This window comes from Haliotis rubra, unplaced genomic scaffold, assembly GCF_003918875.1.
Source record: "Haliotis rubra isolate DU_JTF1 unplaced genomic scaffold, ASM391887v1 Scf408, whole genome shotgun sequence".
Lineage (NCBI taxonomy): Eukaryota > Metazoa > Mollusca > Gastropoda > Lepetellida > Haliotidae > Haliotis > Haliotis rubra.
In genome coordinates, this window is record NW_025767089.1 from 423,953 (window position 1) to 541,866 (window position 117,914).

Here is a 117,914-nt window from a genome sequence, read left to right on the forward strand (position 1 = left end):
TCACCTGCCCAATGGTCGGGTTAAAATTTAGACATGTATATGAAGATATCTTGTGGGCAGGTAAATTTTGGTCAGGGCTGGCAAGTTCTACATCTAACCACGCCCTCTGGTCTGGCTAAAACTTTTGGGAGTTTGATACCCTGGTTTCTCGTAATGCTTTGACAGGTGTATACAGTGTATGAAATAAGGTTCCCGACCGAGACGGTCTAGATTTCTGACAGACGGTCTAAATTTACAGCTAGCCAGCCCGATGGTCTGGTAAACATTTTAATGTTCCATACATCTGAGTAAATTCACCATATTTGGTCTGGTTAATCCATTTTGGGCTGGTAACATTGGTGTATACATGGGTGTGTATTTGTTGTTAAACCCCATGCACAGCTATATTCAGCTATATGACGGTTGTCTGTAAACAATTGAGTCACAAGCATTGATCTACTCCTTGTTATTTGATGATAAAACATTAACCAAGTCATAAAACCTGATCCCATTACTCGTCTTGTAAAACAAGCATGGGTTGATTGAGACCTATTCTAACCAGGATCTCCACAAGAAATAAACAAAGGTTTTCGTAAACATCCCAATAAAGTAACACAAATGTAAAGTTACACTGAAGGTGTGCATAAATCGGAAGAAAAAAATGACAAATATGTTTTTGATTCCATAAACACTACATTTAGAGTGAGGTATACATACAAAATAAATGAAATATAAATATCGAGGACGGATATTTGATCAAATACAGAGTCAAATTCACTCCTGTATGTACAGGTATAAAAGAAATATATTTCCAAACTGAGTAAAGGTACAATAATATTTGCTATTGCTTTTTTCTCAAAGAGTAAACAAATCCCAACAATACTAGTCCTCTGACAGGTAAGTGGTTTATATTTGTTATAGTCAAGAAGTCTCACTCAAAAAGAAATATTCATCTTTCACAAATGCAAAAAACAACATTATTCGATGCCTCTGAAGCAAGATGCAACACTCTTCGTCTTCATAAAGCATGAGAAACCTATTTGTTACAGCAAGCTGTTAAAACCGAGAGAGGTAAACAAGACAACCATGTTATTGCAGGCCTTTCAGAGTAATATCAAGTAAATATGCCTCTTAGAGAAATATCATTAAGTAAACAACAGTATCATAAATAAAGACACAAATTATGCTAGAGCTATAAAAACACTGCATTTTAAATGTTTCACTTTAGATGCAATAAATTATGTTTGATGTTTGAATGACAATTGTTGTATTATCTTCAGAGCTTGGAATTCAAGTGCTATTTTATCAATATATTATATCTGCTTTTGCACATAGACATCATATCTGTTGAGTTAAAAAAAATAAATGCAAAGACAAGGCACCTCAACAGCAGTGAATAAACAGCCAATATCAGCAGAATAATCTGTAGGGTAACTGTAAAACATGTCATTGCTAATATAGCAAAATATGCATTTGTTCCTGATGAAGACTCTGAATTGTTTAAGAGGATAATTGTATTTTCAGCACAGTTCATACAGGTAACAAAAACATGAATATCTTTACTACAGCGAGAGGTAACTTTGCACAAACACTCTGAAATATTATACAACATTCAGTCCTGCTTGGCTGGATTTCAATTTCAGTTGGTGTTGGCATTGAGGCTAGGGTTGGGGTTGGGGTTGGGATTGGGATTGAGGATAGGATTGGGATTGAGGATAGGGTTGGGATTGGGGTTGAGGTTGGGGTTGGGTACAGGGTGTGGTTGTGGTTGGGGTTGGGTTAGGATTTGGGTTTGGGTTTGGCTTGGCACTTGCATTAGGATTGAGACTGGATTGAGGCTGGCGTTAGACTTGGGTTTGGTTTGGGGTTAGATTGGGGTTATTGTCAAGATTTGGGTTGAGGCTGGCATTTGAATAGTGGTAAGGGTTGACACTGGGTTTAGGACACATAGGGACTAGGATTGTTGTTTGGATTACTTTAGGTTGAATTTGGATTTGGGCTAACGTTGGGACCAGGATTTGGTCAATAATCTAAAACATCCATCAGAAACATCTTACTGTTCACATCGAACATTTTGGTTCTGATACTTCACACGAAAAGACACTCACAAACATGAAGTCTGAGTAAACATAGTATTGCATGTTACACACCTTGGTTGATAAGGTAAAGTATTTCTACAGCTTGCGTTAGACAGCAACACAGTGCATGAAATATTGTGTCCTTGTGAAATATATGTACAGTTAACCATGTATTGCAAAGTTCAAGATTGAAGCACACGTTTCACTTTCAGTGATGCATCCATTACATGATGCAAATGTAACAGAAAGGAAAGATGCATGTGTATTACAATAGTGCATGACACTGTCACAACATGCAAAAGATTGCATCAATATTTACAACCATATTTCAATATATTCTAACAGTGCATCATACTGAAATATGATATGACATGTTATGAATGTGTGATAAAAACTGTATCACACATTGCACAATCATGTCTACATTGTATCACATATACCAAAAACAACAATGTTGTTACTTTAAGGTCATGAATAACAACATTATATCACAGTAGTAAGTTTGTCAATCATTCTATTTCCCATCATCTTTCCCACCATCTTCCATCTTCCATTATTGCATCACACAGGCAGAACTACCATCTTTGTCTTTTCCATTACTCTTGGTAACACGGCCATTTTGTCCACCATTCTGTGCTGCAGCCTAATAAAACAAAAAACATTTTGTCATTCATTGAAAAAAACAAGTGTTGACAGATTTATCAAAACATCCTAAAATAGCATGTATGACATGTCTTATATGATACAATTACAAAAATATAAAGTTTTCAAAAGTGAAATTTAAAACATGTGAAACAATTCTTCAGAAATTGTTAAAATTAATGAAAGATAAAACACATCTAAAATGGAAGAACAACATCTAAAATGAATAAAACAACACATATTTCCTACAACCATGTTTCCTCAATTTCCCCTTTTATGGATCAAGATGTTGACCATGAACTTCAAAATTCAGGTTTTATCAAAGATGCTGAGTTACATGAAAACCCAGTAACTCCAACCTGTATTTGGTACGAGGTTTCATTCCCACAAAGCGATCCAAGCACCAAGATGATTGTAACTCCCATAAATTGAACATAGACTTACAATAGTCGTGGTGCTAATATCGTTTTGTGGAATGGGAATCTGGTTAACAGTGATCCATATTTATTTCAGTACTAAAACGAGGAAATAGGTTTACTTAAGCTATTGCTTATTATCAGTATTTATCACAGTAACCATGGTAACATAAGGATTAAAACACGAAGCTTAGTGCAGTGCAGGTCATTAAGTGCATACATATACGCAAACTCAGCATTATTCATTGGTAGTTGAGTTATGTCAGATCTCTTCTAGCTAAAACTGTTTCTCTGTGGTCGTATTGTCCAAATTTGTATGTCATCAGTAGATCTCCCAATAATACCAAAATCACAAGAAAATGAGCAAAAATTATATTCTTCTCTTTAAATCACCTTCTCTAACAACTATGTATGCATGCACAGACTGCAAATTCTACTTATCAAAATACAGATCAAGTCATAATGTTTATTCAGAAACAAAGACAGAAATATACTACTCAAAGAAATTAAGGATCACCAGATTTCTACAGTTAACCTACTGCCATCATAGATTAACTATAGAAATATGAATGAATACAATGATCCTTAACTTATTTTGAGTAACATATGTTATATTTAGGATTATATTTCATCGGCAACAAAATGATTCTAGATTCCAAACTACCAGTTGTCAGACTTCCATTTTTGTGGAAACTGTGGTGGCCAAGTGGGCTGGCAAGCTGTGCCTGACTCTGAGGGTGTGGGTTCGAATCCCGGATGGACTCAACCCAGGAAAAGTACTAGAATCTGTGCTTTACTGAGAAAGTGTAATCCCATGTATAACATATGTTACATCTGACCACTTTCTACAAAGTGTGTCTATTGTTTTGAGTAGTATATGCATAACTGGAGAGAGAACGCTATGCAGCTATTGCCTGTGGTTAGTATGTGAGCAGAAGCAGGTAAAAATATAATATAATAAAGATAATAAAAATATACGTCAACATCCTGATGAACTGTTTACATTCAATATTTCATAGTCAGGTGCCTGGTTGGATGTCTGCAACAGTAACGAGCTTTAACTCAAGATCATTAAGATAGCAAGGAAGAACTGAGCCAAGCAAGGATATCCCATGATATCAGGATTATATCAAGACTGACTGACTGACTGAGTTTGGTTTTAAGGCAATATTCCACCAACATCACAGCAACTGAAATGCTTCACACACTGTACCCATGTGGTGAGGAACCGGGGTCCCATGATATCAGGATTATATCAAGAACCTCACCTCCTCGATACCCAGAACTAGGATACCCAGAAAGCCTTCCGCTATGCATAACACATGATATCATGAACCACATACACCACATGATATCAGAACTAGGATATCATAATCACTATTCAGGGAGTTACTGATATCAGAAATCAAGGATATCCTGATACCAGACCTAAGGATACACTCTATTCAAGGACTAAATATTATCAGGAATTAAGACCATTATGTCATATTTGATCTGTGAATGCCCTATAGCTTGGGGAACCGAGTGATATCAGGAATCTAGGAGATGACATGATACCAGACCTATGATACGACAGAATGGGCTAAATATATGGACAATACAGGATAGAACATATACATTCCTCAAAGACATCTATGGCTGTACAAAATCCTCAAAAGATCCATAGCTGTCACAAAATTATTGTTAGGCTATTTATATATAGCTTACATATCCACTAACTTTTACATGTTCAAAGCGCTTGGGTTTCCCCCCTCGATCATTGGACGTCAATCTCAACAGCACATGGTATTTTCAATTTCAACTCCCTGGGGAACATATCTCTTGCAGCCACTAGGCGCACCAAGATATTGCGGATTTCCCATCCTTACAAGGTACCATTCACAACTGGGTGGACTGGGACACAACTAGGATATCATATCACAGCTGTATCACACAACCAATAGTTCCGCACCATAACAGGGGTCCATGACAAGCCATTAAACCAAGAGTGAGTGAGTGAGTGAGTTTAGTTTTACGCCGTACTCAGCAATATTCCAGTTATATGGTGGCGGTCAGTAAATAATTGAGTTTGGACCAGACAATGCAGTGATTAACAGCATGAGCATCGATCTGTGCAACTGGGAACTAATGACATGTGTTAACCAAGTCAGCGAGCCTGACCACCCGATCCCACATTAAACCAAGAACCAAGTATACTGTACACATGCACTCAAAGATATTTCAAACTGAAACAACTGTAATTTGCTTTGGATGCCCAAAGTTAAAACAATAGATACCTTATCCCATAAACATCCATCATGGTTACTTTACCTGTATACAAGTAGAATAATAGGGGAGTCAAACACTCATTGAACAATAGAGTTGTTACACACTAGTGGAACAATTGTGTCACACACTAGTGGAACAATAGAAGTGCCACACACTAGTGAACAAGAGATATATCACACACTTTTGGAACAATAGAAGTGTCACACACTAGTGAAACAATTGTGTCACACACTTGTGAAACAATTGTGTCACACACTAGTGGAACAATAGAAGTGTCACACACTAGTGAACAATAGAGGTGTTACACACTAGTGAAACAATTGTGTCACACACTAGTGGAACAATAGAAGTGTCACACACTAGTGAACAATAGAGTTGTTACACACTAGTGGAACAATTGTGTTACACACTAGTGGAACAATAGAAGTGTCACACACTAGTGTACGATACAGGTATTACACACTAGTGGAACAATTGTGTCACACACTAGTGGATTAATAGAAGTGTCACACACTAGTGAACGATAGAGGTGTTACACACTAGTGGAACAATTGTGTCACACTAGTGGAACAATAGTAGTATCACACACTAGTGAACGATAGAGGTGTTACACACTAGTGGAACAATTGTGTTACACACTAGTGGAACAATAGTAGTATCACACACTAGTGAACGATAGAGGTGTTACACACTAGTGGAACAATAGAAGTGTCACACACTAGTGGAACAATTGTGTCACACACTAGTGGAACAATAGAAGTGTCACACACTAGTGAACAATAGAGGTGTTACACACTAGTGGAACAATTGTGTTACACACTAGTGGAACAATAGAAGTGTCACACACTAGTGAACAATAGAATTGTTACACACTAGTGGAACAATAGAAGTGTCACACACTAGTGAACAATAGAGGTGTTACACATTAGTGAAACAATTGTGTTACACACTAGTGGAACAATAGGAGTGTCACACACTAGTGAACAATAGAGTTGTTACACACTAGTGGAACAATTGTGTTACACACTAGTGGAACAACAGTAGTATCACACACTAGTGAACGATAGAGGTGTTACACACTAGTGGAACAATTGTGTCACACACTAGTGGAACAAAGAAGTGTCACACACTAGTGGAACAATAGAGGTGTCACACACTAGTGAACAACAGTGATGTCACACGCTATTGTGTGGACAAAATGAAGTGTCACACACTAGTGAACAATAGAGGTGTTACAACCAAGGACTTCGAATGATGAGCAAACACTTTAACCGTGGAACAATTGTGTCACACCTATGATAATAGAATCGTGGGTACCACTAGTGAACAATAGAGGTTGCTTATGAGTAATCAATACTGTCATAACTATAACCATGGGTACCACACACTACAACCACCTATTGTCACTTGATACCAGGAGCCTACAATACTATCATAGCATACCATGGGTACCACACACTACAACCACCTATTGTCACTTGATACCAGGAGCCTACAATACTATCATAGCATACCATGGGTACCACACACTACAACCACCTATTGTCACTTGATACCAGGAGCCTACAATACTATCATAGCATACCATGGGTACCACACACTACAACCACCTATTGTCACTTGATACCAGGAGCCTACAAGATACAAGGAAAAACATATAGATGCGTTTATAAGACCTATTTGGGTCTGGAATCTCCAAAAGGTTAATATCTACACAAGACCATTTTTCACAACAATGCAAAGTCATAACATTACAGATGTAGGTCTGTCATGGCTTTATGATCACTACATGAGGTGAGGTGAGGTGAAATTGGGTTTAACGTCGTGCTTGAGAATATTTCGCTCATATGACGACGTGCATGCGTGTGTATGTGTATGTGCGGCTGCTTGTACTAGCCCAGACTGAACCTGGTTTTATAGTGCTAGCCCACTGAGATACCATACTGCAGTGAAGCATGAATACCCCACTCAGACACATTATACTGACTCCGAGCCGACCAGTCCTTGTTGTACCCATTAATGCCGAGCGCCAGGCAGGGAACAACAAGTACCATATTTTTTAACGTCTTTTGGTATGATGCGGTCGGGGATCGAACCCGCGACCTTTAGCTCTCCGGGAATATAAATCCATGGCCTATTCCACTCAATGTTCTTACAATCGTTGTCTCTCAAACACTTTTGTTCACTACCAGAATAACTATCGTATCATATTTTAACATAAGCTTATGTCTGTCATACCACTTAGATCACCTTATGGAGTGAGAGACTGAGTAGGGTTTTAAACCGCTTTTAGCAACATTCCACAACATCACGGCGGGGGACACCAGAAACAGGCTTCACCCATTGCACCCATGTGGGGAATCGAACCCGGGGTCTTCAGTGTGACGAGCGAACGCTTTAACCACTAGGCTACCACACATGCATACAGAGAATGTAAGTGACTTGTTTTCCACAGTGATATTAGCCATAATCTGATAATCTTGTGGTAGTCTGCACTAATACCAGTTTCACAGTACCAGAAATGGGCTTCAGACATTGCACCATGTGGAATCGAACCCTGGTCTTTGCCGTGAGGAGCGTACACTTCAAACATTAGGCTACCCCATCATGTCCCATCCCACAAACCTTGTGGAACCGAATGTAGAATAATAACTGTTACTGGTCATTAAAACATGTAGCACCATGAGAAGAATGATCGCAATTTGAAACGTGGCCAAATTATTAGAGGTTACCGGTATTCAAAAATTATCCTACATCACTTTTATTCATCCTTATTAACATGAAGCAAATCAAATCACTCAGCAAAGGATGCTTCTACCATATCTTCAATATTAGCAAGATCCGAACCCTCTTAGACTTCAACACCGCCCAGCTTCTAACGACCAGCCTTGTTCTCTCTAAACTTGATTACTGCAACTCCCCTCTATTACAACATTCCTCAACAGCTCCTTTCACAACTTCAACGGATTCAGAATTCAGCCGCCCGTGTTGTTGCCCGTGCACCACGCTACCAAACTGTGACACCTATCCTCCAAACTCTTCACTGGCTTCCTGTATCAAGCAGAATTCAATACAAACTTCTTCTTCTTACACACAGCTGCATCTATGAAAACATGTTTTCTCAATATCTTAAAAGCCTCATTCATCTCCATATTCCAAGCCGATTGCTCCGCTCGTCAAACTCCCTACTGCTTACACAGCCTCACGTCAAAACAGCCATGGGATCAAGAGCGTTCTCTGCTGCAGCCCCCGATCTCTGGAACATTCTACCACTCGCCCTAAAAGAAATAGAATCTGCTGACGCTTTCAAAACTGCCCTCAAAACTCATCTGTTCAAACTCTTTTCCATGGACATTGTCTACAATCTTTTCTCTTCATAGTGCCATTGAGCAATATCTTTTGGAAATAGGCTCTCTATAAATCAATTATTATTATTATTATTATTATTATTATTATTATCTACTGTATCATCAAGCAACTTGTCTACTGCTAAAGGATACAAGGCTGCCTACAGGACTACCACCAAGCTCATCATCTGATTCCATTACATCACACTACACACTAGGGACATTTACTGCTCTATCTATCATAGGAACTGTCGATCTTGGGTGCTATATACCTATATTTATCACACAGGATTGGGTTGATATATTGGATATACACTGACACTCTGTCCGACAACAGCCAATGGGATTGCTGGATATACCGGGATATCACCACAAACACATCACCAATCACTGGTGTTACAGCCTAGGAAGGACCTCGGAATGAAGATAAAGGTGAAGGTCAAACCAAAAAGGGAGTTTGGAACTGGAACAGGAATGCACAGAAAAAGTAATAAAATTCAAACATCCAAAATATTTTCTAGAAACTGAAGACATTCAACATGGATCTAGAAGCATGTGCATCTTGAAGCTGAATCTAATCAAAGGCAACACCAACGGGAAGACACTAGTGAAGATCAGGTTGATGTCCGTCGGGGGACATATTTCAACCAATCAACTCACATCTCCCATGCTTCTTGCTCTTGGTTGTCGGTGAGATGTGTTCAGTTCGTTCTTATTTCGATTGCGAGGCTTGTTATTATTTTCATGATCTCTAGGGGCTTTCATGAAGGGTTCTAGGTCTACTGACCCTAATGAATCGCTGTCGAAACTCCGGGACTTAATAAACGTCTGTCAGAGAAACAGGAGAATGAAATGTTGTGAGCTGAGAAAATGTTTAAATTATGGTACTATCAAAAACCATAAAATCTGTAAGGGTGAAAAATACCCTTCGACAAGTAATCAGTTTTTCTGTTGTAATATAATCTCTAACATATTAATTAATTTCTATGCCATTGTAAACAACACATTTTAATTGGTATAAACAGTACAGTATAATCTTAATTATTAAATGAATGAGTGAGTTTAGTTTTACACCGCTTTTAGCAATATTCCAGCAATATCACGGCAGGGGACACCTCAAATGGGCTTCACACATTGTGCCCATGTTGGGAATCGAGCCCGGGTCTTCGCGTGATGAGCAAACCCTTTAACCACTGGGCTACCCCACTGACCCCTAATTACTAAAGTGAAATTTTACTTCTAGATATAGACTAGAGCTCTGTTATTCATTGTTACTATGGGAAGGAGCTATATCATCTGTAAACTTCACATGTCCTGCAGATAACTGCAGTAGGTACAGAAGCTCACCTAAATAAGACTATTGGAAACCTTAGATAATGCCCAACACTATCATTCTGACTTCAGAGATTGTAAAAACTATGAATATTCAGATTTTCATTTGAAGAAATTTTATAACCTATATTTATTAATTGTTCTTCTATTGTAAGATAGCTTCTCATACACTCAGTGTCATTTCATAACATGATACCAAATTAGTTACGTTCAATTACAATGTCTGTGTATTCAAAATGGATGAATTACCAACATTTCCTAAAATAATCAAGAAGACAAATTTCAATGTATCTATGAAACTTCGAATTAACATTTTTCAATATTTAAATGAATTTTGTATGAAAAATATCTGACAATACTTCTACGAATTTGCCAAATGGTCTCAAAACCTCAAACCATGATATCATCTCATATTGTAATCAGATCATGATCTAAACTTTCCTTCAGATTAATTGCAGCATGGCACATCAAGATAGTGGATATATCAAAGGGACATAACTGCTACCCACATAGATATGTTGCATAGAACTCATTTTAGCATTTCCAAATAAATTATAATCTGGTTTCAGAAACAAAATCCTAACCTAAATCATGTTTTTATTCATAAGTTTGTATAATAATAAGTTTTAAAATACAACAGAGCTTCATATAGTTCATTAGACAAGTCATTATCAGTGTGTTTCATACACATAATAGGAGTATATAGCATTTCACTGAGGCACATCAATATACTACCATCTCTTGTAAGTGCAAATATGTACACATCAAAGCCTATATTCTACATGCATATATCTATGTCAGGACATTCTCAATTAAAAGTCTACAAATATTCTATGGATGTTATACAACATGGAAACGTAATGTGCAGTAAGCTAAATAAAACAATGAAGAAACACATAAACACAATATGAGATCAACATAAAGTATAAATACCTTTTAGGCCTTACATTTAATGTAATCTTTATACCAAATGTGTTTTATGTTGTGCCTCACAGTATTTGAGTTAAATTAGACCTTTCAAAATTAAAATATTACGTAGCAGTCTGTTTAAACACGTGTGATAAATCACCGAGTCTGGTAGTCTTTTCTAGGGTCTGTGTCTGAGAGTGAAATCAATCGAGATAACATATTTACAGAGGGTCTGTCACAGTGACACTGTGAATTCATTGAAAACTATTTCCAAACTTATCACCTCATCTCCCAAAAGGATCTCTTAGATCACTGCATGGTTCACAGAAAATGTGTCTTCTTTGTAGATGTGAAAGAGTGAGTAAGTTTCTTATGGTTTTATGCTGCTTTTAGCAATATTCAAGCAACATCACTTGAGAGATCCTGAAGAAATGCTTGTCACACACTGTCTTTACAACTTAAACCACTAGGCTACCCCACTGTCCTTTATGTGAGAGACCGCCTCCGTGGTGTAGTGGTTAGAGTGTCCGCCCGGAGAGCTGAAGGTCGCGGGTTCAATCCCCGACCGCGTCATACCAAAAGACGTTAAAATATGGTACTTGTTGGTCCCTGCCTGGCGCTCGGCATTAATGGGTACAACAAAGACTGGTCGGGTCGAAGTCAGTATAATGTGTCTGAGTGGGGTATTCATGCTTCACTGCGGCATGGTATCTCAGTGGGCTAGCACTATAAAATCAGCTTCAGTCTGGGCTAGTACAAGCAGCCGCACATACACATACACACGCATGCACGTCGTCATATGAGCGAAATATTCTCAAGCTCACGACGATAAACCAAATTTCACCTCACCTCACCTTATGTGAGAGATGAGTGAGTGAGTGACTTCAGTTTTACATCGTTATTAGCAATATTCCAGCAATATTCCAGGAATATCACGACAGGGGACACCTCAAATGGACTTTACACATTGTACCCACGTGGGGAATCGAACCTGGGTCTTGATGAGTGAATGCTTTACTACTTGGCTACCTCACTGCCCCTTATGTAGTGAGTGAGTGAGTGAGTGTTCAAATCCTTGTCAGAAATATTCAAGTTGCATCAAGGTGAGTGGAAGCAGTCAGGTCTGGAGGTGAGGTGAGGTGAAATAGGGTTTTACGTCGTACTTGGGTTGTACGACGTGCATGCGTGTGTATGTGTATGTGCGGCTGCTTGTACTAGCCCAGACTGAACCTGGTTTTATAGTGCTAGCCCACTGAGATACCATGCCGCAGTGAAGCATGAATACCCCACTTAGACACATTAAACTGACTACGAGCCGACCAGTCCTTGTTGTACCCATTAATGCCGAGCGCCAGGCAGGGACCAACAAGTACCATATTTTAACGTCTTTTGGTATGACGCGGTCAGGGATCAAACCCGCGACCTTCCGCTCTCCCAGTTAGGTCTGGATGGGGCAAACCAGTCACAGAGTAACAGTGGATACTACTGGAGTATCAGCCTCGTCATGTCATAGACGATTCTTACAACAACATGGGCAATTCAGAAATTCAAGACCTTAAACAGTGAGTGAAGGAGTGAGTTGTCTTTTACGCTGCTCTTAGCAATATTCCAGCAATATCAAACCAAAATCGGCTTCACACATTGTACCCATGTGAGGAATCAAACCCGGGTCTTCGGTGTGACGACTGAACGCTTTAACCACTAGGCTAACCTACCGCCCCTATCTGTAAGGAAAACATTTTGAGGGGAATATTCCCTTTTATCATTGATTCCATACCTGTCAGGTGTTCGATGCATGTGCATAGCTATATGTTCTGGAGTTAGATGCATGTGCAAAAGGACAAAGACTAGTGTAGCGTTTGATCGGACAGAACATGTTTTAGGAGAGGTCAAGGTCATTTCAAAGGTCATCCTTATCTGATACGAGGCCAAGAACAAAACACAAACACCAACAAAACCATGAATAAGTGTTCAAGGGGATGGAAGTGGACATAACGAAACAAATGAGGACGATCTGATGATCAAGCAAAATAAAAGTGCAGAAAAACTCAACAAAGAAATCCGCTGGGAAAACGTTGAACAAAATCAACAGGATCCAAAAACTAAGGAGACTTGTGCAGAGGTCCGGACGTGAGGGTGGGAGACAATATGTCTCAGACAAGCGGCTTACATTCTGTCTGGGTATGGCAGGCTTATCATAGTCAAAATGGTGTTTGGCCACTTTATTGTACTCGATGAGCCCCGCATTCTGATCGGCCTCTTCTGCTAAAGCTGATTCCTCTTCACCAAATACATACAAGCTAATTATATCGTCATCTTTCTCTTCTGAAACCTGGTGAGAGCAAAGGGAGATAAATCTTTGCAAGGGGGGTAACTCTCATAGAACCTATACATGCTCCTTGACACAAGAAAACTCATTCCTGTGTTGTCAATATATGCCCTGTTAAAGAAAACATTTCTAGACAAGAATCATCCAAAGTGGTAACGGTTTCAATTATTTCCATGAATCAAAAAACAATTATTCTTATTGGATAATAATTAATAAAAAGAAGAAATTGTTTTTAATCAAACACTTTCTTCTACTGTGTTGATGGTTATTTAGTCCAACTTAGAATTTTTCTTGTCTAGAAAGAAAGTGCTGTCAACGTATGCATACATTTAAATATCACTTTCGCCCAGGTTTCCATGCAAACAAACATCAATAACCATGTTAACCAATCACAGAAACACACACCTACTTACCTTAGGAACAATCTGGCAGCATGACTTTGATGAAAGTTAAAACTGTCCAATTTACCACTGATTTCCACAAATTTCTTTCAAAAAGGTTTATATATCTGCCAGATTATTTCATTAAAATTATTTAAGAGAAGAAAGGGCAGCATTCACTTCATACCAACAACAACAGGTCCTCAAACCAGGACATAAAACTTAGAAATCAAAATAAATTACGCCAATAATTAGCCAAAAAAATCCAATTAAGATTTCTTCTATTTGTTTATCAAATATAGAAATAAACTTAATTTTATGAAGATGTAAAAATATACAGATGATTTTTATATTTCAAATAAAAGTTCTGACATTAAATTTAATTTGATGGGGGTGTTACACCTGGTTTGAAGACCTGACACCCAGTGTAAAGGTTAGAGCAGTCAGCAAGGGTTAAACATGGTTCAAGCATAAGCATGTAACAGTTAAGTCAACAATTGTCGTCATGCAAGGGGCCTGTCTTACTTCTCCATTTTGGTGTAGTTTGTGTTTTTCGCGGACATATTTCTGAGCTTGAAGCACCTGAAATGAATTGTGTATTTAGTCATCACATCGTGGTTTGCTATTAGTTGTTGACTGACATCATGCAGGTGTTGGGTTAAAACTACTCTCACTGCAAACTAACATTACTTACAAAATATTCAAATTTTGTCGAAGATCATTACATTTTATAATAAATCTTATTCACTTTACCAAATTATGAATAAAATTTTGATTAACTTCACAATCAAAATAAAAATAAAGATTTAGACAATACAATTGACCAACACTATGAATATATTATGATTAACTTCACAATCAAAATTTAAATAAAGATTCAATCAAAATTTAAATAAAGATTCAATCAAAATTTAAATAAAGATTCAATCAAAATTAAAATAAAGATTCAATCAAAATTCAAATTCCTCAATGGCAATTCACAAAGAAAGTTTCTTTAACTGAACCCACCCTTTTTCAAAATGAGTCTAATCTTAATGACCTGTATATTGATGGGTACATCGGCATTAAAAAAAGAAAAAATTCTACAACAATGAGGACAAGCTGATTTTATTCCCAATTTGGTAGGATCACGCTTTGATTTTGTCAGAAATTTAAACAATTTGGCTTTCACATTTACACTGATTATAAACTGACAAAACCAGAGTCAGGAAAAGAATTTAAAATCCAAGTGTATGTACAGAGTTTACACTAATTAAGAGAGTAAAGTCTGTTTCAGTGAACATTGGTTATGTTTTGTGTATTCAAGTTGAAAATAAAATATAAACTTTTAACTATTTCTATTATTGTATATCCCAATCACTTAATCTCTATCACTGTATACCCGTTACTGGCTTCATCTATGGTCATTCACTCGATGTAAACATGTTGTACAAACATTATGTATATCCTATTTTCACTTAATTCTCTCACAAATCTATTGTAAAAACAACCCTGTGGTTTCATGTACATACAATATATATATACCTCTGTAACTATTGACTGTCTATCACCTGATGAAGGGGCAAGCATTAGCCCAGAAACATTGTGTGTAAATAATAAAGAAGTTGCACATCCATATCAAGTGTGTTGTATTACCCTACTAACTTCTAAATGCCTATCAAACATCTGAATTTTTAACTGTTGTTTTTTTTACTTGATGCCAATTTTTTACTCCACTGGTTCACAAATAATGTTCTCCCAGTTTTAAAAAATCAACCAATAAACAAAAGTGTTCTAAGCTAATCTTGGGTATTGCTAGTTTGCAGGAAACAGGTTTTAGTTACAAAGTGTCAAGACATTTATGTGTCTTCTGAGTGAGTTTGGTAGTTCGTGGTTTACTCAGGGGTTAAAAGCATCACAGCAGACTAAGTGCTTGTTATGTACCGAATTGTAAATAGTTACATTGTCTCCTGTAGGTATTGAACCTTGGGAAGTTCTCTTATGCAACTGAAACATCTGTAAGGGGGGACAACTCACAATGACGTCAAGCATAATAGTGACACAAGCCAATATATATACATATATACATGCTATGTTGTGTGTGTAAACATGCTCAGTCATTAGGGCAATATCATCCTTGGTCACATGACACCTGAAAACACTGAAATAGACCTTGCATTTAGTCATGATTAAAGACTTATTCATGAAAATATTTTCATTAGTTACGATATTTCAAAACACTTCTACATTACCTAGGAGTTAAATCGTATAGTGAAAACACAAAACAATTATTTCATAATATTTTAAAAACAATTTGAAAAAAATTTAACAGACACAAGATAAATTAATTCTTTAAAAAGTCTAACCGTTTAGATACGTAAACGGTAATGAAACAAAAGTACCGCTGTATCATCCTCACCACAAAAGCTGACCATTACACGTCATCAAAATATACTGATGGAAACAAATACTGGAACATATAGAAGAACCAGTGTTCCAATATTTATTTACAGCTTTTCACAAATACAAGGCATGCAAAGTAACCTGGAAAAGAATACAGGAACAAAGGAACTTTTAGGCATTCCCTTATTTGTTTCCATCAGTATATATGATCTATTTCAAAGAGGGATCAGGAATTTCTTCAAATTTTCCATATTGTCTGTGCTGGAGTGTACCCCCAAAAGATTACCCTCCCCATTTCTTTGTAATTTTTTGTGACCCAAAATATACTGTAATCGTAGTTATTTTCGCGTGGGATTAATTTTCGTGCTTTTAGCGCAAAAACATTGTGCATCAATAATCATACCAAGCGAAATATTCATGGTGATGTCATGACAAATACTCTAGTAGGAACAACATGTAATTGAAACAAAGACATGAAATGCAGCCAATCAACGATTTGACCACGTGAACAACACGTGTACATAAACAACAAACACTACTTTATGATTTCTATGTTTAACTATCATAAGTCCTCGTATACACTCTTCCTTATGTCGTTGTCAGTTGATCTCGCATATGGGAGAGATGTTGCATGTTGACACAAGTATAATCCAACCTCTCTCTATGATTGTTTTAGTAAACACGATTCAAATATGGCGGCTAGCTTTGATCACTGCATGTCTATTGGTTGTGAAAACTTTGTGATGGATACCATCACTCAGGTGTTTGAAATGCGAGAAAAAACAACCGCGCTAACAGGTCTTTCGTGAACTTTCCGCGAAAATTGCACCCCGTGAAAATATATACGATTACAGTATTCAAAATAATTTGTTTCCTGAAATTACACGCATTTTATTGATATATAACAGTAGGAACACTAACTGAACTCAGGTTCAGTTGATTGCTACGCCTTAATATTCTCAGACCCGATACAAGCTACAGATAATACATAAACAGCAGTAAATGGATTTGGAGGACAATTGTTCTTCACAGATCAACCCAATTTAACCAAAACAGTTGTGGGTACTGAGTCACCTGTTCCTGTGAACTCTAATCTTTTCTTTATATTCTACTGTTTTGTCAAAGTATTAGTGTCACCATCCAAATAGATTTCTGACAGACATTTTCTGAATTATCCGATAAGAAACATGGTGTTATTCCAGAGTTCCCTCCCCTTTAAGCCTTTGTATTCCACTTTTTGTCAAAGTATTACTGTCACCATCCAAATAGATTTCTTTTCTGAATTATCCGATAAGAAACATGGTGTTATTCCAGAGTTCCCTCCCTTTGCGCCTACCTGGTTGAGTAACTGTACGCGAGTCTTGAGTCTTGTCCCTGAACTGTTAGCCACAGCAGACACTGAACGTAAAAATGGCTCAAACTGCTGATGCTCCGGATTTTTCTTGGACCATTCGTCACACAGTTGCTGTCAACAAAATACAGGAAAGTGATTGAGTGTGTGATAAACTGGTGTAAATGTGGGTTTGGGCAGCAAGTGAGTGAGTGAATCTAGTTTTACGCCGCTTTTAGCAATATTCGAGCAATATCATGGCAGGGGACACCAGAAATTGGCTTCACACATTTTACCTATGTGGGGAATTGAACCCGGGACTTTGGTGTGATGAACACTTTAACCACTAGGCTACCCAACCCTCTTTAGCCAACCGCAACTAAACAGTGGTAGAACTCGGTACCATCTCCAGTTACAGATGCATATGCATTGCATACTTAGATACAAAATAAAGTCATCATGAGATGTCAACAGCTTTAAAGATTGTTTTGGCAATAAAGGTTACAAGAAAATATTCTAATCTGTATTCACAAACAACTAGTCCCCTTTTAATCCATATTTGTCACTTAGGAGTGAGTGAGTGAGTTTAGTTTTACGCTGCACTCAGCAATATTGCAGCTATATGGTGTCAATCTATAAATAATCGAGTCTGGACCAGACAATCCAGAGATAAACAGCACAAGTATCGATCTGCGCGCAATTGGGAACCGATGACATGTGTCAACCAAGTCAGTGAGCCTGACCACCCGATCCCGTCGCCTCTTACGACAAGCATGGGTTACTGAAGATCAATATTCTAACCCGGACCTTCACGGGTGTGGCACTTAGGACCACTGAGAAGTTTGCTGTGTGTAACCGCTGGACCTTCGGCACTATACAAGTACATAGAAAATACTGACGAAGGCAATATGTTTTACACTTATCCAGATAAGGCTGGTGGGATGGTCCAGTGCTTAAAGCACTGATCACACCCAAGGACCAGGTTTAATTCCCTCATGGGTACAATGTATTTCAGATATTGAAGGAATATTGTTGTAAAGTGTAACACCGTACTCATTAACTCACACACTCTAATCCAAAGATATATCAGTGAGTGAGTGAGTATTGTTTTATGCCGCTTTTAGCAATATTCCAGCAATATCACTGCGGGGGACACCAGAAATGGGCTTCACACATTGTACCCATGTGGGGAATCGAACCCGGGCCTTCAGCGTGAGGAGCGAATGCATTAACTGCTGGGCTACCCCATCGCCCCATATCAGAAAGTATGTTCCCCACTGACCTGCATCCGTTTCTCCTTCTGTGCCAGCCTCTCGTATTTCCTCTGTAGAAGTACAATCTCAGTCTTCAGATGGGACTGATCAGACACAACTGCATCATTTCCAAATATAGTACCACGACGCCCATTATCTGCCATATTACCCATTTGTTCCATCTGACGCAGCTCCTGGTACAGAAAGAAAACATGGTAAGAAGAAATTTCAAAATGTCCTCCAAATTCACTGGATAAGATAAGATAAGATAAGATAACTTTATTATCCCAGAGGAAATTCTTTTGTATCAAAACGGCCTCAAATGAATATATGCAAAATTCACAAAATATACACAATAATTACATCAACAAAATCAATACTGATGATTCCATACAATTACTGACTGACTGAGTTTGGTTTCGCAAATATTCCAGCAACATCAACACCAGAAATGGGCTTCACACAATGTATCCATGTGGGGTATTCGAACCGGGTCTTAAATATGGGAACTATAATGTCTTTAACCACTAGGCTACCCCATCCCTCCATACAATTAACCACATAGGTAATAGTTTATCGCGATGCATGATGACTATTCAGAAACATTGTTGCATTAATAACAGGAATACTGGATGGTATGAAGGACCTTCAAGCTTGTTTCAACTTCGTGTTGTATATTGTTTATAGATATAAATACAAGTGTATACAGTTTTGTGAATAAACATGTGAATCGTTTAAAGTTGTTTGTCATATCATAATAAACTATATCTGACCATTTTAACAATAATTTTATATTCAACAATTTATATCACACCCTTAGCCCTTCTAAACATAAATCTAATCTTAAATGTAATCTATTTCACCAATATTTGACCAGTCCTACATTTAAAGCCCATGACAACAGTTTTGCACTGATATGGCATATCCCCGTCACTAAAGAATGGAGTTTGAAAAGTGGTCACATACACATGTGTCGTGGGCTGACCTTTGAAATTAAGGTCAAGGTTCATGAGATATCCAAAGTTGACTGGTCAAGGTGTCTGGTGACCTTGAAATAATCTCCCAATGTAGGCTGTCACCAAATTTGAAGACATTGGGTACAACGGTTCATGAGATATCGCGTTAACAAGAATCGGAAAGTATGTACAGAAAGTACGAAAGTACGTGTCTTTACAGATGTACATACAGACATGTGACGCCGCTGAATACATAGTCCCCCGTTCCGCGTTGCAGCGGGGGACAACAAAAAGTACCATCTTTTAACATCATTTGGTGAGATGTGGAGAGGAAACCACCAACCTTCCACTCCCCAGATAGATGATCTGTTCAACAGACTGACAGATGGATAGACTCACCCTTGTGGACAGTTTGAGCAGACGGCGATCCGGCACCGTGTCCTCCTGAACACCGTAAACCAGGAACGCTATGTTGCCTTTCTCAAAGAAGTTTAAGTGTTCCTGGGTGACCTCGGGGAAAGTGATGATCTTGGAGTGTTTAAACTGTGGCTGCAGGGTACCGCTGACCATTGGAGTCTCCACAAAGTCCCCCTTGTAATCCTTGTACTTGATGCGGACACCCTTCGAGAAGCGGGGTTTGTTGATGTCTGCACTCTGTATTGTCACCTGATAGGACAAAAAAATATCACTGTTTTGTGATCCGAAATAATCATTGGGTTTAATGGTGTTTACATAAATATTCCAGAAACCCAGGGAAACCCAGAAATAGGCTTCACACAGTGTTTTACAAAATAAGGAAGTAAGAATGTTGTTTTAGCTTACAAAGTAGATAAGTGAGGTTTTACAATGCTTTTAGCAATAGGGTAGTGGGGTAGCCTTGTGGTTAATGCCTTCGCTCATCACGCCAAAGACACAGGTTCAATTCCCCACATGGGTACAATGTGTGAAGCCCATTTCTGGTGTCCACCGCCCTGACGTTGCTGGAATATTGCTAAAAGCGGTGTAAAACTAAACTCACTCACTCACTCACTTTATGCAATATTCCAACAATATCACAGTGGAGGACATTAGGAACGGACTTCACACATTACACCCATGTAATGAATCGAACCTGGTTCTTTGGTTAAACTAGTGAACACTACAACCACTAGACTACCTAACTGCCCTTCAGGGGTTTCACAAGTGGGAATATGTCACTCTACCCATGTTTGGATATTCTCTGAAAGGAAAAGACTGACTGACTGACTGAGTTTGGTTTTAGGCCGCTTTTAGCAATATTCCAGCAACATCACGGCAGGGGACACCAGAAATGGGCTTCACACATAGTACCCATGTGGGGATTCGAACCCGGGTCTTCGGCGTGACGAGCCAACGCTTTAACCATTAGGATACCCCAACGCCCCGAGAGGAAAAGAAGGGAAGCTACCCAGAACATAACAACCAACCTTAAAGTGATACGGCTTCTTCAGCAACTCGTTGGGGCTCTCCACAAAGTATTCCTCGTCAAAAGGTTTGCCCGACTGAGTACAGGGTGTGACATTCACATACAGAAATCCTTCTTCTTGCGCCTTGTAATCCGTAATGACAACCTTGTCATCAAAGTCTAGCCCGAATGCCAGCGACTGAAGAAACACGTTGGCGGTACCAATCAGCACATCCTCTGTCGGCTCCCAGAACGGGTCGTCTTCCTTCTTGATGTGTGATACATCCTCTCCATCCAAGTAACGTTGGTACATTTCCTGAGAATATACCAATGTTATTAGGCCAGGAATATAAGGTCAAATCAAATTACCTTGCTTGGCAAAGGTATTTGGTAGGTATGTAAGAAAGCAATTATTTGTAGCTTTATTGCATTTTGAGGGTTCCCTAAAAACAGTCCGGAAACGAAAATACAAACAGGTACAGATTTTTAAACCATAACATCTGTTGTTACCTTTAGTGCGTACAAGCAATGTTTAAATTATTACCTGTACGATGTAGCATCTACTAGTGTTACTTTGTGTATTACCTGTGTGAGGTATCACTTACTAACGATGTTTCTATTATTACCTGTACCATGTAGCTATTAATTTATTACCTGTATGAGGTATCACTTACTAGCGATGTTTCTATTATTACCTGTACAATGTAGCACTTACTAGCACCTGTAGCTATCACTTACCAGCGATGTTTCTATTATTACCTGTATGAGGTATCACTTACTAGCGATGTTTCTATTATTACCTGTATGAGGTATCACTTACTAACAACGTTTCTATTATTACCTGTATGAGGTATCACTTACTAGCAATGTTTCTATTATTACCTGTATGAGGTATCACTTACTAACAACTAATTACGCTGTATTATCACTTACTTACTTTTATTACCTGTATGAGCCTGTATATCACTTACTAGCTGTATGTTTCTTACTTTTCTATTATTACCTGTATGAGGTATCACTTACCAGTGATGTTTCTATTATTACCTGTATGAGGTATCACTTACCAGCAATGTTTCTATTATTACCTGTACAACATAGCACTTACTCGTGCTATTTCTATTATTACCTGTATGAGGTATCACTTACTAACAACGTTTCTATTATTACCTGTATGAGGTATCACTTACTAACAACGTTTCTATTATTACCTGTATGATGTATGAGGTATCACTTACTAACAACGCTTACACTTACTAACAACGCTATGAGGTATCACTTACTAACAACGTATTATTACCTGTATGAGGTATCACTTACTAACAACGCTTTCTATTATTACCTGTATGAGGTATCACTTACTAACAACGTTTCTATTACCTTATGAGGTATCCTGTATGTGCTATTTCTTTATTACCTGTATTATTACGTATCACTTATGAGGTATTACTAACAACGCTTCTATTATTACCTGTATGAGGTATCACTTACTATTATTATTACCTGTATGAGGTATCACTTACTACAAGCTGCTATTTCTATTATTACCTGTATGAGGTATCACTTACTAACAATGTTTCTATTATTACCTGTATGAGGTATCACTTACTAACAAGTTCTATTATTACCTGTATGAGGTATCACTTACTAACATTACCTGTATGATGTATCACTTCTATTATTACCTGTATGAGGTATCACTTACTAACAACGTTTCTATTATTACCTGTATGAGTATCACTTACCACTAACAACGCTTCTATTATTACCTGTATGAGGTATCACTTACCAGCGATGTTTCTATTATTACCTGTACAACATAGCACTTACTCCCTACGTGCTATTTCTATTATTACCTGTATGAGGTATCACTTACTAACATCGTTTCTATTATTACCTGTATGAGGTATCACTTTACTAACAACGCTTTTCTATTATTACCTGTATGAGGTATCACTTACTAACAACGTTTCTATTATTACCTGTATGAGGTATCACTTACTAACAACGATTTCTATTATTACCTGTATGAGGTATCACTTACTAACAATGTTTCTATTATTACCTGTATGAGGTATCACTTACTAACAACGTTTCTATTATTACCTGTATGAGGTATCACTTACTAACAACGTTTCTATTATTACCTGTATGAGGTATCACTTACTAACAACGTTTCTATTATTACCTGTATGAGGTATCACTTACTAACAACGTTTCTATTATTACCTGTTTCTATTATTACCTTTATTATGAGGTATCACTTACTAACGCTGTTTCTATTATTACCTGTATGAGGTATCACTTACTAACGACGTTTCTATTATTACCTGTATGAGGTATGTTTCTATTATTACCTGTATGAGGTATCACTTACTAACAACGTTTCTATTATTACCTGTATGAGGTATCGCCTGTTCATGAACTTGCCTCGTTCCCACAGCCAGGTGTTGCCATTAAGAAGGTTCTTCATCTTGACCATCACTCTACAACACAGATAATCCAGGTATAGTTCTGTACACTGGCCATCACTCTACAACATAGACTCTACATCACTGTACAGAACTCTACAACACAGATAATCCAGGTATAGTTCTGTACACTGGCCATCACTCTACAACATAGATAATCCAGGTATAGTTCTGTACACTGGCCATCAACCTACACCAGATACAACACGACAATACACGTAACAAAATATTACACCACAATAACACATATCAACAAATAGGGTTTCATGGAACCTTTAGTCCTGCCAGCACTAACGCCATAAATAAAACCTGGTAATAAATACATGATACAGGACCTTAGAAAATAAACAGACTACAGAACCTAAGACTATAAACAGGATACAGAACCCTAGTATATTTACAGATCCTCAATATCTAATTGAAACAGAACATATTATAGAAAAGGAATCTTACTAAAACACTAACAAAATGTTTGAATAAGACAGCAGTGGAATGTAAACATAATAACCCTGGATTGTAACGGAATAGTACACAGCCCCCCAAGACAGTCACACTGTTAACACAATACATCCAGCTATTACACGTTATCCTTAAACACAGGTAACTAAACATAAACACGATAACCCTGGATTATAACAGAACAGTTCTCAGCCCTTCAAGACACAAAGTCACAAATGTTAATTAGAAATATCTAGCTATTATAGGTTATCCTAAAACAGAGCTAATTATACCTAAACATAAACCTGGAGTATAAGAGATTATTTCTCAGTCCTTCCAGCAGTCACACTGTTAACACGATAGATCCAGTTATCACAGGTTATCCCTAATGTAAAGCCATAGAGGATGATAACCTGGAGTATAAACCGAGTACTGCACAGCCCTTCCACACAATCAAAGTGAGTGAGTGAGTTTAGATTTCGGAATTGTCTGTGATGCCTGTATACACAGATTATTATTAAAATAACCAAGTACCAGTTAATTTGAAAAGTTACGATACAAAAAATATTCTGGAAAAAATATATATGACATCAAAAACATAGTAGAGGACAGACAGTAACCTTATTTCCATGAAACAGTTTATTTATAATGTTGTACAGTGCTCAATAATAGCATGCCCTTGCCCAGTCTATAATAGGTAATACTGACTACATCAACAAACCTATGGCAATGACTTTCCATGTTGTATGCCCATACTCCAGCTGCACTATGATGTTATGTAAAATAATCGGATCTGAACTTGACAACCTAGTGACCGACATCATGAGCATTGATCCACGCCGTTGGTATACAATGATTTGGGTGTTTACCATCATTAAGGACTGACTGACTGAGTTTGGTTTTACGCCACTTTTAGCAACATTCCAGAAACATCATGGCAGGGGACACGAGAAATGGGCTTCCCACATTGTACCCATGCGGGGATTCGAACCCGGTCTTTGACGTGACGAGCCAACGCTTTAACCACTCGGCTACCCCACCGCTACCCATCATTAAGGAACACCCATTGTATAAAATAAATCATGCATGACAGATTAACAATAGAAACGTTAAAGAATCATGTTTCCACCCTTATTCAAAAACACCCAGTTGTTTAAACCACAGTTTGACATATTACCTGGTAATTTGGAAGAATCAGATGTTAATAACTTTGGGTGGTCATCCTAATTAAAGAATACCCAATTGTTTTTAATGCTAATGACAAATTAACTATGGTCATTTGAAAGAATTGGATATCCTTTCACTTCTTTTGTGTAGCATATCCAGGTTAGTGAGTGAGTGCATGTAATTTTACTCTGCTGTCAGCAATACTACAGCTCTATCATGCCAGCTTTTAATAACTGAATCTGGACCAATGGGAAAGTGGCTGATAGAATAAGCATCGGGATCATGGCAATCATTCAGGTGATATACAATTATCACAAGTCTTCTCTAAAAGAAGTTTAAGTGCTGCAGACAGTCAATTTGAGGAAATTGTCGCAATTCTTAAATATGAGATATACAAAAATGCATTCAACTGAAGTTTAAATATATCCATCATTGGTTGGTTGATTAGTTGTTTAATGGCGGCAGAATATATCCACAGAGAAATTATAGATGACATAAACAATATTTAATTTAATGTGAAAGACAGGCAGGAAGTGTTGTTTTATTATTTCAAATTTTGAGTGTTCATTCAGTGATGTCATTCTTATATTGGTGCTTGGCATTCAGTGTGTGCCGGCAAGTGAGTGAATGAGTCAGGGGAGGTCACCCATATATGTAGCGTTTAGTGGAAGGTCACTAGTAATGGAATCTGTTTTATACAGTTATTAGAAATGTTTAGTTTCAGTAGCGTCGCAGATTTGTGGATAAATCTTACTCTTGGGAAATATCACATTAATGGGGCCAAAATAATGTTTTCCTAAAGAAAACTCCCATTTCATTATTCTGCTTTTTTCATATTAGTCCATTTCAGTCGGAAAGGCTGTGAATATATAATTGTTGCTGTGACTTAGCAATATTTTGAAAAAATATGTTGAGGACAGAAAATTTCAAAATTTCAAATACCATTTCAAGAAGATATGGCTATGTAGTCGTGTGTGAGCGAGTGAGTGAGCTGGGTTTAATGCCACTTTAGACAGTATATTCCAGCGTTTTAACTTGAAGTAGGAGGAAAGCCCTAAATGATGCATCTCTCCGACATTCCCCACTTTCATAAAACGGTAGTGCTGACGAATCTAGAAATATAATTGTGGAGAACCAGAATTCAAACACAGAATCAAACATTCCTGTCTTGCAGCTGGGTTGATCATCATAACAATGTCCTATATCATGAAGTACATGATTGTATACTGGGTGTGATATTGGTTACAACTAACTAGGTAATACACATCTTCACAAGCCTCGTCAGTACAGCGTGCACATGCAACTATACGTAAAGCCGTGTTGCAACATCGTAACATGACCAGTATCTACCAACATCGGAGACAAAACAAGATGCTGGGAATATGCACATGCAAATAGTAACAAAAATTACCGCATGTCATCGGGGAACACACTGAGAAGACAAAGGTAATATGTTGCTACAATGACTATCTGGCTCTATACAATATATACTATATACACGCTACCTACATGTTCTATCTAACATGACAATACTAGCTGGGGCTATCTCAAGAACTTTATGTTGAATAAATCAAAGGACCTATTTTAAAAGCACAAAGTGTCTTTGATAATAAGATGTTCTAATTAAGAAATATAGTTCCCAATGACTTGTTGTTAGGCAATAGAATCGTTCGGTTGTTTCCAATTTTGGTACTTCTTGTGTGTTGCCAGTTGGCTTTTACTTTGATCAACATCAAGAACGAATATAAAAGTCACCTCTTAGTCATGATAACTTCGAATAAAATAATTTGAAAACGTAAACAAAAGATCTGTCATTCATTATACACTCCTTGTGGAAATTGGTCTGTATTTGTGATGTACACAGACTTTTTAAGATAATTTGAAAAAATACAAGTTTAAAAGATCTGAAAAGAAAAGTAGAGAAATCCTCAACCCACACCAAATATTTCTAACTGGAAAAGAATATGACCATATATTATAGAAAAATTGATAGAAAGTCAACATCTTTTTAAAAATGACCTTCACCTTTGCTACATATAAGAATTTCAAATAATTCAAAAACATAACTTTTCTTTTAGAGTAGAAACTGAAGACAGTATGATCACACATGTTATAAAGTTTACTGAAACCCACCACATATCACTCAATCCAATTCTTATCAATGATAACCTCAGCCAAAATATGTTAGAGAAAATAAAATGCAATATATGGTTCCAAATACGTAAATATCTGTATCTAAGGTTAAAACGAAAAGACAAAATTAGCAATGTTCCCAAAATAACCAAACCCAACATAAGAGAAACCAACGGATGACAACAGATGCAGGGGATTATGGGTAACAAGCTGGCAGTCTCGTCGTGTGTACCTGACTGAAAGATCCTCTTCGGCTTTGCTGGGGGTATGATAGCGTAGATGGTTTAAATCATCATTCTCACCACTATTAGATATATCTGATATCACCCCTTATGAAAAATGTTGAGGATATTTATGTTTTCTTGTCAAATATCATGTCTAACTTCTTTGAGTGGCATTTAGAACTTGTTGTGATCAACAAAGGGGAGTATATTCATTATTAATGTGAGCAATGTTTCCGTGTAGCGACTTTCCTACAGTATTGTACATCACTTGCTTGATAATGGTGTTAGTAGCTACACAGAAACATCAAACATCATGTCTGCCTCATAAAGCAGAGTGACAAAATAAATGTTTTCATGAATAGTACAGCCAATAGTCTAAACGATACTTCTTCAGATAGAAGATGAGAGTACATGGTATTTGTCAAGAAACGTCCCATGTACTGTTTGATACAGATCTGCACACTGATCTTCATGCCTGACTGACTGAGTTTGGTTTTACGCCGCTTTTAGCAATATTCCAGCAACATCACGGCGGGGGACACCAGAAATAGGCTTCACACATTGTACCCATGTGGGGATTCGAACCCAGGCCTTCGGCGTGATGAGCCAACGCTTTAACCATTAGGCTACCCCACCGCCCCCTTCATGCTTGAAGTCTTAATCATTGTGTTACTGGGGTGAGACTGAAAGAAGTTCAGGCAGGAAGTGTCATATGCTAAATGTATTTTCTGCATAAAGTACTATTTCCCTTACAACATTTTATACTGAAGTATAATATGGTACTTCATCACAAAATATATAAAAACTGACAGGCTGTATGATTCTACACAGTGATATCCTTCTCTGATGACGATTACTCAAACATTGGACATTGTTTCCTTGAGTTCATACTTTCTTTTTCTTATTTTGTAATAATTAGACCAGACTAATTTACTTTTTCATAGACTGTTCTTGACTTTTAATAAAGTCTCCAAAAGCCTCAAGACAACTCTGACAACTTTTGATTTTTGCCTTTCGTCTTTAGGCATCCTGGCCAATGATATCCGTATAAAATGAAATGAAATTTGACCAATTGCAATGTCAATTATAAAAGTTGATAAAAATCTATGGAATGAAAATAAAAATAGTTAATATTTCCAACTAACAGAGAAAACATGTTAAATTGTTACATGACTGTTTTGGACACAGTATTAGTATATTAAATACTTATTCATATTAATAATATTAAGTTCAATTCCTAGTTTCACATCAACATTCCTGTATAAGCATTTATAATCTTAATACGGTTGTAGGTCAACACTTGGTTAGAGTGAGTGAGTGAATGAATTAGGTTTAGCAAAGTGGCATAAAACAGAAAAGGGCTGCAAACATTACCAATGTGGGGAATCAAACCCAGGCGTTCAGCATGATGAGCTTTAACCACTTGGCTACCCCACCATGAGTTCCGTTAGATGGAAAGTAAGAGTTCCTGTGGCTTGGTTATCTCTATATTAATTCCTTAATCATTAGACTGTGAATATTTCAGCAGGAATTTCAACACTTTGTTAGGTAGTAGTTTCAAATGTCAGAATGGTTTAAATTTATATACCACTCAATTATATACCACTCAAACAAAGGCAAAGAACGCTTGATTCTTTCATATTTTAGATGAAATATGACAGAATAAGGTGTTCTGTAAGTTATTTTGAGAAGTATATTTCTATTTGAGATTTAATGATGTGAGTAACATAGCATGTTAGTAAGTTAATCCGTTCCCGGTAATGTCGTTCCGTCTAGATCTGTTTCTGTACCACATCTAAAACATCTCCCACCAGAACGTCTAGCCCTCGTGTCTTCGCACGCAGAACTTACATGTAGCGAGATATCTTAATAGTTCTGCTCTTCATTCGAACAACGGGCATCCGTTGGAGTCGATCATGTCTTATCACAACACAAAAAACATCATGAGCATTAAAGAAAGTCACTTCTCAGGTCTTATGTTTGTTTAAATGGTGTCTGTTTATCTGTTGTTTATCGGAGCTGCCTGAGTGAGTGAGTGAGTGATTATGGTTTGGGGCCGCTTTTAGCAATATTCCAGCAATATCACGGCATGGGACACCAGAAATGGGCTTTACATATTGTACCCATGTGGGGAATCGAACCCGCTGAGCTTCAACCACTAGGGCTAAATGCTTCCGTGAAATGAATCTTCCTGTCTGTAGCTGAGAAACAAAATGAGTGAGCTTAGTTTTACGCCCCTTTTAGCAATATTCCAGCAATATCATGCCAGAGGACACAGAAATGGTCTTCACACCTTGTACCCATGTGGGGAATCGAACCTGAGTCTTTGATGTGATGAGTGAACACTTTAACCACTAGGCTACCCCACTGCCCCAACCAACCAAATGCCTAAGGACCTGATCGCAGTTCATATGCACAGAGAGTTTTCACATATGTTGTCAGAGGGGTACACAAGTGCGTGGATCTACACTACCAGCTGTCTTCCATTTTTGTGAAAGCTGCACTGGCTGAGTGGGTTAGATTGTTGACTTTGTGTCCTGACAGTATGAATCCTGAAAGGAACTCAACCCCAAAAATACCAGAATCTGTACTTTACACAGAAAGAGTAATCCCATATATAGACATATGCCACAGATTTTGTTCCTTTCCAGAATCCTATCTTTCCTATTCCTATTCTTGAGCTGAAAAAGAATCCATATCGACCTTCCATATCAGAAAGGTAAGACAAAAATAATGTTGGAAATATAGTAATATGATATCAAAATATTGAAAATATATATTTTAAAGCATTCCAAGCATTGAAGCAAATACATGAAATAGATTTAAAAATATGAAATATATCATAATAGTTTTCAAAACGTGCAGGAAAGATATATAAGTAAGAATTACTTATCAAGTAATGTCGGTTCTTAGGAAAATGTTTTAAAATCATGTCCACAGTAATCTGCAGCTTGCAGCATAGAAAGGAAGCTAGTTATAGGGTAAATAGCTTTTGAGGGAAATAAGGGTTCCAGACAAACTGATTACTGGGCTTGACAATGAGAATGATTGTCTGCAAGACAAGCGGATGGATTGGCAGATCAGGGAAGGAGATACCTTGCTGCATCCTTGCTCCTGCTAATGGGAATTAATCAAAACGTGAAAAATATATCAGAATCTAAAATATGCAAAAAACATATGCACTCTGAAAATGTTCATCAAAACATGAACTCACATCACTGCAAGATGAGAACACTTATATATGTGATTAGCTCTCACAACAGAAAAAATCAGAGTGCGAATTAGAACATATATATATAGGTGATAGTACAACACATTTGGATGCATTTCTTTTTTGTTTTTACTGAATTTAAGATTTTATAAAAAAACAATTCAATTATTGCATTAAATCAAGTTTTCTTGGTTGTGCAAAAAAATCAAGAAAATTCAAGACCGATTTTGATGGACTTAAAAAAAGGGCCCTTATCTTTGTTTTCAGCAATCTATATAAAACTAGTTGTGAGAAGATAGCATTGTTGCCTTTAAAAAAACTGTCAACTGTGAAGCTTCTTCTCTACTGAGTGAATCTGTTTAGCTTTTTAACACTATTTCAGTCATGTTTACTATTTCATGTCAGTTTGACTTGGGGGGAAGCTCAAAGTGATGCAGGTTTCAAACAACTACCACTTTGACGAATCCCACAAGGTATTGTGGTACATCTAAGACAAATCTAGATATAAGACTAATCAAATCCTAGATAAATGTGGTGGGACTGGAACCACACCATCGGATTCTGGTACATCTAAGGGAGATAACTCTGCACAGCCAATTACAAGACTTAAGATGCCTGTGCCCAATCCTACTGTGAAACCTGGATGATGAACAGGAATTAAACATACAGGCGTTACATGCACTGGTGAAGCCAATTTCATAGCATGACGTGAAGTTATAAAAGCAAACCATTGCTACATGTTTTCAGTCAAGAACTGCAAACAGTTACATACATCGGTATGAAAATGCTTGCCCTGAAACTATATAACATATGACCCCAAATAGTATTTTATTCAAAATACAATATCAACCAACAATATTATTCGATTATTCCATAAATGTACACATTCATTAACTCCTTAAAGCCTATAGAAGACTTGATGTTATTATACTTTATATATCATCAATTTCATGTCTTAAGTAAAAATTAAACGCAATTTTTATCAACAGGACTAATATTGAATAGACCTTTACTAAAATTATTACTTCCGAGGTAAAATAAAGTCTGAAAAGGTAATTCTTGGTGTGTAGATATAATTAATAAAAATCATAGAGAACAGAAAACATTCCCCTTTATAATTTCATGAGAACAATACTGTTGAATCATACCTTGGAATTTAGCAGGTTAATCACCTTAGCATAATTCTGATCTAACTGTTAATCCTCACATAGGTCAATATCAACTGTAAGGCTGCCCTGTGACGACAACTTACTCATTGTTTACGCAGCAATTACTTGCTGTAAACTCTTTCTGAAACAAGTTGACGTAGGCAAGACAATGACTTCTATTAACTCTGTCCGCTAAGGGACAGAACTCTGCACAAAACATTGTGGTTCTTTAGACCAATGGGGATAAGGCTCAACGAACAAGCTCAAAGTCATCATCACTAATAACTGCAGGTGCCATTAACTATCTTTTACAATTTTGTGCGACCAATTCTAATAAAGTATGCTAGAAAGTTATTTCAAAATTCATTTAATTGAGATGGAGCTGCTGAAAGACAAGGACACAATGGGACGTGGGACGTACCTGGTTCCCTTCTGGCCACCCTGACCCTCCTGGGCTGCTGCGGAGATCAGGACGACCTCAAAGTTTTTCTGTTTGTTGAGTTCCTCCGACACAGCATTGACCTCCGACACCATCGGGAGGATCTCGAGGATCTGTTCCTGAGCGATTTGCTGTTCTGTTAAAGAACCACTAAACTTTGTTTTTTGTTACTCTTTTAACCATTACATATGAAAGATTTGTGGTTAGTCTTATGCGGAACACCAAATTTATTCTTTAAAAACTTGTGGTTAATTAATACCGAGCGATTAAAAGTGGCCAAAAAGTCGCCTGCTTCCCTCTCGCCCGCCAACGAAACCACAGACAGGTTACGTAACTCTGTCGCCAGAGCACTGCAGTGACGTCATATGAGGAACGATTTTCAGTTAGTTGTATAGAAAATGTGTAGCACGCTCATCATTTTGATGATTTCTCGACATCAACGGCGACATACGCCTAATCGTTGCTTTGTCGCCAGTTGTCTTAGGGGTCGGGCGATGGTGTCACCATGCACAGATTTCCACAGGACCCCAGTTCGTAAGCAAATGGGTTATATTTGTGAGTGCGGCTTAGCGTTGTGGACAGCTTGAAACGATATCTTACTTGTGTTCAGATCGCTTCACGGAAGTTAAAGAATCAAAACTACTTACTAGTTGTAGTAAATATGCATATGATTGATGACCATAAAGATTTTCTATGACACAACTTGTAACATAACGATTTCTTCCTCGAAGTGAGGTTGTGGTCGGCAACAATAATATTGTAAGTAGTATTATATTGACACACCTCGCTGCCACGAGAAAATTGTTATGATATCACGTATATGTCATGCAAAACTCCTATTATTATCAATAAAATATATATTTTACTAATAGTAGAAAGTAGTTTTGATTTTAGAACTCGGGTGAAAACAAACCTAAATACCAATTTATCCTCAGACTGGCGGATGTTCCCGACAGGGCTTCCATTTTAAAAAATAAAAAAATCTGTTAGAATTAATGAGATTATAGTTTGTTTTCATCAAGTTAGAAAATCAAGACTACTTTCTACTCGTTGTTAAATATGTATTGGAATCATAACCAAACGGATTTTGCATGACACAACTTATAACATAACGATTTCTTTCCACGGAAGCCGCAGGTGGGGGTCAAGTCACAATACTGCTTGCCGATAAATTTCTTGTTACATTCCCATGGTTAATGTCCACTCACCAGTATGTAGATACTAGTCAATGTGCTGCCTTTATATTTGGTCTTATAATCCTAATTAGTTTATTATCACACTTGTATGCATTTTGAAACTAAATAAAAGCAGACGATCTGCTGATACTTATAGTGAATTTATAACAGAACTGTAATATCTAGACATTTTATAGTTTGCCAATGTGAATCATAATTAGCACACACACCCTAGTGCATGTTGTCTGTCTCATTACACTTCACGGCTAAAACAATGATTCTGTTGAATGATACGACAAATGAATAAAACAAAATGCAAATATTAAAATTAAAACAGATTAAAGTTATAGGAACAATATCAGGCCATTACCTTGTTCGAGGAATGTATCCATCAATATCCACAAAACTGTTCCAAATGATATGTCCTTTAACAGTTTAATATACCTAAAAAGTGATAAATCTTTTCAGGTATTGGTGTATAGTCTCATTGGTCACCCAAGATAGCACACCTGGCAACCAATTGCATAATGTCCGCTTTTCTTTAAAAACAGTAATTTAGTTAGCCAATAATGGGCAATCAATCAATGTATTGCCGGGTTAATCCTTTGAAAGAAGGACGCTTGTTTTACGCAGACACCGACCACCTAATAGAGTGTATTCAGTATAGATTAGTAAATCTACATACATAAACACTACCTTTTGACAATTCCGCTGTGTAAGATAAAAGTAATTAATCAATCAGCTGTTATCGGTTAATCCTTTGATCGATGTTTATAATGTTGAATATTTACTCCAGACACAAGAAATGCCAAATGGGAACCTTTGTCGGGTAATCTAAGTGTGTTACCACTAATTATACCTGTTATAAATTCATTAACTGACCATCAAGTGAATGATGACAAATAACATGTGTAGGTTTATACCACCTAACACGAGGTTACAACGAGGAGTATCAATTGCTGTATTGCATGTGAAAACTTATGGGCCGACACTTGTTTTGAGAATACAAACAGATTTTACATGACATGATTAAATATCGAGGTAAAACAACAAAGAAATGGGATCAATTTGGATCAGTCATTATACAAATAGGGCCTAACGACAATTCAATCGATTTTGGACAGAATCGCCTCTATGAAAACAAGTTGTAACCGGAAACCAGGGCAAAGCAGGAGACAAAAATTAAATGACAGTAGATTGTGAGAACATATAGCTTTCATTTTCCACAACAATTGTCACTTCGATTTCAGGTTTATACAAGCCTGTAAACACCCATAATTCACCCCTAAAATGTAGATGAATTCTGCATCGGCCCTCAAAGCTATTCCTCATATGACGTCACAGAGGCCTGATTGGTTGAAATTTCTGTCAGCTGGTGAGAATTGTGCACTGTTGTCAAAAAAAGCTCGATTTAAGTCAATTAAAGGTCGAATTGAGTAGTTTTAATGACGGGGTTATATTTATAACGATGCCAGTTAGTGATTTATGTATTTGTACCCCCTAGGGTTTATGTGACCTTTAAACAAAATATACCCTGTTGCAAGAACACAGACCCAAAGACTGTTTTATAAGTGTTGGCAAATATTAGAGCTACGTCACAGCAGTGTCTAAATAGTAAAGAATTGGCCAGTGGTTGACTGCATGATCTATACATGTGTTTGTTATTGTTCAATGCCACACTCAGCAATATTCCACCTATATGGGGGCAATATAGACAAAAATTATGGATAGCAACTTCCATATTTTGTGAGTGTGACGTTTCTATACAGATTCTTAAAACATCAAGCAAAGGTACAAGAATCTGTATCGAAATGTCGCACTCACGAAATATAAAAGTTGTTATCTATTGAGTTGTTCTTTTTGGTACTTCTTATGATTTCTGTAAGTTTTTCAGGTCATATATCTTAGCTGTTAAATTGAGAACTGGTTCAGACTTATTACCTTCCAATTCAGCCCAATAATGAGGCCAGCATTGTTGAATATTTTCTTACACAAGTTAGTAGTCTTGGACTAGTGAGCTATTTTGAAGGGTGCCCAGATGACCCTGGTGAGATACTGGGAACCTGCTCTGACTCGGAAACCCCACAGATCCTGAATCTCAACTAGTGGCAAATATTGAAAAGAGGAAAGTAGAAACAAACTATTCTTATTTCACACATACCTTTTGTCATGCCCGCTGACCCTGTGGCGAAACCCTTGGCCTGAGCAATCTCTTTCTGGGCATATTCCCACGTGATCTGAGCTGGGAGGTCCACATCGGTCTCTGGCTTCAGTGGGTTCATGAATACATACAGGTGGTTTGATCCTGGAACACGGAGAGATGCGAATGAGCGTCACACTTTCAGCCAATAAAACAATTTCGACATTTCTTCTGTATGCTCAATGTGTGAGTGAGTGAGTGATTTGTTTGTTTAACGCCACGCTCACCAATATTCCAGGTATACGGTGGTGGTCTGTAAATAATTGAGACTAGAAAGACAATCTAGTGATCAACAGCATGAACATCAATCTACGCAACTGGGATAAGATGACATGTGTCAACCAAGTCAGCGAGTCTGACTAGCCTATCCCAGTCGCCTCTTACGACGAGCATGGGTAGCTGAAGACCAATTCTAACTCAGATCTTCACGGCTGGTCTGAGTGAGTGAGAGGAGTAAGTAAGATGAGTTTTTTTAGGAATTAAGAAAGTAAGATTGTTGTTTAAACATATCTGTTATTTTTTAGGACTATTTCAATATGATAGCAGGCTGAATATTGTCAAGTCTGGACCAGAAAATCTAAAGTTTGACATCTTGAGCATCGATCTACTTATGTGGGACAAGATGACAAACAACAGCCTATGAATCCAGTTAGATATCTGTTACACTGACTCTGACTGACTGAGTTTTGGTTTTACGCTTTTAGCAATATTCCAGCAACATCATGGCGGGGACACCAGAAATGGCTTCACATTGTACCCATGTAGGATTCTGGTCTTCGGCGTGAGAGCCAACGCTAACCACAAGGTTACTCCCACCGCCTTCGATATCTGTTACAGCTAGCATGGGTTGCTGAAGACCAATTCTCTGTAACAGCTTCCTGGAGATAGAGAGGAACCATTTTTATGCATAAACAACTTCTTTATTGCACTAGATGCAATGTTTCGGTGTAGATGCTGACACCATTATCATAACTTGCTTTGATAACAGTGTTAGTATCTACTCCAAAACGTCGCATCTATTGCAAAAAAGAAGTTGTCTATCCTATCCATATAATTTTTTCCTCTACTAAATGCCACTTAATGAAGTTCCTGGAGATACTCACCAAACAGAATCCTGTCTTTATGACCCAGCTGTTTGCGTCCTGCAAGTGGCAGCCCGTTCACCTTTGTCTTGGCGCCATGGCTGCCTACCGGTTCTATCTCTACACCGTTATTTGTGTTGTAGATGATCATGCGTGCTGCTTCTGTATGCTGGGGAGGTATCAGGGATATTTGTTATAATAACAGGCAGGCAGGTGTGAGTGAGTGAGTGAGTTGGGTTTAACTCCGCTTGGAACAGTATTGGAACCACGTTGATTTTTTTTTTATTTGCTGTTTAATGCCACACTTACCAACATTTCAGCTATACAGTGGTGGTCTGTAAATAATCGAGTCTGGACCAGACAATCCTTTGATCAACAGTTTGAACATTGATCTATGCCATTGGGATAAGATGACATGTGTCAACCATGTCACTACATCCCAGTCTTTCTTACGATGCAGCATGGGTAGCTGAAGACCAATTCTAACTCAGATCTTCATCGGCTGGTATGAGTGAGTGAGAGGAGTAAGTAAGATGAGTTTTTAGGAATTAAGAAAGTAAGATTGTTGTTTAAACATATCTGTTATTTTTTAGGACTATTTCCGGAATATGATAGCAGGCTGAATATTGTCAAGTCTCGACCAGAAAATCTAAAGTTTGACATCTTGAGCATCGATCTACTTATGTGGGACAAGATGACAAACAACAGCCTATGAATCCAGTTAGATATCTGTTACACTGACTCTGACTGACTGAGTTTGGTTTTACGCGGCTTTTAGCAATATTCCAGCAACATCATGGCGGGGGACACCAGAAATGGGCTTCACACATTGTACCCATGTAGGGATTCGAACCCGGGTCTTCGGCGTGACGTGCCAACGCTTTAACCACAAGGCTACCCCACCGCCCCGGATATCTGTTACAGCTAGCATGGGTTGCTGAAGACCAATTCTCTGTAACAGCTTCCTGGAGATAGAGAGGAACCATTTTTATGCATAAACAACTTCTTTATTGCACTAGATGCAATGTTTCGGTGTAGATGCTGACACCATTATCATAACTTGCTTGATAACAGTGTTAGTATCTACTCCAAAACGTCGCATCTATTGCAAAAAAGAAGTTGTCTATCCTATCCATATAATTTTTTCCTCTACTAAATGCCACTTAATGAAGTTCCTGGAGATACTTACCAAACAGAATCCTGTCTTTATGACCCAGCTGTTTGCGTCCTGCAAGTGGCAGCCCGTTCACCTTTGTCTTGGCGCCATGGCTGCCCACCGGTTCTATCTCTACACCGTTATTTGTGTTGTAGATGACTGCGTGCTGCTTCTGTATGCTGGGGAGGTATCAGGGATATTTGTTATAATAACAGGCAAGCAGGTGTGAGTGAGTGAGTGAGTTGGGTTTAACTCCGCTTGGAACAGTATTGGAACCACGTTGATTTTTTTTTTATTTGCTGTTTAATGCCACACTTACCAACATTTCAGCTACAAGGCGGTGGCCTGTAAATAATCGAGTCTGGACCAGACAATCCTTTGATCAACAGTTTGAGCATTGATCTATGCCATTGGGATACGATGACATGTGTCAACCATGTCAACAAGCCTCTTACGACAAGCATGGGTAGCTGAAGACCAATTCTAACTCGGATATTCATAGGTCGAACCACAATATTACAGTTATATTGCATCATGTCAGCTTGATATGCAAGTTAAGCCTGAACCAATGCAAGTCTCGGACATTTACCACTACATGGAAACCCATGAGAACATGCATGGTGCTCACAAGCCTAGAAAGAAAGAAAGTCTTGAAGAAATAGAAATGTTAATGTGCTCACAATGGTCTTGCTGGTTAAACAATTATTAAATTATTAAACTACACTTCCAGTTAAAGGAATTCATGTGACTAAAATTTCACTGTATCTCCAAACTTTTAGAATATCTACCTGAGACCACTGAGACAAATCTTTGGTTGTGGGTTGGCATCTTTCCTTCCGATAGTTGTGTCCCCTTGTTCAAGGAAGTGGAACACGACCCCTGAGAGCATGGGGTCCTCATTCAGGTTGACCATATGAGGCATTGTCTTCTTCTTGGACATTTCTCGGTTGTCAGCCTGAGTTATTGCGTCTGTTTCATGCCGCTCCTCGGACAACTAGAATAGGTGTTCAGAATATACTCTTGAATCATGCTATGATTTTAAAGTTTATTTACAGATGTAGGTGTACAATTGTCTTAAGAAGTGAACATTCTGAATCAATGCTTATACTACACAAATCATGGGTGACAATTTGAAGGACAATCACACTTTAACAGAAAGGTGGAGAGCATCTGTTTTCAAAGCCTCTCAGGTGTTGAGTGAATTATATTTTCCCCTGAATTTAGATGACTAAGGGACCGTTCATAATTTATGGCTAAGTGGGGGTGATGATGATGATATTTATGGAGAAGCATGTACAATATTAATGGCCCCCCAAAAAATTTATGTACAAGGTAAGTGATACTCCCCTACCCTGCATGTCATGTACAAAATGGCTGACCCTACATCACAGGTACATTTGTCTGCCAGGCAAACCAGTGGTTGACTGCATGAGCACAAATATACTCTGTCTTAGAAATGAGGGCCACAAACAGTAGAACTCCATGGGAACCAACTTTCCATTGAATCTGCACATGGAGAGCTCCCAAGAAGACACCTTTTGCCGGTACCTATGACTATACTACCACAGTTTGAGGAGAGATTAAAGGTGCCACTTATTCTAATTATCTAATAGAATACAGACTGTGCTGTTCACTTTTGCATGAACTATCTCTTGGGTAATGGTATATAAATTGTAGCGATAAGACTAACACTGGCTTTGATGGGAGGGTCAGCAACCACACATTTACAGTAATCTCCATTACAGGCTACAGGATCCCTCCAAGTTAATGTACGATTGTCCATTGTGAGCTTACTAAAACAACTTACGTCCTGGCATTCTTCACAGACATTTATTTCTACTTATTGTGCATTATTGCAGAGTTTATAACAAGGCCTGACGTGAGAGGAGGAACTGCCTACCATCTGGTCCCAGTTCTGGGTGTTGTCCGAGAGGAGCTGCTGGTTGGCCATCAGCTGAGCCCGGATCTCTTCCTCCATCTTCTTCCTCATCTGCATCTGGTCTGCAAGAACAGCAAGAGTGAGTGAGTGAGTGAGTGAGTTAAGTTTTATGCCGCTTTTAGCAATATTTCAGCAATATCACGGCGGGGGACACCAGAAATGAGCTTCACACATTCTACCCATGTGGGGAATCGAACCCGGGTCTTCAGCGTGACGGGCGAGCGCTTTAACCATCAGGCTACCCCACTGCCCCAAGAACAGCAAGAACAAGACTCTCAACAACAATAACAAGATCCGCAACAAGATCAGCAAAAACAGCAACATCAGCATCGTCAATGAGAGCAACAACAAAATCAGCAAAAAACAACTCCAACAACAATTTTGTTAACAAAACAGGATAATATTTCCAGCAACATCAGCAATCAACAAATAATCTTGCAAGCTTCATTTCCTCTTAACAATGTAATAAATTAAATATTTTTGAATCTTTGAAATGTACTAAACTCATTTGTTCACTTAACAACTATTCACTTGACAACTGTTTACATCAATCTGGTCAACTGACCTTCTGGTGACATGTATTTATCTGTTCACTAAACAACTATTCACCTGACAACTATTCATATGAATCTGGTCAACTGACCTTCTGGTGACATGGTTACATCTCCACCACCGATGACTCCTCCACCATCCAGGGCACGCTTCAGTCTGTCATTCTCTTCCTGAAATGCATCATTCTCATTCAAGTAAATTCCTTCAGAGTATTTGAGACTGATTTCTGTTCATGTGTACATCCCAAAAGAGATTAAAGACTCTATCATCTGACTATAATTAACACTGGTGGCTGGTGGTTATTGCACCACACATCCTTCAAATGTAGATGTTCTCGTTCTCAGTAGTATATATTGACACGAAATAAAGTGTCACAAATTTAGTATCACCTCATGACCGAGGAACCTGGATCTATACCAAGATTTCTTAATCTTCAGATGCAACACATAATAAATGCAGTACCATTAAACATCTTTCAGCATGAAGGTGTTTACAGTAACTGTTGAAGGATACAAGCTATTTGCCTGACAACTTTTAATGGTGTTCTTACCTTGAGTTCTCTGATCATTTTGTCAAGTGGATTTTCATTAATGACAGCCTGATTCTTAATTTTTTTGGCACGGTCTGCATATCGTAAGGTTCCCAGAGTTTCATCGTAGTTGATGTCTGCAGGGGACAGGGCGGCAATCATGACGGTTTTACTGGAATAAAACAGTTGGCAGATCAACATACGTGTCACCATTTGAACGAGGGGAGCAACATGCTGGACAGCAGAATGACCTACAACCACCCTGGCCACACATGATTTTACAACCATCACTGGCGTCTGGGGCCCCATTCCTCAAAGCCATCGTAACCCTAAGACGATTGTAACTCCCATACTTTAGCGTACTTACCACAGTCGTAGCACTACAATCACTTTGAGGCATGGGACCCTGGCCAGATATGCAGGGGGTACTTTGCCTGGAAATCCACTGGGAATCAACATGGAATACCAAGAGAAGCAGTCCAGACTGCAGTGTCTCAAATCAGCCTTCGAAATAATCGCCGGCCCGGTTGGAGGCCCAGCGCCGATTGTTATTGTATCAGGCCGGCAGTTTCAAATATTTGGAGGCTCTTGTGGCCTTCAGTAAATTATCTGTCATTCTTTTTTTCAACTGGAATTTTTCCCATGATTTCTTTCTTTATTAATGTTCTGGAATCATTCATGATCCATCATGTTACGATAATTTACAGTTTCCATTCCTGGTTTCGGCGTTTTGCGCATAGGGATGTCTCTCTGCGCTGTAAGGTTTCGCTAACTGATTTTGTAGAAACTGAAATCGAATACAGTGTAGTCTACTTTGCTTTTATAGGTTTGATTTCAACAAAACAGGCCTGCTGATGTCATCCAGGGCCTGTAGATTTTAACGCCTGCAGGCGGCAGCAGGCCCTGATGGCCAACTGGCAAATTAAAGTATTGCAAACACTGTCTGAAATGCTTTTTCCTCACAACAACTGAAATAATTTTTACAAGCCAGATGAGATGTGCACAAGTTTGGTTTTAAGCTGCCTTTAGCAATATTCCAGCAATATCATGTCAGGGGTCACCAGAATTTGGCTTCACACATTGTACCCATGTGGAGAATCGAACCCTGGGTCGACAGCGTGACGATCGAATGCCTTAACCACTAGGCTACCCCACCACCCCAATTGAGATGATGATTCATACTGGCAAACAAGGAGAAGTTGAGCACCGACCTGACATTTGACCCGTATTAGCATGTATGAGTGCTGCAAACTGGTTCTTGTCATTGTTAGCGAAGGGGCCCCAGGTTGTCCGCGATCAAGTGTAGTGCGACTTGCTACACCAATGAGTGAGTCAATTGTGCGGAATCAATTTCACCGTCATGTAATGCACGTGCACTAGCCGACATCTGCTCTACCTTTCACAAACCAAATGGTTTTCTTATTGCCGTGCACTGCCTACTTCTCATAAACGCGTTCTCTGTGCCGGTCCAACTTATCCTTGTTTGCCAGTAAGTCCATCTTGAAGTATAGGCCAGCATCAGTACATATACTACTCAAAAGAATTGAAAGGACACTTTATTTTTTCATATGACTACGGTTATTCGGTCACGGCTTGTGGGTACTGCAACACAGATTTGTCACTGTGAAATGTTTACAGATATGAAACTGTCCACTGTCACTAACCGATGCAGGGTGACTGACAGTAAGGATGTAACACAGACCTGTTTCCTCCCAGGGCGTTCTGGAGCAGCTTGGTGAGGACAGAGTCTCGGTACGGCACCATCACCTTCTTCTTCCCCATAGACAGGTCCGCCAGCCTGTAGGCATCAATAACACATGGAAGTGACTACAACACTTCAACACTCAGTCTTGAACTATGGAACCAGGGATTTATCTGGACCTGTTCAGTGGCTGATATCTGGACCAAAGTTGGCAGCAAAAACTCCAAAAAATGTTGAAAAATGTTTTTACACTCAAAACATCATGATTTTTCCAAAATTGCTTACCAAGGACACTTACTTAGTATTCTAGATAAGTTCCTAGCATCACCAATAGAAGTGCTTATCTCATGTAACATACCGATATGACATTTCCGAGAGCTGAGAGAGACTTGTTGATGTTGGCGCCCTCTTTAAGACGATCTCCAGTGGCACCAGTACTGTCAGCTCTCTCAGAACCTGAAGCAAGCATTCTGATATAAGTAAAGCGAAATACTTATTGTGGCAGTATCTGATATATTTATAAAAATGAGATCAATTTCTTAAGTAGATGAATCAAATGATCCATGAACGTCGTCAACATATGAAACTAAGGAAGGTGTTAAATCTATTTGTAATTGTGATCAAATTTCTAAGTTAATTGACAATTATAATTTTAACCAAAATATTTGTGGAAGTGTGTATGACAATTTTGATCATGTAATGGACATGTGGAGATTCAAACCTTGTCTATGATGTGATAAGCAAATACCACTAGGCTACCACAGTCCCAGATCTCCTTATATAGGTATCTGATATTGTGACGTACCAGCCAGATCCACCAAGTTCATCACACTGCTTTTCTTCGTCTCGGAGCCCGTCTCGTTCTTGATGATCTGGTCAAACGTGATGGTGACCACGGTGTGAGCTCGACTACTGGTGGCATTCATGTTGGTGGAGGCTACTGTTCGACTTGCCGTACCTTGAAGAAAAATTCCAGGATCAATCAAGATACATCAATGAGTGAATGAGAGTTTGGTTTAATCCACCTCAGAGCAGTATTCCATCTACATCATGGCACTTCAACTGTATGTGGGAGAAAAGCCTGAAGTGATGCTGGTCTTAGTGAGTGAGTGAGTTTAGTTTTATGCCACTTTTAGCAACATTAAGCAATATCACGCAGGGGAGACTAGAAATGCGCTTCACATTGCACCTATACAGAGAATTGAACCATGTCTTTGGCATGATGAGTGAACACTTTAACCACTAGGGCTACCCGACTTTGAATGGCATTCTAGAAGTTGGGTAGATGAAGGATGAGGACTATTTTTTATGGATATACAACTTTTTGTATGACGTTTGGGCATAGATTCTATTTGTCTATAGCGACAATAGAATTATGTCGAAACATAGATTCTAATGTCGCTATCCAGCAAATCTCACAATAGAATCTATGTCAAAAAACGTCAGCCATACAGAATAAAGAAGTTGCATATCCATAAAACTAGTCCTCATCCTTCACTAGGCTACCTCACCGACCCAATGCTGGTTTGAGAGGTTTAAAACGTTAGCTTAAACCCATGAGCATGGGTATGGTACTGACAAACCAACAAACATATATTGTTGGACCTGGATTCAAACCCAGGATAATAGTTTTCTAACATGGCCAAGGGATGCAACTCTGCACAGTGAATTGTGGCACCTTGAACAAAAGGGCTACCTGTGACTCCTCCTTACATCAGTGCACGGACATATATAACATCAATATTATTTCAAAAGTTTTCAATCATGGTGACTGTTTAGTTATTTTAAATGACATTCAGCATTATTCTGTCTGAATATTTGTATCCTGTAACACAAATTGAGTCAGGAAAACCAGTATTAAGAAGAAGGATCGATGATCATGTCTAATAAACGAACCCATCTTTACGTTCAGTCTACAACCTTCGAGCTATATACAAACAATAATCATGTTTGAGTTAACAAAACCAGTGGTTAATACCATGAACAACAATCATGTAACCAACTGAATCTCATTTTGATGTTTATTCACATTCAGCAATATTCTGGCTGTAGCAAAAATAATTCTGATCATATATAGTACTGAGAAAATAATTTAATGAACACTCACCATAGTTGCCTAGCATTTGCACTCAACAACTCTTTCAACTGCACATATACCATCACAGACTTCCATTATTTTACTGCTTTATGAAAATACTGCAGATACAAGGAAGCTATAATAATATTTGTAAGAATCCTGCACAAACCTTGTTCAGTCCTCTTTTCTATTTCCTCATAGCTGCCGACTGGCACACGTTTAAGATTCTCCACGTAGAACATGCCCAGTTTTGGGTTCTGCCTCACTGTGAGTCCGCCCTTGGGGTTGTCTTTGGACAGAAGGTCACGAACCTGCTCATTGTAGATCTCCAACATGGAGAAGGTCACCTCAAACCTCTGTCTGAAAAAAACAGACAAGCTATCTTTTTAATCCTGCATTATCAATTTCCTTTACATTTTGTGTGATATCATTCTGACCAAATAAAATTCTTTACCCAATATATTATCTAAAGCTGGGGTGAGCTTTCTGCCACTGCCATGTCATCCTACCGGGTACCCCTTTACTACTGGATGAACAGAGTTACACATAAAACTTGCCATAAAAGTACATATTTTAGAACTATTATTTCTGACGTTCCAAACAGAAAAGTTAATACTAACAAAAGAAAAAAAAAATGTATGCTCTATATGAAAATAAAGAGATGAAAGAAAGTTATAATAAATTGTTCAGGTTCTACTTTAAGGAAAAAATATTGTATGTTTTGAATAAACTACAAGAATATCCAGTCTTCAACAAAAATGCCACGTCCTCAAAGAACAATAAATAATCAGTCTGAAAATAACAATAGTTGTCTGAGGAACTAAGAGTATTCTAGTAAAACTTACCTTATTAGAATCTGTGTTAGCAGCCATTGTCTTAAACAGCTCATTACATGTGATAGGGACTATTCCCCTGAAAACAAATGAAAACAATTAAGGATCAACATACAGCATTAAACTGTCATAATACTGGGCTTCAGTTCAACTGAGAAACCATATAAAGGATATAGCAATGACAGGATAACTTTAGCAATATGAAAGAACAAGGGGACCCTTGATTTCTTTTGAGTAGAATTATAAATCACCTACACAATCTTAATTCTTTTTGCAATGGAAATATGTATTCATCAGAGCTCTAAGTCACTACACCATCACTGACTGAGTTTGGTTTTGCGCCGCTTTTAGCAATATTCCAGCAATATCACTGAGGGGGACACCAGAAATGGGCTTCACACATTGTACCCATGTGGGGATTCAAACCCAGGTCTTCAGCGTGACGAGCCAACGCTTTAACCACTAGGCTACCCAACCGCCCCTTATCAGGTTACAGTAACAGACCTGATTTTCTGCTTCAGACAACACAATCTATTTTCTAAGAACAGGTTACTAGGGACTACTCGTAATTCTAAACCTAAATCCCAATGGGACAGTAAGGAGCATAACATATCTCTTGTAATGATACTGGTGAATTCTAATTTAATCTAAATGGTCACTCAATGGTTTTCTAACAGTATGGCGTACATGACTAGTACAGAGCCATTTCAACAGTGAGTGGCTGAGTCTAGTTTCATCAATATTCCAGCAATATCACGGTGGCGGTGAACACCAGAAATGGGCTTCACACATTGTACCCATGTGGGTCTTCAGCATGATGAGCAAATGCTTTAACCACTAGGCTGCCCCAGGACCCCATTTCTATAGTGATCCCACATGGCCTGTTGAAAGTCTGTTGTTTTTGAAAAGGGAGTTATGATGTTGAAACTAGGTGTTTTGTAAAATGGGCGTGGTATATCAGCAGATTAGCACTATAAAAGTGTCATTAGTCTGGACAGCGAAATCAGTGAAATAATCTTGAATATGCCATTAATCCTAACATTTGTGAACAAACATATGAATCATCTCCACAGAACTGGGATGTAAATAAAATCAACTTACTTATTTGCTCCATAGCCCACCATGGAGTACGACTTCCCTGAGCCAGTCTGGCCGTACGCGAACAGCGAGCAGTTGTAACCTGTTAACACCATCACCATTACATCCATATTCATATTAAACATGTCATAATTTGTCATCAACACTCTGAAACTCATTTAAAAACTAAACATCATACAAATTTTTAAAGCTACCAATTACACAGAAAAAATATTGTCAAATTATATTGCCCTTCAGTGATTGAGCATGAACAGTATTCTGGTTATTTAAGAATTGAATGTCACTTTGTGTGTTTGCACTGAAAAATGAACGATGTCAAAGCGTTGTTCAAACTCGTGTGAATGAGCAAGATCACGGGGCAGAACCTGCAAACAGCGAGAGATTAAACTCTTGTGATAAGGAACAATGCTCGGCAATTGGATTGGTCGTGAAGAAGCGACATTGCCAAAATTGGGGTGACTTGAAACAGGATTGCTCGCTCAATTGTCATCACCAAATGCAGCCAGATCATTGGAGTTCCTTGAAACCGTAGCGGAAATTTGATAATTAGGTCGCACTGGCTGGGACTTGTTGTCGGACGCGTTGTCGGTCAGATTTTGCAAAACTGTGCTCAGTTGGTGTTTTTTGTTACATACAAAAACAAGTAAGTGATATGTATAAATTAAAAGGAGTGTGAATGCAAATGATTTATTTTGTTTACGTCAAGCTGGACAGCGAGTATCCTGGGGAAAACCCGGAAAGTAGTTCCGCCAAAAGTTCACATGACCCAGATCGGCTCGAAAACGTTCACACACGTATGAACGATGTTTACACACGTATGAACGATTTGAAGGGTTCAAGGGAAATGAACCTTGAAATTTAGATCACATGACCGCTCTCTCAACCAACCAACATTCGGGAATCTGTGTAAACTTCAAAGTACGAAATTATATCACGGTGTGGTAGCTAAATGTGGAAGATGAATCAGAAATGATGTAGTTCTTGAGCTGTCTGCCACTTTGGAGTAATCCCCTGAGTATGGTGCTGACAAAGAACAGAAAATGCTAAAACCAACGATCATATGATCCTGGTATGCCCAAAGGGACATAATCTGTACAGTGAGTTCCACTACGTAAATGCCTAAGCCACCAGTGCCTCCTGAAGTGTAGACAATGTATGTTATACCATCATAACAGGTCAGACATGTACATGTTCCATCACTACGTGACCCTGACCTTCGAAGGCATTGTCCAGCACGCCTTGACCAAGGTCACCGAACACATCCTGCTGACTTGCATAGTTTGATCCTGGTCGTGGTACCAGTAAACCATTCTCTTCCACATAGCCGTCATGTGACCTGTGAACAAACAAAAATATTGTGAACGTTTCTGCTTCTCTTTGATAATAGCCCCTCTGTCATATTTTCTAATTCAAATTCAAATGTCATCAGTGTGAAAGGCCATAGTGAGTGTGAGTGAGTTCAGTTTTATGCCACACCCAGCAATATCCCAGCTATATGGCGGTGGACTGTAATACAAATGCAGACATATTTTCACAATAAAATTAAATTAGATTAAATGAAAAAAACAAACACATGAGATTTTATAGCAGCTGTTAAAACCGCGGAATCAATGACCTTTTGGTATCATTTTGCTGTCATACCCCCACACAGGTATTAAACAAACTATATCAAGAAATTTGAACACCATAATTACAAATAAACATTTCAACTTACCAGTAGGAGTAATCAAAAGAAAACTGAAACAAAAAAATCATTGAAATTAATTCATATTGATATCTCATTGAACAATTTTTTTAAAAGTGTTTTTTGGACATGGACTAGAAGAGATGGACATTACCTATAGATATGAAAAAGACAATGAGAATGGAACATCAAGGGAGATAACTCTGTTGACCCCTGTATGAAAAGTACATTACTGGCAAAATATCTAATGAACCAAATAATTCACTTAAGAAAAGTAAAATATATAAATATGACAATTGAAATGTCAAACTATCATGGTAGCCATGTTGTATCATCCGACTGTAAACAATATTATAGATTTAGTTCATACGAGAACAAAACAAAAAGGAAAATACCAAATCCCAGATAAAGTATACTTACCTTTTTGGGATCTTCATCTGAAAGGAAAACAGATATTTGTCAGAAATTTAATAAAATCACAAAAAGAAATTTAGTGGTATGCTTAAAATCCACCAACACCTTCAGTTGTTCGGTCATTATCTTGACAGACAAAGTATTACATAATAGATACTTGCTATGGTGTGAATATGTATATAGGGGACACAGAAATGGGCTTCACACATTGTACCCATGTGGGAATATGGTTGTGTTGAAAATCTAGTGGCAAAATACTCTTCATGAATTTATCAATTAGATATGATTATGTTTTTGCGTGTATATAGCAGTGAGTTAGTGAGTTCAGTTTTATGCCACACTCAGCAATATTCCAGCTATATGGCATCAGTCTGTAAATAATAGAATCTGGACCAGATAATCCAGTGATCAACAGCAAGAACATCAATCTACACAATTTGGATACAATGATATGTGTCAACAAAGTTAGTGACTATATTGCCAAAGTGGAAGGAGAGTATTGAAAGGTTTTAAAGTTCTGCTCCAGAAAAGAGCTAACTAAAACCAATTTCAGTCAAAGTCAAACTTGTTGCCATGGAAACGGAAAATATGTTTTATTCAGAAATCCCAACTACCAAAAGGCACCAGTTCATCACCAGATCTATCTATGTGAGAAGATTGGTAAACAAATATTGAACGGTTTTAAAGTTCTGCTCCAGAAAAGAGCACTGCCACCAACTTTCAGTCGAAATCAAACTTGTTGTCATGAAAACGCAAAAAATATTATAATAGGTAATCCAAAACTACCAAAAGGCACCTGTTCACCACCAGACCTATCTATCTATTACAGCAGACATGGTATGTATAAATATTAAAAATTAATAAAAAGTTAATTGTTTTAATTTTTTTTAAAATTTTGGTCAACTCATCTGAAAATATTTTGCTCTGATCTTACAGGGAAATATAACAGTAGTTCCCTAGCATTACACAGATACTGAAACACTGGAATGCAGTGCCAGGCTATCTTGTAAATCATGTCATCGTATCCCAAATACATAGATTGATGCTCATGATGTTGACCACTAGATTGTCTGGTCCAGACTTGATTATTTACAGATAAATGTGCCATAGTTTGAATATTGCTGAGTGCTGCATTAAACAACAAACAAACACAAATGTTTAACCTGGATGCAGAATATATATTACATGAGGGATGCACAAACATATTAACTGGAGCATATTCTTGAGAAGAAATGTAGAATTCCTGTAAGTAAAGGAATAATGAATCTTACAGTTCAGTAATGCATACCATTACACTACAGTTTTACTTTATACCCGTGAAGGTCCGGGTTAGAATATTGATCTTCAGTCACCCATGCTTGTCGTAAGAGGCGACTAACGGGATCGGGTGGTCAGGCTCGCTAACTTGGTTGACACATGTTATCGGTTCCCAGTTGCGCAGATCGATGCTCATGCTGTTGATCACTGGATTGTCTGGTCCAGACTCGATTATTTACAGACCGCCGCCATATAGCTGGAATATTGCTGAGTGCAGCGTAAAACTAAACTCACTCACTCACTCCCAGTTTTACTTTACAAGACCCACATGTTATGTCTAAGTACCCTCAAAATAATTGGGGTCCCTGTTTTATCCCTTTTGTTTTTTTCCACATAAACAAAGTCTGGATAAAAGATAGCTCAAAGTATTCATTTTCATATATTCTCCTTTCAGAGTTTGTAGTCATTTAAACCATTCATCTGATCACATATCGCTCGAAAATCAATCAGTATTGTCCATTGATCCATGTGAACTTCTTGACACTATGTGCCTTAAACAATATGCATTTCCGGTAACCTAAATACCCCTCAACCATACAGACCCAACAATGAACATCATGTCAAAATAACTGCAATACATGTTAACACCCATCATATTAAAAACCCTTGTCCTTAATAACCTAATCTGTAAAAACAGAAACAGTGATTTCATTGGCTACCATCTGGAAAACAATGCACCTGATTGGTCAATCAATAACTAACAGACATATACACTGGCATCCACATGGATGAAGACATACATACATCCACAGCAACATGCAAACAGTCAAGGGATCGACACAGTCAATTGAAGCAATGATTTCTATCTGTCGACCATGCCAACTATCGACATTTGCAACGACAGTTTGGATGAGGGTGGAGGATTTTATTGTCTACTGGCCTACCTAACTTTCCCCCTTTTGTTCACACCTGGCCAGGTGTGACTGGGTGATTGTCTATATCTCTCTAATATTCTTTTGTCAGTATCATCTGAGACTGTTTATGGGCAGGAGTTCACATCGTAATGTTTTTGACGTTTGTTATTGTAAAGAGTGATGAGGAATCATCTGATTTTGTTCATGCTGTTTGACAATAATCCATATACTTTTCGTATAGTCATAACAACAAAAGGGAGATAAATTTTGTTAATAGAAAATTTGATTGCTGGTTTTCAAGCCTTAAGTCCTGTTTGTTTGTTGTGTGGGATTTGCATGTAGCATAAACATGATGTTTTAACACCACATTCAACAGTATTTCGGTATTTCATGCCAGTCTGTAAAACATTGGACAAAGAGCCAGCAATCCTGTGATTGATATTATGAGCTTTCATCCGCCGCAATCAGCAATATTCCATCTGTATGGCAGCGGTCTGTAAATAATCGAGTCTGGACCAAACAATCCAGTGATCAACAGCATGAGCATCGATCTACGCAATCGGGATACCATGACATGTGTCAACCAAGTCAGCGAGCCTGACCACCTGATCCGTAAGTTGCGTCTTATGGCAATCATGGGTTCACAGTGTACATAGACATGATATTTCACTGCACCATGATTTATCAGTGAGTTTAGTTTTACACCGTTTTAGCAATATTCCAGCAATATCACAGCAAGGGACATCAGAAATTGGCTTCACACATTGAACCCATGTGGGGAATCGAACCCAGGTCTTCAGAGTGACAAGCAAATGCTTTAAACTCTAGGCTACCCAACCGCTCCCCAACGATTTCAAAATATGACCTAGCATTATAATTTTATCTTGAAAATGCATGACATCCAAAACTATCTGTCAAGAGAACAAAACCTGTTATATTGAAATATATAATTGCAGTTAATAATATTTAGCTGAATACTTCTATGTGATGTGAAATTTATTTCATTTTGTAAATGTTTTAATCTTTTTATATATTCCCATCTCAAGCTAATTCCCACATTTAAGCTCACTCCCACCTCTGAGAACATAACCTCAAACACAACCTGCAACCATTATTGCTTACGAAACTTCCACTAAATTATACGCTACTTCTGCTTCTCTAACAACAAATGGTTTCCACATTTCTAGCCATTACAAATTCCACTTGTGCTGCTTCGCCTATTTCCTGAATCTTTGCTGAGTTTAATATTCACAGCAAAAAGCTGATCATGTCACCAGAACGAAAGGCAGCATCGAGTCATCGTTTATGGCAAAATCTTGTCGAGGGTTTGTTTCAGTGACATTTTTGTCATCATATATTTTCAATAATGGGGATCAAGTAGCAAGTACAAACAAGAGTCATCAGAAGATGACATATCCCCCCGGCCTCCACATCTTTGAAAGAACAAATCATCTGACAGTTACTTAAAGTCCAGCTTGATTTTAGACTAAGTGCAAATTATTTCCATGGAAATCATGAAAAAAATAAATGACAAAAATCTGCAAATAGCAAAAGGCACCACTTTGGGATCTGCCTCACATATCTGCCAAGTTTTGCTGAAACATATTAAGAAGTTTTTGCGTTGTGCTCCGGAAACAGAACCTACCCCTCCCTTTTGAGACTAAGTCCAAATTGTTTCCATGGAAACTGAGAAAATAATAAATCACAAATATCTGCAATAGCAAAGGCACCACTTTGGCATCTGCTCTCACATATCTGCCAAGTTTTGCTGAAAGATATTAAGAAGTTTTCCAGTTGTGCTCGAGAAAGAAACCCATCCCTTCCTTTTGGAGACTAAGTCCTAATCATTTCCATGGAAACCGAGAAATAATAAATCACAAATATCTGCAAATAGCAAAAGGCACAACTTTAGGATGTGTTTGATATATCTACCAAGTTTTGTTGAAAAATATTATACGATTTTTTGAGTTGTGCTCCGGAAATGAAAGCAATCCCTACTTTTGAGACTAAGTCCAAAATGTTTCCATGGAAACCGGAAAAATAAAATGACAAAATATGCAAATAGCAAAAGGCACCACTTAAGGTTCTGTTTCATACATCTACCAAGTTTTGTTGAAAAATATTGACGCGGTTCTTGAGTTATGTCTCGAAACGGCCCACCCCTCACTTTTGCAACTAAGTCCGAATCTTTTCCATGGAAACCGGGAAAAGTAAAATGCTAAAAATCTGTAAATAGCAAAAGGCACCACTTAAGGTTCTGTTTGATATATCTACCAAGTCTTGTTGAAAAATATTGAATGGTTCTTGAGTTATGCTCCGGAAACGAAACCCACCCCTTCCTTTTGAGACTAAGTCCGAATCATTTCCATGGAAACCAAAAAAATAATAAATCACAAATATCTGCAAATAGCAAAAGGCACCACTTTGGTATCTGCCTCACATATCTGCCAAGTTTTGCTGAAAGACATTGAGAAGTTTTCGAGTTGTGCTCCGGAAACGAAGCCCACCCCTCACTTTTGGGACTAAGTCCGAATCGTTTCCAAGGAAACCGGAAAAATAAAAATGCCAAAAATCTGTAAATAGCAAAAGGCACCACTTTAGGATCTGTTTGATATATCTACAAAGTTTTGTTGAAAAATACTGAACGGTTCTTGAGTTATGCTCCGGAAACGAAGCCCACCCTTCTTTAAGACTAAGTCCAAAACGTTTCCATGGAAACCGAGAAAATTAAAAATGACAATAATCTGTAAATAGCAAAAGGCACCACCTTAGGTTATGTTTGACATATCTACCAATTTTGGTTAAAAAATATCGAACGGTCTTTGAGTTATGCTCCGGAAACAAAATGATTACGGACGGACGGACGGACAGACGGACGGACGGACAGACGGACGAGGCGACGACTATATCCCACCGCATTACATGCCGGTGGGATAAAAAAGTGTCACTCGTAAGGAAATTCTGTTTTTTTAATAATGCATACTTGTAATTTATATAACTGATTTGTAATATTCAGACACAATTCCATAACTCGTAACAGCCTTTCCATCATACGATGTCAGAAATTCAATCAAATAATCATAAAAAATCACATATATTATCAACAATATCAATTTCATATGAACATTGACACTATTGACAGAAACGAAGGAGAGACAAATACCTGTATTCAATACAAAAAGCCTGGCAACACAGATTATTTACTGGTAACCATGTATTGAAAATGTTATCTCCAAAACAAAAGAGTTCCCACTCACCGAGGGCTTCAGATCAACAGTGTACAAACACACGGGTAATTATCAATGGCCACGGAATGGTGCTGCTGCTTGTGGAATCAATAAATTGCCAATATGTGATGAAGCACCGGAGAAACATTGTGTAAGGATTGAATGATGTAGAGTAATGTAATATGTTGTGTTTATGGCTGACAAGGATGTGAAATGTGATAATCCTGGTGCAGTCTGGTTGGAACACAGAAGGAGTTGGAGGATAATAGAGATTATAACCCTCCAGTGACGTCACTCTATTGTCTCACCAGTTTTCCTATTACAGAGTAAACCTCTACAGGCAGTTTCGCGGGCATTCTCCCCCAAATCTCAAGATTTTCTACAGAATGCCTGCAGTTTTTCTGAAGAATAGCCCTGAAATTGACTTTGCATTTTTAACTTGTACAAGTTTTAAAGATTGATATAACTTTGGCTTGCTATTACTGAATACGATCGTAAAATATCACAATATTGAAAATTTTCAGTATAGTGTGCAGATGCCTGGTTTCGAACATGGAACGCTTTGCTTACTAGCTTGGCGGTTTTATCTATGAAGGATCTCTGAGAAGAATGTCATTGTTGGTCAGTATGAACCATGTGTTCCTCACAAGATGGGTAGCGCATGGCATGGCAAGGTATTGGCTGCCAGTCGCATCCCAGTTGATGTCAACAGTAAATACCAAATATTAAAATTATAACTAAAGTATATCTTCAGGCGGTTTACCGGTTTTGATCCTTCACATATAAACATACACACCCCAGGTACATTTCTGTATACATACTGAAATGTACCCTAAACAAAATCAAAGTACAGAAACGTACCCGGTACCCTAAACGGCAGACAAGCCCATATTCCTCAATCTTAAACCCCAACCCATATGTAGCTGTTCCCATTTGCCTGATCACAGGTGGTATTGTGCATCACGCAATATTCATATCTGTGTAATGCAATCAAATGTACTTCATACAACAGAATGACAGTTCAGATCAAGAAAATGGCATAATGGACTCGTGTTAGGGTACGTTTTAGTATTCTGATTTTAGCTAGGGTATGTTTCTGTAGTACCCGTGCCGAAAATGACTGCTTAGGCGTTAGTTACAGTCACATGATCTGAGTCAATTTACACCCCGTCCCAGGTACTACTGTGTAAATTGTGGTGGATGAGTTGATTGGATATGGGGTTCCACACTTGTGACGTCTGACAAGTGGAAGTATATATATCTCACATTTGTTTCAGACAATTTGTACATGCCTGCTTGAGTTTGGTCTGCTTGATGAGTGTGACAAGAGTTTCAGAAAACAACGATGCACTACAACATGTTTGCTTACATTTCAGTTTTCTCCAGCTACGCCCTTGTTGATACAACATTATAATTGTGGTTATTCAATATTTCATTTCACTGCCAATATTGGGCAATTGCAAAACTGCTCAGCTATTCACATGAAGAGAAATATTTATGATGTTGTCATCTTTGTCTTCGTCATCAATGTTCAATGTCTGTAATATGTCAGTCAAAGTCAATTTGAACTGATACAAATGGCCACCACAATTTCCAGATCAGCAGATGGACTTTTCCATAAATCTTGTGTCAATGTGAACCTCCATATCATCAGAATATTAATGCTTCCAAAAACAAAGAAAGAGGAGCACTTAACTGTGGTACCGTTCCCCTGGATCATGACGTCATGATCATATCTTAAGATACACAATAATTCATGTTTCTGAATCTGGATTATGTGAGGTCACATTGACATGATTATACAATATGATGATAAAAAACCCAGTAATATTCAGATTTTCTAACCGATCAGAAAAAAATAAGAAACTAATCTGAGGAGCATGACAGAAGTTTCTGAATCACACATCACTGTAAATTAAACATATCACTAAACTGATATTTAAAATAAGACGGTTAATGATTTACTGAGATTGATTGAACACCACTGGAACACCATTGAAAACATTCCAGTTAAGATCGTGTTGTGTCAGTCTGAGTGGAAGTAAACCTCAAGTTATGCAGCTCTCATAATTTCCAACTTTGATGAAACCAATGAGAGCAGGTAAGTTGCTGACAAACCTAGAAACAAACTGCAATCATAGGATTCTGGCCATCTAAGGGACACAACTCCGTCCAACAAATTTCAGTACCCAGACAGTCAGTCTCACAGTCCCTGAACCGAAATATTTTCCCTTCCGTCCAGCCCTTTCTGCTATGCTGAAGCCCTAGATGAAGCAAGTCTAGATTTGCTCAGGTTCTGAACCTCACAACTCACAGGGGCTCCTTTTCAATTTAAATGAAATTGTTTGTTTATACACTGTATATTTTGTCTTGTTCGTTCACAGGAAACGATACAATACCGTTTTTTTACTGGTCACAAGAAAAAAAGTGTGATGAAAGTGTTACCCGTAGATAAGCCGACCCCCTTCTACAGGCTGCTTTTTTGGTCTTCAAAATTCGGGCCCGGAGAGCTGAAGGTTGCGGGTTCGATCCCCGACCGCGTCATACCAAAAGACATTCAAATATGGTACTTAATGGTCCCTGCCTGGCGCTCGGCATTAAAGGGTACAACAAGGACTGGTCGGCTCGGAGTCAGTATAAGGTGTCTGAGTGGGGTATTCATGCTTCACTGCGGCATGGTATCTCAGTGGGCTAGCACTATAAAACCAGCTTCAGTCTGGGCTAGTACAAACAGCCACACATACACATACACACGCATGCACGTCGTCATATGAGCGAAATATTCTCAAGCACGACTTTAAACCCAATTTCACCTCACCTCAAAATTCGGCGTATATATGGTAACATACGGTAATAAATTATATACATTCAGAGACTATGCATTAGTCTGCAAGTCAGACCACTGGGCCATCAGTGTTCTCTTTCTGAAATATTCACCAATATACCTAATAAAACCAGACACACATAACTATATTTCAAACGCAAAATATCAAAGGGAACATTTTGGCTTCAGTACAAAGTCCTGTGTATTTATACATGAAACTGCCTACATACAACAGCTAGCCCCAGTGACATACAGGTGGAATGTCTCGTGATTAAGATCTCACCTGTACGCCCAGCTCGTTACGACTTGTAAACAGGTGAACACAGCCTGCCCACGACTGTCAATCAACATCAAAGACAGCTCTCTATTGAATACAACCTAGTTCAGAGGTCACACAGACGAGTAAATCATAGCGTCAGTTTCTCTATAACGTACATTTCACCTGACACTGTTGTATATGTGGAATGACAGTATTTATGTGCAATGCATTATGTTGGCTGCATGAATATGTATGTTTCTTACATGGCTATGAATTGGTCATTCACTGAAGCGTCACTAATGTATGTTTGAAAGCATATGAAGCCAGCTGAAGTAAATGTGGGCACCAATGTCAGAGAGGGCTAATTATTATGTTATTCCATGGAGATGAATAAATTATTTAAATAATGAATTAATGCTTAAGTAAATAGCTTAATTACCTTTCAATAAAGAAGAAAGCATGCATATTTGAGGATATTTTGAATCAGATAGTTTTATAGCAATATTATAGCAATATCATGGCACTGTACTCTCGAAATGGGCTAAGTGTCACATTGTACCAATGTGGGGAATCAATTAGAGCATTATGTACAATGGATCTGTGTGCTCTTGGTTCTCATTCTCAGGCCCTTGGGATGTATACAACATATTCTGCCATCTTATCCCACCTGGTACCCATTCACTGCATATTTTAAACTAAATCACTTGCCCAAAGAAACACCATGTGGTTTATGTCTTCTGTTAGGGCAGGATCTAAGTCTTAGAAATTTGAGTGAGTGAGTGAGTGAGTGAGTGAGTGAGTGAGTGAGTGAGTGAGTGAGTGAGAGAGAGAGAGTGAGTGAGTGAGTGAGTGAGTGAGTGAGTGAGTGAGTGAGTGAGTGAGTGAGTGAGTGAGTATTGCTTTATGCCCCATCAGCAGTGATCTAACAAGTCAAGCAACCAAACTCGGTCACCATTCAGCTACTCTCCATAACCAACATTGCTTTAGATCACCTGATATGTGATCTTGTGATTGACAAGACCAACTGCCTCTACACACAACACAAACTCATCGTTTTCCACACACCAAATCCTCCTCAAACACACCAATCAACTCATTAATTATTCAAGGACCCCTTGCGTCAAAATTCACAAAGACCAAAAAACAAATAAGCACAATCACTTTTCACTGTGACAAACGTTAACAGGATCGGTTCCCAGTTCTCTCAGACTCGCCATGCAATCTTTTCAGATGCTCAGAATCAATGAGGATCAATAGAGGACAGCCTCAATGATGTAGCGTGATGTAGTTGCTGTGCGACTGTTGACGATGATGTCCATGGAATACTTGCTGTATCCAAAACACAGTGACATCTTAGCACAGCTACAATGGAATACCTGACATAGTGCACTGCCTCACATCAAGCAAATAGCGTTTACATGTTTACTCTTTCTGAAAACAGAAACTCACCACGTTCAAACTATCGACTGGTTTGCCGGATCTGTCTGGATCTCATCTCGTTTGGCCTAAACCTACCTAAATTTAACTAAAATGCAATTAAATTGTACAGTTTATCACATTATTGTTTAAATTCTTAATGGAACTATTTTCTTTACCCTGACCAAGGTGGGTGAGTGAGTGAGTTTAACACCACTGATAGCAATATGATTTGAAATTAGAATTAACAGATTCTTGAGATTTCTCCTTTACTAGTTTAATTTTCCGAGGAATCTAAGAAGATCTTTAAATATTTTCCAGTAAAAAATTCTTTACAACCTAACACGTCTAACTTACGGTAATTATTTTTGATAAATAAACATGGAATTTCAAAGTTACTTTCACGTGCTAGTTTCACGTATGTTGAAGCGATATCACAACAGGGGAACTAGAAATGGACTTCACATATCGAACACGGGCCATTGCCCCAGCAAGTTGCATGATAACAACTAGAATACACTGCAGACCATTTAGCAACGAGCTCAATGGACCATGATGAACTCAAAATAAAAATCCATATTGACACCATGAAAGAATACAGCATTTGCACAGAGTTAAGCAAACACAATGGATATTGTGATTGGCTGTAACACATGTCATCATCCATGCTGCCATGTTGTACAGCACCTGTCTGGAAGTCCACCTGACTCACCTGTGTAAGGTGTTATGTCGTTAACTGATTGGAAATAGCCCTTTAATAAATCATGCTGACAGTTCTGAGTCTGGGTGCCCAGACATTACTGATTCTGTAAGGCCGTAGTCTCGGCATACATTCAATATTAAACATCTGATACAAACAAACCAGAAGATATATTAGATGCCGGTGAACAGATCTGGATTGAAGAATCTACAGATCTGGGCCTACATTTTCGAAGCTCTCTTAACGCTAAGATAGTCGTAAGTGCCATTCATTAACATTAACTTACAACTATCTTAGCGCTAGATTTTAGGGCCTAGATTTTCAAAGCTCTCTTGGTGCTAAGATAGTCGTAAGTTAATGTTAATGAATGGCACTTACGACTATCTTAGCACTAAGAGAGCTTCGAAAATGTAGGCCCTGGATATAAAAATCTGTTACAGCTAAGGCCATAACAAAACAATCTTGCTACAAATAACAGATAATACAGGGATAGAAATACTTTTATTTCTAAGTGTGCCTAAGGGCACCAGACAAATATTTTAGGTGTGCCTTTCAGAAATTGAGTATGCCCACATGTTTTTAGAATAAATGACAATGATGATCATTTGAAATTTATTGTTAAATAAAGAAATGGGTTTATGAGCATTCAAATATGTATGGTATTAATTAATTGGGAAAAAAATAATTGTTTTGGGGATTAAATGACTAAATGTGAGTTATGTCTCTGAAAAATCAGGCGTGTTAAAAGGGCACCGAGAATTTTTTTTAGCCATGCCATTTCAATAATTACCATGCCATGGCACACTAATATATGGGGTATTTCGAACCCTGTAATAGTAAGGCCAATGGTAATAATAATAATATGAATGAAAGTATATTCATCATTGAATGTTCTGTCTCTTTTGACAGTAATGTGATTAACAAGCATCGGGAAAAACATGCCAAATATGTTTGCCTGCATCCTAAATACACTGTCATCAGGCAGTGTGCGGACAACAAACCCTGTGGACAAAAGCCCCCTTGGACAAAACCCCCTCAGGACAAAACCCCTCACCATGTCAGACAAAAAACCCAAAAGTTCCATATGAATAATGAAGATAATAAAATAATAAATGTTTTATTTAGCACCAATGAGCACTAAAAACTGGGTATATCACAATTTGAGCATGAATTTGCCTGATATTCATGTATATGATATTCAGGCTCCCCATTATTCTCAGTGCCCTTGGTTTGGTACCTCCTGATGTCTTAGTGCAGGTCAGGAGAGTGCCCGAGTTCTCCACCGAGAGCACAGACCTTCTGACACTCTGGGTAATGCAGAAAGCTGCAGTGTTGGGAGTTCTCCAAAGTTCTTGGACGGTTTAACTGAACAGCTCATACTGGGAGAAGTCCTATTAGCCGTCTAGACTGCTATCAGGGTCCTAAGCTGATGACAATCTTAACCATAACTGTGCCAGTATCACCCAAACTCTCTTTGCTTCAGTGATCTACTTAAATCAGTAAAACATAATAAAAACAAAGAAAATCATGAATTAGTTGGTATGGCTAAAATGTGTCACCAAGCAAATTTCTTTACAATTCCCTCTAATGCCAGAGAAATTAACTTGATTTATGGACAAAGTGACAAAAAAAGAAAAAAAAAACACTTTGAAAGTTTATAGATGTTTAAGTAGTGTTTTAGTGTTATTTTATCCAATATATTACGTTATTATTAATGCTAATGTTTATTTCAAGACATTTTTAAAGAAGTTTACAGTAATAGATATAACAGCAATTTCTTTATATTTAGCCTACCTCATGTCTGTTAGTAAAGTAACCATGAAAATCAGTAAACCAGGAAATTACATTTGTCCTCCTAATCTCCAAACACAAAGGAGAGCACCTACTCCCCCTTCTGAGGGCAATAATACTATAAGCTACCTCAGAACAAAACAGAGGAGAATCAATACAATCTGTGTTCATTGATTTCTAGTTGAGAGCTCATCGATTAGAAGAGTCTTATAAAGGGCAGCGTGGACGGGTAACTGCGGAGCCATGGGCATAGACTGGTACCTTAGTCATCAATACATCAGCTTGATGAATATTTCATTGGTGGTATCTAGGTCCTAGCCAACAAACATTTATTGATGAAATCATTAAGAACATGAATATGCTAAAAGATTCATATTGAACTTTTAAAGAACATAGAGACTTTTCTGGGTTTCATCTTCTGTTCATTGTTTGGTACCAAACATTGGTACAAACATTGGTACCAAACATTGGTACCAAACAATGAAAAGAAGATGAAACCCAGAAAAGTCTCTATGTTCATCAAATAGCATCTTCTAAAAATGCCAATCAAAAATCTAACTTTTAAAGAATTTTTCATGTCGTTGGAAGTAGAGCTGTGACGATATATCGTAGTATCGATAATCGTGATACTTTTTCTGACAATAAATATATCGATACTTTTCTCCGTATCATGATATGTATAGTTGACCTTAAAATTGTGAATTTTCACCAGAAATTGACAGTTATGTCAAAATTTACACTGTTTCTTGTTATCAAAATACAATTTTTTAAAGAAAATAACAAAAGATAGCATATCGTGATATGCATCGTATCGTTCCCTGATATCGCGATACGTATCGTATCATGAAAGTTCTGTATTGTCACACCTCTAGTCGGAAGTTTCCGACCAATCTTGTCAGCAGACATGAGGTTCCCACTAGTTTTGTGGAAAGTCTTCTACAAATAGCATCACAACTTTTAAATTATGTTGCTGTTGAAGCATAAGCCAAAAATGGAAAAAGAAAAAGAACACCCTAAATGTTTTTTCTGAGTGGGTTACAATCAGTGCAAGATGTTTCATTGGTAACACGCACAAACTGGAGATCGACATGAAAAGATGGAAAAAAGACAACTTTGGTCTCTTCATTAGGCCAGAGCAATTATATTTCTTGTTTTACGGATTTTTGTCCCCAGAAAACCTAAAGGCAGGAGGGAAATTGGAAATAACTAGAACCAGTAGCAAAGTAGTCGTCAGCAAATACTACCCGTGTGAGGAAACATGATATCATACACCTCACTCCCCTGATCTCTTCCTGGCCGCTATCGGGCCCATCTGACGTGGCGGGGGTCACGCCCCACGTAATGTTGGCACACCATGAGTAAGTGGAACTGTAGGGCAGACGACGCCATTACACAAATCTTCATGCTCATCAATGTGACATACCCACCTTAAGAATTCAAATAGAAGCAGAATATCGGCCTGTACAAACTGAGAAATGATGTCAAGTTGAGAATTTGTACTGATGTTTGCCCTTGACCAGTCCTTAATAAATCCCTGAGGCCACCCTTTTTTTAAAACTTGGATTACGGACCCGGACGAATTTCGGAAAGTTTAAAAAATAAATAAATGGAAATTGCTGATTTTTTTCCCACCGACTGGACAAATATTTGCTTATTATTCTGCAAACACTATTTGGGAGAAAAAATGGAATAATCAACGGCATTTTTGTTTGCAATTTTTACCCTGTTTAGGAAATATTCACTGAAATGCATTAACAATGAAAACATTTGACTCACATGTTCAAATTCCATTTAAAATAACAATAACAACAAACTGAACTCTATTTACACTTACACTATTTAATTATGTTCATTATTAAATTTCTATTTTTCGGCCCTTTCGACTTGTGATTTTGGCCCATTTGACTTTTGGCCATTATGTAACAGTTACATAAAATATTTACTTAGACAGATAAACATGTTGTTTATATACTGAACTAAAACAGGGGCGTTATAGCGTTCGCTCGATCACCCCGAAGACCCGGGTGGTGTTGGGTAGAATGTGTGAAGCCTATTTCTGATGTTCCCTGCCGTGATATTGCTGGAATATTGCTAAAGGCAGCATAAAATCATACTCACTCACTCATTGAACTAAAGGTGAGGTGAGGTGAAATTGGGGTTTACGTCGAGCTTGAGAATATTTCGCTCATATGGCTGCTTGTACTAACCCAGACTTAAGCTGGTTTTATAGTGCTAGCCCACTGAGATACCATGCCGCAGTGAAGCATGAATACCCCTCCAATACTGACTCCAAGCCGACCAGTCCTTGTTGTACCCATTAATGCCGAACGCCAGGCAGGGACCAACAAGTACCATAGTTTAACGTCTTTTGGTATGATGCTCTAACCACTTCACCACAGAGGCGGTCTTCATTGAACTAAAACAGTGATGGATTATATTTATAGTGAACACTGAGTCAAACATTTCATTAAAATATTCATGATTCCTATTTTGGGGGTTCTCTATATATGTTTATATTGAAGATATGGGTGACATTAGCAGATTGCTGAGTTGTGTCCTTTAAGCTAGAAACTGTTGGACTGAGTTCCAGATTAAACAGAATTATGTTTCCAGATTTGTTTTCCCCATGCTTGTGGGCGTCACATTGTAAAATAGACCCATGAAGATCTGGATTAGAATTGGTCTTCAGCAACCATGCTTGTCATAAGAGATGACTAAGGGGATCGGGTGGTCAGGCTCGTTGACTTGGCTGACACATGTCATTGTATCCCAATTGCGTAGATCGATGCTCATGCTGTTGATCACTGGATTGTCTGATCCAGGCTCGATCATTTACAGACCATTGCCATGTAGTTGGAACATTGCTGAGTGAGAAAGCATAAAACAAACCTCACTCACTCAAGTCTAAGATCTGCCTTCCTTTACGCTTTCCTCCTGAGCCGAACTGAGAAGCCATGAGTATTGTGTATTAAGTATTGTTCAAAGAGTATTTAAATCTATAATTAAGTACTCAGTATTACAGTCAACACACTATGTTTAAATTACATCTTCACTGTTATAAATGACAGTGATGGCTAAGTCACAAATTCCTATTAAAATTTATGACCATTGGCTCTACAGAAAGTTTTTAAAAATCCAAACATTTCATCATAATGAATAACCTAAAGAATGTATCAATAAAATCAAAACCCTTAAACAGTGCATAAAAGTACCAGTAGGAAATTCATCATTCTTATGAACCAGTCAGAAGATCTGTTTGATTGTTCCAACTGCTATAAACATCGTCAATATACATGTCAAGACAAGTGATAACACTATAGGACTATCGCCTGCCTGGGATCTATTTCATTATATACAACAGAAGTAGGTTGACAAGCACCTGTGTTATTACACAGTGAATGCATAGCAGATATAATTTGGTTCTTCTGTATATACTGCGGCAAGTTGCTATTCACTCATTTTCAGTTGCATTTCATTTAGATGGCAATACTACTTTGATGAATTTCAGTCACCTTAAAACATGCAAAATATTTCTGACAAATATTTGAGCTGAATAATTTGATATTCTTTTATGATTCCTTTTATTCTATAGTGGCTGGCTCACCAAAATATTGGTCTAAATCTAAATGCAGGTGGATGAGAAAATGAATTTAAAAAATCTACTTCCAGATTAGTATTGTACTAATAAATATAAAAAACTCCAGGTACCTACATCAAGGAAGTATAATAGCAAACAGATACCAAAGGATAACTGATTTGGGTTTTGGGGGTTTGAATATAGAATATTCACCTTTTGCTAAGAACAGTGGCGATGAAATCTTGTGTTGTCTTTTTCCATTTCTCCTGTTTATATAACAGTTGGCCCCCAAAAATCAAAAGTGTTTTTTTCCTTTCTGTTATTTAAACCTCATTGGTTAATTGGATTTCTAAAACCAATTTTATGGATGTCAACTTCTTTATTATGAGGGACACAACATTTCCGAGTATGTCCTTATTCCTATATTCATCTTATGTGCAACACTTCTAAATGCCATTCAAAGACCAGCATTTTAACAATAACAATTTATTTCAGGAATGGTATCTGAGGAATGTTTTTTTCAGAAAAATATATTTTCAAGAACTAATTCCATCCCACCCAAGGAAATCAAAACTGCTTGTCCCTAAGACTGTGCATATAGACATCACAAGACTTTTCCTGTACGTCCATTAGCAGTGTGTGATGTTGATCTTCTGTTTACAAAATGGTACCGATGTGACGCCATGTTGCTAAGGGTTGCAACCAATCAAAACAAAGGAATATTTATAAAATAGTGATAATACTCCATCAAAATACAGTGCAATCACACTGAACCACTTTAGTCTGGCTCACTCACAATTCCAACAATACTGTCAAACATCTATTTGTTTGGTTTGATATTAAATGCTCCGCTCAGCAACATTCGAACTACATGACATAACGGTCACTAAATCGAGACAATCCAGTGATTGATGTTATGAGCATTCAAAAGGAATCAAATGAAATGCTATCAACCATGTCACTGACCACTGATTCAATTCAAACACTTTTGACAAATCTGGGTTGCTAGGCAACTGTATATTTTCCAAGAATCCATGCCTGTGACATACTTGTTTATTTAAAGTAACACTACCATGACCAATGATTCATGAATCCTAAAACTGGTTAATCCAAAGAATTTTACAGGTACATTATTAACAATATTTATGAATATTTCATTGCCAGGTTTTTATAAATTTAGGATGATTTGCTCAAAATATCACTCTCATAAAAATTACTTAGCAGAAAGTACAAACAAAATATTATTTTTATTTATGCTAGAGTACATACCATCAACATGGTAATTTCCTCAATGACACTGAACTAATACACAAAAGGATCTAGTTCAAACTATCTACTCACTTATTTATTAATCTAGCCCCTGACACCATTTTCAAACAATAAAAGATATTAAGCTATTTTCCTAACAACTGTTCTCAGCAAAATGAGATTAATATATCAACACAACTACCTCTAAATGACAGACTGTTGTGAGGCAAACGGCATTGTTGACATACCAACTTAAGGGGTTAATCTTTTCTTGACAATTGTAATAAACATGTCAGTCAGCTTAACCCTTCCATGTCTAAGTCAGCATAATCCTCTCCCTACTGTTACTAAGAGTTACAAGGAATAAGTGGGATCAAGACATTACAAGAAACAATTCAATTTACATAAGCGCCTATCCTTTGCAATCTACCCACTTCTACACTAAGGCTTACTAAAGTCATTTAACTGAAGAAAAAGTGTAATCCCAAATATAACATGTGTTATACTCTGAAAAGGTAGTTCAGTTTCTTTGAAGAAATTTGCATTAAAACTGTAGGATCAGTTACTTGTATATTGATTTGGTATTTTTTTCAGCTATTGTTCTTTTTTCAAAAGCACATATTCCTCTAAGGATCAAGTTTTTCTGCAAAGTAAAACAAAAATGAAAAGCTAACGAGGAAATGAAATACATGTACTGGCTAGCGAACAGCTATCACCATATTTTAGCGTTTTTTACAGAATTACTCCGCCGTTTGCTAAATTAATTAAACAGAATTAATTATTATACTTTATTAGCTATTCACTGATGTGTCCAGCCTGTTCACTGCCGCCGATCATGATTTTAAAGGGAGGGAAGGGAATCATGGCAGTATAAATCGATGTTTTCTCACAACTAACTGTAACAGTGATAGTAATTCCGAATTTCTTATGCCATTCTTATGGGAAACATGTCAGCCAGCCAGGAACAACTAGACAATCTGCATAAACTGATTCTTGAACGGTGTCTGTCATTTTTCACATTTTACATCAATTTAACTTGTAATGTATTGGATGTAATGTGATACAGTTGTTGTAAGCCGACGTATTGTATCGTCAGCCTTGTAGTGCACTACAATACTGTATTGCTGTATCATTACTTCACTACAGCAATCATACAGCAACAACAATAATGTATCTACGGGTGTCACGATACATAAGTTTCATGAATCGATACGTATCATCACAATATCAAAATACATGAATCGATTAAGTTTCATGAATCGATACATATCACGATACCCATGTCATGATCCAATATGTATCACGATTACCCATGTCATGATCCAATATGTATCACGATTACCCATGTCATGATCCAATATGTATCACGATTACCCATGTCATGATCCAATATGTATCACGATTACCCATGTCATGATCCAATATGTATCACGATTACCCATGTCATGATCCAATATGTATCACGATTACCCATGTCATGATCCAATATGTATCACGATACCCATGTCATGATCCATATCATGATCCGATGTATCACGATACCCATGTCATGATCCATATGTATCAATGATCCAATATGTATACCCATGTCATGATCCGATATATCCACGATTACCCATGTCATGATCCGATATGTATCACGATACCCATGTATTATGTATCACGCGTAACCTATTTTTACATTTTGAACATTAATATTTCATATTAATATTTCATATTATGTTGTCTTTGAGTTATAATTCTAAAGTTCTAATTTCCCATCTTTGTGCATAAAAAATAATCATTTATAACTCTCATAACATCAAAAAACATGATACAATTGAAAAATGTAAACGATACATAAACATATTTAAACTGATACTTTCAAAAAACTAAATATCAATACAGTTTTGAATGTATCGATAATTGTATGTCTTAGAAAAAGTATCGATGCATCGTGGCATCCCTAAATGTATCATCAGCATAACAGCTGAACTGTTGATGATGAAATTAAACTAATAACTAAGTGAGTGATTGGGCCAAGATAACACCACTTTAAGGAAAGTTCAACAAAAAATCACAGATCACCAATAGCACCTAAAGAATCACACTGATACCCAGATCAGGAACTAAACCAGACTGTTAGTAGTGCCCACTCAAATATCATGGCTCCCTAACACAATATAAAAGACTTAATCTGGTAACTTTGGAAAAAGGAATTTATGTACACCTGTAGAAGACCTATGTAGTTAAAAGGGTTAAACACGGTTAATAGGTTGTATTTACTTTGTGTCTCATGTATTCACTACACAAGAGTGGGTGGAATCCCTTTAACACAATTCATGGAGTGCTTTGCGTAGGCCCAGGAAATATTAGTTGTTGGTTGTCATGAGTATTTTATTTTATTTTATTTTATTTTTAATTTTTTTTATTTTACTAATTACATACTGTTTTTCCATCACCTTTATTAAATTGTATTTGTGACGTCATTCCATTGTCTGCTCGCTCCATTACTTTTCAGGAACGGAGCGATGTGTACCAGTTTCAAATTAAAGCTTTCATTTTGTCATTTTGACATTTAATTTTGATAACAGAAATATTCCCAATACTTTGAATGTAATTTACGTAGGGTAATATCCTCGTAACTCTCCATTCCTTAACAATAATGTGCCTCGGCTCCTCGCCCCCTCGGCTCCATTATTTTTAAGGAATGGACAGTTACTCGGACATTACCCTCTACGGTACACATGATGTTTCTCGCCACTGTGTCCCATGGTTGTGCCAACATACAGTGCAGCCACCTGTACGACAAGCCAGGGAATGGGCCGACACGAACACAGGCCTGTTCCATTGACAGAAACAAACTGACACAAACAGGCAACAATGTGTCCATTTGAATGGAGTCATGTTTGTAACCTTGATGGGTAGATTAGATCAAGGGTTAGCAGTTACTTGGACTTGGTATAAGCTGTACAACAAGAACACACTTGCAAGGTATTAAGTGTATCATATGCTTGACTGAAATAATCACGTGTACAGAAATTCCACTGACACTTATAATGAAAGTTTAGGTTTCTGGGTAAGTGTGGGTCTCAAGCAACACATGCTTGCTGTGCAGGATTCCACTGTCCAGATGTACAGTTAGAACAGGTGCCCTGCATCCTATTGCTCATTGTACCAGACAATTCCCCTGTTGGGATTCCAAGTCGGAGCGGGTTCCCAGCAATCTATGCTCATTGTACCAGAAAAATCCCCTGTTGGGATTCCAAGTCGGAACGGGTTGCCAGCAATCTATGCTCAATGTACCAGAAAAATCCCCTGTTGGGATTCCAAGTCGGAACGGGTTCCCAGCAATCTATGCTCAATGTACCAGATAATTCCCCTGCTGGGATCCCAAGTCAGAGCGGGTTCCAAGCAATCTATGCTCATTGTACCAGAAAAATCCGACAATTCCCCTGCTGGGATCCCAAGTCAGAGCCGGGTTCCAAGCAATCTATGCTCATTGTACCAGAAAAATCCCCTGTTGGGATTCCAAGTCAGAGCGGGTTCCCAGCAATCTATGCTCAATGTACCAGACAATTCCCCTGCTGGGATCCCAAGTCAGAGCGGGTTCCAAGCAATCTATGCTCATTGTACCAGAAAAATCCCCTGTTGGGATCCAAGTCGGAGCGGGTTCCAAGCAATCTATGCTCATTGTACCAGAAAAATCCCCTGTTGGGATTCCAAGTCAGAGCGGGTTCCAAGCAATCTATGCTCATTGTACCAGACAATCCCCTGTTGGGATTCCAAGTCAGAGCGGGTTCCCAGCAATCTATGCTCATTGTACCAGACAATCCCCTGTTGGGATTCCAAATCAGAGCGGGTTCCCAGCAATCTATGCTCATTGTACCAGAAAAATCCCCTGTTGGGATTCCAAGTCGGAGCGGGTTCCCAGCAATCTATGCTCATTGTATAAAATAATTCCCTTTCGGGGATACCAAGTTTGAACTATTCCCCAACAATCTATGCTCCTTGTACCAGACAATTCCCCTTTTGGCATTCTAAGTTAGAACAGGTCCCTAGCAATCTATATTCATTGTACAAGACAATTCCCGTTGGGATTCCAAGTTAGAACTATTCTCCAGCAATCTATGCTCCATACACAAAGCGACTACATGGATAAGATGGTTAGACAGGTTGAATCAATGGAAATGCTTTGAACCATAAGGACTCTACATATGTATTTTGGATTCATTTGATGGACAATTTGTTGTAAATTGTCTTTACACAGAGTTGTAGAAACTAATGACAACATAACATGTCTTTCAGTGGCATTTAGAAGTTGTACATTGATGTCCAAGATATTTTTATGGATTAAACTTCTTTGTTAATTTCTCTCACGACGTTTCGAGACCATTCCAGGTCCCTTCATCAGGTGAACTGGCAGTTAGGACTATGATGTCGTCACTATGACGTCATAACTGAGTTATGACGTCACAATGCAAGTGACATCACAGTACACTAGGGAGAGTACTGTATAAGTGAGTTTGAAGAGTTAATTACATAATGATGAAAATTCATGCTAAATAATAGAGTTGAAAGTTGAATTGTCAATACACAACAACTGCTAATTACACAAAGGTTACTTGATAGCAGGCTTTCCAAAAAAGAATAGTAGACTCGTTTTTTCTTTTATCTAAAGTTCATCAAAAGTTAATCAAGAGGTCCCACGCACTTGGCAGGTATACACCTTGATCACGATTAATTGCTGGTTTATGTCTCCTTATCTCGACAGCTTCCTGTAGTTTTCTCCGACGCCAGTCGTTGTTATTTCTCGAAATCACCCTAATATCATTCCACATGATAACATGACTTGGGTTATTTGCCTTGTGCTCCGATATAGCTGACTTATCATTTTGTTTGCATACTGATGACTTGTGTTCATAACCCAAGTCATGTTATCATGTGGAATGATATTAGGGTGATTTCGAGAAATAACAACGACTGGCGTCGGAGAAAACTACAGGAAGCTGTCGAGATAAGGAGACATAAACCAGCAATTAATCGTGATCAAGGTGTATACCTGCCAAGTGCGTGGGACCTCTTGATTAACTTTTGATGAACTTTAGATAAAAGAAAAAACGAGTCTACTATTCTTTTTGGAAAGCCTGCTATCAAGTAACCTTTGTGTAATTAGCAGTTGTTGTGTATTGACAATTCAACTTTCAACTCTATTATTTAGCATGAATTTTCATCATTATGTAATTAACTCTTCAAACTCACTTATACAGTACTCTCCCTAGTGTACTGTGATGTCACTTGCATTGTGACGTCATAACTCAGTTATGACGTCATAGTGACGACGTCATAGTCCTAACTGCCAGTTCACCTGATGAAGGGACCTGGAATGGTCTCGAAACGTCGTGAGAGAAATTAACAAAGAAGTTTAATCCATAAAAATATCTTGGACGACAACATAACAGTAATGAAGAATCAGTGATAATGAATATATTGGAGACGAATTGTTCCAAAACTTTTCACTGATTGGCCAATCAACATTCTCATCTTATATTCAGCTGAGAGATTAGCCAAACCACTTCGGTCATTTCCAGTGTTACCGAGTCAAACAGACTGGTTCTTCTGTATTTTCTTGTGATGAACCCACGAGAAGATAAACAAGCAAGACTTCTAGTAGTACATGTGTCTATATAATCTCTGATTAAAATGCATCGGTCTCACGCCAAACACATGACAGTTTGATCTCTGATGTAAATACATGATTCTCACACCAAACATGTGACAGTGTGATCTCTCATGAAAATATGTGATTCTCATTCCAAAAAGGTGGCAGTGAGCTCTGATGAAAATACATGATTCTCACACCAAACATGTGACAGTGTGATCTCTGATGAAAATATGTGATTCTCATTCCAAAAAGGTGGCAGTGATCTATGATGAAAATACATGATTCTCACACCAAACATGTGACAGTGTGATCTCTGATGAAAATATCTGATTCTCATTCCAAAAAGGTGGCAGTGATCTCTGATGAAAAAAAATGATTCTCACACCAAACATGTGACAGTGTGATCTCTCATGAAAATATGTGATTCTCACACCAAACATGTGACAGTGTGATCTCTCATGAAAATATGCGATTCTCATGCCAGACAAGTGGCTTTGTGATCTCTTCTGATCTCACACCCACAGGGGTGGAAATAACCCATTGCCCGATGCCCGAGTCCAGTGTTTTTTTCTGTTGGGCAAGCAAATTTGTATATCACACTGTACCGGAGTCCAGTTGACTTTCCAATATTAATTATGCTGTTTATTTAAAAAATCAAAAAGAAAACGGCCGGTATAGTGGAAAAATTATCAGGGCAAGTGATTTTACATGTGCCACTGTATCGGAGTACACTAGCAATTTTAAAGTTATTTCCACCCTGACCCGACATGTGACTTTGTGAAACTACTGAGTTTGATAATGGCCAGAGTACTCACTGTTTCCATCAGGGTTTATGATCATCGTCATCTTGTCCTGCATCTTGATGATCAGTTTGGCCTGGCGGTCCTTCTCCCTGTTCATCAATAATCACAAAATTGAAGCATGCTCGTAGATCAGGAATTATACGTTTTTTACAATAGTATCAAGATTTTTCAAAACCATGATATACCATTGTTTAATCTTGCTCTTGTGCATAGTTGGTGAGTGAGTGTAGTTTTACGCCGCACTCAGCAATTTTCCAGCTATATGGCAGTGGTCTGTAAATAATCGAGTCTAGACCAGACAATCCAGTGGTCAACATCATGAGCATCGCGCAACTGGGAACCGATGACATGTGTCAACCAAGTCAGCGAGCCTGACCACCTGAACCTGTTAGTCGCCTCTTACAACAAGCATGGGTTGCTGAAGGTACATTCTAAGTCGGACCTTCACGGGTGCATAGTTGGTACATTGGATGAGTACAATGGCAAAAAAAGTATTTTGCATTTAAGAAGTGAAAATGATGGAAAGTTTTGCTTTGTAATCATCCTTTGAGATCAAGTCCTGTTTTAAGATTTAACTTTTCCATCAGATAAAACATTTCAATACTCCTGCCAAAAAATTAAAATCTTTTAAAACACTATGGCAATCACAATTTTGCACTATAATATATAACACAGAGCATGATACCATTTCAGATGACAGCAGTCAACATTTTTAATTTATCACACGTCAGTATTTTTATTTCAAGAAATAAATCTTGCTCTTGTGCATAGTCTTGTGCATAGTATTTTTATTTCAAGAAATAAAAATAAGGCACAACTGCACTCTCACCCAGATCGTACAAACAGTTACCTGAATCATTCAGATTCTGATTTTTTCTATTAGAAAAAGTCAAATACAATACTTTATTTTCTTGCAGTAATATTTTGCTTTAAAAAAAAAAATTGTGCGATTATGAGAGCGTGATTTGTCATGAAAAAGCAAAAGTCTCCAATAAAATATATTAGCTATCACATATCATGCTGACCTTACTTGACATAACAAAATATTCTTTTATGGGCTAAAAAAAGTCAATGGCTTTAGATGCAAACAACGACATTTGGTTTGCTTGGAATACTTATTTCTTTAATACTGCATTCACCATCAATGTGCTGACACTTAGAAACTTTACAAAGCAAGACACTTAAGAAGGCCATTAACAGCAAGTTAAATGTCTTTTCAGGGAATGAAAAGCTGTGTACAAACTGTTCAAACAGCACTAAAACTAAATCTTTTTAATAACAGTTGCTTGACAAATACATACCCCTTATATAATGCTGTTTTTAGTGAACCATTCCTACATTATATATAAGAAAAAGCAGACTGTCTCATAATTTTTTAGTTTTAGGTGCCAATTATGACTGCTTACAGACTGGTCCAGAAATCGGTCTGGGGAGATATTGAACGGGGTGTTCATTATGATGAATATGGTGTATTGTCTGACAGCACAAGGGGCATATTGTGCACATATTTTTAACAAGTGCTTGATTAGGTTGGAGAAATATGTGAATGCACAATCTTATGGAATTACAATCAAACAGAAATTTGGGTTGGCGAAGTATGTGCATGCATTAGATAACTATGGAGTCACAATGAATAGAATCTGGATTCAATTCATGACAAGCAGATTCCGGTAATACTGTGATTTTAATCCCACATGACCACTCAAATTTCACCACCCTGACCCACCCCTCTATCCACCAGCCCCACCTCTGTTCCCCACCTCAGTATTACTCTGTCCACCTGTGGCCTGAGTGTAATTATCGTCTCATTGTTACGAACTCTGTTGGGCAGGTGTTGCTGAACACATTGAGTCTACAACAATTGACTGTTATGTCTGGGTGCTACAGTATAACAGTGTAATATGATATAAATAGTACTGACTTATTTGTTTATAGGTTTAACAAACAATCAACATGTCATAAAAATCTTGTATCTTTCAAAGATGGAGATATGTCTGTATTTTGGTGGCACACATTTAATCCCTCTGTCTCTAAATTTAATAATGTTATTGTCAGCTATTTCTTGCTAAAAAACAGAATTGGATGTCAGAATACAATTCACTGAATAATTATCTCATTTGAATTTTGACTGATCTTTAGGTTTTCAGAAACACTTTCAACAGTTAACAAAAATTATTACTCTGCATAAGTTTTTACAACAAAATTGTTATAAAACATTGCACATTATTTATTTTTACCAATAATGGCCTCAAATTCAGTTAGGTAAGAATTCCAAGTAATCAGTAAGTAATCTCTAATGGCACTATCCAGAATGTTAATACAAATCATATATAATTCATTAATAATATTCAAATATATTCACTTACCTTTGGTTAAAGGGACGGACCCTCACGGCCACTTTCACCCTGAAGAAAACAATATGAAATATTATAATAATCTTCCACACCAAAACAAACAAGACAAATTTACACATAACATTTGTCTATACACTTTCAGTTGAGCAAATTAAATAAGAATGTAGTACCTTTAGTGGTAGACTATAACAGTAAGGCTTTTTGTCAAAACTCACAATTACTTCAATATTTTTGTCAACTAAAATTGTTTACACAAAGACAAAATGATAATTGAACTTACGAGTTTTCTGCCATTGTGATTATGTATTAGACATATATTATTGTAACCATACAAGAGACAGCAGTCGTTAAGTAACACAAATAATAATTCTCCTAGCGTGTAGAAAAGTCCGGGCACTCGAGGTTTGCAAACAAGATTCTATCTACGACTGTCACAATCGCCCCGCACCAACTCCAGGCGGCGAGTAAATGTAAATGTACTTACGAATCCTCCGGCATGCTCGTGTGTCTTTAGCTTCTAATACGTAATCCTGATCCCAGATTATATGGGATAAATTCCATATCAAACAGTGGCGACACAAGCCATATCTCCTCGCCCGACTAACTCGCCACTGCGCTATTCGTATGATTGTCGAGTAGGGAGACACGACCCAGTAACTATAGTCTATATCTCATAATGTCATTACCAATTCAGCTGGGTAGATAAGTGTTTTTGTACTGCATCCGCCTTTTTTAAATATAAGTTGAAGATGGGATTTTATATTTTCGAGTCTTTAAGTTACTAGGTAATAAATTATGTAGGTCGCTGTATGTGTTTTATCTGACGAATTAGGTGTTAGGCGATAACACTTTTCCCATTTTTGCGTAGTCATCTTTGCTAAACGGTTATCGTTTTAACACATTGAATTATTCATCTACATAATAAAAATGTGAAAAAATGACAAAATGTGAAAAAGACATTTTAGGTTTGTACTGCTCATTTTACAAATAGGTATGTAAGAGTGTTTAAACGATGTACTGATAGTATCTATGGGAAACTGGCGTCGGAGCGTGAATTATATTAAAGACTGAGAATTATTATGAAAACGCATTACTCTGTATAAACCCATTAAAGATTATCAGCTATCATTGGAAACTAGAGAAATCACAACATAGGCCATTACGACAAAGTTTAGCTATATTATGCGGATCACGAGTCCATTGAATATAGAACTAGCTATAAGCGCTGTTGTTGTCATGGTCACGGAATAAACAATCACGAGACAATAGCTCTCGCTCAAAGAGGGGACGATCGATGGTGTTAAATCGAAGTGTTTCGCCGTTTCTAACGTATATCTAAGGGAATATAACATAACAATTGCTTATATAAATATTTCAGGCCGTTACTCGAGACATAAATACCTACCTGCGTTGCAAGTGTGCATAATTTATTCAGGATCATATACAAAAGTTCATGATATCGCATGATTGTCTGAGAGGGTGTATCACATATAATTAATTGTGGTATTTCGAAAATCGAAGTGAGAGAAAAAAACACACGTGGATTTAGTAAATCATTTTCATTGAAAGTCGGATCCTTGTGAGCTGATTGCTGGTGAATGAATTCATCATATCACTGTTGGAGATTAAGAGAATAAGCAAGGCGCGACGAATAATTTCGGATTATCTGGATTATCCCTGGCTTTCGAGAGTGACTTACATCATTTATTCACAAGGGATAGATTATCCATAATTCCGAGTTTTTAATAGTTCATTCTTATATCAATCGTTGGTATTTTTGGGGTGGGAAATAATATTAAGTCAACACTACAAAGAAACTTCTTTGAAAGAAAACTTTGTTCAGATGACGTAATGTAAGCCTTTTGTGACGACATGGACAGAGAATGACGTATCACATGCTATATTTGGGATTACACTTTCTCTGTAAATAAAAGTACAAGCCGCAGTCACTGAGTGGTCTGACTTCGTGTGCTGGCGATGAATTTCCTGAATCTGAGGATGTGGGTTCGAATCCCGGATGGGGCTCAACCTAACAAAAGTACTAGAATCTGTACTTTACAGAGGAAGTTTAATCCCAAATATAATATGTGTTATATCTGCCGACTTTCTACATGGCATTGTGTATGCAAAGAATGACGTCATATACTAGTAGTATGTTCTGTTTAGTGAAGCAATGTGACGTCATTTGGCTTTTAGGCGAATCTACATTGAGAATATAGCATGTGCAAATATCCGGTAGTTATTACACACGATCTTTCTATCCTTGTTCGAGTTTTATGCACGAACCGTGAAGATCCTGGTTAGAATTGGCCTTCAGCAACCCATGTTTCTCGTAAGAGGCGACTAAAGGGATCGGGTGGTTAGGCTCGCTGACTTGGTTGGCACATGTCATCGGTTCCCATCTGCCTAAATCAATGTTCATGCTGTCGATCATTGGATTGTCTGATCGAGACACGAATATTTAAAGACCGGCGCCATGTAACTGGAGTACTGCGTGATTACACACTCTCAGGGGGTGTGGGTTCGAATCCCGGACGGGGCTCAACTAAAAAAAGTACTAGAACTTAGTACTATACTAAGAAAGTGTAATCCCAAATATAACACATGTTACATTGGAGTACTGCGTTATTTACAAACAAAGAAGTTTTAGGCACACTGATCTGTTATATATATATCTCATTCATTCATTCAATGTGCACGCTCAAACAGAAATGGCAGTTGATGAATAACATGCTGTATGGAGTGAGTGAGTTCAGGTTTACGCCGCTTTTAGCAAATTCCAGCAATATCACGGCGGGGGACACCAGAAATGGGCTTCACATACTGTAACCATGTGGGGAATCGAACCTGGACCTTCGGCGTGACGAGAGCGGACGCTTTAACCACTATAGGTTACCCCACCGCCCCTTTCGTCAAGGAACAAACATGGGTTGTTGGTGTCTCATACACGGAATCCCCCCGCTTTGAATTAATTGTTGATTCGACTCGACCTTATAAGGCCATCCGCACTTTTAGTGTCTCTCAACCCAACCTCCACAAATTAGATTGGTTTGATTGTTTATTGTTTAACTCCGCACTCAGCAATATTCCAGCTACATGGCCGCGGTCTGTAAATAGTCGGGTCTGGACCAGACAATCCAGTGATCAACATCATGAGTATCGTTCTACGCAATTGGGAGAGATCAGGTATTCTATGACATTTCAAAATTTAGATCACTTGGGACTATTCTCTAGATTCATATATCATGTAGATCAAGTCTCTTTGCAACAATTTTAAAATCAGCGTTTAAAAAGAAATTTCAAGCTGGCCTGGTGTGCAAGGGTCAAAGTATTATGTTTGTTCACATCAGGGCAAGAATTTCCACATCGGCAAAAATGAGAGAAAACTGTTATTATTTCACGTTGGAATGAAAATTCAGGCGATTCGGGAGCTGGTAAACACGCAGTTCATTTTCACCTGTTTTTACGAGAGTTTCAATGGTCATTTGATAAACTTTCAGGATAAAAGGGGTTGGGGTGGGTGCGCACCCCTGCAAAACCCACCCACCACCCTCTGGATACGCCTATGCCTGCCTTGGCCTAATTCAGGAGTTCGATTACTGTTATAGAGAGGTGAATATCACTATTGTCCTTATTGCTGTGATTACTGCTCTTGCATTATACTGCCTCTGAATTTGTATTCCCATTGTGATACCCTTGTATTGATTTGTATGAATATGTGGACAAGGTTAATTTTAGAATTTTAATCAATTGTTGATTACGTCGCATTTCATTGTTGTTTGTTTGTTCAGGGATAATCTCCAGTCTTCCATTCTCCCTCGTTTGTTTCACTCCTCGTTCTTTTACTGACTGATTCACGATTAACGTTTTAGTATGTTTAGTGTCAGTATCTGTTTATTTGCTTTATGTATTTCAGTGTCTGTTCAAGTGCTTTATTAATCCTACAGATATTGTTCTATTTATTATATTTACCAACAGGGTAACAATAAACGTGATCACCGGTACCGTCCGGTTTAGAATCGATTAACAAACAGTCCCCATTAACCTGGTAGCAGGGAGCCATTGTTATTTCAAACACATCACACTGGCTGTTGTCAATGACGCTTGGTTTTGCAGGGAATTAATGTATGTTGCCAGACTTTGGTGTAATTCCATCCTGTTGTGCGAAGACTGGAATATCGGTATTTGATATTAAGTCCCATCGAACCTGGCTTATCCGGACACCTGGCTTATCCGACACCTGTCTTACACGGACACCTGTCTTGTATAAAGCTTTAGATTATGTAAGAAGTTTGCGAAGTCAAAATCTACATCGTATCGTCTAAGTGACCTTGGGTGAACAAGAGTTAATAAGAAACTTGCGATTAAATTTCACTGGACACAGTACTTTACCATTTAAATTGTTTCCTGCTCTGCCAGGCATTGTTCATATGTAGGGATTAAGATTATTTGTGTATTGTCTTCAAAACTAACCAATCAAAGGGAGGTCGACGGGTGAATCCTTTTGCAATCATTTTCATGAACATAGGATCTCAAGCGACAGTGACTGTGCGTCATTTCTAGTGATCTCTGGCAGTGATTTCCTGAGCGCTTCAATCACTTTACAACTGCCAGAACGTACGAAAGCTAATGCTGCCACTTTTGTAGAATACAATATTTTTTTCTGCGAAAGTTCTCACATTTTCCATTATTTTCTCGTAGCTTCAACTATTTTCTCGTAGCTTCAAGTTTCTGTCCAAACCTTGAAACTTCGAATATTTACACCCTGTTTTTCTCGTCCCTTCAACTATTTTTTCGTTGCTTTGATTAATCTCTTGTTGCTTCAAGTTTCTCTTAAAAACTTGAAATTTCGAGCATTTCTTTCTTGCTTCAAGTTTCTGCCAAAAACTTGAAATTTCGAGTTTTTGAAAGAAACTTGAAGCAACAAGAGATTAATCAAAGCAACGAAAAATATTATAACTATTTTCTCGAAGCATCAAGTAAATACTCAAAATTTCAAGTTTTTAACAGACACTTGAGTAACGAGAAAATACTCAAGCAACGAGAAAATAATTGAAGTAACGAGAAAATAATTGAAGTAACGAGAAAATAATTGAAATAACGAAAAATTAATTGAAATAATTAAAAATACTCCCAAGCACCGTCCAAATAATGGAAGCAACACTGAAAATATATTTTATGCCACAAAATTGGCAGCATTGGCTTTGTAAGAAAGTTCTGATGGTGTCCTAAATCTGTTTTGAATGATAATGTGCGGTGCTAATAGATAGGTCAGAAACACTTGGCACAGGCCATGGAGTTTAGCTCCTTCATATAACTGGAAAGCCAGAGCGAACGGAAGAAGGGTCTAACCACAAGAAGCACCACAGGAAAGGTTCTGGATATACCTTAGACGATTTCTTTGAGAAGTACAAGTTAGTCCAATAGGTATGAAATTAAATTTTCTGTGGAAAGTATTGTGTTTGATGTTTAACATAACTAAAGATTTGCTGAGGATCACACTTTGACAAAAGATGACTGGCGCTGGTATTAGCAAGTGAGTGAATGAGTACTGCTTAACTTTGCAGCTATTCGAGATGAGCACTGGTATAAAATGACAAATGTATTGTGAAGGGGTGCGGAAATTTGCTGCTTTTGTATCAGTACCATAGGGAAAGGGGGTCACCTACACAGGTCACTGAACAGACAAACAGCACAGGGGCCTAGATTTTTTCGAAGCTCTCTTAGCGCTAAGATACTCGCAAGTTAACGTTAATGTATGGCACTTACGAATATCTTAGCGCTAAGAGAGCTTCGAAAATCTAGGCGCAGGACCTGAGCCTTTGGAGTGGTACCAAACACTTCACCTACAGAAATACCTCTCCTAAAAACAACAACCTTGAACAGTCATCAGCAGCCATAATAAATGATGGCCGTCTTAACAGGCAATGACTGCTCTACTTATCAGTTGCAGTGCAAATGAAGTGAAATGCAGGTGCTACAAGGACCAAGGACAGGGTGGGGAGCAAATCAGCCCACTTCCATTGATGTGAAACTATCCCCAATTCTGGAGAAAGATAAAATAATTTGGTCATTATCAAGAAGAATAAAAACATATTTATACATAACCAGTTTGTTCTCAATGCAATGATAGGAACTCCAACTGACTAAATGATTGGAAACGATGGAGCAGACAAATTTCTTTACTTCATCAGGTTAGAATTGGTCTTCAGTAACCCATGCTTGTCACAAGAGGCGACTACTGGGTGGTCAGGATTGCTGACTTGGTTGACACATGTCATCATATTCCAATTGCGTAGATCGATGCTCATGCTGATGATCACTGGATTGTCTGGTCCAGACTCGATTATTTACAGACTGCCACCATATGGCTGGAATATTGCTGAGTGCGCTGTTAAACAACAAACAAACCAAGATTCATCAGGTAAGTTCACTGTAAATAGGTCTCTATGTCAACAACACTGTGTTTGTTTCTTAGCTGTTCATATATTAACTACCATTAACTGGTAATGACAAAAACTGAAATTTATCCAGTAATTTCGCTACAAAAGTGGATTGCAAAATGAAAAAATTTCAGCTCTCCAATTCTCCAAATACTTACTTAAGAACTACATATCCTTCTTGTACAACATAAATAAATGACACAAGACAAAGATATATAATTATCAATTTTATTGAAAATTATCTATAAAGTGCCACACTTGTTCAACACAATTTAATGACACTCACATCACGAAAGAGGTAACGGCATTATCCATTATCTGGGCTGTAGGTATTCTACCCAACCAAGCATAAACAATTCAGTATTAACATAGTGGTCGTGACAGTATTAACCTAGTGGTCGGTGACAGTATTGAACTTTTAAACAACTATAATAAAAATATATTCACAATGAGTTTTTTTAAAGTGTTCAACAACAGCAAAAAGAATCTCAACAACTGTGCCCCTGACTGACCCCAAAAACATTTTGTTGTATAAATCTATCCAAAACCTAAATGACAGGAGTGTGTTTAGAACCACATAAACTAAACCACATTATTAAACACAAATCTTCTTTAAAAGATTTTCAGATCCGCAAGTGAAACGGTGGTGTATTGGGATCTGCATTATATCCTGAAGTAAGAGCCACCATATATTTTACTAGATATGTCAGGAACCAAGAATATTTGGGGGTGTTTAACTGAAGAAATATCACCTCAAACTATTCACTTGGGGGTTAAGTATATATGGCACATCTGACAGCATTCTTTACTCCAAGTCATGGCAGCTAAGAATATTGTAAAGGTTCTTTGGTTTAAGGTTAATGCAAAGATCCATTCATGTATAAACCTGACCAACAAACAGTAAAACGAATTATGTTCTAATTATATTTCAATAGAACTACCCTTAAATTGCATAAGTTCCAAAAAAGAAAGCCATGTTAGACTGGAAATATTGATTTAAGCAAAATGTTTTAATAATTTATTTTTTTTAGATGTTTTAATTCAAAAGAAAAATAACTATTTTTTTCTCATGTCAATCAGTACAGTAATTAAGAAAGTTTATAAAACAAATTTGTTTGATTGTTATGCTCTTGTAATGAAGATGCAGGGCAGCCTAGTGGTTGAATTGTTTGCCCGTCATGCCAAAGACCCGGGTTTGATTACCCAAATAGGTACAATGTGTGAAGCCCATTTCTGGTGTCCCCAGCCACCATATTGCTGGAATACTGCTAAACCTTACTCACTCACTCACCCCAGTAATGATGCCAGCTATTATCACAGACAGTCAGCTACTACACTATACATCTCTGCACATACTCTAGCCATGGGGACCGCCTCTGTGGTGTAGTGGTTAGAGGTCCATCTCACCTCACCTCACCTCTAGCCATAGGGCAGCTTAGTGGTTTGTCATGCCAGTAATGTTGCTGGAATATTGCTAAAAGCGACGTAAAACCCAACTCACTCACTCGAGCCATAGGGTAGCTTAGTGGTTTGTCATGCCAAAGGTCCAGGTTTGATTCCCAAATTGGGTACATTGTGTGATGCCCATTTGTCGTGTCTCCAGCCGTGATATTGCTGGAATATTACAAAAAGCGACGTGAAACCATACTCAACAAATTCTGGCTGTTATCACTACAGCCATGCTCATTAAGACTTCCTTTCCACTCATCTCTCAAGCACCATTCCATGAACTACTGGTGTTATCAATGACAGGTGTTCTGACAATGCAACTTCGGTGTGAAATTCTCCATGTTCCAAGTTGCCAGGTTAACAGCATATTGTGTAAGAATTTTGTCTCATTTTGTGACAGGTGGTTGAGTTACGTGAGTTGGAAAGTTATCAAGGGCATGATATATGTGAGCTCATATTCCAGATAGTTTCACAAAAATCTAAAATCTTAAAATGACAAGTAATAGAAAAGCCACTTTAGAGCTCTGATTCTTGTATTATTTTAGTTTGTTGAGGAGTGCTAAACAGAAGGTAATAAAAGCAATATCAATATATACAAATAATATAAAATTATGTGGTATATTACACATGTAACAACATGAAAACTGCAACAATAATAAAATAGAACACTCACATTAGCTTCATATTATAAAGTGACAAATGAGATGTGAAATAACACTAACATATAGTGTATGTATTTATGACACAAATATGCCGGATTATGAATTACCTTGCTAGCATACAAAAATAACTTTTCTCCAAAATAAGTCTTTTTTCAATCATGATGTTCAAGGTAATCATGTTTCGTATAAATAAAGGCACATCCTTCTGCCATACACAATATATATATCTACAATCACGATTTGAGTTGTCACTGTTACCATGGCAACATCACCAAACAGAGGCTGTGTGTGCTCAAACAGTTAGAAATATGTACATTCACTGGTTGACAAGTCAGTGCTACCATGGCAACGACTCTATACAGAGGCTGTGTATGCTCACACAATTCCAAATCTCTTCATGCACTGCTCGAGAAGTCAGTGAGAACATGGCACAATTCCAAACAGAGACTGATTACAGTTACCAGATACCATGGTTACCTCAATGACACGTTAACTTATATCACATATAAATACAATATAAACAAACTGTTTTGGTAGATATTATACTTCAATAAAGGCCACAATAAAGATTATCAGTTGCAAGGGATATTCCATTTTCATCTTTTTGTAAAATCTGATCATGCTGTTCACAGGCTCAGAAACACAATTCTACAGGTTTCCATGGTTACTTAGAGAATGTAATACCGGTAATGGTTTTATGGTGACAAACTGAGTGGTCTTGGAGGTGAGCAAATAGAAAATTAACTTATTATGGCTTGATAAATAAATGTCTACTCCATCTAAAGTAGAGATGTTCTATTGAAAGTAAGAAATGAAAACTGGATTTGAACACAATTCAGCTGGGCGTAAAGACAAACACACATGACTTGATCATCAGGTGAAGTTACAAAAATAAATATGAGATTTGAAAACTGTGGTGAAACTTTGATGCTAATGACAATTTTTGAAAATCTTTTCTGAAGTAAACAGACACTATTCTCCAAGGTCTGGTGCCTATTTCAAGACCTTGTCTGACTCTGTTTGAAGCAGATATTGTTTCTATGCATGAACGAATTCATCAATCAACAGACTTACAAACATCATAGGCTCAGTTGTTTGAAAGACTTCGTCAAACCTACAGAAGATGCCAGTTTCCCCAAGTCTAAGGCTGGCATTTTGTATGAAGACAAAATATTCAGATATTTTCAGTTACACTTGCAAAACCATACAGTTTATTAATCAAAACTATGTACCTGAATTATACCTTGCAAAAAATGTGATTTATTTTAACAGTCAGGTGCAAAATAATATTCAAGCAATCACTTTATCATCACAGAGCATGCAGATGAAAATATAACATGTGGAGATCATGCAAAGTCAGTCAAGCTTTTACAGGAGACAAGAGACATTTAATGGAGGATATGATATGAATCTTAAATATATAAACGTGTCCATGAAGGTTTAAAACTCTGAGACTTGCCAAAGAGTTTTAAACGTTTAAAGTGTTGATACTTCGGACAAGAAAATGTATGATTTTAATATTTGATACAGTATAAAGCTATGTCTTATGGACAGGAAGTAAAGCTAACCAGTTTCAGAGTGATGTCATCTGATTGTGAAGTCATGTTAACAGATGACATCACAATGGTCATAAAAGGCCAGTTTGGGATGATTTTCTCTTGCATGCAAAATTATAGTCACTGTTAAATTAGTCAAAGCTCAGCTTCCACTCTCAGGCATTCAACGGAGAGTGACCTCCCTTTTGTGAATGACAAACACCCCCAAGGCCTGATTGTCAAAGATAATGCCCACACACCACAATTTTGTTGTTATTTGACATCAACCTGAGAATAAAAGTTCATATATGTGCTGTTCAACAACAGGCATGCTTAGACAATTCATTCCTTATAGGAACAGACTTTATTAGTTAATGCCACACCAAACTGCATGAGATTTTATTTTGTTATGAAGTCTTAACTTTTCATGTTTCTTATTTCCTGTCTGTAATAAATAACCAGTATAAATAAACAATATTTATATATCCCACACTGATCTGAATATACCTCATCAAATCTGGACATCACGAGAATGTTTATTATATTTGGTTATTCGAACACAATATCTCAATAATCTTATCACAATTGAACAATATGCATTCCTTCACAGATAAAAACATAACAAACGTACTGACTGAAAGTGTATCTAAGGGCTAGCCATGTCATAAGTTAGCATTAAGTGAGGTTTCCTCTATGGCTGACTGGCTGTTGTCAGACAGAGTGTGACTAATGCCCCGAGAACGTGTCCGTTCAGAGTCCTTCCTCCTCCGAGTGGGGGTATCAACACTGTCACACACCTTCTGGACCACATTGTTGAATAACACCGGTTTGTCTGCATACACGTGGTGACCAGCACCAGAGATGCTCTGTAACAAATATAAAGTGATAAAATAGATTTAGTGAGTTTGGTTCAGTGCCTTAATTGAAAAGAATTTCAGTTATATCCAGGTGTATTTATTAGGGAGGAAAGTCGCAGTCAAGCAGATCACAGGCATTTACCACTTTGCTGAAAGATAAGAGCAAGTGTTTATCGCTGATGAACTTAGAAACACAATCTGGAGGAATCAGGATTCAAACCTACAGTCATTCAGGAATGCCAAAGGGAAGCAACTCTGTCCAACAAATTTCAGCATCTTCGTAACGTAATTTAACTGAACAAAACTATAACAGTTTGTTAAGTGTTGGGCGCATATAGGCCTTTTAAGGCCCAAGGTCGCCCTAAAACCTTATATACCTACCTACCCTCAGCATCTTAGACACATCAGCCACATTTGTAACATTCTGAATTAATATATTCACTGACAGACCACAAAACACAGAGAAGACAACTAGAAAAAGTTACCTGGCCTACAACTATATTACCAAGCCCTGTATGACAGGATAAAACATAAATTTACTTAGTACGATCTTTAAATGTAAATAGGCAACAGCATTTAAGAATACAAAAACCCCATCACTGCTGTTACTTTCGTAGGCATATATACTTGTGAATGATGGTTTTAGCATTGACCAGCCATTAAAATATATCTTCCACAGGCTGGACAAATATTATCCCCATATCTGAAGAAACAGCCACTTATAGGTAGGCTGTATAATAACATCATTTTTATTTCTTGTTTTACGGATCCTCCTGTCGTATTTTTTCAAGAATTAGAAAAAAAATATAAATTAATTTTCCCGCTCAAAAAATTATTTTTTTTATATTTATTGGCCAAAAATGTAAATGTGCAAGAAAGTGCTTTTAGATTGCTTATAACTTTCCAAAAGTAACATACTTTTAGTATTTAAAAGGAATATTTCTTTGACTGGTGATTTTTATTTATATTTTTTTTCCTCCTGCCTTTCTGTTTTCTGAGGACAAAAATCCGTAAAACAAGAAATAAAATTGGTCTGGCCTTAACTTACATTATGATGTTCATAGACAATTCTTTGTTGAAAATGATGTTCGAGGTGAGGCTATATTGCAGTATGTTGTCAAAAGGACAGTATGTCGAGTCTTAAATACACAAAATAGTGCTGTGTTATACCCAAAAATAATCCTAAAGATTGTGTCTGGCACCTTGTTCTTTAACACTGAGCCCAACATAATGTTGACATGAGAATCAACATATTAAATTGTTGAACTGGCATATAACGAAAACTTGGGTAAGAGTGAAATTACATTTACCTGCACAGCAACATAACTGTCACTCCGAAGCTTCTTAACATGGTGACCTATCTGTTGGTCAATCCATGACCTTGACCCATGTATGAAGGTCATCGAGACTTGAGGCGCAACATCTGTTATTCTGTTTATCATGGGATTTCTTGCCCAGCCAAAAGACATCTGCATCGTCTTGAATGCAGTTTCTCCACTAAAAAGAAAATGCATAGAAACAGATTACGCTGATGGGCTGTTAAATAGGGGAGTAAAAAGTAGTACAGTCTGGTAGGCTTTCACAGCTCTGTCACGATCATCCACTGCCTCACTGAGTTACTGGTTGCCAGGGTGCTGTTGTACAAAGCAACCTTAGCAATGTGACTGTTAGGTTTGGGGGTTAAAATTACCTTAGTGCTAAGACTGACTGACTTACTGATTGAATTTGGTTTTATGCCGCTTTTAGCAATATTCCAGCAACATCACGGCGGGGGACACCAGAAATGGGCTTCACAAATTGTACCCATGTGGGGATTCGAACCCGGGTCTTCGGCGTGACGAGCCAACGCTTTAACCACTAGGCTACCCCACCGCCCCTTAGTGCTAAGATCACTTTGTACAACGGCACCAAGGACTGATCCTAACTGCTATAATAACATAACTCCTCTGCTTTAACGTGACCCAAGGGTCATGACGATGTCAATATTCCAAAGAAAGAAGTACATTCTTTTTCAAATATTGCCAGCTGTTAGTGGTGGCTATTGCTAATTGAGACCACTGACTGACCAATCAGAATCCATTATTCCCATTTTGTTTGTTGTTTATGCTTCACTCAGCAACAGACCAGCAGTGACATCTAGACAAGTCAAGGACAAGTTTGTTGTTTAATATCACACTCAGCAATATTAAAGCTAAATGTTGACATTCAGTGAGTATTCAAATCTGGAAACGATCATCCACTGATTTGAAATCACAAGCAAACATCTAAGCAGTTTTGTAACATATGTTATATTTAGGATTACACTTTCTTAGTAAAGAACAAATTTTATTACTTTTGTTTGGTTGAGTCCCATCCGGGAAATCTAAGCAGTTGTGGTACATGCAAATGACACAAAAGAAAGTCCTACCATTCAAATGTAATAGTCGGTTCTTATGAAAAGCTGATGTTGCTGAAAATGGCTGACAATTCATGGTAGGATGTATTGTATTTAATGACTTGTTCATCACTGCCAATGCACAGGTAAAATTATCATGCTTTGACTGACATCATCAGCAGACTTGTGACAAGACATACCTTGGTTTCTGAGCGTTGCAATGATAGATATATTCAAATATCGTTTCATCTGCGAAAAGATCAGCAAACTTGGTTTGAAGATCTGGGCGAAAACGTTTGACCAGACCTGGACCTATCAACAGAGGAGAGAGAAATATAAAAGACAATCTTATTGGTTCAGGAACTGTTCCCAACTAACTCAATCATTATTTGTTCAGGTATTGATCGACTTCCCGTTAAACCCAACTCACGCTCTCATTATTCGTACAGGTTGTATACCATGCACACTTAACAAATAAATTGTATGAAACATTTGATCATTCTGAGGCAGGGATTGGGAAAGGCATGGGCCATGGGCCATTTTGCCCATTAGAATAAAAAATGGCCCTTTAAAATTTTGAAGTTTACAATATATGCAAGGGCAGTGGCCCATTCTTAATTCAGAAAATGGCTAATAACCCTGAAAATGGCCCATTGTCAAAGTTCTCTATCCCAATTGGGCCTAGTTACAATGGAGTGAGTGAGTGAGTTTAGTTTGACGCCGCACTCAGCAATATTCCAGCCATATGGCGGCGGTCTGTAAATAATCAAGTCTGGACCAGACAATCCAATGATCAACAGCATGAGCATCGATCTGCACAATTTGCAACCGATGACATGTGTCAACCAAGTCAGTGAGTCTGATCACCCGATCCCGTTAGCCGCCTCTTACGACAAGCATGGGTTACTGAAGATCAATATTCTAACCCAGACCTTCACAAGTAAAGTTCAAGGGTTTAGTTACTATGGACAACATAGGGACCTGGTTACTATGGACTACATGTGGGAAAGACTTATACCCGGGGCCTGGTTACTAAGGATCACACGTGGGAATGACTCACCCTGGGGCCTGGTTACTATGGACAACATGTTTTAAAGACTCACCCCCCGGGCCCTGGTTACTATGGACAACACATGAGAAAGACTCACCCCAGGGGCCAGCCACCCTCAGCCCTGCCAGAGGATTGAAAGGCTGCATCATTGTAGCAATCATCCTGATCCACGTTGGGACCCGCCTCTGTATCTGGTTGTCTGGGGGCTTCTCCGGAAACCCCCAGGGGTCCACAAGAATGAGATGCTTTACCCTGTCTGGATGCTGGATTGCATAGGAACTCGATATGAAAGCACCTAGGCTGTGTCCTAATAGAATGAATTTTTCTAGCTTCACCTCCTTGCGCCATTCTTCTATAGAATGTACAAACTCATCTTCAGCTATCTTCGGATCACTACTGAAACTGGGTCGTGAACTCCGCCCAAACCCAAGGAGGTCAAATGTATACACTGGTCTGTTCTGTGCCAGAGCATCCATGTTCTGCACCCAAAGGCCGAGCCCACCCCCCATCCCATGCACCATCACTAGGGGAGTGTTCTCGGCCTTCCTGTTGAGAGTCACAGACCAGATACGAGACTGGGTCGACCTTACTGTCACAAAACGAGAGTCCATCACACTCTTCACACCTGAAACAGAACCATTACGCCATAACAAACTTCCAACCCTGCCTGACTTTCAAAAACAGAGTCTCACTAGACCCATAAATAAAGGGCATCTGCTGCTTTGAGCTATATTCCAGCAATATCAGAGGGGAAAACCATAAATGGGCGTCACACATTGTATCCATGTTTGGATTTGTCATTGTAAAACAGGTACAACTGACAGAGTTTGGTTTTACGCCGCTTTTAGCAATATTCCAGCAACATCACGGCGGGGGACACCAGAAATGGGCTTCACACTTTGTACCCATGTGGAGATTCGAACCCGGGTCTTCAGTGTGATGAGCCAATTCTTTAACCACTAGGCTACCCCACCGCCCCAAAACAGGTACAAATGCTGTGGTGCTGTATCTATTCACTGAACAACTGGTGATGTATTGCAGCTGTATTCCTTACATTGAAAAACTTCCTAATTTCTACTTACATTTTAAAATGCGCTGCTCAACCTGCACAAGCTGTGCCATTGATGTAGGTTTCCACTGGATCCAATGACGAGGTCTCACATACTCCAAACTGAAATAGGACGGAAAAGTGGTCATAGTACCAGTGTCATGATACCATAAAAACAGTGATGAATTATTTCGCCATGAAGACCAGCTAACAAGGAGTAATCAACCAGCTATAGTTTAACTTGCACGACTGGTTGATTTAGTCTATTTCTCATTATATTACTTTCAGTTGCAATAGGCAGAAAATTAACAATGGTAACAGTTGTCAACAAAAGCTGACAACATGAATATATAATTGACTATATTTTTCAAAATGTGGAATAATATGACTGTAGTAACCATGGTAATGAGTGGGTGAGTTTAGTTTTACGCCGCACTCAGCAATATTCCAGCTATATGACGGCGGTCTGTAAATAAGTCTGGACCAGACAATCCGGTGATCAACGGCCTGCGCATCGATGACCTGTATCAACCAAGCCACAAGTCAGCGATCCTGACCACCCGATCCCGTTAGTGGCATCTTATGACAAGCATTGGTTACTGAATAAGGCTGTAACGATTCACTCGCATATTCGGTGAATCGAACCCTAGCCCTTCATGAATTCAATTCATTATTCGTGGTCACCAGAACCGAATATTAACGAATATTTACGATTTCTTTAAGGGAGCATGTTTTACTTGAACCCTTGTGTACTTTTTGAAAGTGAGATATGCAAGAATGGAATATGTACTAGCCTTGCAGTAGCACAAGTCATGTTAGTTTGCCAAGACTGCACATGGTACTGTCAACTATAACTATTACATACCAAATTTGAGTGTCATGAGATCAACCAGGTTATTGCTGTGACAAATTAACACTGTCAACATGGGCGTTCCATATTGTACATCAGTCACTTAAACTACAATTATTCGTGAATAATTATTCGTATTCGTTACCCAATATTCATGATACGGATCATATTCACCACATAGTGTATTCATTGCAGCCCTATTACTGAAGATCAATTCTAACACAGATCTTCAAGGGTTAACTGTGGTAATGAATTGGAAATACTCTCACAGCTCACCAACTAATGAAAACAATACTGTAATTACACAACTAAATGTTTACTGACATGTCTACTATCTTTTCACTTTGGACAGAAGGTTAAGACCTAATGCATGTATACTACATATCTATTTCTAAAACGTTGTATTTGTGTAGAAACTGTCAAACATATACAAAAAAATACAGACTGACGTTGGGGTATAGTACATGAACTATAGGGGCTTATAAACATTACTTGCACACTGATCTAAGTTAGTATGGGGAGGAGGAAGGCTAGAATATTCCATTCATATAGAGTTGAGTTCCAGACTAGTTGCTCAAAAGGACTTTAGTTTACATCATCATCATCATCATCACATCAAGCCCCCGCCGTGATATTGCTGGAATATTGCTAAAAGCGGTGTAAAACCCAATTCTCTCATCATCATCATCCCATCAAGTCCCCCGCAGTGATATTGCTGGAATATTGCTAAAAGCGGTGTAAAACCCAATTCTCTCATCATCATCATCACATCAAGTCCCCCGCCGTGATATTGCTGGAATATTGCTAAAAGCGGTGTAAAACCCAATTCACTCATCATCATCATCATCAGCTCAGTCAGTGGATGAGTTCATCATTTTCATTCTCAGCTAATACTAATAGAGTAGAGAGTAGACAACCTCTGCTGCTAGTGTGGTGTTAGAAGTCACGTTATCAGCTCACCCAACTGGGTACCCAGTCTCTGCTGTGTGAACAGAGGCATACTGGGAACTAAAGCCACTTGCCTTAGGAAGACCCTACACATGCAGTAGTGCTGGTCCGATTAATTGAAATAATCGAAGATTGGTCGCAGTGACTAAACGACCAAGCATTCGATCATGTTTTCTCATAATCGAACACAAACAATTCTGGAACACTTTTGGCATTAACAATATTTTTCACAAGGTTGGTTTTATCAGTTACATTTCATGAGCACTACAAGCTCGTTCCAAGTCATGATTGAATTTATTTTAAAAAACCCAAGAAAGTTATGTTCCTAACATATTAGTCATCCTTTCAAGATGTGAAATTTGCCAAAAACAACCAAAGAACTTCATGGTTTTTCTTTATGTTTTTGTGCATTAACAAAAATAACCAGGAAAAATTCATAAATGACATAAAATGACGCTGAGCCAATTACTTTCCATCTCCTTCAATGATGATTGATCGGGTTGTAATGAAGCAATCATCAATTTTGAGATTTTAACCAATTCCCAACGCTATTATGCAGGACTAACGTCTTATCAACACTCCTGAGTCAAGCTGCAGTCAAATACAGTCACATACACTGGATGATCAAGGATGGCAAAACACAAGAGTATGGGTGTAGTGCTGATGAAAACATACTTGGCAAAATCTCAGACCTGCGAACACAGGCCCAGCTAAGGGAAGTAACTCTGCACAGTGAAACAAAACACAAACCACTTGGCCACTAGGGTGTAATGAGTTAGGTTTGAAACCAGTTTTGGCAATATTCCAGGACTTCTGATGCCGCTTTCAGCAATATTCCAGGAATATCTTAGTCTGTGACACCAGAAATGAACTTGAATCATTGAACCCATGAAGGGAAATGAACCCAAGTCTTCAGCATAATGTGCAGTGATGAGTGGAAGCTTTAACAAGTAATCTACCACAACATGCCTTGGCTAGTGCAGTGAATATACAATTCAGTCTTCCTTTTGGAGAGAGTTTATGACATTTGGAAGTCAAACCCACCCAAACTAATCTGAAGATGTTTAGCAAATTAAGAAACAGTTTCGGTCACAGGCCATGTGGTAGTGAGAGTTTCATTATGCAGAACATTGCATGCTCTACTTTACCTGATCAAGTAGCAGAGCTTTGTTTAAAAATAAGATTTCTCCTTATTATAACTGCATAATAAATACCCATAAAATTGCTAAGTCATTAAAATGTATGAATTTAAAGATGTTGGGATGGTCGGAGTAATATTATTTAAAATACATATTTCTAAGCATAGAGTGAGTGAGTGAGTATGGTTTTACGTCCCTTTTAGCAATATTCCAGTGATATCACGGCGGGAGACACCAGAAATAGGCTTCACATATTGGACCCATGTGGGGAATCGAACCTGGGTCTTCGGCATGACAAGCAAACGCTTTAACCACCAGGCTACCCCACTGCCCCTCTAAGCATAGAATAAACCAGACATACAAGAAAAACGTGATACTTGTTTACAGTGGTATTAATTTACATGGCTTGGGAAATTGGGCCCATCATATTTTCAGATGGCCCATTTTGTTTCTAATTGAGGGGGCCATTGGCACATTGACCAAACTGTCTTTCCCAATCACTGAGTGATAACCATAATAAATGGCAGGTACTATCTTCTTTTTAATAAAGTCATTATGTCTTTAATAAAGGTATATATTAAGTGTTATCAGTATCAGAAATGAGCGAGTATGGTTTTACGCCAGTTTTAGCAATATCACACCGGGGACACCAGAAATGGGCTTCACACATCGTACCCATTTTGGGAATCGAACCTTGGTCTTCGGCGTGATGAGCGAATGCATTAATCACTAAGGCTACCCCACCACCCATATCCAGAAATGAACCTCAGAACCTTGTTAATGCAATACAATGCATTTAATTTTGTGAATAATTTGTAATGAAACAAAATATAATAAAATATCATCTAAAACACAATCATGTTCAGACGGGTGTCAGGTCAATGCACTGACGATATACCAGTCAGTGAAAGGAATATCTAACGGTTATAATACACCATATAGACATTATTTAAGGCGAGGACTAAACCTAAACTCAACAGCTATTGTGTAACTGGACGTAAAGTAACAACCACATACCATAATTTCATCAAATATTCCGTATATTTTTATATATTTTTTTGCTGTTTCGTAACTGAATGAACTATGAACTTAATAATGTGGTCAAGTTCAAGGCTTCACCGAATTCCATATCCCCCAGAAACTACGCAGTATGACCAACTTACACCACTCTGATAGCACGCTGCACAGCCCTTGTAACAAACTGGAAAGTATCCGATAAAAAACACATGGTTATATAACATCACTGACTGTCCGAAATGTAAACATTGGCGACGTGAGAACACTACTGCTTGAGTAACATCAATCGTAACTTACAACATGTGCGGTGTATTAAAAACTAACAAAATTTCATATCAATACGGCAGAAGAAAAGAAAAATGTCAACAAACCATGCACCACATTTCCTACAAAACAGATCACCATGGGTACATGGGTTTTTACGAAATGACATTTCATGGCCATTTCAGTTACATTTAGTTGTACCCAAACATCATGTGACACAAACACATCATAACTTCCTACCTTCCAGGTCAGAGGACATTAAATAGGAACAATCGCCTCGTGAAAAAAATCTGACACAGTTTTGTGCATTATCACGTTATCTGAAATCCTGCTAGTGATCTTACTTTTGCTCTGTTGGTTCGTCGAGTCTCCCTGCGTCTGTGGGCTGCGCCATGTTTTCCTCAAGTCACGTGATCAATGTCTGTCGTTCTGAAACTTGGAGAGCAGTCGATAACGTACTCTGAACCATGACATAGCAAATTCCAATCAAAGAAAAATCTCGCGTTAGGTGCGGACAAATAAAAACTGGTACTTGCGATAAGCGCAGTCTTACACATGGACGTAGAAAAGATCGTCTGATGTAATCACAGCCATAATTGCAAAGCCTGTCATCAGCCACGTATTCTCATTTCTATGTATGATTGTATATATAATCCTTTAGAGGATATCGACATAACTAGAAACGTGCATACATAGTATGTGTGTTTGCGTGCGTGTGTGTGTATGTTTACATGTCTGTATGTATGTAGGTGTATCGGTAGGTAGATATAGGTGAGTCATTAATTTTGTTCCACATCTCACATGTCAATGAAATGATTACTTTAATTCTTATTTGTGAATGAAAGACGTACTGAATGAATGAACAAAAGAATGGATTGATGGATGAAAGAATGGGAGTGGAGGTAAAATAAACATCATCACAACTAATGTAATAGCGTTGATAAGTAATACAAAACATGCAAAAAACAAATTCTATTACATTTCAAAAGCACACATCGATCTATGATGCGATTTTTCGTGAATCTGAACCAGATACATCACACCTGAAATAATATTAAAAAGTACTGTTGGAAATTAAAAAAACAAACAATTATGTAGTTAATATGTGAAAGTGTGATATATCTGTTAACGTACGTGTGGAGTAACTACAGTCTCAGTGGTATAGAGATAGGAAACGTAAGAAATGGATTTTACTGAGGAGAAATTAGTGCAAACATACAGCACGTTTCTGAAGGAAGCTAACGTTACAAAAAGCACATATAGTCCGAAGGCTCTAGGCATGTTAGGCAGCGTTACCTGGGGCATCCGATGGGAGCTTTAATCCGTGTAACATTACATCATCAACAAGTCAACTCGCAAACAAAAAATGGAGTAATGATAGTCAAGACTGTTGATTCGTCTCCCTTGTTTGTCACATTGTCAAACCATTGTTAACATCACTGCTTTGTTCGTTGACGCCACTGTCTTCAACAGCTTGGTGATACTAAGAAAAATCAGATTCAAACCGTCTTTAAACATCTTCTCGGTACTGTGAACATTATTTCAACTCGGGCATATTTCCCGTAATCACTCGTACCTCGTTGGTTTTTTCTCTAATTAAAAGATACAGCCACCCAAAATATATACAAACGGGATACAATCCCTACTAAAGTGTGTATATTGATGAATGAAACACGCTGTGTTTTAACATAGCCAAACACAGTAAATCGTAAGATTTACAAAGCGAGAGGGGCGGTGGGGTAGCCTAGTGGTTAAAGCGTTCGCTCGTCACGCCGAAGACCCGGGTTCGATTCCACACATGGGTACAATGTGTGAAGCCCATTTCTGGTGTCCCCCACCGTGATATTGATGGAACATTGCTAAAAGCGGCGTAAAACTAAACGCATTACAACGCGAGAACGCACTCGGTTCGTATGGGTCTCCATTGGCGGGTTATAATCATTGCGCTGCGCACTTTATAGAGATTGGGTCTTGCGTGTCTGGTATTTGTGTGGCTTTATCTGTTTAGGTGTGCACACATTGCCAAGTATGGTTCCTCTCTGTTTCCCTCTAGTAGGCCTTTAACAGTCCTAACAACTGTATAATAAGAATACCTAACCAGCTTCGGTGATAAGCGGTGTCTTGATCATGACGTCAGAGTTATAATAACGTCCCAATAATCTGGAAATCATTGTGATAGAATTCCTTCAAGCGATGTGTTCAACTATACACATGGAAACACGTATCGCAACCTGCAAGTCTCTGGGCCAATAAATAATCAGCTGCAACATGCCTATGACCCATGAGTTTGCGGTCTACTCCCATTTGTGAGAACTTTCAGTTGTGAGACTCCCAGTTATGAGACAGTGGAGTAGGTAATTAACAAAGAAAACACACCATACTCCCCTGTCTGATAGAATGAATTCACCCTAGCTCATTACTGATTTGCTATGTAACTGAATCTTGTGGAGGTAACTTAATGAAATTTTATAAGATAAATTGATTAACATACTCAGGTAAATGTCTTTAATAATTAAACACTTTGTGTAGGTAACTTCGTGATCAAAGAGAAATTAATTTACCTACTCAGATTTACTCCGTCTCCGAAACTACAAGCTATAGTTTAAGAAATAACTCTGAAATAACTCTGAAATTTACAGTCGAAATGCCCCTTATGCCAAACCCTTTCTACCCGACACAATAAATTTATGGAATGCCCTACCAAATTCCAAAGAGTCATGCAGTCTCAAAGAATTTTAAAACCTAATTACAAAAAAACGAAAACAAGATTTATATTGATCTTAATTATGGCTCTTGTTTTTGTCAAAACGTTCATTGCTGCCTCAGGCTCGGATCTAGCGACCCAAACGCCGATAAGTATAACAGACATTTAATAGACAGTGCATGTTGCTCTTGTGGATATCAACTACCCGTTATAACCTGGATAATTTTTTTAACGGAAACAAAGAATTTACTCCTTGTGTAAACCAGAAAATAGTTGAATCCGTCCACGATTATATCATCAAGACACAACCTTCAAACTTTCACAGGGAAATACTGAAATTAACTCAACCTTCTCGTGATTGATTTATATTCCTACAATAGATTGTTAGACACACACAACTGTAAGTCTCTAATTATGACTACTTAGAGAATAGTTGTATTTGATGTAATCTGTATATATTTATATGTACTTAAAAATATATTTATGCAATAGTCAATATCGATGACATCACATCCTCCATTTCATTTTATATTTTATGTTGCATGGGAGCGGTGTTAACATAAGCAGTAATACTTCAACAATCCCAATTCATTTTCATAAATAATAATAAGATATGTTTAAACCAAAATGACTTTCAAACTTCATAACAGTCAATAATAATGTGTTATCATAATTACATATTCTTCTGAATAAATAAAATATTCAATGAACTATGCCTCCTGTGGGTACTGGGCTGGGCTGATCCCACTTTCATTGTAGGGATGTGGAAACACCACCTATGTGCACTGAACCATTAATTAATGTGTCTCACAAATGGGAGGAAACCGAGTTTGCTGCTGGAGGTTTGCACTTTGTCTTTCTATACCCATCCTTTCAAACTTTGAAATTAGTAACTCTTTGTTGCCAATGATAACCAGGTTTTAACATCATATATAAATATCCTATATTAATAATAATAATACTAATAATAAGAAAAAGAATGATAATAATATTAATTACTCAACTTGCAGGTAACCCATGAGTTTGTCGCTGGAGTAGTTTATTCCCTGATTCTGTATACCTATATTATCACACTTTGAAAATTTGAACTCTTTGTTGATGTATAACCAGCTCTTACATGTCTGTAACCCAGAGAATCTGTTGCTGGAGTGATGCACTCCCTGACTTTGTGTACCTATGTTTTCACACTTCGAAATTAGTAAATCTTTGTTGCTGATGTATAACTAGCACGAGCATGCCTGTAACCCATGAAGTTTGCTGCTGGAGTGGTGCACTCCCTGACTTTGTATACTAGTAACTATATGTTTTTACTTTGACTCTTTATTGCCAATATGTAACCAGCCCTGACATGGAGTTGTGTACTCCGTCTTTGTATACCTATCTGAAATGAATAAAAAAAACAGTATCGCAACACACATCCTACCTACATCAAGAGGCAAATCATACAATGTTATAATACCACAAAATATGTATACATTAATCTTGACCAGGAACCCTATTTCCTAAAACTATGGTCCAGTTTAAACATGCTATTTACAACCGTTGAGTAGGTAAATTATTTCGATGTACATGTACATTGACTCTGTACAATTATACTGAAGTATTATCGGCCTTTACATGTATGTATTGAACTGTATTCTTTTACATATGTCAACCTGTATGTATACCTGAAAAAAGCAACACCCCATATTTGTAGTATCACTGTGACCATTAACCATAGCACAGGAACTTATCCAAACCTCAGTTTAACGTACTATGTAGATAAATTGGCCCTCAAGGATTGATTAAATCAATCCATTGGTTTTCAAAGTCATCGAGCTGTAAGAACAGTTCACTGAAACTATACATTTACTTAATGACGGCTACACGGTCGCCGTTGATCGTGCATATCTAAAATCAATGTATGGTGCGCCCAAAGTGTCAAAATAATCATGCAATCAAACACCATTATGACATGAATAAAATGGCAATATGCAGGCTAAAATTATAATAGGTGTTGCGATACTTTTTTCCATGTGTATAGTTTGTTGTTACTCATAGTGTTAGAAATAGCCGAGTAAAAGCTTAGCATGTTTGGCTATTTTGTCCATACAACAATCTCCAGTGAAGGAAAACAGTATCCCAAGCGGTTCAAGATGTGTGAAACATGCCGAGAAGGGTCATCGCCTTATATTCCGGCTGCAAGAGACGGACAGCACGAACTGAGAAAGCGAAAGCACGAGACGAGAAAGCGATCACGAAACATGTACCACCATGACACCACACATGCAGTCGTTGTAGTCGTTAAAAGTAAAGATGCGCCCGTAAAATATTCCAACAGGCGCCACTGAGAGGACATATGGGGCGAGCTGGACTTTCTCTGGGGTTGTCCCATTTTTTTCTTCGTTTCCAATTTCTCACTCGCCGTAAATTTTCATAGTGACGTGAAAAACCAGAAGGTTTTCTCATCTCAGTTTACCTCACCTCCGAGGAAATGTATACCCTAATTTGCTAAAAATAAATACTCTTACCTTTGCACACGGAAAAACAGGTCAGCTTGACCTTTTTGCTACAATTTGTTTTCGGAAGCACATACGCCAAACATAAATTTAAAAATTACCAATTGATATTAATTTGACACAAGAATGTTACACAGTTAGTGACATTCTTTCCACTTTTTATTTGTTCGCCCGCCAGCTCCCTGGTGATTGAGGCTGCAGGTGAGAGTCACACAAATTACGGATGGCGTTAGTTAGTATCTGTGAGTGTGTGAGTGAGTTTGGATTTACGCCACTTTTAGCAATATACCAGCAATATCACGGCGGGGGACACCAGAAATGGGCTTCACACATTGTACTCATGTGGGGACTCGAACCCGGGCCCTCGGTGTGACGAACGAACGCTGGGCTACCCCAGCGCCCCAAGTATCTGCGGGTTTGGAGACGGAACATTCTCGCTGGAAGTAAACATGCTTCAATTGAGCATCAGGTACATAGATAATCTGATATCATTCAATAACGACCGCCTCCGTGGTGTAGTGGTTAGAGCGTCCGACCGGAGAGCGGAAGGTCGCGGGTTTGATCCCCGACAGCGTCATACCAAAAGACGTTAAAATATGGTACTTGTTGGTCCCTGCCTGGCGCTCGGCATTAATGGGTACAACAAGGACTGGTCGGCTCGGAGTCAGTATAATGTGTGTGAGTGGGGTATTCATGCTTCACTGCGGCATGGTATCTCAGTGGGCTAGCACTATAAAACCAGCTTCAGTCTGGGCTAGTACAAGCAGCCACACATACACATACACATGCATGCACGTCGTCATATGAGCGAAATATTCTCAAGCACGACATTAAACCCAATTTCACCTGACCTCACCTGATTCAATAATGGTTAAATGGCCAATTCCCTTCCACTGATTTACCACTCACCTGAGCTTGAAATAAGAGAGAGACAAGTTAAACTCCCTCACCTGTTTCATATTTAGATCCATGCGTAGGGAGCCGGAATGTGAATAAATTTAATATAAATTTATATACACAAGATTGTATTACAAGAGACAGCTTCACCTTTCCAATGAAATGCTATATTCCTACAGCTCCAGCATATGCATGGTGTTTACATTCCACCTATTTCAAGCTCATCCCAGCATGCTCTTTCCACGAAGATTTTCAACGTGATTCAACTCTTGCTAAAAACGTGTTTTGTGTGAACATTTTAAGCACCAGTAAAGATTTCAAAATGCTATATATGAGAAATGTGGAGAGCAGTTCCAAACCTGACGAGTGAGTTTACTTTTACGCCACTTTTAACAATATTTCATCAATATCACGCCTGGGGACACAAGAAATGGGCTTCACGCATTGTACCCATGTTGGGAATCGAACCCAGGTTCCCGGCGTGACGAGCGAACGCTTGACTAGGCCATCCCACTATCCTGGAATCTAAGAATGAATTCTGCATACAACAGAGAAGTTCCATCGCAAGGAGCCTTTAAGTACATCATTGTACTTGAATCAGCATAGAGTTGGCATAGCATTCAGTTTTGCATATCTAATTCAATCCAATATTTACCGTAAAAAGAAAGTATGGAAATTTAAAAAAACAAAACAAATCTTTTTAAAGTTATTAAGCTTAATGCTGATACCGACACACTTTGGGTTCAAAGCATAACGTGATGCACACATGCATCTTGCTTGTTTCAAATTCATCCGGGTAAGAATTGGTCTTCAGCAGCCCATGCTTGTTGTCGTAAGAGGCGACTATAACGGGATCTGGCCTGCTTACCTGGTTGACACATGTCATCGTATCCCGAGTATTGCATAGATTGATGCTCATGCTGTTGATCATTGGATTGTATGGTCCAGACTCGATCATTAACAGACCGCCGCCATGCAAAATATTGCTGAGTGCGGCGTTAAACAACAAACCAACCAAACACCCAATCCACCATCAGATACTGGTGTAAAATGTCTGCTCGGTAGTCCGCTCTAAAACCATTTTTTCATTACTGAAATCATTTAATATATCGGTAAAAATCTGACTCTTCTAAAATAAAAAGGCTCTCAGTTTGGTTAAATTGTGAAATATTAGGTCGGCTGTACACATTCCTGAAAAAGCATAAGACAAAATATTATGGATGTCAACTCTGGGCTATTCCTTTCCCCTTCGTCAGGTGACCTTAATTCACCTGACGAATGGGCAAGGAATAGCCCAGAAACTTATACTTGAATACCGACTTCTATATGCCCCTCAAGAACCTCATTCCGGAAAAAGACGAAATACTTTCAGTGCGAAGTCTAAGGTCCACATGTTGCCTCGTCACAAGTATATAGTTAAATACGATGTGTTACGAAAATAAAACTCTATTCTGTTAAAGGTAAATGTTTGACACGCTTCTAACAATCGATACCTCTGCGGACAACAAAGAATGGACCAACCTATTGTAAATTTGATGATCATATACTATGACAATACACATATGTAGACTACATCAACACACGAACTCGCTACAGTGTAACAGATGGGACTTACAATAATGAATCAATAAATGATTTAACTATTCAGCATTTATTTCAACTGTATATCGCACACAGCTATCAAGTTGGGGTGAGTGAGGGTGTAGTTTGATAGACATTTCTTAGATTGGTTGCTTGGTCGGTTATTTAACGTCGCACTCAGCAATATTCCAACTATATAATTCCAGTCTAAATAATTGGACTAGACAGTCTAGTGATCAACAGCATGAGCATCGATCTACGACATGTGTCAACCAAGTCAGCGAGCCTCACCACCCGTTCCCGCCTCTCACGACAAGCATGTAGTGCTAATTAAAGATCATGTAGTGCTAATTAAAGATCATGTAGTGCTAATTAAAGATAAATTTTATCCCAGATCTTCTCGGGTGGCATTTCGTAGACGGATGAAAAAGTACATATTTTCATTATTATGCTGATAGCGACGTGTTGGTATGGATTGCCATAAGGGTTTTGAGGCAGAAAAATGAACATGTAGAGAATATATGGAGTAGGTAAATAGTGGTAGCAACAATTTGCATACATGACAGAGTTAACACATGCAGACAGTGTTAACATGAGAAGGATAAGACAAGTACACCGTAATGGACAGGGACTCACGTATGATGAAGCCATTTATACACATACAGGGTTAGGTTTGCATAAGTGGATGTTTGCTGCTTAATCAGGAGTCGGTGCATGGGATGGAATATTTTATGCCAGCAAGATAAAGAAGTTGTCGTCCATAAATTGTGTCATGTTTTATTATTATTATTATAGGATATTTTTATAGCGCACATATCCACGCACTAGTGCATGCTCAAGGCGCTGGTATTTTTTTCCCTCGACCATTGGATGTCAATCTCAACGGCACATCTTGCTATCAGTCTCAGCTCCCAGGGGATCATACAACTCTTGCTGCCACAAGGCGCACCGAGTTATTGCGGCTTTCCCATCCTTACGAGGTACCCATTCACAGCTGGGTGGACTGGGGCACATAGTCACGGTACTTTGTCCAAGTTTACTGCACGTTGCTGTACCCGCAAGTAATTGAACCCATGTCTGCCCGCAACTAGGTGTTTGCACGTATTCATGTGGCCACCATCTGGTCACATACCAACGGATTCATTGGTTCTTTTAAGTGCACAGGGTTGTGTACTGTACACTAGGGGTTGTGACAACACTGAAAGAGTCTGCACACAAAGTTGACTCCAAGGTTTTTACACCCAGTCACAGGTGGGCTCGATCCCGGCACCTCATGTTCGCTGGATCACTAGCCAGCACATTAGCCAACTCGCCCACCACGCCCACCATCATGAACGTCCTATAGAAATTCGTTTTTAAAAAGCCCGGGTTGCTGAAGAGTGAAGACCATGCAAGTCTAACCTGGATCTTAACGTGTCTTGTCATGCTCGAATAGTGTTTACATTCAATTGTATACATGCATACATTTTCTATCAGTTTTATTCAGCTCGAATTTTTACCGAAATTGAATCCTTGAAACGTGATTCGGACTTATGCCTCTCAAACGGTACACACCAATGAAGAGTACTATCATTGGATTTTCACTTGTCTGGGGCACAAGTTAGCGGATTAGCGGACGAACGTCTATGCTTCTGTCCCAGCCAGTTAGAGTTAAGCATCATTTTATGCAGCCGAAAAAAAGAAAGGTAAATGTTTATCTGGGCTTGGGGGAGGTGTATGTGTGTGTGTGTGTAATTGATGTTTATTGTATAACAAATAGGCGTTGGTCCTATGTGATTGGACATTTCGGTCTTGTCACGAGTTTGTTCACTCAAGTACATGCAACAGTTCAGTGCTTCTTAATAACAAAACAATACACATATATCACCGCTGTTTCATAACTGAAAAAAATGTGATAAGCGTATGAATAAATGCAGCACCTACATGCAGTACCTACTACTGTTTCGTACTGTATCGTATTACATATTCTAGTACATATTTTATTATATATTTTATCATCACAGTTTACGGGAGTTCATATTTAAATATGCAGTGTCCTTGACCTGGTGGAAAGCACGAGTGTATATCACCTTCGTCCTGCCTGGACTTATCACGTAATCCATTCACCAAACAGTCCTAGAGTACCGCTAATTGAGCTGTTAATCTTTTCAACAAGGCCATGAACCTAAACGTACTATGTCAGTCCTTTGGCTGATGCTGCTGTCGGGATTTACCAGCATGTTACCTATCAGATAATCTGCATGCCATGGGTGGACTATTTGGCAGGAGATTTGATGTATTAACCAACACACGTATGAGAGAGAGAGAGAGAGAGAGAGAGAGAGAGAGAGAGAGAGAGAGAGAGAGAGAGAGAGAGAGAGAGAGAGAGAGAGAGAGAGAGAGAGAGAGAGAGAGAGAGGGAGGTAAGAGACACCCCTCCCCCTCATGTCATGTACAAAGTGAATGACCCCCAACCCCTTCCCATAATGTTTAAGGATAATTTTATACATCTTTATGTACAATATTGCTGATCCAACCCTGTACACGTGTACAAAATGTATTACCCCCCTTACCTCCCAGAACAAAATGGGTGACCCTGCCCTCTATACAATCATCACACACACACGCACGCTCGCACGTACGCACACACACAAGCCATAGATTATGAACGGTCCCTAAGTGTGTTGTGTCAACATACTCCTACAACGAAGAGTCTGCTTTTTGTGTACAGAGATTACAAAGTGCGTTCGTAACTGTACAGTTTGCTTACAATGAGCAATGGGACTGTACTTCAACACTGACTGCAGGATCCTATGTGAATGACTACATTGAATATCCAGTTATTAGGATACAGTACAAAGCGTTTCAGGAACATTATCGCTCTTTTATAACAGATTGACCCTCCTATGATATACAGTGGCACATCTGCTAAGGTTATGCATGAACATTCATGGGCCCGTTTCACAAGGCCGTGTTTTTTTGGCCCAGACTTGATTATGTATACTGCTAAAAGTGCTTGAGTGTTGCTTACTGCGAAAGAAACAATGAACAAAGCCAAACAACAAACAAAACCCTATATAGAGAGCTATATGGCTGTCGAAAGTCTAATGAAGAGCCAAATATAATAGTCAAATAAACTATTGTGCTTTCTGCACAACAGAGAGGAGGGTTACCATCCCGGACCTCCTCAGCGCAGATCCCAAACTCCGTTTACTCATCTCCTTTACATGGATGACATCGAGCTCCCTGCCAAGGAGATACCAATTTGAAAAAAACACCAGGTTCTCCTTGTCGAGTCCTTTTCTAATGATATTGGCATGACATTTGGACTCGACAAATGTAATACTCTTCATTTGAAACGTGGCAAGGTGATTAATGATGGGTCGGTCAAGTAACAGGGGGGTGGGGTAGTGGGGGTGGTTATTGAGCATCTTGTGGAATGCCCAAATTCAAGACGAACTTCGGGCTGAGCATAAAACTCGCTTAAAGAAAATCTGGAGCTCAGAGCTAAATGCTCGAAACAAGATCAAAGCCACCAATACGTTTGCTGAGCCTGTCCTGTCCTATTCCTTTGGAGTAGTTGATTGGACAAAATAAGATATCCAGAGTCTTGGCGGCCTGACCAGAAGGATTGAGCCCACCACCCTCGTTCCTTTCTTAATCGTTAATATATGTCAATCACTTCGGGAGGTGCATTCATTTGTAAAAGATGACCTATGTCTCAAATTGAAGTTCTACATTTGTTCTCATGTTTAACTCTTAAGTTTCCCAAAACAGCAGTCAATATACACACCCATTACAAATATTTCAGACATCAGGGAAACACCATCACAATGACCCAGACCTCATGTACATAGCCTCAACCGAAGCTTCTACACCAACACAAATATCTCAATGATACTTCTAAACTCTTTGAAGCCTTACAGATGCATGGTTTGTTATGCTAGAACAATGAAAAAACAGACAGACAAACTGTACTGCATTCTGTGACACAAATGAGATTATGCCCTGGCCATGTCATTTGTTGGAAGGTGCACAAAGACCGTGATCTAGACTACTAGTTGTCAAATCTCGAAATTTGTGGAAGCCGCACGGCTGAGTGGGTTAGATCACTGACTGTGTGTGTTGGTGATTTGGTGCCTGACCCTTGGAGCGTTGGTTCAATTCCCTGATAGGACTCGAGTCCTAGAATCTGTACTTCTCTGAGAGCCTGTAATCACACATAACTTCTTTGAGTGGCATTTTAGAAGTTGGGAAGTACAATATAGAACAAACTTTATGGATAACAACTTCTTTTTATTCGTGAATCTGTATCGAAACATCGCACTCACGAATAAAAAGAAGTTGTTAGCTTGACAACGGTACAAGAATCTGTATCGAAACGTCGCACTCACGAATAAAAAGAAGTTGTTATCCATAAAGTTTGTTCTATATTGTAATCACACATACACCACGTTACATATGGCACCCTTTGTCAGGCATTTCACACAGTTTGTGTTGAAACAATGTCGTCTGTTGAGCATACTGGGTTTACAACTTGACTAACAATAGGAACATTACTAGGCATTCAATTCTGATTGATATTTTCTGTGGGCTGATGCTATTGTACCAGCGTCTCAGTTTAACGTGATATATTAGACCAACGTGACAGAGGTCTCCGATATTTACAACTCTGGTGGGACCAATGGTCGGGTGGTATTGTGCAAGCGTGTCAGCTTAATGGGTGCCACAAGTCCAAGGTGATACAGGTCTCTAAAGTTTACCACTTTGGTGGAACCAATGGTCTGGCGTTATTGTGTCAGCGTATCAGCTTAATGGGTGCCACAAGTCCAAGGTGATACAGGTCTCTAAACTTTACCACTTTGGTGGAACCAGTGGTCTGGCGTTATTGTGTCAGCGTGTCAGTTTAATGGGAGGCACATGTCCAAGGTGATACAGGTCCCTAAAGTTAACCACTTTGGTGGAACCAGTGGTCTGGCGTTATTGTGTCAGCTTGTCAGCTTAATGGGTGACATAAGTCCAACGTGATAGATGTCTCCGATGTTTACCATTCTGGTGGAACCAAGGGTCAGGTGGTATTGTGTCAGCTTAATGTAAGTGATGTCCGCGTTCGGTTCTTAAATTGCATTAAGCGGTCTTAAATCAACAATAAAGAACCGCAAAATTGAAAACAGAGTAGCTTTATTGTTTAATTCAGACCCACTGTCAAGAGTTTCTGTTGTGCTCAAAGGATGCATATCAGTAAAATTGCAGAGACTCACATAAGAAGGCTTATAAGAAGGCTACCCCTACCCAGCCCTTCGTCCACTCCTCCTCACCCATGTCCCCAAAGATTGTGAAATGAAACAACCAATTATGGTCGACAGTGTGTGCAATATACAATGAAGACACACAATCTTCCAGGTCACACATTGTGTCCACCCAATCCACACGTAAGTCAGCATTTAACCCAATTCCCAGCAGCATTCGAAATTAATGTCGGTCCTTAGACCCGAAGCTGACTGAAAACCACTCGGACCCACAGCTTTTGTTTTCTGCAGATCCTTATGGCCGACAGCTTTTTCATAACTAACAGTATTATTTTTAAGAAACTATCATTCAGAGATTTCTAGTTTTTATCTTGATCGGCAGCTGTTGTCTGTAAGTGAAACGACTATCATTTTCGAGGAAGCAATTTAGATTACTGAGATATGATCGTTAAACTCTTTAACTCTTTGTCAGTTGTCACATGTTTTGTTTGTAGGGAATTACTTATATTGTAGCTAAACCATAGGGCCTACACATTCTGATCAGGACCCAACGTTTTATGGTTCTGGGCCCCGTTCCACAAAGCGATCGTAGCGCTAAGATAATCGTAACTCCCATTCGACAGTCGTAGCGTTACGATCGCTTTGAGGAACAGGGCCCTGGGCCCTTAGGCCTGCAGCTTTTCAGGGTTAATAAGGGCAAACGGTTCAGATAGCTAAGTCGTGACGCTTCTTGGTTCAATGAGTGTAGCCTTCGCGGTACTTGCAATGCAATGTTATGGCTGAATGAACACGGTGCCCTATCTTGGAGGCTCTGACAAATTACAAAGAAAACAGGATTAACACTGAATGCCAGTAAAAGCTCAAGTTGAAATGGTCTCAGCGCCCTTATAACAGGTGACTGCAGGGGAAATGGTGATCAACCTTGCTGACTGGGTTGATGCATGTCATCATATACCAATTGTATGTATGTTCATGATGTCAATCACTGGTTGGTATGGCTCAGTTAAGGTTATTTACAAACTGCCATCATCTAGTTGGAATATAGCCGTGCACAGCCTAAATCAGCAAACGCAACACAAACACTGGGACATTGGTACTTAGCACCTGCCCTTCCCAATCTTCAGGCAGGTGAGGTGAAATTGGGTTTCTACGTCGTGAATATTTTGCTCATATGACGACGTGCATGCCTGTGTATGTGTATGTACTTGCCCAGACTTAAGCTGGTTTTTTATAGTGCTAGCCCACTGAGATACCATGCCGCAGTGAAGCATGAATACCCCGCTCAGACACATTATACTGACTCCCAGCCGACCAGTCCTTGTTGTACCCATTAATGCCGAGCGCCAGACAGAGACTAACAGGTACCATATTATTTCAACGTCTTTTGGTATGACGCGACCGGGGATCGAACCCGCGACCTTCCGCTCTCCGGGCGGACGCTCTTACCACTACACCACGGAGGCGGTCTCTTCAGACAGGGAAAGTGAGTGAGTGAGTTTGGTTTTCTGCCACATTTAGCAATATTCCATGGTGGGGGACACCAGAAATGGGTTTCACATATTCAGACTGGGAAAGGGATCACACAAAAAAAATAAAAAAATAAAACCCCATATAAATAGTAATGAGTTCACACAGGGGAAGGAATCACACAAAAAAAAACCAATCCATATAATTGTAATGAGTTCTAGATAAAAGTTTATTGACAGTCGGCTGGTTGGAATACAGGAGCAAATGCTGGAAACTACTGACGACCTCCTATAGCAGTAGCAGCAAGAGTGGACAGCAACAAAACAATTCCAGCTCCTGCATATACTCTGCATATTTACACAATGACACATGCCATATTGATCAAATATACAATTCTTGGTCTTAGATATGTACACATCTGGTGCATGCCTGCTTCACTACTCTCATACCACTCTGAATCATACAGTCACTATATTACAAAGCTCTAACTGGCAACTGAAGTTGACGATTAGTTCTATTGTACAGCGATAACTTCATGTCAAGCTACTTATACAACCAAGTGTTTTTGAAAGAAATCCTTCAAGTCCTCCACAGAAACCAGTTATAGTAGAAGTATGATACTGGTGCCACTTTTTTTGTTTTGTTTTTGAAAACATATCTGCAGATACATTCCGTGATGCAACAACACTCATTGGTGAATGTACAGTTAGTCAGACAACTAAGTAGGACTGGTTCTTATGTGATGAATTTTGAATGATTGATGCAAGTTGACATTCTTTTGAAACTCCCAAACTATTTGCTAATGGCTGAGTCATTAACATCACATTTTGGAATTTATTTTGCCATATTATAATAAACTATGTTGAAACAAGAGTCAAATAACAAAAGCACTTTAGATCAACACATTAAACAAATTTAATTGTTTTTACACCTACAAGATATACAAATGGCCTAAAAAATTAGACAGAAACACAGTAAAATTTTAAGTAAAAACTGTGTAATCTGTTATTTTTGAGAGGGTATAAATTCAAAATGAATCAAAGATGTTGAAAAAAGAGTCAAATATCAAAATAACCTCAAAAAGTAGATAAACACATTAAACATAATCTGATTACAATGATAGATGTTATAAGATATACAAGTCTGAAAACAATATACTGAAACATGATTAATCTGAACAAATTAGACAAGTGGAAGGGAATGAAACAGCTCTGAATTCTTCCACATCAAAATGGTGATTAGAACTTTACCAAGTTGCTAGGAAAACAGCATCAATATTGTGATGAAACTATTTTTTTACACAAGTGTTATATATTTCAAAGTGCATATGTTCTACTCAACATTACAGATAGTAACTCTTCTACATTCACACACACACTGGAATGGATTTAATCATTTGCATAAGTCAGTGCTAATATCATCTGTTGTTTCAAAAAAGAGTAACACACAAAATAGTTCCATAATTCTACACCTGTGCTACACACACATCATACCTACTGCTGTGTAAGACTCTGTACATCGTCAGTAAAACTACACGTTAAATAATCAAGAGTATCATATTCCTTGGAAGATATGCTGAATCTATTTGCCACCAGTTTTGTTTTGAGATTGGTTCAAATAAACCATTGCAAAAAACAGATGTCCTATTTATAATGTTGTTCTTATATCACTGACACAAAATCAAATATTTGTAAAGTACAGCGGCAGACTGTTGACATGTGGTTGCATAAAGACTTCACACTTCCTGTCTTATTACTCCGAAAACATATTCTCTTGTTGAAGTTTTTAATATCTACTATTATCATTAGAACGTATTCCTCAATTATTCAATGTCAAAGTTCTATATTGTCACCACTCTTCCTACAGCACGAATTGGTGCGAATTTTGAATGATACACTAAGTTGCCATTCAATTAAAGCAGTCGTAAGCCAGAGAAAATCTGTGCCTAAAAGACAGACATTAAGACCTCGCTTTTCAAACAAAGACTTATTCAATGGGTTGAGGCCATACATTTACTGCATGGAGATATAATACTCTGCGCTGTCGAGGATGACATATACATCTTGTTCTCTTTAGTATATTGAATGATTCAGATCATTTGTCATTTCAATATCTATGTGGATCTCCACATTTGTCACCTCTGTTTGAAAACATGACATCCATCTGTAATGAACATCGTTCTCTCAATCATCGGTGTAATAGAAATTATTAATACTATTGTATATTTCACTTTTACTCATATATGCATACTATTACCGCACACACGCGCACGCACACACACACATGCATGCACTCACACACACACATATATGCGAGATATGAGCGTATATTTTACACATATATAGACATATATGGTATATGAACATGTTATAACAATGCATATTTCACATGTACACACGGTTTGTTTGTTGCTGAACAGCACATATAGCAATATTCTAGCAATATGACAGCGCCTGTATAAACATATGCCATGATATACGATGTATATTTCACACACACACACACACACACACATATGTACACCAAATATACATGCAATGTTTTATACCAAATACCTGTCATTCATTCTCATATACGTTTCAGATTTTATGACTGTAGTTTATAAGAGATAAAGCAACTATGAAGCTCCATGTCCAATATGATTACTTCATAAATTACTTGAAAACATTGCTCCACCTTATCTGTGAGAGTGAGTAAGTAACAGAAGTTTTACGCCACTTTTAGCAATATTCCAGCAATATCATGGTGGGGGACACTGGAAATGGGCTTCACACATTATAGCCATATGGGGAATCAAACTGGGTCTACGGTGTGACAAGCGAACGCTTTAACCACTATACCACCGCCCATCTTTAACTATAAGAAACAAGCACATGCTAGCACATTCAGGCATAGCAGTTTGACATTTCGTACCAGACATTCTAGGAACTTTCTCCATTTTCTGCAAGAAATGAGTGTCATGAAACAAGTCAATCAATCAGTGAATTACTTTTGCCTTCCTGATCACCATGGAAACAAAAGACAGCAGAACATGGTATCGGTATATTCCAAGTCTGGTGCAGCGCACACATATGCATAGTGTGATAATGTACAATATCACATACAAGATAGATATACACATTGTATATACATATGGAATACAATTGTCAACCATTATACACAAAGAATACAATTGTCAACCATTACATACATGGAACACAATTGCCAAGCATTATATATACATATGGAATACAATTGTCAACCATTATATATACATGGAATACAATTGTCAACCATTTATACATATGGAATACAATTGTCAACCATTATATACATATGTTATACAACTACAGATAAACTGTATACAGTTCTACAGTTAACAAGACCAAAGGTACAACACAAAATGCATTAAACTACATTCAATATAAAAATACAGATGAACTTGCCAATGTGTTCAAAAGCTCTGGTGATCATTCTAATGTTCTTTCAAGTCTTTAAACCATAACATTCTCCCCTAGTCATTATACATACTTTTAGTATAGATGTCAGTATAATTGAAAATGGTTTGACAGTTCAAAATATTTTTCATGTTAATTAACTAAGAAAAACATTTGTCAAAACATCTGCTTGCACACAATGAATATCAACATTTCTTATTTTCAAAACTGAAGATTTTTGGTGAAACAATTTGAAACTGTTACCAGTAAAGAACAGAACAAGCTATCTAAGTTTGATTTTAGCCATGATATTGCTTTGAAAACATCTAGAATTAAATAACTAGTCTACAATTCTTCATAAGGTGTACCATTTTGAGCTACTAGAACAAGATAAAAGAAACAACATTCAGCATTAACATCTGAGCATTTAAATAACCATTTCCACTGAACACCAAGGTAATCTCAAAACATATTATCTAACTACCATTAACCATGATGAATACAGTCGGCAGAAACACTCAATATATGCCTGTAATTTACATCATGTATACCTAAAACTAATTCCCACTATGAAGCTTATTTAAGTTGTATTCACACCTGTTTATATCTGAAATAAATGTAATTATGTGCATGATCTACTGTTCCAAACCATTTTGATTAAAAGCTTAAAGTTTTGAAAAAAATAGAGATGTACAGTAATTCAATGTTTTTTTTCAATATTTCAAATTCTTTACTGTCAAAATCCATCTTCTGGATGCTACATGAAAACCAAACTTTCACCAGAAAGCTTTCAATATGCTGACGTCAGCAGAAATACATTCATTTGAGACACAAAGCTTTTGACAAAACACATTTCAACATGCTCCAACTGAGTTTGGAAAACATTATTTCATAAGAAAACAGAGAACACCATCTTCACGTGCAAAAGCAACTTGAATAATAGAGCTATAGCCATGATATATTGACTACACAATGAACAAGAGCATCATGGGGTGATATGTAAATATCAGACAGTGTAGAGATAAAGCTATACATGTTTATAAACACAGGATGTATACATATATAATCTATATATTTAACCCGACATATCAATACAGAATTAACAAGAAACAGACATGTGGCATTGACGAATACAGGATTTTGGTGGCAACTAAAAAAATTGTCCAACTGGAAGCATGGAATTTTTGCTTTTGGACAATCCTTAAAAAACTGGGGTTTTCTTTCAGTTTGCCATTTTTCTTGTTTATCATACTGTAATATATCCAACTGATAAATTCTGTTGTTTATAAAGGAAAGCATGATAGGTACTGGCCATGACAGTTGGATCTTGTTGACTTGAAGTTACTTGCAGCTGTCATCACTGGTCAAATCACGTCCATAAAACATGGATTATCTCCCCTTGGTCCCATAGAACTTCAAGCTAACAAGAGGCAACTGAACATGGTTTGGCAGCAGAACAATCTCCCACCAGAATCTGGATAAGACTGTAACTACAGCATAGGAAAGGTACAATGTGTCCACAGAAAGAAATATGTCCTGTATTTTTAGTGCTTAGGCCAGACCAATTTATTTCTTGTTTTACAGATCCGCCTGTTGTATTTTTTCAAGAATAAGAACTGCTGAAAAAATAAAATTCTAATGTTTTTATTGGCCAAAAATGTAAACTTACACGAAAACTTTTTCAGATTTTTTTTGCCCCATATACACTTCATAAATTGCCAAAAGTAAAATACTTTTAGTATTTAGAAGGAATATTACTTTGACTGGTGATTTAAAAAAAATAATATCTTTCTCTCCTGTCTTTAGGTTTTCTGAGGAAAAAAAATCTGTAAAACAAGAAATAAAATTGGTCTGGCCTTAGTAGTCTCAAACAGAAACATCAGTAGTGTTTGGGAACAAGTTTGTACCAGCCATTTGAACCAATTTCAACATTTGTCACATCTTTGTTTCAGAGTGAAGCTGAGTTTCAACGTGTACAAAATCTCTGTGCAATACATGGTTATAATGGGCAACAGCAATGTGCAATCCATACTGGCAATGTGTAAAATAAACACTAGCACATGTTCAGATGTAGATCTACTGATTCTGAACATGTGATTTTTTTACAAGTATTATAGTTGGAAAAATCTGGCAATCCATATTGTCACACGTGTCTGACATTACGGACTGGAGCTACAAGCAATCGTATCTTTGGTCATTAACAAAATCTCCTTAGGACCTTCCATGTCATCATCTTCGTTCCACTTGCACAATGTGATCATTGTGTTAAGATGATCACAACTACCATAGTTTAATATACTAGTAGGCTTATGATAGCCTCAACGTTAAGATCGCTCTGTGCAAGTAGATCCTGATCTTATGAAGGCTATTTGACATTATTCTGAAGTGAAGTCACAACACATGGATATCAAGCTACAGTACAACCAATCTGTCCTGTGTACCAATAAAAATATAATAAATATTTGAGATAAGCATGCTCAAGCATGTTAGTTCATTCAAAAGGCTCAAGACCGTTTGTATTCCATCTTAATGGCGATAACTCCCCCACAAAAGTATACACTATAGAACACCGCTTTGGAATGAAGTCTTAATCCAGAATTCTCTTTAATCTCCCATGAACAAAATATGGAAACAATTTCATTCAAAACCATATTGCCCACATCGTCTATGTCATTGATGCAATATATACATGTACTCGGTAAGCTGTTATGTTCATGAATGAATCCAGAGAGAAATATTTTGCATGAAAAGCAAAATGTAAATGCCACACTCTATTATGCTGACAGACCACAAGAAGGCCTTGACTTCCAACAGCAATACATTAACACCCAACAGAAAGGCCTTGCCTTGACTTCCAACACCAATGCATTAACACCCAACAGCAGGGCCTTGACTTCCAACAGCAATGCATTAACACCCAACAGCAAGGCCTTGACATCCATTATAGCTAAAATACATGGAATTATCATGAAACGGCCCTCCTATTATCAGAAATTTGCGGGCCGCTGCAAATGATACCAGACCGCTCAACCTTAACGTTATTAAGGCCACTATCAGTTCTGTTGTCAAGTGACGTCATAGTGGGTGCGTGGGCTTACTGTTCATTCGACATTGGCTTTGGACTGGCAGATATTCTGGGTCAAACAAGTCAAAGCAACCCAAAATTCCCGCTTTAAATAGCGGTAATATTGGCTTTCTTGCTGGTGCTAACCTTAACGATTGCACTATTAAAGTTGTTGTTGGACCAAAACCGAACACTGAAAACTGACGTTGTGTCTGAGATAGTTTGACATGTTGCAGGCTATCGTCTTGTCAAAGGCCAAGGTCGAATATCATCACATTCTGTTGTGACCTCACTTGAATTGTTCGATGACGTAATTGCATTTGGTCAGTCAACCCTGTCAGAAGTTGGTTTTGAGTAAACTAACAGCCAAATTCCTTCATTGTTTCCTTTTTCTTTTCAACACAAATTCCATGTATTTTAGCAATAATAACGGTAATGCTATTTTTGAGGGCATTATCAGTTGCAGAAGCCCTCGGTCTTTTTCAACTGCACTCCTTCGTCGGGCAGTTAATGGAAGACCTAGAGCTTTTGCAAATGATAATGCCCTAAAAAATAGCATTACCCTTATAAAAACAGGCCTCAACACCCAACAGCAAGGCCTTACATCCAATAGTCTGACACCACAGCGAAGCCTCAACACACCATAATAAGGACTAACACTCAACAGCAGGGCCTGGACACACAACAGCCAGAAGCTGACACACACGCACGCATGCACACACGCACCCACACACAAGCAGTGATGACTAACATCTCACCGAGACAAAAACATTCGAAAACAATGATAAAAATATGAAATAAATACACAACCAATGGTGACTACTGCAGAATTAAATGTAATGACTGTCTCAAAAACACTCAGACCAATAAATAGGGAGAAAAACAAGAAAGAAGTCCTTGTCACAACCATGCAAGCAAGTATACCATGTGTACGATGATATGTGTCAAAACAATACCTTATCACATGCACCTTTAGCATGGCATGTCCACAACATACACCTCATGGAATTTGTGATCAGAATCACTTTCATTATAATGCCTTCCATTACATTTCTATTTTCTAGGTAACGGTTACTATAGAAACAAGTAACAAATCATTACAATTCCATGCATTGGTGACAGAAATCATCAGATGATGACGAATCCTCCTGGGCCTATTTGCCTACATGTTACTATGAGCACCTTACAATCAGCAAAACCCTTGGTATCTAGAAACCCCTCAATAGTGGACAACAGCCATTCATTAGACATTAATGTAAAATACCAAAAAATATATCACCATCACTAAATTCATTTTGAGTTGTGTACAAATACACATTTAAAATTTCAAACCACAATAGCATAACTCTCAGCATAACTGTCAAAGCTGTCCTTTTCAAAACTCATAGCCATATTTCGTTGTTAACATTTCTGTACGTATATTTTATTTTATTTATTTACCTCTAGAATACATGCATAAAAAATATATGAACTCTACTGCAGTCAATACTGCATACATTATGTCTTGCTTATTGTAACTTACAATACAAATAAGAAATTATAGCTTTTAAGCAGAAATAATTACATTATTGCTGTGTTAATTACAATTCCGGTTATCAGATAGGCTGAATTGGTCTGGCATTATTGCATTTATTTCATAATGAATGTAAATCATTATGCCCAGCTCATTCAGGCAGACTACTTTCACCACTATGTGTGGAATGTCAGGGAATCCCAGTGACCGAGAAAAGAATTCCCTTCATGATCAACGGCATTATTTTCACAAAACCTTTTAGCAAAGTTCATGCACATTCATTTTCCAAACTACCCTTCGAAGTTGATGACTGAGAAGGAATGAAACAGTAAACATAGTAGCTCGCTTCACCTCCTTCCACAATTTTAATGTCTTCTTTATTTCACACTTCCATTTGAGTGAGTGAGTGAGTATGGTTTTACGCCGCTTTTGGCAATATCACACTGGGGACACCCAAAATAGGCTTCACACATGCATACCCATGTGGGGAATCAAACACATGACTTCAGCGTGACAAGCGAACGCTTTACCACTAGGCTACGCCACTTATGTTTGAATCTGTCCGTTACTAACCTGGGCCCCGTTTCACAAAGCTCTCGTAAGCCTAAGATCTCGTAATTTTTCTCGTAGCGTCGTACCTCCTGTGTTACAGTATAGGAGGTACGAATGCTACGAGAAAAGTTACGAGATCTTAGTCTTACGAGAGCTTTGTGAAACGGGGCCCAGGTCATTTGAAATAGACACTTTCTCCCCGACATTTTTCTAGTGGTTCATTACGGTGTGACAGTTCCATTGTTGCTTGCCTTGACCGACAGGTCTTTGAACTTTAGCTTTCTGCTACTCTCCATTGATTGGCTAGTGATACAGTATGTAATCCTACTCCCAGGATTTTCATGAGTCTTGTCATTTTTGTCTGCTTTTCTAATATGTATCTGTTGTAGGGTTTAATTATAAGGATTCAGTTCATCGAGACATGAATCGAAAACCAATGAGCCAGTGCTGATTCACACATCAGGTTTTGGGTTCATACCTTAATGAACAATCCCCAAGACACCCCCAACTCCCCCCAGAACTTGAAGAAAACTTTATGTACTAACCTGTTATTCAATAGTCTAAGGTGTAAAATATTACCTGCACCCTTGAAAGTATTGTTTATTCCCCAATTTATTTGGTCTGCAATATTTTGTGTCTATACTGAACAT

At 38.1% G+C, this 117,914-nt stretch overlaps 2 protein-coding genes across 4 annotated transcripts; both read right to left on the reverse strand.

Annotated features, from left to right (window-relative positions):
• Window positions 1-329: 329 nt before the first annotated feature.
• Window positions 330-75,335, reverse strand: LOC124287898 (kinesin-like protein KIF28P). 2 transcript variants are annotated; one of them, XM_046724381.1, is made up of 29 exons: window positions 75,192-75,335; window positions 74,720-74,758; window positions 72,366-72,442; window positions 48,700-48,716; window positions 48,310-48,332; window positions 47,810-47,931; window positions 46,599-46,677; window positions 45,510-45,576; window positions 44,834-45,020; window positions 43,393-43,545; window positions 42,944-43,043; window positions 42,588-42,683; window positions 40,907-41,057; window positions 40,448-40,526; window positions 39,766-39,866; window positions 38,654-38,859; window positions 37,899-38,044; window positions 35,589-35,732; window positions 32,235-32,388; window positions 31,438-31,464; window positions 26,509-26,529; window positions 23,420-23,507; window positions 21,047-21,340; window positions 20,001-20,267; window positions 18,675-18,839; window positions 17,399-17,527; window positions 13,142-13,303; window positions 9,391-9,558; window positions 330-2,700 (listed from the first exon to the last, which is right to left on the reverse strand). In XM_046724381.1, exons 1-29 carry the CDS (start codon window positions 75,203-75,205, stop codon window positions 2,611-2,613), a joined length of 3,366 nt encoding a protein of 1,121 aa, XP_046580337.1. In that variant the 5' UTR covers window positions 75,206-75,335; the 3' UTR covers window positions 330-2,610. The 2 variants fall into 2 exon arrangements, with proteins under 2 accessions (XP_046580337.1, XP_046580338.1); XM_046724382.1 differs by lacking the exons at window positions 26,509-26,529; window positions 31,438-31,464 and having other exon boundaries at window positions 42,588-42,684; window positions 42,945-43,043.
• A 6,029-nt stretch (window positions 75,336-81,364) lies between these two features.
• LOC124287894 ((Lyso)-N-acylphosphatidylethanolamine lipase-like) lies at window positions 81,365-94,793 on the reverse strand. 2 transcript variants are annotated; one of them, XM_046724377.1, is made up of 6 exons: window positions 94,689-94,793; window positions 90,161-90,249; window positions 89,176-89,703; window positions 88,228-88,339; window positions 86,964-87,150; window positions 81,365-85,662 (listed from the first exon to the last, which is right to left on the reverse strand). In XM_046724377.1, the coding sequence occupies exons 1-6, from the start codon at window positions 94,736-94,738 to the stop codon at window positions 85,459-85,461; spliced, it is 1,170 nt and encodes a 389-aa protein (XP_046580333.1). In that variant the 5' UTR covers window positions 94,739-94,793; the 3' UTR covers window positions 81,365-85,458. The 2 variants fall into 2 exon arrangements, with proteins under 2 accessions (XP_046580333.1, XP_046580332.1); XM_046724376.1 differs by lacking the exon at window positions 94,689-94,793 and adding an exon at window positions 94,227-94,352.
• Between the last annotated feature and the right edge of the window lie 23,121 nt (window positions 94,794-117,914).

Bases quoted from the DNA above. Each gene is read 5' to 3' on its own strand.
- LOC124287894 (XM_046724376.1), bottom strand. From the start codon at position 94,291: ATGTGTTTTTTATCGGATACTTTCCAGTTTGTTACAAGGGCTGTGCAG. The intron at 90,250-94,226 runs GTAAGTTGGTCA...GTCCTATTTCAG, and splicing joins CAGCGTGCTATCAGAGTGGT to TTTGGAGTATGTGAGACCTC. The intron at 87,151-88,227 runs GTATGTCTTGTC...TTTTCTTTTTAG, and splicing joins TGCAACGCTCAGAAACCAAG to TGGAGAAACTGCATTCAAGA.
- LOC124287898 (XM_046724381.1), bottom strand. The intron at 72,443-74,719 runs GTAAGTGAATAT...ATTGATGAACAG, and splicing joins GTCCGTCCCTTTAACCAAAG to GGAGAAGGACCGCCAGGCCA. The intron at 20,268-21,046 runs GTTGGTTGTTAT...TTGTCCTATCAG, and splicing joins AGAAGCCGTATCACTTTAAG to GTGACAATACAGAGTGCAGA.